Source organism: Gymnoscopelus braueri (genome assembly GCF_963280865.1).
Source record: "Gymnoscopelus braueri genome assembly, chromosome: 22".
Lineage (NCBI taxonomy): Eukaryota > Metazoa > Chordata > Actinopteri > Myctophiformes > Myctophidae > Gymnoscopelus > Gymnoscopelus braueri.
Genome location: NC_137624.1, coordinates 39,373,629 through 39,517,807, shown reverse-complemented (window position 1 = coordinate 39,517,807; position 144,179 = coordinate 39,373,629). Strand labels below are relative to the sequence as shown.

Genomic DNA, 144,179 nt, shown 5'->3' with positions numbered 1-144,179 from the left:
TGCTGTATTTCTACTGTCTGTCTGGGGAGCCATCAATCAGCTCAATGCTAATGTTAATTAGAATAATGTGGATTAATTATCCATTTGACAGCAGCTGGTAACGTTATTCTTGCAAGTGTATATGTGTGTTAATTTTGGGGTTTTAGTTTAGGTTATTACAGCTGATTATTGTTGTGTTATGTAATCTATTGCATTATAGCAGAGCAGCATTTAATTTTTGAAAATGTGTGCAAATCTTTGAATATATATTATGTTTTAAAGCGAGCATTTTTTTTGCTCCGACCTGTGCTTCTGGGGGTCCCTGGAACATGGGGGTCCACGGCCAAATACATATCATTTTGGGGAGGGGTCCTTGACATGGAAAAGTTGGAGCACCACTGATATAGCAACATAAGTTTTTTCAAAAAACTGTTTGTAGAATATATGTATTCAAAGATTTGCACAAATGTCATTTATTTTTGAGGACGGGGGCTTTGCCTGAAGTTACAATCATACTGTTTATTGTTAGAGAGCTCTGTTTATTATTCATTTATGATTATTCATATTCTTGGAACACTGTCCTCTTAACCCGGAACTGTGTAATAACACGTCAACCCTAATCCGGCCTCTTACAACATGTGTTTGCCCTGGCTTTGCTCCTCCCCAGTGGTGGAAAGTAACTAAGTACATTTACTTAAGTACTATTACTTAAGTACAATTTTGAGGTACTTTGACTTTACTGGAGCATTTCCAATTGTTTATACTTTTACTTTTACTCCACTACCATCTAAGAGGCAAATATTGTACTTTTTACTCCACTACAATTATTTGAAAACTTTAGTTACCAGTGACTGTAGATTTTGATTATTATTACAAAACACACTAACCACTAGCCTATATATTTTGACCATTTGAAAATAGCCGATCTACAAGCTCATATGCGACGCATTGTGAGCTTGTAGATGCTGCTATTGTCAAATGATTTGTTTGAACCTGGGATATTCTGCATAATGAGTACTTTGTACTTTTGTTTTTAAGTACATTTTGATACCAGCACTTTGGTACTTTTACTCAAGTAAATTTTGAATTCCGGACTTTCACTTGTAACAGAGTATTTCTACATTGCAGTAAAATGGAGTACTTTTTCCACCACTGTTTTGCTCCTCCTCCCTCTCTCTCCATAGGGCTACACGTCCTTCTGGAATGACTGCATCTCGTCGGGGCTCAGAGGGTGCATGTTGATAGAGCTGGCCCTCAGGGGCCGCCTGCAGCTAGAGGCCACCGGGATGAGGAGGAAGAGTCTGCTGTCTAGGAAGGTAAAAGAAGGAACAGCCAGGGTTGCCTGATTTTTGCGGGAGAAATAAGCAACCAGCTCTATGAAAACAAGCCCAAAAAGTTTAGCCCATTAAAACCGGAAACGCATCTGTGAAACCACTTTATCCATATTTTATAGTTTGGCTATTCAAAAATAGCAGATCTACAAGCTTGTAGCGCGGCACTCGGTGCCGTGCTATGAGCTTGTAGATCTGCTATTTTTGAATAGCCAAAGAAATCTAAAAATGACACACCGATGCGTTCCCGGTCTCAATGGGTTAAACCTACTGTATGTACATCGGCTATTTGAAAATAGCAGATCTACAAGCTCACGTAGATGTACTATTTTCAAAGACATCTTCAAAGCAAAAAAGTGATTTTGAGGAAACATTTTAACAACACAAATCTAGTCCAGGGTTCCCTGGCACAACATGTTTTTAGATGGGGGGGTATGCGGACAATTACGTATTAATTTGGGGGTCCTTGAACATGAAAATGTTTGAGAACCACTGGTTTAAACAACATTTAGGGAGCAAGCCCAAAATAAGCAACTACACTTAGAAACAAGCCCAAAAAAACGCAACCCGCAACTACCAATATTTACAAGCAACTTTACAGAAAAACAAGCCCAAAGTCGCTTATAATAAGCCCACATGGCAACACTGGTAAGGAATCTGTTAGGCCAGCGGCTTCGAATGCTATCAATGCATTGAATCACGTTTTATCAGACCTTTGAATGGGCGAGTAGGCGACGGAGTAGGCGCGATTTAGACCTACCCGCGATTTGTCAGACCATTCATGGGGCGTAATCAGGAGCTACTGACCTACTTGGAGGCGGAGCAGTCCCCACAACAATATTTACGATTCTGTGCCTATCGGTACATAACTCGAACGGCGCTGAGTAGGCACAGGCGAACGTCACACCGTTCAGGACGGCAACTCGGTCGCTTTAGCTCCCTCGGTGGTCCTTCACGGGGTGACAGTTCGCCTGTGACTGCGCGCCTCCGTCATGGTCCGAAACCAAAACCAAAACTGAACTATTTAAGTCATCTCCGTTGGTAGGTCAGTATGTCTTGATAACACCCAATGAATGGTCTGATAAATCGCGGGTAGGTCAGTATGTCGCCTATTTCGCCCATTCAAAGGTCTAATAAGAGGTGATAATGTCCCATTCAATGCATTGATAGCATCCGAATCGGGTGGTTAGGCAGAGTACGGGGAGTGTCTGTCTTGAAAGAAGATGCTCACTTGTGTTTTTTTCCCCCTTCTCTTTCGTGAACATTTTGTGCTTGAGCCTTGAACCCTGTGTTCTGTATGGCTCCTTCAGAGTCTTAAGACTTATTTATTTATTTTTTTAAACGTTTTGTATATTAGTTTTTGTTTTTTTTGCATACTCACAAGTAATACAGTAATTACTGAAGCAAATAAACAGAGTATCTCCAAAGGGTCAAAATAATTAAGTTACAGGATAGACAAATCTCAAGTATGAAAAAAGATAAATTGAATAGGATATAAACAGAGAGTCTTAAGACTTATGATCAGCTTTTATTATGCCTTACAGGGAAATTAATTTGGTCCCTTTTATTGCTCCAGACATAAAACAAAACACCACTGTAAAACAATAACAGAATACACACTGTAGACATTAACTCATAAGCACTGGTAGCTCGGTTAAAGTGCAAATGTGCGAGTGACCAATTAAAACCAAGATTTTTAAACTTGAATGTTATACAGACTGAAAAGTTATTTTAATCTTCTTGTTTTGAACTGTTTTTCTGTGTCAGGTTTCTGCTGCGGCTGAATTTGGAGTGAACCCCAAACACTACTGCTTGTCTGTATTTACTGTGAGTGATATGTAATTAACTCAAATGTGTTTCCTTTTGCGTGTGTGTGTGTGTGTGTGTGTGTGTGTGTGTTTAGGTGATCTTTAAATCGGATGCACCAACAGGAGACATGTTACTGGACGAAGCTCTGCGACACGTAAAAGAAACCCAGCCTCCAGAAACAGTTCAGAGCTGGATAGAGCTGCTGAGCGGTACGATAAACCCTGATTTTGCTCACTACACACATGAAGTTAATATTACCAGTGCTTTACTATGCTTTATAGTGCCCTCACTGATATATTAAGTCGTCAGGTTTTATCAGCCGATATTGATCATCATAGATACGGTATATGCGCTAGGTCTGGGGTGGGCAACTTTGATGATGGAGGAGGCCTCTATATTTCCACACTCACTACAGAGGGCCAAATTTGGCAGACACCTCTTATCTCTGTATTTAAACTTTTTTCGTAAATTAACGCCATTCTATGTCACACAAAAGTAGCAAAAATAGCTGCTATACAAGCTCGAAACGTGTCGCAGTGAGATGCGTTTTGAGCTTGTAGATCTGCTATTTTTGGGGAAACATGCTATTTTCAACTGGGTATAACAAGTGAACGGGAGGTCGCGATAACATTTTCTTTTTTTTCACGGAAGCACAGTGAAACCCTCCGTGATTAGCAACCATCAGGGGATCAATCATACTGGAGACAAATATTCTGTGGTTCTTGAAAGATTAGTCAGAATGCTGAAAAATGCTGCCAGAAGCTACATCCTGTTTTAGAAAACCCCTGGCAGTGAATGTGTTAAGTGAAGGTGGGGGCCGCATGTGGGCCCCCGGGCCGCCAGTTTTCCATGTATGTGCTACTAGGTGTTCCCACCAATTAACAAATTCATGACTGCACTGGTGTTACCGGTATCACCAGATGCGTATGCGCATAGCCTTCACTTCAGTTTGTGTCTGCTTCAAAAAACCTAATTGTCGTTGTCAACCGGTTAGGCTGGACAAGACCTGCTGCTGAAACTGTCTAAAGCTGAAGTACAGGAATTACGGCCCTAAAAAAACCCTAAAGGAAGGTCTGCTGTGCAAATCAGTTTACAGGGAAACCGGGAAAACCATGTATTGATTACACAGAGTACACAGACTCACCTTGACACAACTCTCCCAGTGTTGACTTTAAAAGGTGTGATCTGTTCAGCCAAATAAAAACTAGACTAAAATGTTGGGGAGGGACTAGTGGAGAAGAGAGTCATCATGGGTGCGCACAGACCGAAATGTGACGCGTTGTGAGCTTGTAGATCTGCTATTTTCGGCATGCAGCCAAGTGAAAATCAGCCATTTCGATAGCATCACGGCCCGCCCAAAAATTTAGTCAACTGTAGATTTAGTCGACTAAAATCTTATGATATTTAGTCAACTAAAACTAGTTAGTTTCAAAAGACTTTGACTAAAACAAAATCAAAATTTGCTGTCAAAATCAACACTGCTCACAACAACCTGTCTGGAACTACTTTGTTAACCATATGTACCTTTTCAAAATAAGTGCAAATTGCAGCGTTTACTCAGATTCCACCACAGCAAGCTGAAGGTAACGGGCAACGTTGATGTTTATTAGAAAAACTTAAAGCAATTGGTGTAGTTGGGGGGGTGTGCATCCCTGTGTATGGAATATTATTGTTATAACATATTGTGAACCCAATATTGTGTATCACGATATTTGAACTGAGTGAATCGTCACACGCCCAATATGAAAATATTCGTGTACAGAAACATAATGCAAAAAAGCTGGTTGGGTAATTTAGTAATCACATTGATGTTCTTTAGAATGTCGTACTAATCTATCCTATTTTCTGGTGTTTTAGGAGAGACCTGGAATCCTCTGAAGCTCCACTACCAGCTTAGGAACGTCCGAGAGCGTCTGGCCAAGAACCTGGTGGAGAAAGGTGTTCTCACCACAGAGAAACAGAACTTCCTGCTCTTCGACATGACCACACATCCGCTCACCAACAACAACATTAAAAAGGTGAGATAATACGCTGCCGCAGGGAATTATGAATGTTTTAACAGTGTTGATTTTGACAGCAAATTCTTATTCAGTTTTAGTCATTGTCTTTTGAATCAAATTCCATTTAGTTTTAGTCATATTTTAGTCATCTGAAATGTTTTACTGTTAGTCTAGTTTTAGTCGACTAAATATCATACAATTATAGTCGACTAAATCTACAGTTGATTTAGTCGACTAAAATTTATTTTAGCGGTGCCTTGATGGCGTCGTGATTTTACACTTGGTTGCATGCTGAAAATAGCAGATCTACAAGCTCTGCGAGCTTGTAGATCTGCTATTTTCAGAGTGCAACCACGCATAAAGGATCTCTTCTCCACTAGTCCCTCCCTAACATTTTAGTCTAGTGTTTATTTGTTGACAAAATTGTCAATAATCATAGCTTAGTTTTTATTTAGTCAACGAAAATGTTTCGTCATAGTTTTAGTCGACGAAAATCAACACTGATGTTAAATGCGTACGAATATACGCGCATTAACATATAAGCAGTGGTGGAAAAAGTACTCAAATTCTTTACTTAAGTAAAAGTACCAATACTGCAATATAAAAATACTTTGTTACAAGTAAAAGTCCAGAATAAAAAAATGACTTGAGTAAAAGTACAAAAGTATTGGCATCAAAATGTACTTAAAGTACCAAAAGTAAAAGTACTAAATATTTGAAAATAGCCGATCTACAAGCTCACAACGCGTCGCATCGCGACGCGTTGTGAGCTTGTAGATCTGCTATTTTCAAATAGCCTAGGTTTAAAATAGGGCTAAAGTGGTTAGTGTATGTTTCATTATATCATAATTTATATCTGAAAAGTAACTAGTAACTAAAGTTTTCAAGTAAATGTAGTGGAGTAAAAGTACAATATTTGCCTCTGAGATGTAGTGGAGTAGAAGTAAAAGTATTGGAAATTGGAAATACTCAAGTAAAGTACAAATACCTCAAAATTGTACTTAAGTACAGTACTTAAGTAAATGTACTTAGTTACTTTACACCACTGCATATAAGTAACTGTATAAATCTAATTTTGTCACATGCAGCGACTCGTCAAGAAGGTCCAAGACTCCGTGCTGGACAAATGGGTGAACGACCCGCACCGCATAGACAAACGCATCCTGGCCCTGATCCTGCTGGCCCACTCGTCCGACGTCCTGGAGAACGCCTTCGCGCCGCTCCAGGACGAGCAGTACGACCTGGGCATGAAGCGGGTCCGTACGCTGGTGGAGCTGGAGCCGGAGGTGGAGAGCACCAAGCCCAACGCCAACGAACTCATGTGGGCGGTGGTGGCGGCGTTCACTAAATGAGAAGAACAACAAGCTGATCGTCTGTTTGGATTGGAAGATCTGGCTTTTTGCTGATGATGATGAGATGTTTGTTGGTGGCCGGTTACACCAAAATGACAACTAAGACAGTTTTTACAAGCTGCCCCTCACACACAGAGGAGATATGTTCTGCCACGAGTAGAAAAGTTGTATTCCGGATAAACTCTTGACACTACAAACAGAGATGGGGTTTCTCTTTTACGATGTTAGATGACAACAAAGGGTTAATCGAGTTATGGCCCACTTTTTGGCATCTACTCCCAACTTCTGGCCTCTGCTCCGTTTTCTTATTCAAAGGATAAATAAAGCAAAGTAACATGCAGTTTATACTCATAACGGTTGATTTTTATACTTAGTTGCACGGCAGTGTCTCACACCGAAAACGACCCGATCTACACGGTCACGATGCATCGCAGCGCAACGTGTTGTGAGCTTGGAGATCGGCTGTTTTTCGGCGGGAGACACGATGCATATTAACCAAGTATAAATCGGGCTTTATTACTCCTAGACCTGCTTCTAGTACTTGATTCCCACGTGAATGATGCTTGTTGATCCGTTATATATCTTCTCTACGAATTGTTTCCTCCGACTTTGCCTGTTTTTAGGAGGACGAGAGATTATGATGAGGAACTGGGTACATTTCTTCCAGGGCTGATGGTGGGGAGGGTATAATTAATTTGCTTTAATTGGCCTGAAAAAAAAGAACCAAGTCCTTTAATTCAACAAAACTCTCGTTATCTTCTTTGCCACTTTGATGAGGATGCGTTCTATATTTTATAGAATGTTGACTAGTCTTCCATTTATATTTATGTTGATAATAGCTGCTTTAGTAGCCTTGCCATTTGCCAAATATTTTGCACAGTTGGGTGACCCCGTCATTGGGGGCACGATTTAGGGGGGATTTCTTTGGGTTGAAATATAACCCACTTCTGAAAAGGAGAACGGGAACCGTTATGTTTTAGCAACCGTACTTTCCAAATATAAAACACCACACAATTTAGCGTTCTCCCTGTTTGCCTTATATATATATATATATATATATATATATATATACAGTATATATATACAATAAAGTTCTGTTTCATTGAGAAAGCCAACATGTCCTCGGTGTGAGACAAAGATGCATGTACAGAACAGTCAGTGCAGGCTTAACGGAAGGGCTGACAAAACGGTCCGGGGGGGGGGGGGGCTACGGCCCTTTTCGTAGCACCGGGCACCAAGGGTTAATCCAGCCCTGTACAGTACAAACAGACAGACAATGGCCTACTCTGTATCAGATTAATGCGCAGGAGTATCTCTGTACCTAATATAGCCTGCATCAGAACTGTGACTAAGGCCTGGAGTTGGTTATTGTTAACCCTTTAAGGCCCGGGAACGCATCTGTGTCATTTTAAGATTTCTTTGGCTATTCAAAAAATAGCAGATCTACAAGCTCTTTTTTTTTTTAATCATGCACATTTTTTAATATATATATATATATAGGCTTAAAGCGAAAATTGTTTAACTCCGATATGTGCTTCTGGGGGTCCCTGGAACAACATATTTGAGATGGGGGTCCACAGCCAAATACATATCATTTTGGAGGTCCTTGACATGGAAAAGTTGGAGCACCATATAGCAACATAGGTTTTTTTTTTCAAGAAACTGTTTGTAGAATATGTATTCAAAGATTTGCACATATTTTCACGATTTTTCAAAAATAGCAGATCTATGAGCTTGTATATCTGCTATTTTTGAATAGCCCAAAGACATCTAAAGTGACACAGATGTGTTCCCGGATTGAATGGGTTCAAATGGAAAGGGGAAATGGGCTTGTTTTAGATTTTTATAAGGTTTCCTCAAAGTGTAACCCTTTCAGTTTGTATGCTATCATATTTAGGTACTTCTCATCGAGCCTTAAAGAAGCTTTGATGTATTTATATTCATTGTAGTGTAATTCTACTACGGTGTTGTTATTTTACAATGTTATTTCTGTTTTAGGCACAGATTAAACTCTCAAAAGACTGAAGACGACACAAACATTTTCCACTCTTAAAACCGATTTATGAAGTTTTATCTTTAGGTAAAATCAACTCTCTGAATCGACCTCGGAAAAGCCTTGGTTATAATAATGTAAAAATTCCCATTGTAAGGGATTGTCTTTGGTCTGAATAATAGGATCTATAATATAATATGAAATCATGTCACCTCTTTGTTCAATGCCTATAGGTGTGAATAACTGCTTAACACAGTTAGACCTGGAACGCATCTGTGACATTTTAGATTTGAGCTAAAAAAAAAACATTATTTTATACTTTGGCTATTTTTGAAAAATCTTGAAAATGTGTGCAAATCTTTGAATATATATTCTTTTAAAGAGAACATTTGTTACTCAAATCTTTGCTTCTGGGGGTCCCTGGAACAAAATATTTTGAGATGGGTGGGTCCGTGGACAAATACGTGTCATTTTGGGGGTCCTTGACATGAAAAAAGTTTGAGAACCACTGATGTTATAGCAACATAAGTTTAAAAGACATTTGTGGAATCCCCCAGAAGCAAAGATTTGAGTTAAAAATGTTTATATATTCAAAGATTTGCACACGATTTTTCTATAGCAGATATACGATTTTGTATAGCAGATATACAAGCTCATAGCGCGGCACCGAGTGCCAAGCTATGACCTTGTAGATCTGCTATTTTTGAATAGCCAAAGTGATCTAAAGTGACACAGATGCTTTCATGGATTTAATTGGTTAACACAGTTTACACTAAAGAGACCATGCATGTCATTGGTGGAGGGCTGGGGGGGGAACTTGTGGTTGTAGCTACACAGGAAAGAATAATATAATTAATAGACATTTTACGTGTATGATAAGATGGTAAATAATAAAGTCAGTGAAAGGGATCTTATGTCTATCCTCTATTCTTTATGTATGCTTTTGTATTGCCACATAAAATAAAGGATAGATCCTTTTAAGTGCCTCGATTTAGAACAATTTCTCTCTGTTGTCCTGTTTATTCTGTTACAGATTGTTTTTGTTTCAAAATTAAAAAGGATAGGTGCTTAAACTCTGTTCAGTGTCGTTATTTATTTAGTCCTATTAGGCTAGGTAAGGGTATACGTGTGGATTCAGTGGGGATCTTAACCACTTGACCATCAAAAGCTACTTTTCTACAGTGGTGGGAAAAGTACTAAAATGTTAATGCTCAAGTAAAAGTACTACTGCAAAGTAGAAATACTACAAGTAAAAATCTGGAATTCAAAGTAAAAGTACAAAAGTATTGGTATCAAAATGTACTCAAAGTACCAAAAGTAGAAAGTACTCAGTATGCAGAATGTCCCAAGTTTTCAAATATACAAATATTTTGAAAATAGCTGATCTGCAAGCTCAGGCAATAAATAAAAATACTTTAACACTTGGACTACATCTTACCAGATGGTCGATTGGCTTACAACTTGTACTACTGTCCTCCAGTGAAGGAAATGGTCAGTTCTAAAACATTTCATTGAGACTTGTAGTGTTTCAAATCACTTTTATTTGTACAGCCCCACAGTAAATGGCTTTTACAGGTTTATATTTAACTGGGAGAAAATAATACATTTGGTCAAGGAACAACTCCCATGAAAAAGAAAAGAAAACTTAAGTCAAATAATGTGCTTCAACCAAATATGTCAAGCTTCCAGAGAGGCTCCCAGCACTACCGTCTTCATGGTATTTATTCTAGCACAGATACATGAAACAACACTTCTGCTGCTCCTCAGCAGAAGTTATCATGTTCAAAGTTCTTGCTGCAGTTCATCCCTGGATCTGCTCTGATAGAGCCACGTTTCAGCCACGGTACTCCTGGTCCACTGTACTCCTCCAGCAGGTTGGACTTTGATCGCTTTCGTCCAGGATTTTGTCATTCCACCTGACTGACAACCTGGCATTTCTCTGCCCAGTGAAGAGGGTCCAATTCCACAGCCACTCCTCTTGGTGTCTGAATGACCCATTTACACTGTGTTATCCAGCTTCTCTCGAATCGCAGTTAGGTCTCTGGTCTCACTTGAATTTGATAACGTTCTTATAGTTCTTGGTCAGGATTTCCAGTAATTTGTATCTCCAGTCGAGAAGGTCCCCGACTTTACGCAGCTCGTGTGCACAGAGCTCAACTGTCGCTGTATGATCTGAGGAAAGAGCATGAATGAATAAATTAATGAGTGAATGATGTTTGACATACATTATGACAACACTACAAATTGTGTGTATGTCAACAGATCATACATGAAGCATCACTTGGTGGTTCTCAAACGTTTTCATGTCAAGGACACCCCAAAATGATATGTATTTGGCCGCGGACCCCCATGTCAACATATTTTGTTCCAGGGCCCCCCAGAAGCAAAGATTTGAGTTACAAATGTTTGCTTTAAAAAATATTATTTGCACTAATGTTCACGATAAAAAAAAAAAAGGTCAAAGTATAAAAGGTTAAAGTGGTTAAAACTATTGTGACTCTATATATTTTTTATTATTATATTAACACATTTAGCTGGGGACTCCCTGGAACCCCCCCAAGGACCCCTGGGGGTCCCCAGACCCCACTTTGAGAATTGAGAATCAACGACTTAATCCATTTCCTACCAAAAAAGGAATAGACTGAAGCCCAGGGTTTATTATTGCCTAGCTATCACACATAATCCATAAAATACAAAATAAAAATTAATGATTTAACCCAAAATATCAGCATAAAAAGAAAAAAAGAAAATTCATGAAAAGCAATTTGCTTGAAGTTACAATCCTTAATCATTTTATACTTCATGGTCTTTTTATATTATGGTTAAAGTAGGTGCCTTTAGGCCTAGCTATACATAGACTTGAGGATAGACTCAACATTATACTGTACTGTATATAGGCATGTTATAATCATTAAATCTGCTGCTGTAGGCAGGCTACTCACCATGACCAGTCATTCTGGAGTTCAGCTTGGCTCTCGCAGACACAAAGGCACAGCTCAGACTCATATAGCTGCTGTAGTTCTGTCTTGACAAGTAGAACAGGTTTGTGTACTATTGATAGCAGGGAAGTGTTATATACTGTGCTGGTGATGCAATTTACACAGGCGTGGAACCCCTCTGTCGGTGCCAAGTCCCTCCCTCTCTCTTGTTGCACTGTTTACAATGTTCTTACAGTACACTCACTCACTCAGTCCGTTGTAATAACAACAAATCAAAATCCCTTATCGCTCATTCATGTCCTGTTCTTTTTTTTAATGCTATACTGTTTATGTCATTCATTTTTCACAAATGGTAAACATAAACAATGAAAAGGAGCAGATCCGGGGCCAAACTCCACTCATACAAACGTTTTCATGTCAAGGACCCCCAAAATAATATGTATTTGGCACACAGACCCCCATCTCCAAATATTTTTGCTCCAGTGACCCCCAGAAGCAAAGATTTTAGTTAAAAATGTTTGCTTTAAAATAATATATATTCAAAGATTTGCACACGTTTTCAAGATTTTTCAAAAATAGCAGATCTACAAGCTCATAGCGCGGCACTCGGTGCCGCGCTATGAGCTTGTATATCTGCTATTTTTGAATAGCCCAAAGTATAAAATAATGGTTAAAGAGAAGGGGGAAAAGAGTCAACAACGTATCTACATATTTACACATAGCATTTCCATCCAAAACGTTAAGGTTGGTCTGGTGTTGGTCTGGTGAAATTCAAAATAGTTTTAAATTAAAGTGATGTTTTTTCTTTTTAACTATAAGGTACCTTCATATTCCATATTTGCTTAACTAATGTAATATGACAAAGCATGTTGTTTGACAGATAGCGGCCCTGCATTACATTGGGGAGGACTTGCACACTTATTACAGTACGTCCTCCTGTCATAAAGATGATCTAGTTCTGCACTGTTAGAATGGCACAAATAACATGGCACAACAACAACAACAGTGGTGGAAAAAGTACTCAAATGTTTTACTTAAGTAAAAGTATCAATACTGCAAAGTAGCAGTACGCTGTTTCTAAGTAAAAGTTAAGTAAAAGTCCGGAATTAAAATCTTAATTTAAATTAGTAAGAGTACAAAAGTATTGGTATCAAAATGTACTTAAAGTACCAAAAGTAAAAGTACTAAAATGTTTGAAAATAGCAGATCTACAAGCTCACAACGTGTCGCGAGCTTGTAGATCTGCTATTTTCAAATAGCCTACGTATAAAATAGGGCTAAAGTGGTTATTATATGTTTTATAATGTAATAATTGATAACTGCAAAGTAACTAGTAACTAAAGTTGTCAAATAATTGTAGTGGAGTAAAAGTACAATATTTGCCTCTGAGATGTAGTGGAGTAGAAGTAAAAGTATAGACTATTGGAAATACTTCAGTAAAGTAAAAGTACCTCAAAATTATATAGTACTTGAGTAAATGTGCTTGGTTACTTTACCCCACTGACAACAACAACAGTGGACAGGAACGTCTGTCCCTATTCTGTGTCTGACAGGCTGGATCATGAACTGTTGAAAACTGTTACACAACACTTTCATATCAAATCACTGTACAGTATGAACTTTTTTTAATCCTTTATTTATTCAGGGAAACCCATTGAGAGCGAGCTCTGATAACGCCGTGATAACAGCATATAAAACACATACATAATTAAAAACAATAACAATCATTTGAATCACATTACAATGTCACACTAAGGTGCAAATAAATATAGTGTTACATGAAACAGGTGCAGTCACTATGTGGTGTGTCCTCAAGAAGCACCCTAGGCTAAATATCTATTGAGACCAATCGCACCAGTTTCAGAGAGCCCTGAAGTTTGTTCCATTTGTGTGGACTGAGCATAATAAATGAGATCAGTCTTTCCTTGTGGACTGGTATATCTAATGTGTGTTTGTGAACGTGTTGAATGTCCAGTAACCTTTGGTTCTAAAAGCGAGGACAGGTACAAAGGAAGCTTACCACACAAGGCCTTATAAATAAATACAATACAATGTTGCTCTCTAGGAACTGCGAGAGATATGGCCAGGCCAAGTTGGCCAACCCACTTTATCATATAAAATACAGTGATGGGTGTGATAATCATTGCCAGTAATAAAATGTAGGGCACTGTGGTCGACTGCTTCAAGAGGCTTCAGTGTGGAGAGTAAAGCATGCATATACAGCACATCCCCATAATCAAAAATAGACATTACTACAGATTGAATAATCTTAGCAAAAAAAATTGCAAAAGAAAAACAGGACCTGTTTCTGTAGAGGAAACCAATCTGTCCTCTTAATTTTTGGGTTAGGTTCTCCACATGAACCTTAGAACTGTCCACAGTTGTTCTCAAACTTTTTCGTGTCAAGGACCCCCAAAATGATTTGTATTTGGCCGCGGACCCCCATTTCAAAATATTTTGTTGCAGGGACCCCCAGAAGCAAAGATTTGAGTTACAAATGTTCGCTTTAAAACATATATATTCAAAGGTTTGCACAAATGTTCACGATTAAAAAAAAAATGCAGATCTACAAGCTTGAGTGAGCTTGAAGATCGGCACTCGGTGCCACGCTATGAGCTTGTATATCTGCTATTTTTGAATAGCCAAAGTATAAAAGGTGAAAGTGGTTAAAATTATTGTGATGCTATATTAGCACATTTTGCTGGGGACCCCCTGGAACCCCCCCCCCCCCCCCCCAAGGACCCCACTTTGAGAACCAATGCACTAAGCATCATAATATAGTTATAGTTATAATATATAAGACAGCGGTGAACAATATAGTTGTAGTTAAAGTGCTTGGTGTGGAAGGCTCTTTTGTCTAATCAATATTTGTCTGTCATTATCCCTGGTAGGCCTACATCCTAATGCCCTACTTTGAGGGCTTGTAATTCACACAACTTCACACAAATATTAACTCAAACTCCGATGTTTTGGTTTTGACATCATTAACTCTACAGACATACGTACGTTCCAGGTCAATGGGTTAAAATTATTGATAAGAGGGCCTGTAATCTGCATTTATGTGTCATCTGGAAATGTTTTATGACTGCTAACATGTTGAGGCTTGCCCCGAGCGGCCATGCCTCTGACTATCAAAGCAGGGCTGTACTATTAGAACAAAAACATTACATGAATCTGGAGTCAGGTGACAAGAACTGGCAGTTAAATTGCCCTCTTTAAAGGGATATTTCACTTTCAAATAAAATAAACATTCAAAGAATATATAAAAAATAAATGAAAATATTAATGGAAAAATCACGGCCCCTCATGCATTAGAATGTCCTTCTAATGCGTGAGGGGGCCGTGAGTTTTCCATTACTTTTTTATTTTATTTTTTATAATTATTTTAAAGTTTATTTTTATTTGAAAGTGAAATATCCCTTTCATTCTATTTTATCTTCATTATGTGTAACTGGTGTGTTTTAAATAGCTTTGTGCAATTGTATTTTTCATCATTTTAATGTCTGCTTCGCCGCAGTCTGAACTTCATGAATGTGAGGTTCTTTAACCACATGAACCCAAGCATACCTATTCTAGACATAATAGGAGAACATTCGGCAAAAATAGGCAAACATTCAGAGAAAATGGCAGATCTACACGTTCACAACAACCCACTTTCTGGCGAAGAGGTTTAGGTTTAGGTTTAGGGAACAAAGAAGGGGACCACGCACAGTAGACCACTGGGGGACCCCAGTCAACAAAGTACATATGGGGTTTAAATGGTTATGACTCTAATAATAGGAGCTTGATTTGGATATCCAGTCCAGTTACAATTATGGAAGAATTATTATTGTTGATTTGGCCTAGTTGCTTTGCTAATAGCACCCTTATAAAACAGTTACTATCTTATCTACTTCCTTAATTAGTCATGTGACATATATTGCCACGTCTATGTGGAGACCTGTTTTCAACCTAAGTTAAACTAAATATGACAGTCTTATCACCATTACCAGCATCATGTTATGTAAAGTGACATTTTCTATCAATGAAAGAACAAAAACAGTGTTTTTCCGAGCGGCCCGGACTGGAGGCCATCCACACAGCCTAGTCCCTCCACGTGCCAGAGCCTCTCCTCTCCCCAGCCCCGGCAGAGTAGTTCCGGAGAAGCGGACTGAGGGGCCCTGTCTTTCCCTAAGAGGACTGACCGCGGGTAGCTACTGAGACGCAGTGGTGGAAAAAGTACTCAAATTCTTTACTTAAGTAAAAGTACCAATACTGCAAAATAAAAATACTCTGTTACAAGTAAAAGTCCAGAATTAAAAATGTACTTGAATAAAAGTACAAAAGTATTGGCATCAAAATGTACTTAAAGTACCAAAAGTAAAAGTACTAAAATGTTTAAAAATACTCTCGCGACACGTTGTGAGCTTGTAGATCGGCTATTTTCAAATAGCCTATGTATAAAATAGGGCTAAAGTGGTAAATGTATGTTTCATAATATCATAATTTATATCTGAAAAGTAACTAGTAACTAAAGTTCTCAAATAATTGTAGTGGAGTAAAAGTACAATATTTGCCTCTGAGATGTAGTGGAGCAGAAGTAAAAGTATTGCAAATTGGAAATACTCAAGTAAAGTACAAATACCTCAAACTTGTACTTAAGTACAGTACTTAAGTAAATGTACTTAGTTACTTTCCACCACTGCTGAGACGTAAGTCAGGGCTTGATCAACCCCGGCTGGGTCACCTGGGCGAGGGTGTATGTATGTTGTGAGACTCAAAACGCCCGTCGACCCTAGGCTACAACAGTGATGATACGTTCCACTGGCGTGATGTTTCATTAAGAAAAAAAACATCACGTGGCTGCACCTGGAACGGTCCCAGGTGCAGCTACGTGATGTTTTTTTTTTTTTTACATTAAATAGTAGACTAATGTTACATCCAGGTGTGAGAGCTACTAATTAAGGTTCTGTTCCATTTATTGTGTAGCAGAGTCAGTGAGCCAACAGGCACAATGAGCTGCAGTCTGACTATTTGACCTGAATGGAACACAACCTTGATTAGTTGCATTGGTTAACACTGTGTTTACCCTAGGCCATACATGGGCAACTGGCGGCCCGGGGGCCACATGCGGCCCCCACCTCCACTTAATGCGGCCCGCAGGTTAATATTCAGAATACTGATATATTATTGATTTCAGCTGTTACAATTCCAAACATGCAAACATGAGCCGCTTTAATTACTTCAGTCTATATTAGTAGCTCAATGACTAGTATTAAAATTCTAGTCTTTTTTATGTCCAATATATTTGTATTTAAGTTCATAAAGTTAACATAAGTAGCTGAGTGGTTAGTGAGCCCGCCTAGGGAGCCAGAGGCCCTGGTTGCCCCAGGTTCGATTACAGGCCAGGTCAGCATATGTGTCGATGAAATGAAATTTGTCCCTGAGCAAGACTCTTAACCCCTAATTGCTCACAGGTTCTCATTGGAAACAAGACCGCAAGGACTTAATTGAACGACCTGTTAAAAAAAAAGGAATTATCCTTATCCTAAATGCATTTGAAAAAAAAAGAAAAACTTTTCAGGATTCCAATAAAAAAATAGGGGAAAAAAATAGCAGATCTACAAGCTCAAAACGCATCACGGTGCGACACGTTTTGAGCTTTTAGATCGGCTATTTTTGCTACTTTTGTGTGACATAGAATGGCAAAGTACAGCATTAATTTACGAAAAAAAGTTAAAATACGGAGATAAGAGGTGTCAAAATCGTGGGATAAAAAAACAATAATAAAAAATAAAAAAAAGAGTTAGATCTCTAGAAAGAAAAAAAAGACCAGGAGACCTGGTTCTGCCAGACCCCTAGTGGTTGAAATCTGAATGGCTGGGTAGGAAAAGAGGGACAGACCGACCGACCGACCGACAAAGCCTCCTGTAGGCCGACCCCTTGGTCTGGCAAAAATAAACACTTCAAAGGATTGTAACAGGTGCAGGGGATATCGGTAATCAGCGCAGGTGAAAATAATGTTCCTAATCAGTAGCTGTTCTTTCACATGAAGACTGGTCACACTTCCTGGCAGAGATGTGCGCTCCACTGAGCATGTGAACCTTTCTAGTGGTTTTTAGTCATGGCTGCCAGTTCAAACCTGATGCTGTGAGGGAGTTCTGACTGCTCCACACCGTACTGAATAACCACTAGCTTGCATAATGTCTTCAGTGTTGGACTTAAATCTAAGATGTACAGACCATCAAATAGACGGTGGTCTACTTGTGTTTTCCGATCTCCAAAGTGTATGATACGATCTCCCACCATGCAACATGCACCATAATACATCTGAGAAGGGCCGTTTCCCTTGAGTTCAACCTTATTCCAGGTGAAGGTCACTGGGCTGAATCTCCGCACATCATTTAAGTATTCCTGGTTGAGGCCACGGCCACCATATATGTACAGCTCTCCATCGTAGGCAAAGGCTGCATGACCCCAGCGTCCTTCTGGGTGAGGCTGTGCAGGAGGTGTGTTCAGCCAGTTGTTGGTCTCTGTGTCAAACACTCTGATGTTGTGGTAGACGACCTCCTGGTCCCCATGGCCCCCAAATACAAACATCTTTGTCCCGATGATGGTGGCAGAGTGACTATATGAAACAGGTAGTTTAGTTCCTCTGGTGTTAATTAAAGCCCAGACCATTGTGGTGGTGTCCAACTTGTACATGTCATTAGTCATTCCAGTGTGCTCGTTGATTCCTCCATAGATATACATGACCTTCTCCAAGACACAGGCTGTGTGGTAACACCTCGCCTCTGGGACAGTTCCAGAAATCTCAGGCTTGAACCATCTGTGGGAGTCGACATCAAATCCATAGAGCAGGTTGCAGTAAGGATACCCTCCCCAGATGTAGACGCACTCTGCTATAAGTACAGCTGTGTGGCCCCAGCGCCTGGAGGGAACATCAGGGGGACCTTCTCCTCTTCCATTTGTCCATGCCTGGGGCAACTTCCTCCAGCGTAGAGACACTGTGTTAAAGATGTGGACTTCAATCTGACCACTGTTCTTCTTTTTCTTCCTCTTCTTCTTCTGATAGTTTCCTTCAAATGAGTACCTTCCTTCAAATGAGTACCTTCCTTCAAATGAGTACACCTTGTGTCCGTCTACCACAGCAGCTGGGGAGTTAATATCATGTCCCTGATGAAGGAAGGAATTATCATGTCCTTTCAGATGTATCGTCCAGTGAAACATTTCACACACCAGCACCACTGTGAATCAGTGCAAGTAATTTACAGAAAGGCTGTTAGAAGGCAGGACAACTTATTCCCAGAAGTGGCTGAATGGTGTTGTGTTAAGAAAATACAATAACGACATTTAAAAGGACAATTACATCTGATGTCATAATGATGTTGTGATATCATTGCGTGATGACATCATTATATGGAATATCTAATGACGTTACTCAACCTGAACGTCTATTTCAGCTAAATCTATGATCTGAATTTTCTCAGTACTATGACATCAGTAATCCATATTTGGGCATATTGTGATAAAGACACACTCTCTGTGTGAATTAATGACTCCTCTGACAGGAGGGAGTATTATAATGATTAAAATACACGATCCAGAACACTGTGTATACGCTCTGGTTTTTAGCTGCCTTTGACTCGTTATGGAATTATTCATGTTTCTACTGTACCACTCGTCCTAGGAGATCATATCATAGAAAAGGTAAGAAAACCAAAATTCCCCTTTAACCGGGTACTGCTGATTATCAAGTCCCATTTCCCAGTCACATCTTTGATTCAGGATATTAATCTCTTTATGGGTACAGAACCATAATTAAAAGGTTGAGTGCTATATTAAACATAATGGCAGTGATGACAAAGTATGATGATATGACTTAACTGGTAGGCCTACAATCAGAGTGACTTCATGACTATGTTTTTTTAACCACTTAAACACTATATATACTTAGTCAAATGGAACTGAGTTGGCTCTGCTTTTTCCCCTGTACACCAAATCTCTTTGGTGTAGAGCATACATGGGCAACTGGCGGCCCGGGGGCCACATGCGGCCCCCACCTTCACTTAATGCGGCCCGCAGGTTAATATCAGAATACTGATATATTATTGATTTCAGCTGTTACAATTTCAAAGATGCAAACATGACCCGCTTTAATTACTTCAGTCTATATTAGTAGCTCAATGACTAGTATTAAATTTCTATTGTCTTTTTTATGTCCAATGTATTTGTATTTAAGTTCCTAAAGTTAACATAAGTATAACTAAATGCATTTGAACTAAATGCATTGATACTTTTCAGGATTCCAATTAAAAAATCACACCCAGTGTGAAGTGGGCGGTGTGGTCACAGTGGTCATCACAGTGATGGAAGTTCACTTAAAGAAAAGTTATATTGTGGACCAACCATTGTACACCCCTAACTTTAAAAAAAATCACACCCTGTGTGAAGTGGGCGGTGTCTTGCTAGCTAATCACAATACTGAATGGAGTCAACCAATCATGTACAAAAGATAAATACATTTATTGAAACACTCTTTATGATGGACGAAACCATAACTTGAAAAAAACCAATTTTTGGTTTTTTTCAAGTTATGGTTTGTTATATAGGGCTATGCACATGTGTCATGTGACACTGGCCAATCACAGTCCTGAATAGACTGTGATTGGCCAATCACAGCGCAGGATAATTGTACAAATTTCCTGGGCCCAGATCACAGCGCAGGAAAATGTACATTTTTCCAAATCTCACTTATAGGGGCGGTTTCACCGCCCAAAAACATAAATGTGTTTTTTTAAAGTGCATAGTCCTATTTATAGGGCTATGCACATGTGTCATGTTTCACTAGCCAATCACAGTCCTGAATAGACTGTGATTGGCCAATCACAGCGCAGGGTTGGGGGGGTGCAATGTCCAAACCTCACATATAGGGGCGGTTTCACCGCCCAAAAATAGGAAAGATCTACAAGCTCAAAGATCTACGAGCTCAAAACGCATTTTTGCTACTTTTGTGTGACATAGAATGGCGAAGTACAGCATTAATTTACGAAAACATTTTAAATACGGAGATAAGAGGTGTCTGACCGACAGTATATGCAATGTGGCCCTCTGGAGTTAGTGTGGAAATACAGTGGCCCTCTTCATCATCAAAGTTGCCCACCCCTGCCCATAGGCCTACATACTATTTCATGTCAATATGGCTGCTGGGGGAAAAAAGGTCTATTGTATGGATGAAAACTATTCTTCAGAGGCTGACAGACAATTAGTCCATTAGAAGTGTCCCTCCAGGTATAGTTGTATACATCCATACGTTCTGTCACTCTGACATGCAATAGAATGAAACATACAGTATGTATATATCCATAATGTTCTGTCACTCTGACAAGCAATAGACTGAAACATTCCATACAGTAAGATAAGGTAAGATTCATCTTTATGGATCCCAGGGGTATTTCATGTGATAGTAGCAACAGCAGTAATAGTGAAGGAACATTTGAGTCAAGAGACATTCTAAGAAAGATGAGAATAAATACAAACTGCGGAACAGTTTCTTTTGAACTCCAATCTCCCTAGTAGATAATACGAACTTTGGGAGATATGCATTAAAATAGATGAGATGAACTCTATGGATCAAATTCCTTCAGTTTGCTGTCGCCTCACAGCTAGAAGGTCCTGGGTTCGATTCCCGCAGGGGACGCTGTGTGTGTGGGGACGCTGTGTGTGTGTTCTCTCCTCCACGTCATCAGTGCCCATACCCTAGGTGGGGTTGGCGAAAGGGCCTTTCTGTGTGGAGTTAGCATGTTCTCCCCGTGTCTCCTAGGGTAGGTACCCTCACAAAAACATGCAGTAATCCTGGTCACTATACTGCCTCCCCCTGGCTAGCCGGGGCGCCTGATGGAGGGGAAGGGAACTGGTTGGAATAACGTGTTCCTTCCACGCGCTACGTCCAACCAGGGAAACTCTCCCCTGTCAGGTGACAAGAAGGTCAGTTGGCTCTCATGCATTGACGGAGGCATGAGCTCGGCCCTGGCCTCCCTAGGTTGGCAGAGGGAAGGTAGTGCCCAGGATTACATAGACAATTGGCACTGGGTGTAAAAAATAGGGTTACAAAATCGTGGGATAAAAATAAATAAATTTTAAAAAAACAGTTTTAATATAGTTATATCTGGGTATGCTTATTTTTATAACATGAATTCTTCTAGTTTTTAGGACTTCAGGTCAATAGAGTATTTTTTTGCACCATCTGTTTTTATTATTTTATGAATTCTGCTGTCTTTTACTAGGAGAAACATAATTGTGTTTATTTTTCTAACACTGCTTGCAGATGGAAAATAAAGCAATCTTGAATCTTGAATCTTTACAATAAAATAAAATAAACACTGCTAAATTCACACAGGTAGGTCTACCTTAACCAACAGCCCTGTTTCTGTTTGATGTCAATGTTTAAAAATTCTCAAATTAGCAGTTGCATTGAGAAGCACCTGCATGTAAAGTCCACTCTAATGCAAGTGCAACTCCTTGCAACATGCAACTCCTTGCAACATACAACTACTCGCAACTATTATCCCCAATGGCAGCTGCAAGGAGTTGCATTGGTGTGACATATATGGCCTTAAGTTAAGACTTTTTTGTTGCAAGGAGTTACGACCAGTTGCATTGGTGCGGTTTGGCCTTTTAAAGATCCCTTTCCAACAATACTTTGAATTTATAAAAACCCACATTATCTACTCTGGCTCTTGTGAAGGTATTCTGTTCTTCTCTGACATGAGTAGAAATTAAGTTAGAAATGTATAGGGACATCTGTGCATCTGCAGTCTGCAGCTCTGCACTGCATGGCCTCAGTTAACATTATAGGCTATAGCAGTGGTTCTCAACCTGTGGGTTGGGACACCCACATGATTTTGGGGGGGTGTCCCCAAATGACAGTGAAAAATGGGGGGAAAAATGTGTAGCCTACCAAGAAAAAAGTTATAAAATAAATGAAAAAAGACCAGAATGAGGCAAACATTGTGAAAATAGCAGATCTACAAGCTCACAACGCCCGCGTTGCGAGGCGTTGTGAGATTGTGGATCTGCTAATTTCACAATATTTATCTGTGGAACTGTGTCAGACTAAATGTAATACCTCAACTCGTACAATTCCAAGTGCTTGTCTGGGTGGGGGGTCCCCAGTTCAAATATGATTATGTTGGGGGGGTCCCCAGTTCAAATATGATTATTTTGGGGGGTGCCCAGTTCAAATATGATTATTTTTGGGGGTCGCAGGCTGAAAAGCTTCAGAACCTCTGGGCTATAGAGTCAATACATTTCAACTTGACGATTATTATTTTCCAGACTGTCGGAACTACAGACATATGTAGGATATCAAGACATTATACTCCCTCCAGGTATAGTTGTATATATCCATATACTCTGTCACTCTGACATGCAATAGATTGAAACATACCATACAGTAAGATAAGGTAAGATAAGATTCATCTTAATGATACCCAGGGGTATTTCATGTGACAGTAGCAACAGCAGTAATAGTGAAGGAACATTTGAGTATAAGACATCTGTGAATCTGCAGTCTGCACTGGTCTCAGTTAACGATGATACTATGTTCAGAAAAAGTGACAGCATTTGACAGTTATGTCTTATTTACTCAAGTAAAAGTGTATTTTCTGTTGAGCTGGAGAGACGGGGAGACCTCTGTTACTGAACAAACACTATAGTATAGAGTGTTTGTTATAGAGTCTATAGCAATGATTACTATATCACTATATATCACTTCCACAACCTTTCAGGAAAGTAAAAGGTGGAACTCAGTGAACCCTACCTATCTGCATGCCACTCTCTTTCTCACTGCCAACAAGATGTTTAACACATTTGACACATTTGTTTTCTAAGACATGTAGCCTAGCTATATTGATGGTGAATATTGCCCAAGTTCAGTCATCTTTTCTATTGATTAAAGACCAAAGCACAATGAATAGGCTATATTGAATGGATATTATTGTAGTAACCAACTAAAGTTGAGAGGCTGTATGCTTGATGTTGCTAATCAATTAAAATGTGTTGTGATGTATGCAAATTGTTCTAGATAAGGACATTATGGATCAATGATACAAAATATAAATAAAACATTTAAAATTGGTGATTAGGGAGGGACAGGAACTGGATGTGTCCCTGAGGTAGGATTATTAGCTAAGTTGCTTCCATTCATTGTCATTGTCTTTAAACCTCGCATCACCAGTCTTTCCACCTCGGAGGAAAGCCTGGTCTGCGTTACTAAAGACCCATATGATCCGGTCTAGGCCACGCCTACTAAAAATAATAATAATAATAATCCTCTTTCCGGATTCTGCCCATCCGGTTTTGCGGTGCCGCTTTGTTTTGGTTCCCCAATCCCTATTTAAATGGAATCGAATTTCCCCGTGGGATAATACAGACGCTAAATAGTCTCCGGATAGTGCACGCACATTTACATTTTAAAAAATAAGCTAAACTATGCCGCAACAAGGATTTTATTAGGACGGACCTATTTTGGGGTGAGACGTTTTTCCGGTTCTGCCCATCCGGCCACTTTTTTTTTTCTTACTTCCGCTCCCGACCGGATCATATACCCGAAAAGGAATGCTGCCCAGGCTAGTCTTTTGAGAGCGTGTGCGTGTGCGTGTGCGTGTGTGCGTGCGTGCGTGCGTGCGTATGTGCGTGCGTGCGTGCGTGCGTGTGTGTGTGTGTGTGTGTGCGTGTGTGTGAGAGAGCCAATAGAGAGTATGCATGTGCGTCACCTTTCCACTGGGACACGCCCACCTCAGCTAGCAGACAAATTACCCATGATGCAACGCGCCATGACAAAAACACGAAAAAACAACAAAAAACATGAATAACAATACATTTTCAAGTTCAGGATCAAGGTTTTCTTGTATCTAGAAACCGTTGTTTGCTTTGTGAAACTTATTATTGGGTATTTTGGGTTGCACCGTGCATATCAGGACCAGCACCGTGCATACTGTGACCTATATATATACAGCTGGATCTAACCATGTTTAGGTTGGGAGATGATGATGGTCACACACGATCTCAGTTACCTTGCCAATCCTTTGCCTAATATGCTTCTGTTGACTCGGTATGACTCTGACAACCCTGCTTGTCACTTGTCAGGTGTAAGGAGATCTACTGGGACCCTGATGGAGCATATGGACTGGTTGTGAAAGTGACTGATAAAAGACAATAACCTGATCCCTTACATAATACGTTTTTACATTATTGCAGTGGTGAAAAAAGTACTTAATTTTTTACTTAAGTAAAATTATCAATACTGCAATGTAGAAATACTCTGTCACAAGTAATTCAAAATTGACTTGAGTAAAAAGTACAAAAGTATTGGTATAAAAATGTACTTAAAGTACCAAAAGTAGAAACTATGCATTTAATAGGCAGAATGTCCTATTTCACAAGTTTTAAAATGTATAAAAATCTTTTGAAAATAGCAGATTCACAAGCTATTGTGAGCTTGTAGATCTGCTATTTTCAAATGGCCGAAATGTTTTGTAATAATAATCAAAATCTACAAAGTATAGGACAATGATGTACAGTGAGTGTAACTTGAATATCTGGGTAATATAGTCTATTATTATAGCCTATGTGAATGAATTTGGACAGTCCTACTTTAAAATAATATATTAATTGTAGCATGATGCAACACGTTGTACTTATTACCTTGAAATGCAGTTATTGTCGACAAGCGACACTCCCAATGGATAAACTTTAATTTATACATCTGTTTACGACCCTTCAGCCACCAGGGGGCAGCACACTCAATCAATTGTCACACTGGGACATCTGGGCACCATATTTTGGGGATTACTGGGCACCTGGATGAGTGGGCACCAGGTCAACTGGGCACCAAAAACCATCTGGGCACTAGGGACATGTGGGCACCTGGATGAGTGGGCACTTAGGGGTGGAAATAAGTGGGCACCTGAATTAGTGTGTTTTTTTAACTTTACATAGCATGCTGCTTTGTTGTTGGTATGTGATATTTAACCCACTGTTCTTTAAACTCCCCAAACACAACAAAACAACGAGGTCAAAAGTACAATAGAAGAGTTTATTTGCCAAAATAGTACTGAGGTGAAAAGTACATTATAACAGACTTTCAAAGTACAATATAAGAGTGTATTTGCCAAAATAGAAAAAATAGAACAAGCTGTTAAGAAAAAAAGCTGAATGCTAGGGAAAACATAGCTAAACAGTGCAAATGATAGAATGCTAGACAGTCAGCTGTCTGGCAGATGGAAGGGAGAATAAACTATTTATTTATCCGTGATTAAAAATGCATGGATTAAAAAAAAATATATACTATTATGGTGTGGTTTTTAGGCAAACATCAATAGACAATAGCCTATAGGAGCTGTTTTGTAGCTATAAATACAACACAAAAAAAGGAGTGATTTCTGATTACTTTTGATCTTTAAAAATGTTTTTGAACTAATTATTTGTGGTATTGTCAAGTATTTGGGGTAGAACACGTTAAAATGATCTAGTAAAATGCTAAAAGTTACTTCAACTCCAAGGGTGCACATAAATAGAACAAATTAACTCTGAGAGAGACTGTGTAAAACTGTAACCTTACCTACAAATGGAACCAAATGGATATTTTACCGGTCCATTTGGGTCCATTTGAACACTCTGTCTGAGGGTTTTATAGCAGCCTAATAATCCACAAATACTGAATACGGTCCGTCCAGCAGCAGCACTAGCCCTGATACATGACTGTCATATATTATATGACAGTCATGGATGATCTTCATTCTTCAAAATAGTGTTTGCACGTTCTTCTCCCTTTTTGGCCCGTAGCTTAGCTACATGTACATAAACGTTCAAATTTCAAATATAAAGTGCTCAAACCATGGCCATGGATGTTACAATTATGTACGGGCCACCAGAAGTACCCGTATCTTCCGTATTGTTCAATAAGAAGCATTTTAGTCCGATCGGTGGCCATTTTCTCCATTATGCTTTCAACCACGTACCCTATCGGTTGGGAGGTGTATTGCACTCTGATACATTATAACTCTATGATAAAATGGCCACCAATTGGATTCAAAATGCTTTTTATTGAACAATACGGAAAATACGGGTACGTTTAAGGGCCCATACACAATTTTAACATCCGTGGCCATGAGGTAAGCACTTTATATTTAAAATTTGAACGTTTATGTAGTTGTACGGACCAAAAAGGAAGAAAGTGCAAACACTATTTTGGAGATCATCCAAGACAGGTCATGACAGTGAGATGACCGTCTTGTGATCCCAACTAGGCTACAGCAGCCCCGCCCCCGGCCCACACACACTCCCACTGCTTGGAAATAGCAGACCTACAAGCTCATAGCGCGGCACCGAGTGCCGCGCTATGAGCTTGTAGATCTGCTATTTCCCCAGCGCGCAGATCAACACGCACCGCGCACGGTGCACGCCCAGCTGAGTGTATAAAAGCTCCATACATCACACTGTCTCTTACACATAGGCTATAAGGCTATATTCCCGCAGACAGTGTCTATCTCCGCACAGTCTGAAAGCGTTCGGAATTATCCATCAGTTCATTCAGGATGAGAGACATTCATTTGAAGGATTACTTTTGGGTAAGAGCAGCGCTGATACATTGTATCCGAGGGTTCACTTGCACTTATCAATAAACGGCAATGGTGGAAACTAAAGTAACTAAGTACATTTACTCGTTTACCCTTGTGAAATTGGACGTTCTGCATAGTGAGTAGGCTACTTTCTACTTTTGGTACTTTAAGTAAATTTTTTGATGCCAATAACTCCTGTACTTAAATGTTGAATTCCGGACTTTTACTTGTAACAAGTATTTCTACATTGCAGTATTGACACTAAACTGCCTTTTCCACTGTATCCGTGGGTTCACTGTCTGGTACTTATTAATAAACGGCTGAGAACAGAAACATTGACATTGCATTCAGACGAAAATAACGTTACAGCCAATGGTGACCCGTAGAGACCATGCACGTGGTTCCCAAACAGTGGGTCGGGACCCCTGGGTGGGTCGCTGACACATTTTTATGGGTCGCGAGTAAATATAAATATCCCTTTATTTCATCTGTGTTTCCTATACATCTAGTTTTTTGCTTTTATTTCAAAACATAAAAAAAAAGAAAAACTAAACAAAAAAAAGCTAGTGAAAATAGCAGATACAAGCTCACAACGCATCGCAATGCCACGTTGTGAGCTTGTAGATCTGCTATTTTCACTAGTTTACTTTGGGTCACGTTCACATTACATTTCTCCTTTGGGTCTTGTAAAAAATTGCAAATGGAATGATATTTACACTGTGTGGTCTCACACACTATAAATTAATCCTCCTCATTTCCCACGAAATAAGTTATTCTGGAAGAAAGTTTTATAGGCAGCTTTTTATATAAACAGGCAGAGTATAGCCTAGTAGCTATAGATCTTCTACTTTAAATCACATGAAATACAGATTAGGTTGGTTAGCCTAATTATGGACTGTCACCCTCAGCAAACAAATTACAGGGAAAAATGGCTGCTCCAAACATCAATTTATATCTCCTTCCAGAGAAGTTACCTGTGTTGACTCAGTTCTAATGGGAAGCAGTCATTTCTGTCTGTCTGAGGGCTTGTCTGGGAGAGTTAGATATACACATTTCACACAGACATGTTTACAGAAACTACTATGCACTGGTGGAAGAAGTAATCACATTTGTTACTTAAGTAAAAGTATCAATACTGAAATATAGAACTCGACTGTTACAAGTATAAGGTCTGGTAATCAAAATTGACTTCAGTAAAAGTATAAAAGTATTGGCTTAAAAATATATTTAAAGTAGGCCTACTTAAAAATATACTTGTATACTTATACTGTAGTAGCCTACAGTACTTGAGTACATGTACTTCGTTACTTTACACCACTGCTACTATGAAATGCTAGTCATGCAATTGTGTCACTTAAAATCCTTAACCTACATCCATAGTGCAATGAATGTAAAACCTTCTTAATTTCAAGGAACCCTCTGTACTTGTACTGTATATGCATTAGGCCACGGATACCTATTTGATATGATTTTTCCATTTTGGTTCCTTAATCCTAACTATCAATCATTTTAGCCAGGGACCCCCTGGAACTCCCTCGAGGACCCTTGGGGTCCCTGGACCCCAGTCTTCATCTGTCAGTTGGAACCGAAAGGAATGAAAAATGAACAAAATGTATACTGTTGCATCTCCATGTTATTGACAGAACTGTGAACTGACCAACACAGGAGGGTATGAAACCATCATCCAATATCTCAATGAAGGCAAGAGGACATGCAAGGAGGTGGAGGACTTCATGAAAGCCAGGTAAACCAGTTCAGTTAATACTACTTGGGAATGATGATAGGACATTTATTTTAAGAAAGAACATGGCCTTGCACAAAAAAAGAAAACTAGAAATAATATATAGAAAGAAAACTAGAAATATAGCAAATAGTGAAACACTGTGGTTCAGTGCTGTATAGTGTTCAACAGTGATTCTCATCTATCTTTTTATTTTCAAGTTTGATAATATGCATTAAGCCGGGACCCCTGTTTGATATGATTTTTATCTCTGCGACCCCAATCGCCCATACTGTGAAATCTTCAGTGTTAATATAACTCTGAGAGTCGGTGTACAAATAGAATCAAATGGACCCATAAGGGCCCATTTGGTTCTATTCGTACACGCTCAGTTACAGACCCGTAGGGTTCCATATTTGGTTCCATTTGTAGTACATGCTCGAAGAGCTAACAGAACCTTAAAGGCTCTTGAGGGTCCATTTGTTTCCTAAATCATTTGGGGACCCCCTTGAACACCCCCCCCCCCCTCCCCCCATGACCCTTGGGGGTCCCACATTGGGAACTAGTAGTTTACTGTAGCTTTTTGGTGAATATTCATGCTCATTTATTACTTGGGTTGCGGTGTCTTTGGTTGGTCGGTGTTGCTAGGCAACTGCTATGGTTTATAATAGGACGTACAGTATGTATATCGGGTGATAACTGGGGTCATACGAGGCCATTCCTTGGTTGTAGTAGGCAGCTGTTAGATGTTATTTACACTGATAAACTGAATGACCTCTGCCAACGTGACGATTATTTAAAAACAAATGATAATTTACTTATTTAACCATTTAACCATACCATTACTATTTAAAACTATGAATTGATCAGAAATATTGAATACATTGAATTATAATGATACCAAGTGAAACATCACAAGGGACTGTGTTGGATGGATTACTTATTATTTTATGATAGTAAATATTTCAAGTCCCATCACTTATCATCAATACATAAGGGTGCTGGTGACTCGGCCAGTTAGTGAACCTTGTGAGTCACGAGTTGAAATCCAACTGGCATCATGTCTCGCATCGTGTCCACCCTGGTCTCCTGTCTCATAAGTATTAAAATAAATCTTTATAGCACATCCAAAGTTTACCGTCTTTGATATGTTTAGTTCCTTCTTCCTTGTGTAATAATTAATCCCTGTAAACACACACACACACACACACACACACACACACACACACACACACACACACACACACACACACACACACACACACACACACACACACACACACACACACACACACACACACACACACACACACACACACACACACACACACACACACACACACACACACACACACACACACACACACACACACACACACACACACACACACACACACACACACACACAAGGAGATGCAAGAGTTCTACCCGACAGTGACAAGTTGTAAAAGAGAAGAGAAAACACTGGTGTGTCTCATATTGCAGGTTGTGGCGCTGTTACAGAAGTGCTGTGGTGTGCGCATTAGTTACCCTACCATGTTAGAAACTATAGAATGGCATATTGTGGACTTCTCATTTTGGGATAAATGTCAAGTTATCCCTCGCTGAGGTCTTGTCAGCAGCGTTTTCCTGTTTTCTGTTCTGCTCTTTGGATAAACCGTACAGATCCGCTATACAGTACACCAGTGGTTTGCAAACTTTTTCATGTCAAGGACCCCCAAAATGATGTGTATTGTGCCAGGGATTTTTCAAAAATAGCAGATATACAAGCTCATGGCGCGGCACTCGGTGCCGTGCTATGAGCTTGTAGATCTGCTATTTTTGAATAGCCAAAGTATACAATATGGTTAAAGTGGTTAAAATGATTGTGACGCTAATTCATTTTGCTGGGGACCCCCTGGTACCCCCCCCCCCCACCAAGGGCCCCTGGGGGTCCCCGGACCCCACTTTGAGAACCAATGCAGTACATTCTGCAGCTTGGTCCAGAGTGTAAATCTTCTAATGGTGACATTCATCCAGCCTTTCTATTAGATCATCTCTGATCACAGACTGTATGCCCACTGAGGTCAGGCCGAGTTCCACTATTGGCCGTTTAGACAAAATAATCTTTTGTCTTTGTATCTCAATATGATTTTTTTTTGTTGCTGAACTGTCATCTGCAATGACAATCAAACATATGCCATGCTAGCCTGGGCCGCTGGCGTAGCTGTCCAGGCACCTATAGGCTCAGTGTAGCCTGACAGCGTGTCGCGGGGTTCGAGGCCTTTGCTGCATGGCAACCCCCCATCTCTCTCTCCCCATTTCCTGTCAGCCTACTGTCCTATCAATAAAGGCGTAAAAAAAAATCTTAAAGGACGACTTCACCGCTTTTCAACCTATCTTCATATAATTGGTCCTCACTAATACTCACGATAAAATGGTACAATTTTTTTCTACTCGGCCTGTGTCTCATAGGAGGGCTGTGGACAGTCCAGAAACCGTCTACCAGTGACATCATCGTTAGGCATGATTTTTTTTCCCCAACAAGATTTCACATTTTTTATTTAGATTTTTATTAACACGAGAACAATGGCTTCTTTTATTGGCATTGCAACTTTCCAGGAATAGAAAGCCTGCAGTTTCTATTAGCTTGGATTCCCCATTGATGATGTCACTGGTAGACGGGACTCGGAACTGTCCACAGCCCTCCTCTGAGACACAGACCGAGTAGAAAAAAATGGTACCATTTTATCATGAGTATTAGTGAGGACCAATTATATGAAGATAGGTTGAAAAGCGGTGAAGTCGTCCTTTAAAAAATATAAATATATGCCATGCTACCCAGATGCACACAGTGATACCGTACTGTACTGACAATGATAATGTAATATCCTTATATGCAATGTACGGTTCTGTGGACTGACTGTGAGAGCCTATATACCAGTGATTTTCATCCTTTTTAATTTCAAGGACCCTCAGTATGCATTAGGGCCATAGACGCCCATTTGCTATGATTTTTCTACACTGTAAAATCATCAGTGTTCATTTCAACTCCGAGAGTGTACACATTGAACCAAATGGACCTGTAAGGAAAATACCAATACAAATATTTCAAAGGAAAGAATACAAGTTCCACATTCCAGCTTTAAAATGTATATTTCTGACTCTCTTTCAGGGCTTCCATTGAAGAGAGGTACGCTAAAGACCTCCTGGGTTTGTCTAAGAAGGTGTGTGGACATAATGAAATGAAGTAAGTACGTTCACAGACACATTCTCTATATTGTTCTTAACTTCTTTTTACAATGAACAAAAGACAAGGTACTGAAATTAGATGATTTAGACTAGAGCAGTGGTTCTCAAACAGTTTCATGTCAAAAACCCACAAATCGATACATATTAGACCAAGGTCCAGGGACCCCCATAAGAGAAGATTTTTGGTTGCAGATTAACTTTATCAATACGGTAGGTGGAGACAGATAAACCTGAATAGTCATTCTTATGCATTCTCTCAATGGGCTTCTAGCTGATGAAATGGACCCCCTGGGGTCCTCATTTTGAGAAATCTGTTCATTGGTTTTGTGTACCCAGTCATTTATTTTCATATTGTTTTTCTAGCTCATTAAAGAAATCTCTGGACCTGTTCAAACTACGTAAGAGCATGACATTCTTCAATTTAAATACAAAATACATTTTTGCAGTGTAACGCAGTCAGTTTATACTGTATATTATTTATAAATGCTTTGTTTGCACATCGTAGAAACAGAACATGTGAGTCTATCACATCTCCAGTTGGCTCAGACCATGAGAGAAGAGGCCAAGAAATTAGAGGATTTCAGAGAAAAACAAAAAGATGCAAGAAAAAAGGTGATTTATTGCATTATTGTCACCGTGATGTTGATTATTATGGCGTATACTGGCGACAATCAATACAATATGTCATAAACGATGACACTCACAGTCTTGTATAATTCCTGGCATTGCAGATAGAACAACAGATGGAAGCCATTCACAAACAAAAGGCCTCGCAGTACAAGAAGACTATGGAGGTGGGTGTTTAGCTGTTTTTTTTTAGTTTTAGTCTAGTTTTAGTTGACTAAATATCATAAGATTATAGTCGACTAAATGTACAGTTGATTTAGTCGACTAAAATGTATTTAGGCGGTGCCTTGATGGCGTCGTAATGGCTGATTTTACACTTGGTTGCATGCTGAAAATAGCCGATCTACAAGCTCACAACGCGTCGCAGCGCGACGCGTTGTGAGCTTGTAGATCTGCTATTTTCAGAGCGCGACACCCGAGCGCAACCAAACATAACATGACTTCTCTTCTCCACTAGATCCCTCCCCTAACATTTTAGTCTAGTTTTTATTTGTTGACGAAATTGTCAATATATTTAGTCTCAGTTTTAGTCATCATAGCTTAGTTTTTATTTAGTTTTTGTCAGTGAAAAAAGGTAGTCGACGAACATTTTTTGGCATAGTTTTAGTCGACAAAATCAACAACTGCCTACTAGTTGAAAGTGGTTAAGGCATGTGTTTAATGTGACGCAAATTCAGTCGGAGGCCCTATTCCTGAATGACACGGAGGGAACCAAAAAATGCTTCAAGCGCTGCTGCGAAATTGAATAAAGTGTGTTCACGTGATTCCGTTTTGAAAGCAGTGAAGACACCATTGTTTTTGACCAGTTCCTTCCCCTAGAGAGAAGGAAGTTCCATTGAGAAGCCTAGGATGTGAGAGGCATATAACTGTCACCAAAAGAGGAACCATTTCTTATGGATTATCGAAAAAAGGAGAAATCAATAATGGTATCAGTGCACATTGAGAGCAGATTAGCTGTACTGTTAATAGAGGCGGAAAGGTTGGAAGTAATTAATGCAAATGTTTATTGTCACCGTTATATTTAACACTCTGTGTGCCTGCAGGGAGTCAGCTGGGTTATACAGGCTCAACAGCAAAAACACAACAAATAATTAAAGTTCAGGCAATGAATAAAGCAAAAAAAATATATCTCTGATATTTGCATAATGGGCATTATCAGTGTTTTCTCTCCGTTGGTTATGGCAGTAGTTCTCAAACCTTTTCATGTCAAGGACCCCCAAAATGAAGTATTTTTGAGACCCACTTTGAGAACCAATGGGTTATGGATGTTGTTGCCATTTTCATAGATACATCATATTACTGGGTCAGGCAGGTCTTCAAAGAACAAATGTGAACTTTGTTTTGGCTGTTTGCTATGTTGCCGCCATGGCAACTGCTGGTGAGTCTCTATGAATTGGACCGGAAGCAAACCAGAATTAAGCATCTAATTGGTTTATCCTTCTCCCCAATTAAGTACAGAATACTAAGAAGACATTATTTGAATGTACGTACTTTTTAGACCAATTTAGACCTGAGGTAAAAACACCTTCTAAATCCTAACCTATACGTTTTTCTGAAATACGTCTATTTTTGATTCAAAGTATTATTATTTTTAAATCATGTTGCTATATAAATCGGTGGAAACCTTGTATGTCCAAAACCATTGCTTTTTTAGTATAATTGAAAAAACTATTTAAAACAGTGAAAATAGCAGATCTACAAGCGCACAACGCCTCGCATCGCGAGGCGTTGTGCGCTTGTAGATCTGCTATTTTCACTACTTTTGTGCAACACTCTTGTATGATGAATTAGGGCCTTAATTTACGAGAAAGAAAAAAAACATACAAATGTGAAACTTGGAGATACAAGGTTTCTTCCCGACAGCGACAATATATAGTAACAACTAACATGACACAGATATTTTCCCGGATTGAAAGGTTTAACAACATTAAAGGCTTTCCAGGTCTAAATGGGATAAACTGAACTTTTAAAAAATTGTTCACTTTAGTTTGTACTTCTACATAATTGGGTTTATGCTAAATTGAAAGAAAAAGGCTGATGCATCTGCACCTTTCCACAGTCAAAGAAGACATACGATCAGAAGTGTCGAGATAAAGAAGAAGCGGACCAGAACATGAACCGTAACGCCAGCACCACCAACGGCAGGCAGATAGAGAAGGTACGGTTGGATCTGCAGTAACCAATAGGAACTTAGACATAGCACTATGTTAGCCACAATAACCACTTCAACCCTAATATAATTCATTGTACGTCAAATACCTAAAACAGCCAAGGGAGGAGGGGGGGGGGGGGGGGTCCAGTTGGTTTCCGTGTGAGTCCAGGTCCTTCCTCCTCTGTCCTTGTAGATCTGTGCCTTTCCGTGGCCAGGGCAAAACTGCCTCACTCTCCAAAAGTGGCCTTTAAATAGGGAGAGCCTTCCTAATTAGCTCATGCCCTGCACACCTGTTCCACTCACTTATCCAATGGGAGTGCTCCATGCTGACCTGCTGACACTGCTACCATAGACTGGCTTCAAAACACTGCAACTCAAAAATGAAATAGTAAAGAAAAGCAAACGTGCACACAGAATCATAAAGGAATAGGGACTGAAAAGCCAGCTATAATAATACAAATGAATAAGCAGTCAGCATGACACTCTCACACACTTTTCAGTGCCCGTCCCATCCGGGCACATTGCCTGTCAGCATGACACAGGCACCCTATAGGCTGCAATGTCAGCCTGACGGCGTGCCGCGGGTTCAAGTCCCGATGACCTTTGCTGCGTGTCACTCCCCATCTCTCTCCCCATGTCATCCCCCCAGTCCACTGTCCTATAAATGTAGGCATAAAAGCCCAAAAATAAACCTTTAAAAAAAAAGAGAAGGGAAACTAGGGTTCATGTTGTTAAAGGTTTAATGACATTCACTTTTACACCACATTCAAAGTCTTTGTCATGGTCCTTCAAAAGTGTACAAAAAGTTTTAAGTGAAAATTCCATTCCAGTGATCCATGGCAGGTGTTTTTCTCTCACATTTCTAAAGCCTTTTCAACTGCAATGAAAAAAGAAATCTTTGCCTGCGGGTGTCGCTGGTGAGGGATTTTGCCTGTCAATCATCGCCTCTGCTCCGCCCCCCCCAAAGGAAAGGATAGGGGAGGGGAGGGGCGAGGAGGAGAGTGGGCGGGATTAATCGACTGCGACCTCACTGTCGAAGGGCCAAGCTCAGATTACTTTTCAGCCTAATTATTCAGAAAACCCCAGACCACAGAAAATCCACTGAATGTTCTAAGTTCAGGTTTTTTGGGTGTAATTGAGGTCATAAAACCCCAAATAAAACATTGAAAATAAAAAAAGTGAAAATGAATGTCATGATACCTTTAAGGGACATTCACACTAGATGCAACGCGATTATTTTGATCACCTCCTGTGTGAATGAATGCATCTTTATACTTATCCTATATTAAAATCGCCTTGTGGGTGGACTAACTGTTTATCCCTTCCTGTCCGTTTGCCTTCTTCTACCACACCAGTCATGCATTTGCCTCCACACTATGCACAAACAACAATGCATGCCATGGGAAATCTACTAAACTTCGTTTAATTTCATGCAAATTTCATATATTCCGTACACTTTGTATTTTTACGAAACTACATGATTGCGCAACACTTTTGGCCGGAACGGCTACACGGCGCAAGCGTGTGTGGACGTGGAGAGACACGCAACAACACCACCACAAGTTACACAACACGGCCGGACTGGACATCACTTCTGCAGCAGCAACAGATTTTTTTTTTTTTTGGTTGTCTTATTTTCTTTACTTGCTAAAAGATTGCGCTTACTTACTTTCATCTCAAGTGTGTGTGTGTGTGTGTGTGTGTGTGTGTGTGTGTGTGTGTGTGTGTGTGTGTGTGTGTGTGTGTGTGTGTGTGTGTGTGTGTGTGTGTGTCTGTCTGTCTGTCTCTTGCAAAGTCACTACACTACTCTTCCTCCCCCGATCTCTGTTTTGACAGGCAGTGGGCTACTAACGCACTGCAGGGTGTGTGTGTGTGTGTACGTGTGTACGTGTGTGTACGTGTGTGTACGTGTGTGTACGTGTGTGTGTGTGTGTGGTGTATGTGGTGTACGTGGTGTACGTGTGTACGAGTGTACGCGTGTACGTGTGTGTCTCGCTTCGAACCAGCCCACCAAATAAGCGTTTGCACATGTAGACCTTTGTGATGCCACCCCTGCAGTATATTATGCGTTAAGAAATAGGCCTATACCTATTGAAGAGGCTATTTCAATCGGCCTCTGAGACATATCGGCGGCGCGACGTAGGTGTGAGGGCCGCGTATAGCGGCCCGAAACCTCTAGTTATTCAAAACCACCATGATGACAATGCATTTTCCATGTCGTTTCAGCTCTACTCAAAGGCACAGCAGGCCAAACAGAATGCAGAGGAGGCTGGTAAGCGGTCAAATCAATGAGCGCTCATAATGTGTTGGCTATTAAAAGTACATGTGGTGGGTGTTGTGTTGAATGTGACAGGAACCCTCTCAGATTATGGTTGCAGGTCAGCTGAACCCAACACTCATTACAGTTTTAGGAAGCAGAAGTTGAAATATGCTGGAAACTTGATACTTTAACCCATTAAGACCGGGAAAGCATCTGCCATTTTCATGAAATTGTGTGCAAATCTTTGAATGTATATTTTTCAAAGCGAACATTTTAACTCAAATCTTTACTTCTGGGGGATTCTACAAATGTCTTCAAAATCCTAACAGTTTTTAAAAAAAAACTTATGTTGCTATAATCAGTGGTTCTCAAACGGTTTCATGTGAAAATTACATGTATTTGACCGTGGACCCCCATCTCAAAATATGTTGTTCCAGGAACCCCCAGCAGCAAAGGTTTGAGTAAAAAATGTTCGCTTTAAAAAAGAATATATATATATTCAAAGATTTGCACACATTTTCAAGATTTTTCTAAAATAGCAGATCTACAAGCTCATAGCATAGATCTGCTATTTTTGAATAGCCAAAGTATAAAATAATGGTTAATGTGGTTACACAGATGCATTCCTAGTCTTAATGGGTTAACAAAGTTCATTGTATTGTTGAGCAGCTTTGTTGAGCAGCTTTCTCCAAATGAAAGGCCCTTACTTACTTTTTTTTTTTTACGATTCCGAGGGCAAATATACTTTTTTTAATTAAGCCCATATTTGATGGGCTTAATTAAAACAACGCTTTAAAACTATTTTTAATAAATAATTTACATCAGAGGATTAATAAAGTCTGTCTATCAGTCTAATGTTGACTGTTTTCCTAAATAATGAAGACAGACTCCTCTGAGTTGAGCTTGGTGCTTTATGTGACATACTCTGTAATATGATAAAAGAGAGGTGTTCATTAATACATGCTGTGAAAGGAATGAAGCTGTCCACCTTTTAGGAGCATATATCAATATGTGATGTTGATTGAGGCCATTATTATAACTCACTCAATAACTCATGTGCCTATTGGTGAATTATTAAGTTGTTATAATAAACAGGATGTATCTGTATCACATGCTGACTTAAGCGCAATAAAGCTCAGATCCTGTATATTTTTATCCCATTGTGTCCTGATCCGATCTCCGATCAGATGCTCTTAACTTCCTCAAGCTACTATCGGGAGGAAAGAAAACTTGATTGGGACGAGCCCTAGATGAGGGTATATGGAACAGCTAGGACTAGGCGGGAAAAGAGCTCAATTGGCGGGGCCACTGCCCCGAGCTGCCCAGCTAGCGCTGGCTACGCTTCTGTTCCACATAATAACTGCTGCAGAGTCCTTTCCCACGTCCGTCTATTGGGCTGGCCCAGCTCGTCCAGACAAAAATCCATAGAAATCATGTCACAATCATAGTACATGAAATATGCTGGGCCAGTTTGCACCTGTGTGCAAGCTGCTGTGTTATTGTATTTAACCCATTAAGACCTGAGGCGATTCTTTAAAAAAAATCTAAATCCTAACAGTTTTTTGAAAAAAATAAAAAATATATTTTTTCACAATTTTTCAAAAATAGCAGATCTACAAGCTCGTAGCGCGGCACTCGGTGCCGCGCTATGAGCTTGTATATCTGCTATTTTTGAATAGCCAAAGGCATCTAAAGTGACACAGAAGCGTTCCAGGTATCAATGGGTTAACGTGTTGTTGGGTGTGTGTGTGTGTGTGTGTGTGTCTGTCTGATTGGTAGATAGGATATACCTGCAGAATGTCAACACCCTGGGAAAAACCACAGACGAGTGGCAGACGGAGCATGTCAAGGCGTGTGAGGTAAGGCTATGGAGTCATAATGTATGAAAAGTAACTTACCTCTACGTGTGAATGACTGTGCACTAGTGTTGATTTTGACAGCTAATTTTGATGTAGTTTTAGTCATAGTCTTTTGAATGAAATTCCATTTAGTTTTAGTCATATTTTAGTCATCTGAAATGTTTTACTGTTAGTCTAGTTTTAGTTTACTAAATATCATAAGATTATAGTCGACTAAATCTACAGTTGATTTAGTCGACTAAAATGTATTTTGGCGGTGCCTTGATGGCGTCGTAATGGCTGATTTTACACTTGAAAATAGCAGATCTACAAGGGTTGTAGATCGGCTACAACCAAACATAAAATGACTTGTCTTTTACTGGATCTCTTCTCCACTAGTCCCTCCCTAACATTTTAGTCTAGTTTCTATTTGACCAAAGTGTCAATATATTTAGTCTTAGTTTTAGTCATCATAGCTTAGTTTTGAGTGAAAAAAGGTTGTCGACGAACATTTTTCGTCATAGTTTTAGTCGACAAAATCAACACTGACGCTGTGTTCTCCCAATACAACAGATGTTTGAAAGGCAGGCAACGGAGAGGATCAGTTTCCTGAGGAACACGGTGTGGACTCACCTGAACCAGCTGTCCCAGCAGTGTGTGACCAGTGATGAGGTACAGACCCACATGTTGAGCTGTCCTCTAACTTTATTCACCTTCACACTATTACTGCTTGTACTTAACCCCCCCCCTGTGTGTGTGTGTGTGTGTGTGTGTGTGTGTGTGTGTGTGTGTGTGTGTGTGTGTGTGTGTGTGTGTGTGTGTGTGTGTGTGTGTGTGTGTGTGTGTGTGTGTGCGTGCGTGCGTGCGTGCGTGCGTGCGTGCGTGCGTGCGTGCGTGCGTGCGTGCGTGTGCACAGCTCTATGAGGATGTGAGGAAGTCACTGGAGCAGTGTGACATTCAGGAGGACATCACACATTTTGTCAATCTAAGACAGACCGGTGACAAAGCACCAGGTAAAAGCATTGTCTGTTTGTCACACACACACACACACACACACACACACACACACACACACACACACACACACACACACACACACACACACACACACACACACACACACACACACACACACACACACACACACACACACGGTTATATGTGACGTGTAGGTTTACAATGCTTGTGGTCACTTCACAGCTGCAGTCGTGTACGAGAACTTCTACAGTGGTCAGAGCAGTGGTCAGAAAACGGCTCCTGTTGCCCCGCCCTCTAGGCAGCCTCCTCCAATCACCAGGTCAGAGAGAAGAGACAGCAGATTCACACTGCTATGCATTAATTTCCTTTAAAGGGATAGTTCACCCTCAAAATGTTTTTTTTTCTATGGATTAGTCACCCCATGGAGACTTGAATTCATGGATATTTTTTTGTTTTTGTCTCATTCCTAAGACAATAATTTGAAGACCGGCAGCGGTTCCTTTAGGAGACACAAAGAGTCTCCTTTGTGTCTCCTACCGGAACCGCTGCCTACCGGTCCGCTGGTCATAAAATTATTGTCTTAGGAATGCGACAAAAACAAAAAAATATCCATTAATTCAAGTCTCCATGGGGTGACTAATTGATGAACTATCTATCCCTTTAAGCCTGATTTATACTTAGTTGTGCAGCTGGTGTCGCGTGCTGAAGATAGTTGATCTACAAAACTCTACAGATCTATTATTTTTGCCACACAACACTGGCGTATACAACTAAGTATATATTATTGTACAGCTAAGTCATTGTCTTCATTTATTCATTTAGCCTTGTTTTGTGAATTTTCAGGAGGGGACCACTACCTACTCCAGTGGAACATGAATACCACAGTGGTATGTTTAGCCCTTGTACATCTGATCAAACAACCCAACAAAATGATCAAATTCTGCGACCTTGTATGAGTGCATGAGTGGATATGGTTTATATTTTCATAATAAAGGCTATTTCCCCTCAAACCATGAAAATGAAGCCCAGGGCATTGGTTCTCAATAATCTGGTTAAAGCACATAGGAGAGAGAGAGCGCCTGTAGTCTACAGGCACCCTCTGTGGATAGCTTTAAAGCACAGCTAAAGACTTATTTCTTCACTCTTGCTTTTAGTAGATTTTTTTCTAAATCTCTGTGTTGTTATTCCTGTCTTCGCTGTTTTGCTTAATTCACTGCTTTTGTGTTTTGGCCATTGTGTTAATGCCATTATTGTCTCCGCCAGGCCGAAAGGCATGGCGAGAGAGTATGTTTTGCACCCTGTCCGTCCGTCCGTGTGTCCTGTCTGTCTGCGAGCAGCTAATCTCCGGCACCGTTGGCCCGGTCGCTGCAAAACTGTGCACACACACTCCCTGGATGCCAATTCAGAACCTCTGCTCTAAACGTTTCACATGGGCCTGTTATAGCGCCACCAGGAGGCCGATTTGTGCAAAACCCATTTACTCCAACTGATTTTATCCAAACGTCGTGAAAATCGGTACACGGTATCTCTAGAGTCATGTGATCAACATGGATCTGTCCGATTTTCCATATTCCATCCTCATTGGCTAAGGTTGCTTTCCAAAGTTTGCAGGATTGGTCCGTTTTGAACAAAATGCCTCAAATCATGAACGCAGCTTGCGATTTCCGTGAAATCTCACACGCACATTCCCACTACGCCAAGGAAGAAATGCCACTTTTTTCACATTGACCTGTTATTGTGCCACCAGCAGGTCTAATTTAGCAAAACACATTTTTGGAACAAAATGCCTATTATTGCCTCAAATCATGAATGCAGTGTCCGATTGCCGTGAAAGGCTTAAGAAGAAATGGCACCCTTTTCACATTGGCCTATTATAGCGCCACCAGGAGGCCACAATAGCCTACCTGACCTGGCGGAGGCCTGTGCTCTGAGGAGCACTTTTTCTAGTTTTAAATGGTTTTAATGTTGTTTTTGCTTTTGCTGTTCTTTTTGCGTTATTGTTAAAGTAATACTGCTTTTCTGTAAAGCACTTCTGCTTCATTTATTTTTTCATTATTGTTTTTTTTTGCTCTGTAAAGCACTTTGAGCTGCATTCATGTCATGAAAGGTGCTATATAAATAAAGTTTTATATAGCAGTTTTTTATTAATGATCCAACACTGCATTTTGATCTTTGCTCTGATTGCAGATGATGTGATCTACTCAACAGTGCAAGATCCAGGGTACAGCCTGATCCGCTACTAACACACACACACACACACACACACACACACACGCACGCACGCTCACACACACACACGCACACAGCTACTGTAGGACATACAGTATGAAGCATTGTGATTTCCTGCCTGGTGTATTATTTGTCAGGCCTGCCTGGTTTAGTGTCATGTTGCCAAACGACCAGGGACCGCCGCCTACAGATACTGTACGTCTGGGGGAATGGGGGCCGCTTGCCAGAAAAGCGGCGAGAACTGCCGCTAATAACGCTGCACGCATCACGCACCCACTATGAAGGACCGCCCTAAAGACTTTGGATTGGTTCTGCAATCCAGTTATTTTTTTAAACTCTGCAATTGTCTCCACACCCAGTTTTAGCAATGAAAGCTAGCAGATTGTTCTGTCTCTAGTTGAGCAAAACATTTAGAGACTGACATGTGGGTCTAGAGAAATGCTATGTGTGGTATTATGTAACTGTGTTCTATACAGTGTTTGTCAGAGTTGGGTTATCAAGATACAAAAGAAAAGCTTCAATCCATAAAATATATATTTATATAATATTTATGGTCTTTATAAAAGGAACAGAGACAAACTAATAATGCTACAGGGTACAGGCCTCCATACATTTCAGACTAGGGTATGGTCACTATCTGCAGATGAATTAAGCTGTTCTATTCATGATATTGATTGTATGTATGCATGTATGTATGCAAGTATTTGTTACAAATGCATATAACATAATTTCATGCACAGCAATCTATTTATTTTCTCTGGATCTGTTCATATAAAATGTTAATCCAAGACTTTTATTTTAAACTGTAGCCCATGGATTATGTGACTTCTGCTTTTTCAGTTTCTCACTGGCTATGTTATATGCAGAGCTGATCTTATGATCATGTTTACTCACTCACATATTGCATAACAGTTTGCAAAAATATTATTATTGCAAAACCGAAACACACCCTATGACATGTGAAAGTTAATTTGGGGATTGTCAAATTGATGTACTTTATACACCTTTAAAATCCTCAGTGTTAATTCATCCATTTGAGAGTAAATGTTGACTACATTTGTACACCCTTGAGTTAAATTAACACTTAACCTTGTGGACATCAGTTGAAGAATATATAAAATATGTTTACAAACGTGCCAACAATGACTTTGCACTTAATGTCCACATTGTATTTGTATGTTCCTGTTTTTGGTATTCTAATGACGTGTTTTGAGCTCCAATATAGATGTGACACTACAGTATGTGACAGGCCTCAACGCATCTCATGTGTCATTTTAAGATTTCTTTGGCTATTCAAAAATAGCAGATCTACAAGCTCATAGCACGGCACCGAGTGCCGTGCTATGAGCTTGTAGATCTGCTATTTTTTTTAAATCTTTGAATATACTGTATATATATATGTTTTAAAGCAACATTTTTAACTCCGATCTGTGCTTCTGGGGGGTCCCTGGAACAACATATTTTGAGATGGGGGTCTTCGGCCAAATACATATCATTTTGGGTGGTCCTTCACATGGAAAAGTTGGACCACCACATACTGTTAGGATTTAGAAAATATTTTTAGATATGTTTATGTATTCGGCCGTGGACCCCCATCTCAAAATGTTTTGTTCCAGGGACCCCCAGAAGCAGAGATTTGAGTTACAAATGCTCGCTTAAAAAAAAAAGTATAAATTCAAAGATTTGCACACATTTTCAAGATTTTTCAAAAATATTTTTGAATAGCCAAATAAATCTAATCCAGCTGTGATTTGATCACAGTCACCCGTTTGGCACCAACATGACTGCGACAGAGTACTATGAATAGGAATACATTTATAGAATAGGATATCTCCGTTCATAGCAACACTACGCCCCTGTGTCATACATGGAAGAGGAAGTAATACATCCATAGGGGCCTCCCATGTGTTTCATATGAGGATGTGTTGTGGTTTCCATAGCGATAATTAAGCATCAGGTCAGGTGTCCCGGCAAAGCAGGTGACTGTGAACGAGGAAGTAGGGCACTGATGACCTATCTATTTTACTGAGTTCAAATCTTTACGATAAAAAAGGTATACATTGGCACTCCCCAATGCCTAATCCTCCTAACTCTCTTATCCTCTAGGCCAGGGGTCTTCAACAGGGGGTCCGGGACCCTTAGGGGTCCTCAGAGTTACTCCAGGGGGTCCGCCAAATCTTGTAATAGGATTTTACATTAACCATTTCAACCCTAGCAATCTCTATTCTGAAGAACATTAAAAATGGCATGCCCTGAGGCCACAGTGGCCTTAAAGGGGAAGACCACTCATTTTCAACATTGAACTATGTCTTTAATACACCTTAGAGCTGTCCCCCCCCCCCCTCTATGTTGCCTAGAACTGGATAATTGATTGAGGTCATGTGATCAGTGACATACACAGGGTGTACTTTTGGCTGAGGGGGCGGAGCCAAAAGTACACCCTGCGTATGTCACTGATCACATGACCTCAATCAATTATCCTTTTCTAGGCAACACAGAAGGGGGGGGGGGACTTTTTTCTTATTTCCACAACAGCTCTAAGGTGTATTAAAGACATAGTTCAATGTTGAAAATGAGTGGTCTTCCCCTTTAATGCCCCAGCTGACTGTCTCTTTCTTGTCAATATGTAGACACCAGTTTCTTTCTTGTCATGTAGACACCAGTGTCTTTTGTTGAGATTCTGAATTCTTAACTCCCCATCTTTAAACCAATCCAGTGACTTTGATTGGTGCAGGGTCAGATAACTTAAACCCTTAAATTGATTAATTAATTATTTCACTGGACTAAAATATTGTTTTATTGGATGGCCTTCCTGCCCTGGCATTTTGGCCTTTGTGCCCTCAAAAAATTTACACCACCAAAGGCCAAGTGGCCTTGTTGCCCCTAATATGACAAAATTCCAGGCCTGGTGGCACCCAACCATCAGTATGTGATTTACACTTTCAACCTGGTGTCTAGGTGTCCCTGTGTGTCATTATGTATGTCATTATACTGTAGGTGAAACTTTTCAAAATGATTTGACTGTTTCTAAGTGGTTAACGTTAACGGACCCCAAATCAGTGCCTTGTTGTTTCAGAAATATCTGTTTTGTCATCAGTGACTCACTGATGATCAAACCATGTACAGACATGTACCTCGTTCTAATAAGACTCATTCTAAACTCAGCTACTGTCTCACGATTGTGTGGTTTCCAAATAACTCATTACTTTGACAGTACTAAGATTACACACTGTCTGTATAGTATGCAGAAATGCAGATCAGCCTACAGTGTCAACAACAGAAGTTTAACTTTATAATTGCAGTATTTCTACATCTCAAGTATGCACACATACATACATAACACAAACAACTGTAACCTTTTGGCTTGGCACGAAACAGGCAGCAGCTTCATCCACAGTATTTACAGTGGTGGAAAAAGTACTCAAGATATTTTACTTGAGTAAATGTATCAATACTGCAATATGGACGTACGCATACTTGTATCCGTTACAAGTAAAAGTCCGGAATTCAAAGTTCACTTGAGTAAAAGTACAAAAGTATTGGTATCAAAATGTACTTAAAGTACCAAAAGTAAAAGTACTAAAATGTTTGAAAATAGCAGATCTACAAGCTCACAACGCGTCGTGAGCTTGTAGATCGTCTATTTTCAAATAGCCTAGGTATAAAATAGGGCTTAAGTGGTTAACGTATGTTTTATAATAATATAATAATTGATAATTGCAAAGTAACTAGTAACTAAAGTTTTCAAATAATTGTAGTGGAGTAAAAGTACAATATTTGCCTCTGAGATGTAGTGGAGTAAAAGTACAGAAAATTGAAAATAATCCAGTCAAGTAAAAAATACCTCAAAATTGTACTTAAGTACAGTACTTGTGTACATGTACTTAATTACTTTACACCACTGTATTTACATATACATATCAATTATACTTTTTGTACAAATGGAAACTTGGTGGCTGTACTGTATGTGTGGCACTCCTGTCACCGCCAGTGCCCAGAGAGGGCCGACACTGAGAGAATTGTCATGAATGAATATTACTATAATTAGGAATGAGTTGGGAGTGCAGGACAACTATTGTTATCAGATTACAGTTTGGGTGGCACCAGGGGTGTTGCTGGTATGTCGACATACAGAGAACCCTGGAGGCCGTTTAAGTCTGTTCTGTTATTGTGGCTCAGAGAGAAAAACAGCTCTGTCAGTCTGTCAATTTTCGCTAACTCGTAAACAATGACTTCATCAGACAAACAACAAAACGAGAGACACAACGCTGAATTTAATTCAGCAATTTACTTCAGAATACTTAAGACATTGCTCGACCATTGTTGCGCGGACCATACGTTTGTTTGTTTCTATATCTAATTTGTGTCATACTGTTGGTGTGTGGTCTTTATAATACACGTCCCATCACTAGAAGCAATGGAGATGAAGTTGTTCCTTGATTCTTCAGTTAAATTAATAGATTATATGTCCTTTCATTATTTGCTTTTCTCTTCAAAACTCATGTTGTACAGTTCAGCAGCAATCACTCCAGGTGTCCAGCAAGTCCATCGGAGTCCCCACAGGGCTCTTTTCTAGGCCCCCTCCTGTTTTTGATGTACACTAAGGGCCCTATTTTCGCCGGTGCCTTACCCATTATACCTAAACTTCGTTTGCCATTGTTTACTCTTTTTAAAAACATTTTCAAATAGTTCAACTAGCTGATCTACATCGACACGTTGTGAGCTTGTAGATTGGCTATTTGAACTATTAAAAATAGTAAAACATGGCAAAGAAGTTTAGGGATAATGGGTAAGGCACCGAGGCGTTGTGAGCTTGTAGATCGGCTATGTTCGGTAAAGAGGTTTGGCGTAGAGGGACGAAAGAGGTGCAAAGTGGTTAAATATCTGAAAATACACGTGAACATGAATCCAAAATACACTGATGATCGTGCTGTGAACAAATTTTTTTTTTTATGTGGAATCTATGAAAACGTTGTGGGGGTCCCTGCTTCATCTCTCTCTCAACTAAGGGGTCCTTGGCCCCTGGGTTAAACCATCGTTTCCCCCAACTGGTAGTGATATGATGACACAGCCAATCCAATCCAGTACTGTACTGCCTTAGCCATGCGTCCACACGTTGACTGAAACACCAGAGCTTTGCTGGGAGGTCAAAAGGTGAACAGGATTCACAGTCACTGTTCAGTTCTATGTTATTATGTGACAAACGGTGATGATGATGTTTCTTGGTTCAGTCATCACAACGTGTTCTCCTTTCTGATCAAGTCCAGTATCAACTGAATGGTCTTCTCATCTGTTAGGAGGACAGAACAGGAAATCACATACTGATGGTTAGGAGACAAGACAGAAAATCACATACTGATGGCACACCTAAAGCAAATCTTTAACCCATTAAGACCTGGAACTGTGTCATTTTTTGATTTGAGCTAAAAAGCATTATTTTACACTTTAGGCTATTCAAAAATAGCAGATATACAAGCTCATAGCGCGGCACCGAGTGCCGCGCTACGAGCTTGTAGATCTGCTATTTTTGAAAAATCGTGAAAATGTGTGCAAATCTTTGAATATATATATTTTTAAGGCGAACATTTTTAACTCAAATCTTTGCTTCTGGGGGGTTCCTGGAACAAGATATTTTGATGGGGGTCTGCGGCCAAATACATACAATTTTGGGGGTCCTTGACATGAAAAAGATTGAGAACCACTGATATAGAAACATATGTTTTTCAGAATACTGTTGAGATTTAGGAGACATGTAGAATCGGCTTCAGGTCTCAATGGGTTAAAGGGATAGTTCACCCCCAAAATGTTTTTTTTCCCGGTAGGCAGCGGTTCCGGTAGGAGATACAAAAGGAGACTCTTTGTGTCTTCTACCGGAACCGCTGCCGGTCATCAAATTATTGGCTTAGGAAAAAAACAAAAAAATATCCATGAATTCAAGTCTCCATGGGGTGACTAATCGATAGGGAAAATGTATTTTTTTGGGTAAACTACCGCTTTAAGAACATATTTATCGTAAAGCATAATTTATGGGTCCCTCTCTCCAAGGGGCAAAGAAGAAGTGACATCATTTGATTGGGGTAAGCTAAGGAAAGGTAGCGTCCGTGCGCTTTGTGTAAAGACTTTGTGTTTTACCTTCCAGTTGCATGTGGGGATTCTCAAGTTTCTTTTCCAGGAGTGCATCCATCAGCTTCCTCAGGTGTTTAAAGATCACGCCGATCCTCACCGGAGCCTTTACAGAGCGAACAAACATGGAATTGTGGACAAAATCTTATCAAACGATAACAAAACAGTCTTAAGTCTTGGGTCTGAGAGTCTAAATCTCATCAAACGGTGGTTCCGTGGCTCAAATGCCAAATAAATAATGGGCCTTGATATGAAAAAGGTTGAAAACGTAGGTTGCGAGAGTAGCTTTTTTGCACCAGAGTGAACCAGTTATGGAGCAGCCCCCCCCTCGACCCCGTGACCCACTGACCTGGAAGTAGATCCATCCGTCCAGGGCGATGAGACGCTCTCGGTGGTGAACGTCGATCTCTCCTCCGAACAGCAGCATGGGGAAGGGTGATATCAGAGTAGTGTCTCGTAGGTAGATCTTACTGTACTTAACCTAAGAATAGACGCATGGGGAAGGGTGATATCAGAGTAGTGTCTCGTAGGTAGATCTTACTGTACTTAACCTAAGAATAGACGTTCAGAAGGAACACACAGGTGTGACACATCCAGTGGTGGAAAGTAACTAAGTACATTTACTTAAGTACAATTTTGAGGTATTTGTACTTTACTTGAGTATTTCCAATTTTCAGTACTTTTACTTCTACTCCACTACATCTCAGAGGCAAATATTGTACTTTTTACTACAATTATTTGAAAACTTTAGTTACTAGTTACTTTTCAGATATAAACTATGATATAATGAAACATACATTAACCACTTTAACCCTATTTTATACCTAGGCTATTTGAAAATAGCAGATCTACAAGCTCACAACGCGTCGCATCGCGACGCGTTGTGAGCTTGTTGATCGGCTATTTTCAAATATTTAGTACTTTTACTTTTGTACTCGAAGTACATTTTGATGCCAATACTTTTGTACTTTTACTCAAGTAAATTTTGAATTCTAGACTTTTACTTGTAACAGAGTATTTTTATATTGCAGTATTGGTACTTTTACTTAAGTAAAGAATTTGAGTACTTTTTCCACCACTGGACACATCATAAGTATGAGTGCAAAGACAACAATGTTGCGCCTCAGAGAAACTAGGATACTGTAGCTAGATAGACGTTAGTCCAGGCAAACTAGCGTTTCACATCAAAGTAATTGTAACAGAATTTCTTTCTTCACAGACCATTTCTATGAAGTCACCAGAACAACATACTAAAAGTCCTAAGAAATCGTAGTTGCGGAAATATGTTTACCGTAATTGGCATCAATCCAAAATGACCAATTATTGTCAAAAAAAACATATACCGGTAAAATGATGGCGAGTCCAATTTTCATTCGTCTGAGATTTTAATTTACTTCCAATTACATTTTGAGGAGAGATAAAATATCAAAACAATATTTTAGCCATTTTTGAACCAATATAACAGAACTACAGGGTGATATTAACAGATATTCTAGCAGCATTTCACATCAAAGTAATTGTATTGTGATTTTTTTCACCATACATCATTTTCAATTAGGTGTCCAGAACAACATACTAAACGTCCTAAGAAATCCTAGTTGCGGACGTATGTTTAACTCTTTCACTGCCACACTTATTTCAGACTGTGTCGTCCCAGTGCCAGGAAAAAGGTGCATTTTTCCTCCGTTTGTTTTTTAACATTGAAGTGAATGTAGCAGCAATTTTTTGGATAGCGTTATCTCCTAGTTCCTTTGAGATAACCCAAAAAAAAAAAAAAAAAAAAAAATTCCAAAAATCCCCAAAAAAATAAAAAAATAATAAAAATAATATTTTTTTCAAATTTTTTTTTTTTATATTTCCGTCTTTCCGTCATTGGCCATGATAGCCATAGAGCCATCGGACGGGAATTCCCGTTTTTGGCAGTTAAAGAGTTAATTGGCATCACTCCAAGATGTCCACCAATATTGTCAAAAAGCCATATAAAATGATGGTGAGTCAATTGTCAATTAAACATATTCCCCTGATATAGAAGATATCAAGTTGTGTTACTCTCCTATCATACCTTCTCCTGGTAGAGCAGCCAGCCGTGGGTCTGCAGGTTGCGGTTGACGGAGGACGGGTGGACCTGGGCCTTGCCTTGGGGGGTCTCCACCGTGCAGGCCACCTTGTCCAGGACGTCCACGGAGGGGGTGCAGAGGACGCGGGCCACGCTGTCGTACAGGCCGGCCGTCAGCGCCGCGTTCAGCACGGGCATCTGCTCCTTCCGGAGCGCGCCCGTCTGAGGCTTGGAGCGAGAGGACCAGAAACCGGCCTGCTGCATCATCTTCATCAGCTCCTGTTTCACCTCCTGGTGGGGTTCAAAGAGGGTTTTAGAATGGAGGAAGGTTTTCTTTAACCCATACCCATTAAGACCGGGTACACATCTGTGTCATTTTAAGATTTCTTAGGCTATTCAAAAATAGCAGATATACAAGCTCATAGCAATTTTTTTGAAAAGATATATTAAAGCGAACATTTTTAACAAAAATCTTTGCTTCTGGGGGATTCTACAAATGTCTTCTAAATCCTAACAGTTTTTCTTTTTAAAACTTTATATGTTGCTATAATATCAGTGGTTCTCAAACTTTTTCATGTCAAGGACCCCCAAAATGATATGTTTTTGGCCACGGACCCCCATCTCAAAATCTGTTGTTCCAGGGACCCCCAGAAAGCAAAGATTTGAGTTACAATGTTCGCTTAAAAAATATATATATATATATATTCAAAGATTTTCACAATTTTTAAAAATATTTTTATATTATATATTTTTTCAATATATTTTTGAATAGCCAAAGAAATCTTAAAATGACACAGATGCGTTCCCGGATTGAATGGGTTAATGGGAAGAGAATGAGTGTGAGTGCGTGTGCGTGTGCGTGTGCGTGTGCGTGTGTGTGTGTTTGATCTCTTTTACCTCGATGGTAATGAGAGCTGTGCGGTTCAGGAAGTATTTCCTACAGTAGGCCATCTCTGTTCTGTATCCCTCGATTCGTGAGTTCCGCCATCTGACACATGATAACACACACATAAAGCACTGATGTACCAGCCTCTTTAATGTCAATCTTAGCTACAGCTCAATCGATTAAAAAAAATAATTAGACGTATAATACGTACCCCACATATGCATTGTATATGGTCAGGTGATCAGAGTTGGCCAATGCCAGGGCTGCTTTGGCCAGGTTGGCCTCCTCCTTCCTGTGCATCGGCGTGGAGAACGGAGACTTTTCAGTAATGGCCGCCGCAATGGTCGCCTGAAAACAATCAACACATGGAACAGTTATTACTTATTATGCCTAGTTTATATTCATATTGTACAACGGTGCCGGACAGTTGTATGACTTAGTATAAATCAGGCTCGACACTACAGCCCGACTGATATGGGATTGGATGATATATTTGCCATTTTTTGACGACCTCGGGATCGGCGATTATGCAGCTAATATGTCCTGATTTGTATATAATGTTTCTATATTTTTCTTGTCCTATAAATCTGTATTTTTAACTGCTGTACTGTCTTTGGCGACAAAATTTCCCTTGCGGGATCAATGAAGGTCTTATCTTATATCCATCTATAAATGAGTGTTTCCCCCTGGCGGTCGAGGCACCCTAAAGCTGCAATGCCAGCCTGACAGCGCGTCGCGGGTTCGAATCCCGATCCCGGCGACCTTTGCTGCGTGTCAGTCCCCATTTCCTGCCAGCCTACCGTCCTGTCATTTAAGCAGTGGTGGAAAGTAACTAAGTACATTTACTTAAGTACTGTACTTAAGTAAAATTTTGACGTATTTGTACTTTACTTGAGTATTTCCAATTTCCAATACTTTTACTTCTACTCCACTACATCTCAGAGGCAAATATTGTACTTTTACTCCACTACAATTATTTGAAAACTTTAGTTACTAGTTACTTTTCAGATATAAACTATGATATACTGAAACATACATTAACCACTTCAGCCCTATTTTATACATAGGCTATTTGAAAATAGCAGATCTACAAGCTCACAACGCGTCGCATCGCGACGCGTTGTGAGCTTGTAGATCGGCTATTTTCAAATATTTAGTACTTTTACTTTTGGTACTTTAAGTACATTTTGATGCCAATACTTTTGTACTTTTACTCAAGTAATTTTTTTAATTCTGGACTTTTACTTGTAACAGAGTATTCTTATATTGCAGTATTGGTACTTTTACTTAAGTAAAGAATTTGAGTACTTTTTCCACCACTGCATTTAAGGCATAAAAGCCCGCCAAAAAAAAATCTTAAAAAAATAAAAATAAAATGGGGTCAGAGTGACAGTGGTGACACATACTACGGCATGTTTCTAATAATGCATTGTCCTGGGATCAGTGCTACGGTGGTGACACTGATAATGCATTGTACTGGGATCAGAGTGATCAGGTGGGTGACACATACTATGGGGTCCAGGCAGCCCAGGATGGCTCCGTAGATGAGCATCTTGCCGATCTTCACGTTGACGGGCAGGCTGGCCAGGTGGTGGCCCAGCGGGGTCAGGACGTGGTTGTCGGGGTGACAGGCGCCGATCCTCCGCAGCAGACTGACCGCGTTGCTGACCGACTGCGGCTGGGGCGGGTCCAGGGCCCGACACAGGAAGTCCTCTGGGGAACCGTACTCGCACTTCTACAGACGGGGGCAGACGAAGAGAAGAAGAGGTGAGGGTAGGAAACGTTATATTTGTAAATTCTGTTTATTTGTAATGGTATGTGCATTTATCCAACACGCTTCAGCCTAGTTTTGAGCAGAAGGGAGCTGGAACGCTCATTAACCCATTGAGACCTGAAGCCGATTCTACATGTCTCCTAAATCCCAACAGTTTTCTGAAAAACGTATGTTTCTATATCAGTGGTGCTCAATCTTTTTCATGTCAGGGACCCCCAAAACTATATGCATTTGGCCGCGGACCCTCATCAAAATATTTTGTTTCAGGGACCCCCAGAAGCAAAGATTTGAGTTAAAAATGTTAGCTTTAAAAATATATATATATTCAGAAGATTTGCACACATTTTCACGATTTTTCAAAAATAGCAGATCTACAAGCTCGTAGCGCGGCACTCGGTGCCGCGCTATGAGCTTGTATATCTGCTATTTTTTAACACATCCACTGCCAAGGGCTAATCTCATAATGTACTCACCAGTGCCAAGGTGTTTTTGTTGTTTTTTTGTTTTTTTCATGTCGCCATAGATCTTGTTAAAATCCTTAAGATTGAGCGCTACACGGTCTGTTTACATCCGCGCGATCTCCCTGTATCTCCCAGTGAAAACCACGTGTCAAACGGGGCATCCATGTTTGAGTTAGAGCGGATTACGTTAAACAGTGAAATGCGAGGAGAAAAAACTACAGGAAGAGAATTGAGTTTCAGTTTCGTCTGTAGAATGGGAGCGGGCGTGAGCGTCAAAACCGGATCCCAAATAATTCTATTTCCTGTCATCAAACCGGAAACGGAAGTGGATCAAAAAAAATCCGAAAGTGCACCCGGACCGCGCATGCGCGAAAAGACCGCAGCCCGTAGGGCTACGGTCTCGGCGCTTAACAGTTGGATTTAACGGCCCGTAGGACTACGGTCTTGGCAGTTAATGTGTTAATAGCCAAAGTGTAAAATAATGCTTTTTAGCTCAAATAAAAAAATGACACAGTTCCAGGTCTTAATGGGTTAAGCCGTTTTTAGCAGGGGTTGACTGACTCATGTTTCGACAAGCTGGCGTCATTCAGTCACCCCCTACAGTGCTCAGGTAAAAGGGATTTTAACACATTCCGTGCCATTGACGGAGATCTCCGTCAATTAAAAAAAAAACATCATGTTTTTAGTGATTACGCTAGAGGGCGCACTTCTCCGACCTATGAATGATCCCTGCGAGAGAAGCCTAGAACCGGAAATGACGTCATCCCAAAAAAACGTCCGTACACTCCCATGTTTCGCATATAGCTCGGATCTCTTCTTTTTTTGGTGAGAACGAGCCATATTCAACTGCCGATTACAACAGAACGGACGATCGTGGTTAAAATGTTTTTGTTCCGATGGATAGAAGAGACCCTCCCCCTCCCCCTTAGACAGCTTTTGTTTACATCCGTGTTCACATCGTGGCTTCCGTGGGTCTCCGTGGATCGTCAAAATAAGGTGAAAAACGCTGGCAGAGGCGGATGAATTCATGAATTAATACCTGGGAGTAAATGTGTTAATAATGTGAATTTATTTACCATTATATGAAGACAGAGTTCCTCCAGTGGGACTCTGAGTATCTCTGGGATGGAGTACTCCATGAAGGTCTTGAACCTGAGATCACACACGTGGAGCATGATGAGCAAGAGGAAAGTCACGTGACACCCACTGAAGTTAGCAGAAAAATTGCTGCCCTGTAGATTTCAGGTCATTTCTGTCTGATCCTGAACACGAGTACAAGTACTGAATAAAAAGGCTCTTCTCCTACCTGTATTTGGGGTAGAGTCTGAAGCAGAAGCCGTTTTGGACGCGTCCCGCCCTCCCCTGTCTCTGGAAAGCACTGGCCTTAGAGACGAAGGTCTCCACCAGAGAACTCATCTGGCTGCTCTCATGGTATCTGAACAACAACAACAACAACAACAACAAGGACTGAAGCTCAGTGTCTCTAGAACTGATTCATGGCTTGTTTTATGTTTAACTTCAAGCTGCAATCTGGGACTTTTGTAATGAATAAAATGTCATTTTTGACTAATAACAGTACTTGAATTTGTAATTCTGAGAATGTACAAAATGAACCAAATGTCTCAATGGAAGATTTGGAAGACCACCACCTCCCACAACTACAGATGTACTGGTTAAATTGAATTAACTATATATTGAATTAAAATACTCTTTGCCATGCGTAGGTTGTAACGATATGGTAATGTACGAGAGGCTTGTTGACATGTGACGTGACATGTTTGTCGTCGTTCAAAGATAACCTACTTGTTTTCTTTGGTCTTTCCAGTATCGATGACAAACACCACATCAGGGATCGTCACGCCCGTCTCAGCAATGTTGGTTGACAACACAATCTAAAAGAGAACAGTTTACTTTGATGTTATTCTACACACTTTTTTAGGATATAATATTAGGATAATATTGATGGTTTGCAAGAAGACATACGGTATGCTCCATGTTAGCTAATGTACTGTTGTATGTTGTGTTGCATGTAATTCTAAGCATTGATTCAGAATGTCCACAGTCTCCATTTGATTTGAGATATTTTTTAAACCAGATCAGTTTTAACACACAGCAAGGATATAACCATCTGCTGGTCTCTGAAACCCTGTAACCATGCAGCAAAGTAGACCCATATGCAAACTTATAAGGAATATTAAACTACTAACTTATTTCATGCAGGTATACTGTAATTCTGGTTTAATAACAGACATTCTTGCTCTTGTTTTTCTTGACTATTCTGGTAGATCATCTCATGATAGTCAAAGTTCATGATCACTCACCCCAGTACTAATACATACATTAATGAGATATGTCTCAAATAAAGCCAAAAGAGTGTAACACGAGTCACTATTCTGTAGCATTACCTTCCTGACACCTGCAGGGGGCACTGTGAAGGCAGCAGCTTGGTCCTTGGACGAGAGAGTGGAGTGGAGAGCCACTAGCCGGTATCTATGAAAGGAAGGGAATACATCTGTGTTGAATGGTTCACTTCAACTACAAATATATATTATTACTGTAAGGCTTGATTTTGACCAACCACATGGTACAGAGCAGCAGTGTTAAAGATACAAGCCAAGAGAAAGACATGCTGGCCTCTATGGAACTCAAGTGACTGACTAACAGTGGTGGCAACCTATAAACCATAATGTTATATTTGGCGGTTGTATCTTGTTCCGTTGTAGATCTCTTTTTGTTCCTTTTATTGCTAGACATCTTGAGAAATATTATTATCATCAGGACCACAATGGAAACAATCCCCTAGGCCAGTGGTTCTCAACCTGGGGGTCGCCAAATAATTTGGGGGGGGTCGCCAGATTTTTTGGTGAATGTAAAAAATAAAATAAAAATTAGAATTGTTTAAAATTTTTTAACAAAATATTGTTTTATGTTATTATTAATTCATGTTTTATCAGTTAATTTACTAAATTCAAGATAAAAATATTTCATTATTAACATTAGGAACCCTAACCCTAATAATTATCAAATAACCTATTATAATTAAATAACCTAACCCTAACCCTAAAACCGAAATAAAGTAACCAAAAACCGTGCGACCCCCCGCGTGCACGCGCGCGACCCCCCGCGTGCACGCGCGCGTACCTTTGTAATCTGCAAACTGTTAATAAAGTATTCAATCAATCAATCAGATGATTGTGAGGTCTGCGTCTGACCTGTCTTTCTCCTTGAACCTCTTGTCGGTGGACAGCAGGTCATAGAGCTGCTGGATGTGGGCCAGGCCCGGCAAGAACACCAGAACCGCACCGTTTGCCGAGGTGAACTGAGGAGCCTTGTCTGTCAGGAGAACACACAACAACAACAAGTTACAGTAGATGACCATTCATATTTAAAGGGATAGTTCACCCCAAAAAAATACTTATTTTCTATCAATTACACACCCCATGAGGCCTTAGTTTCATGGAGATTTTTTTGTTTTTGTCACATTCCTAAAGCCAATAATTTGATGACCGGCGGAGAGATGCTGATGTCTCTGGTAGGATAAGTTGACACTTTAGGTCTCCTACCGGAGCCGCCCGCCGGTCATCAAATTATTGTCTTAGGAATGCGACAAAAACTAAAAAATCTCCACAAATTCAAGTCTTCATGGGGTGTGTAATTGATAGAAAAAAAGTCATTTTGGCGGTGAACTATCCCTTTAAAGATGCAATCTAGAACTTTTTGTGTGTGTGAATAAAACATCATTTTGAATCAAACTTTCATTTGGTAGAGTATACTCTAGCTAACAGAGTTGGAGCGTTAATACATGTAATGTTAGTACAATATAACTAACACAATTGCAATGGCTGTAGTTGTTATTTATAGATCCTGTGGTCAGGTAGGACACCTACTGGTCGACAAGTGGTATTGCATGAAACCCAAAAAAAGCAATATACAGTATACTCCAAAAACTTTCTGTAGCCCGTACCAACGTCATTCTATCCAGAGCAGTGTTGATTTTGACAGTACATTTTTATTTAGTTTTATTCACATTTTAGTCATCTGAAATGTTTTAGTTTTTGTCAAATTTTAGTCGACTAAATATAAGATTATAGTCGACTAAATCTACAGTTGATTTAGTCGCCTAAAATGTATGTTGGCGGTGCCGTGATGGCGTCGTAATGTCTGATTTTACACTTGGTTGCATGCTTAAAATAGCAGATCTACAAGCTCACAACTTGTGAGCTTGTAGATCTGCTATTTTCAGAGCGTAACACCCGAGCGCAACCAAACATAAAATGACTTGTCTTCTAGTTCTACTGGATCTCTTCTCCACTAGTCCCTCAGTAACATTTTAGTCTAGTTTTTATTTGTTGACGAAATTGTCAATATATTTAGTCTTAGTTTTAGTCATCATAGCTTAGTTTTTATTTAGTTTTCGTCAGTGACAAAAGGTAGTAGACGAACATTTTTCGTCATAGTTTAAGTCGACGAAATCAACACTGATCCAGAGAGAGCTGTGATCTGACTGACTACTATGTGGACTGAATGTTGTGGGAGAAACAGATCCAGGCAAAAGCTGGTATACCCAGGTAGTGGATGAGGTCCATCATCAGCTCCATGTTGATCTTGTTGGGGTTCATGTACTGCAGAACGTGAAGGGTTCTGCTGCTGAAGTGGTCCAAGTCTGGACCCAGGTCCCACCCGGCACCAGAGTCCTTCACTATCATCTCCTAGATTGGAACACACACACACACACACACACACACGCACATCAACAAGCACATGTTAATGTTACAGACAACAAAACAGTTTAACCCATTCAGACCTGAAGCCGATTCTACATTCTCCTAAATCCCAACAGTATTCTGAAAAACCTATGTTTCTATATAAGTGGTGCTCAAACTTTTTCATGTCAAGGACCCCCAAAATGATATGTATTTGGCCGCGGACCCCCATCTGAAAATATTTTGTCCCAGGGACCCCCAGAAGCAAAGATTTGAGTTAAAAATGTTCGTTTTAAAAATATATGTATTCAAAGATTTGCACACATTTTCACGATTTTTCAAAAATAGCAGATCTACAAGCTCGTAGCGCGGCACTCGGTGCCGTGCTATGAGCTTGTAGATCTGCTATTTTTGAATAGCCAAAAGTGTAAAATATGGCTTTTTAGCTCAAATCAAAAAATGACACAGATACCAGGTCTTAATGGGTTAAAATGAATCTGTCAGGAGGCACTGATTGAAACTCTTTCACTCTATTTCTCATTTGTAATGTTATATTCTTCAAGTGGGGGGTTATCATTCATTCTAACAAAAAATTACCAGGATTACCTGGTACTGTCCGGTCTTGCCACCTTTCTGGGTGATCGAGATATTGACTTCCTCTTCCTCTTCCAGGATCTTCTGACTGTACTCAGAGTCCTTCTCCAGAACGTAGCCGGTCTGCTCCACAATGTCCTCCAGATGAAACACCTGTTTGAGCAGAAACCCCAAGCATCATGATCATGTACCTGAACACAGCCTGTCCTGTACACATTGTCCACTCAGCTGAGAAGAACCAGTGTTGATTTCGTCGACTAAAACTATGACGAAAAAAATGTTCGTCGACTACCTTTTTTTCACTGACGAAAACTAAATAAAAACTAAGCTATGATGACTGAAACTAAGACTAAATATAGTGACAATTTCGTCAACAAATAAAAACTAGACTAAAATGTTTGGGAGGGACTAGTGGAGAAGACATCCAGTAGAACTAAGACAAGTCTTCATGGGTCCGCCCGCGCCCGCGCACCCATGTCACGGACCGAAAATGGCTGATCTACAAGCTCATAACGTGTCGCAGCGCGACGCGTTGTGAGCTTGTAGATCAGCTATTTTCGGCATGCAAATAAGTGAACATTTTGATGGCATCAAGGCCCGCTGTGGGGTGTCGCTAGGCAACCGCCTGCCAGGTAAGCACCTCAACGGGGAGAGTCAGTGGGGCAGAGACGGTGCGCGGCCAGCCAGGCCCCGCCCCCATCTGGGCTGCGTCATCGACGGGCGTTACCTGCCCGTCTATCTGTGGAATTAACCTGAAGTGAGCGCACCTGCGTCGCCCAGCTGGGGAGCGCACAAACAAACCAAAAGCACCGTCTCTACCTCAGTATGGCCTGACTCTCCACGCTGACCAGACAGGTGCACAGGCGGTAAGCGAACCCCCACTTATTCTCCTCCTCATTACCTGGTGTTATGTAACTCGGAGTCTAATGGTTATATGTTTCTGTTATAGGCAACCTAGGACCCGATGTATTAACGGACCGTTCATGGACTGGAAACCCACGCAGAGCGCGTGAGGGGAATTCGCATGGACGATTAATGACACTGAGCCCCGAAGGGGTGAAAGTTTGCTTTATTCTGATTTATGATTTGAAACGTGTAAACGAACGGCACCAGGGGTTTCCCCCCTGTGGGCGTGCCATACTTCCTGAATAAAACGCCCTGTGAGGCCTTCGCACATACTGTCTCAGAGTGTTGGTTTGGTTCAGTCTTCACACCGCCAAAAATACATTTTAGTCGAATAAATCAACTGTAGATTTGGTCGACTAAAATATGACTAAAACTAAACAGAATTTTCTGTCAAAATCAACACTACACACAGTACCTCCACAGGGAACGTCCTGCCAGGGATGGTGACCACGGGACAGTGGTTGAAGTAGCTGGAGAACTTGTGACAGTCCACCGTGGCGCTCATCAGCACCAGACGCAGGTCGGCCCTCCTCATGACCACGTCCTTCAGGATGGTGAGCAGGAAGTCTGACTGGACGCTGCGTTCGTGGACCTGCCGACCAGAGCATTTCAACGTAAGGGAAGATATAAGTACTCTTGTCATGGTCTTTTAATCCATTAAGCCCGGGATCGTAACCATGTCATTTTAGATGTCTTTGGCTATTCAAAAAATAGCAGATATACAAGTTCATATGAGGTTGTAGATGTTTTTGAAAAATTGTGAAAATGTGTGCAAATCTTTGAATGTATATATATTTTTAAAGTGAACATTTTTAACTCCAATATTTGCTTCTGGGGGGTCCCTGGAACAAAATATTTTGGCGGCCAAATACATGTCATCGTGGGGGTCCTTGACATGATTTTTTTTTTTGAGAATCACTGATATTATAGCAACATACGTTTTTTCAGAAAACTTTTAGGATTTAGAAGACATTTGTAGAATCCCCAGAAGCACAGATTTGACTTTAAAAAAATATATATTCAAAGATTTGCAAAGATTTTCACGATTTTGCAAAAATAGCAGATCTACAAGCTCAGTGCCGCGCTATGAGCTTGTATATCTACTATTTCATAATAGCCCAAAGATATCTAAAATGACACAAGATGCGTTCCCAGATTGAATGGGTAAAAATATGAATAATGCAGACATAAGTTATACCTCTAAAACACAAACATCTTAAAATGTAAATAATCTCCGTAAAAGTACCTCGTCCACGAAGATGTGCGTCAGGCTGCTGAGATGTTTGTCCTGTTGGAGCTTCCTGATCAGAACGCCGGTGGTACAGTACAGCAGACGGGTCGAGTCTCCTGAACATTTCTCCATCCGAATCTGGTATCCACACAGCGAATTCTGGAAAATACGTTACAAGACCCAGTTAATTAATAATAATAATAATAATAATAATGAATTGCATTTTTATAGCGCTTTTCTAAGTACTCACTTACTCAAAGCGCTTTACAATGAATGGTTCATTCATTCATACATCATTCACACACACATTCACTAGGGGTGTGCCGATACACTAATTTCATGAAACGATACGATACGATATTGGGCTCACGACATCGATACGATACGATATATGGGACTTTTTTATTATGAAAATATATGGGGGGGGGAAGCAAATGCAAACAAATATTTCTGTTTTGCATTATTCAGACATGCAAACTTGTAGCTTTTCAGCTACAATAGCCGTTTTGAATCCAAATAAGGCAATAGTGTGACACCTGACCCGAAAAAAAAAAAACATGTTGTCCCGAAAACGATACATATCGTCACGAAAACGTATCATTTTCACAATGCTGGTCTCAGGGCAGCTTATAGCCTTCTACAGGTATATAGAATAGATGCAACAATGTCAATTTGCTGCTCTGAGGGCAGTTTCTCAATGCTGCTCTCAGGGCAGCTTAAATGATACACATACAACATCATTAATTTGCTGCTCTGAGGGCAGTTTCTCAATGCTGGTCTCAGGGCAGCTTGTAATCTTCTACAGGTACAGTATATATATATATATGCAGCAACAATGTTAATTTGCTGCTCTCAGGGCAGTTTCTCAATGCTGCTCTCAGGGCAGCTTAAATGATATACAACAACATTAATTTGCTGCTCTCAGGTCAGTTTCTCAATGCCGCTCTCAGGGCAGCTTAAATTATATACATACAACAACATTAATTTGCTGCTCTGAGGGCAGTTTCTCAATGCTGGTCTCAGGGCAGCTTATAGCCTATTACAGGTATATGTAGGCAACAATGTTAATTTGTTGCTCTCAGGGCAGTTTCTCAATGCTGGTCTCAGGGCAGCTTATAGCCTTCTACAGGTATTAATGTCGACAGATTTTAGGTATTCATTTTCACAGATTTTGCTGCTTTTTTATAGGGTTCCCCCATGATATATATTTTTAATTTTTTTGTGAAATTTCATGTTGAAATATCAAAGAGGAGTAGGCCTACCACAATTTGCCATGTATTGTTGTACTTTCATATATTTTGATGGGAAATTGTTTTTGTGGAATTTATTATATCGGGTAAAATATACCCATGGTTAGTGTTAGTGTGACTATTATGGACACACCTTGGAGCCGGGTGCGTCCTCACAGCCCAGCTCCTGGTTGACTCTGGTGGCCAGACTCATGGCCGAGATCCGGCGGGGTTGCGTCACCACGATGTTGCACGGCTGCGCCGCGCCGCTCCCCGCCAGCAGCTGGTCCAACATGAACTGTGGGATCTGCGTGCTCTTGCCGCTGCCCGTCTCGCCGGCTATCACCACCACGCGGTGGCGCTGCAGAGCCTCCAGGACACGCTGCCGGTGCTGGAAGACTGGGAGCTGCTCTCGATCCAGCTGGAGGGTGCATGATGGGACACGTTCTGAATATTGACTTATTGGGTTCAACGTATGAAAGAGTTGAAACGTGAATATGTCTACCTTATGGTGAAACATGAACTGAAAGCGTATTTAACCCATTAAGACCTGAGGCCAAATAAAAATTTTTTTCCTAAATCCTAACGCTAAAAAAAATATATATATTCAAAGATTTGCACACATTTTCACAAATTTTCATAAATAGCAGATCTACAAGCTCATAGCGCGGCACTCGGTGCCGCGCTATGAGCTTGTATATCTGCTATTTTTGAATAGCCAAAGTAATCGTAAAATGACACACAGATGCGTTCCCGGCCTTAATGGGTTAATAGAGTCAGACCCATATCGAACATATGGGATATCGGTCTGGCTGACAGTGGTGTAAAGTATCTAAGTACATTTACTCAAGTACTGTACTGAAGTACAATTTTGAGGTATTTTTACTTTAGTATTTCCAATTTTCAATACTTTCACTTCCACTTCCACTCCACTACATCTCAGAGGCAAATATTATACTTTTACTCCAATACCACTCCACTCAAGTATATTTACCAGCAGCTTGTGGGCCAGTGAGGAGCTCCTCAGCTTCAACAGGAGCGTCCTCGCCGCTTCATCTGCTCCCGCCCCTTCTCGCCTCTCTCCTGCCTCCTTCCTTGGGCTCTTATCGTCTCCTCCTCCGCCTCCTCCTCCTTCTTCTTCCATGTCCAGACCGGCCAGGCTCTCCCAGGACTCCTCAGGCTCCTCATCGTCACCACCGGCGTTGTTCTGAAGGGTTCCGGGGGGGTGAGTCGTCTGGGTCTGGGACCTGGCCTTCTCCTCCTCCTCCTCCTCCTCCTCCTCCAGGTTCTGGTTGTAATTCTGGTTCTTCTGCTGTTTGAGGCGCGTGAGTAGGCGGGAGATGAACTGATCTCGGGGTTTGTTGGCGGCGGTGCGGTTCTCCTCCTGGCGCTGCTGCTCGTTGTCTCGCCACTCTAAGAACACGTCTCTGTAGGTAGAAGGCAGGAGCTGGTGCACCGACTGTGTGAGCGACAAGAGACAAGAGGGATTTAACCCATTATAGACCTGAGGTTTCCGATTCTGCAAAATGTCTTCTAAATCCTAACAGTTTTTTGAAAAAAAATTATGTTGCTAAGTCAGTGGTTCTCAAACTTTTTCATGTCAAGGATCCCCAAGATTATATATATTTGGCCAAGGACCCCCATCTCAAAATATTTTGTTCCAGGGACCCCCCCAGAAGCAAACATTTGAGTTACAAATGTTTGCTTTAAAACAATATATATTCAAAGATTTGCACATATTTTCACGATTAAAAAAAAATAGCAGATCTACAAGCTCGTAGCGCGGCACTCGGTGCCGCGCTATGAGCTTGTAGATCTGCTATTTTTGAATAGCCAAAGTGTAAAATAATGCTTTTTTAGCTCAAATCAAAAAGTGACAGACGCGTTCCAGGTCTCATTGGGTTAAGAAAATATATGGTTATTGGACATAGGAAAAATGCATAACTATAAGCTAAGCGGGCCAATTCGCAGCATATACTGTAACTAGGAAGGTAGCAGTGGTGGAAAAAGTACTCAGATATTTCAAGTAAAAGTATCACTACCTCGATATAAAAATACTCTGTTACAAGTAAAAGGCCTGTTATCAAAATGTTACTTTCAAATAGCCTATGTATAAAATAGGGCTGAAGTGGTTAATGTATGTTTTATAATATAATCATTTATATCTGCAAAGTAACTAGTAACTAAAGTTTTCAAATAATTGTAGTAGAGTAAAAGTATAATATTTGCCTCTGAGATGTAGTGGAGTAGAAGTAAAAGTACTGAAAACTGGAAATACTTCAGTAAAGTAAAACTACCTCAAAATTGTACTTAAGTACAGTACTTGAGTAAATGTACTTAGTTACTTTACACCACTGGAAGGTAGGGATAGCGTACCTGTCCTTTGCACAGGCTGTAGATTGCCAGCGTGGCTCCAAGGTGTTGAGCCTGCATACTGTCCTCAGTCACAATGGTGGGACACACCTCCAAGATGTCGTCTGTTCTCTGAACACGCACCCTAAAAAAGGTGCAAAGATTCATCAGTACACCAACATAAAGTTATAACTCATCAATAACACACTTATTATGGAACATTTCATTTAATGTATTTTATTTCATTTATTTATTATAGTGCTAAATCATAACAAGTTGTCCCAAGACACTCACTAAGGCGAGGTGTGACTGCTCAAATCAGTCATCACCCACAACACAAACACTTTTACTAACAAGAAAGCATGTAGCTTTCTGCAAGGCATCGATATTAAAACATTCCGCTAGCTCACCTATGTTTTTTTACTGTGTATTGTACACACACACACACACACTTACTTGCATCTCCAGTATCTTCCAGCTGCAACCTTGTGAAAGGATGGTGCGGGGCTCTTGGGCAGGTTCTTACGCACCCAGTCTATGAGAAACTGTTTGGGCGACTTTCCCGTCCAGCTGCGAGCCGTGTAGTCAAAATTCCTAACGTCCTTGGGTTCATTCTTTTTCACCACTGAAAAGAAACGTACCGGTATATTAACAGAAACTGTCTGCAACAATCAGGGGTCATCGCCATGCTGGCTTGTGGTGGACATTTTTGTCCACCACATAAAGAGACTATAGCCTTAAAGGACCTTTACAGGTCTGTAACTCTGAGAGTGTACACTTTCAAAGTTATAAGGGTCCTTGAAAATGAAAAGTTAGAGAACCACTGTACTATGCCAGTGTCATAGCAAATCAGTGTCAAACATATTCTGAAGAAAACCTGGAGACTGACATTCAGTAATTGGGTCTTATGATCAAAATAAATACATTATGATGTTATGTAAAAAAAAAATAAAAAACTAAAATTTGACAAGGACAGGTCTTGCCAAGGACACATTGATGACCACTGGTAGCAATGTGTGTTCTGGAGGGAAGGGGGTATGGGATTATTGAAAAACAAAACATCTTCAAGTAGCAAGGCAGAAAAAGCTATATTCTATTGCTTTACTTCCATTCCCTGCAGGAAAACGTTGTGTTAAAGGAGAATTCCGGACAAATTAAGTGTTATCTTTCATGTCTCGTTACTCACCTAGCGACGTAAAAAGTGGCGTTCTTTTTTTCCATATATTCCCCTGTCGTCATTTTTTAAACCCCCTCCGTTGTCATAATAGGAGCGCGTGGGTTAGTGAAGTTCGTCTATTATAACCGATGCAATGTTATTTTTTTCTCTACTACGATTCATTGTAGAGTCTCATGATAGTCAAACATGCGCTGAAAATTCCTGCGAGCCTGCCGTTAATGGCGAAAGATTTAACACTGGATGCTTGTTTCTTTCCAGAACCTGGCAACTCGTGTTGGGAATATATGGAAAAAAAGAACGCCACTTTTTACGTCGCTAGGTGAGTAACGAGACATGAAAGATAACACTTAATTTGTCTGGAATTCTCCTTTAACGACGCAAAAGCTATGCTTATTCTAATCTCATTTCTATACTAATTCCTTACTGATTGACTGACCTTGATGCTCCTTTTTCTATGTCAATTTTCACATCTTCTGTGACACAGTGGACAGCATTTACATTTTAAAAAGGCTGTTTGACAAAGAGTCGTACCTTTTTCCGGGGGAGGGGGTTTGGCGGCCTGTTCAAACAGACTGAAGTTGAGCTCCTCTTTCTCCTCGGTGACAGGAAGTGCCTTGTTTTCCTTTGGAGGAGCGTCCACTACCTTCAGAGCCGGGTTGAACATGGGGTGAGACTCCAGAGGCTTCATCTCTACAAAATAGACAAGTCCAATAGTCAGGTCATTTGCTGAGTCTAAAGGAATAAGAGAGCAAAAATAATACTGATCTAATACACAGTATGTCATCGCTGTCGGGCATAAATCCGTTCATGCGTTTAACACCTTGCTGTATGATGCGTATCCTGTCCTGGGCCATCCTCTGGCTCGCCTTGTCTCGTTTGCTCTTAGCAGCAGCTGCCATCTCCTTTGCATCATACAGCTTAGCCGTCAGTGCCAGGTAACTGTCATTCTACACAAAACATAACAGAATATAATGTAGGACTTACTGTTTCACGACTGCAATACCACACAATATCAAGGTGATACATGAAAATACCTGTAATACAACTAATAATGCATCTCATTAATCACGTTCACCCCCGCATCCCTATTTCGGGCATGTCTTCATAGACGAACATTTTCAAAACATTTCACACACACAAAAAAAAAAGCAGATCTACAATTTGATGTGCTGTGGGCTATTTTTGCAGTTCATCAAATGACAAAGTATATATGGCTGTAAGTGCTTAAACTGTTGATAGAATCTGTGTATTAAATCTCCTTTACATATATTATGAAATATGTCAGGATTATAAATCAAAAGTCTTCATACTGGATCAAACTTCTCGTCCAGTTCTGGGTTGTATGATGGAGCCTTGGTCCCGGCATTCTCCTCCAGGTCATTGTCCTCCTCGTCACTGGACTGTTCAGCATACCTCAGGATCCAGTCCTTCATGGTGGCAGCCTCGTCCTTCACAGGGACCTGAAGGACAGCAATACATGGAATTAACTGCTTTATCCCAATGGCTATGGTTTAATTTGTATTTAGATAGAGCCAAGCCTTATTAAATGTCATGTTGAGTGTATACTTAAATTCTTTGACTTGTTTTTATCCTTGCTTTACATTTTCTTTCAACTTTCATTGCAAATGTGTCTTATTTGTTTGTGTGTGTGTGTTTTTTTTGTTAATGGTACAACAAGACAACAGGGTTGTGGCTCTTTCGGAGCGGGAACTTTGGGTTTTTGTATGCTTTTGTCTTATTGACCTGTATGTGAATTGGAAAATACCAATAAAATAAAAAAAATAAAGTCATATTGTTGAGAGTGTTGATTGGCCAAACTTCTACAAACCTTGGCCGTCTGATCGGGGGGTTTGTGGACGGGTTTGGGGCTGGGTGGGGCTGGCTGTTGTTGGGGAGGAGGCTGGAACCTGGGCCTGTTGCAACCTTGGCTCTCCTCTTGCATCTTCTGGCTGAAACCTTCCGGAAGCTCGTCTGTTGTGGATTCAAATTCAAGTAATGTTCATGTTAGTATACAGTGTTCATTTTGACAGTCTGTGTCTTTTGAATAACACACCATTTAGTTTTAGTGCTATTTCAGTCATCAGAAATAGTTTAGTCTTAGTCTAGTCGACTAAATATCAAAATATTATTCTTTTAGTCTTAGCCAACAAAATTAACACTGGTAGTTACAGTAGTATAGTACCATTACAATAGTATAGTACCGTTACAATAGTATAGTACCTTTACAATAGTATAGTACCGTTACAATAGTATAGTACCTTTATAATAGTATAGTACCTTTACAATAGTATAGCGCAGTTACTGTGCAGAGGGATAAGAACTGAATGTTGTGTGACTTTGGTGTATGTGGATACATCATATCAAACAGCACCAGTGATTCTTAACACATTGATTGCCTGCCCTAGATCGAATTAACTCGTTTTTCAAATCCATCGCTTGCGTGCCGCAATTCTGAAGAACGAATTAACTCGTTCTTTGGAATTTTCATTGTTTAATCTGTGATCGCGCTGTTCTGTTTATTTTTCATCATAGGTTTCGTTTTCCACTTACTTCACACACAACGGGATCCGGTTTCATGACGCAGATTCCGTTTCCGGTTCTCTTTTTTTTTTCTCCGGTCATTTTCGGCCAGAATAGGGAAAAACACGGTTTTTCACACGGTATAAAAAACAGAGAGCTCCACTTCTATTTTCTTTAGTCCGGGTGACGAACAGTCATCGTAGTCGTGTATCACATCGTACTTAAGGCCGATCAGCGATTGTCGAAAACGTCACATCCGGTTTATGACGTATTGACTGTTTGAGCCTGTTTGGGGGGGGCGAGCGAGTCAGCGAGTAATCAAGGTGCCTATTTGCTGCTCTCTACTGGTAGATATGTCGTATGTGTTTAAAACCGCAGTCAGACAATTTATGTGAATGAAAAATTACAAAATTAAAAAATTAAAAAACACGCAAATCGCTGGCACAGGGGTGAGTACATTATGAATAAACTCTGGCAGTCAATGTGTTAAGATGGGGTTCCGGGGCACCCAGCTAAATGACTGATAGTTAGGAAACACATGGACCCTTACGGGTCTGTAACTCTGAGCGTGCACAAATGGAACCAAATAGACCCAGGATTTTACAGTGTACAGTAGGTTGCGGCCCCAGACATCCCAGAGAAAACAATTCTTATCAAATGGGGGGTCTGTGTAGCCTAATGCATATCATAGGGCAGTGGTTCTCAAACTTTTTTCATGTGAAGGACCCCCAAAATGATACATACTTGGCTGCAGACCCCCATCTCATATTGTGTGTCGGTGACCTCCAGAAGCAAAGATTTGTTCGCTTTAAAAAATATATATATATATTCAAAGATTTGCACATATTTTCACGATTTTTTCAAAAATAGCAGATCCACAAGCTCATAGCGAGGCACTCTGTGCCGTGCTATGAGCTTGTAGATCTGCAATTTTTGAATAGCCAAAGTATAACATATGGTTAAAGTGGTTAAAATGATTGTGACGCTATTTTAGTAACCAATTGTAACTAATTTAGCTGGGGACCCCCTGGTACCCCGCCAAGGACCCCTGGGGGTCCCCGGACCCCACTTTGAGAACCAATGCCATAGGGGTCCTTGAACTTAAGTTTGATAATCAGCTAAATAGCACCAGTGGCTCTACGTATTCTGAGAGGTACTGTATGGGTACCGTCTTTGAGGTTGAGACACAGCCAGTCGAGGGCAGAGACGAGGTCTCCTCCGTAGAGGATGCTGCTCTTCATGGCCTCCTCGATGTGTTCCGTCTTGAACTTGAACTTCTCCAGATTTGTGTAAAGCTCCTGTGTGGTCACAAGAAAGCTTTACCGTCTATACGAGAATGAATCACAACAAAAAGCCACGTTTGTTTGTTTGTTTGTTTGTGTAACTGCTTGTTTTCTGGTCCTTACCACCAGCTTCCTGCTGGTGAGCCGACCAGAGATGGGTAACTTTTCACCGTTCTCCTGTCTGAAGTCATTTATGAGCTTGATAATCTTCTTCTCCAAGTCACTTTGAATGATGACCTGTGTGTTAAAACGAGAGAGATTGTCAAAAGTTCACTATAAAACAACTTTAATCCAGTTAAAAAGGGAGTACACTGTACCAAACATAAACTGGACAGAGAAAGATTCACTGGAGGAAATGAACAGTTAAAGCTACAATCCATCTGTTTTATGTCCTTTTCCCGCTGGAGAGAGTGAACTGTAACATCTGGGAATCGAACCGCGTGGCAGATCCAAACATGTACCACTCAGACAAGAGTGAATCTGCCCCATTGGCTAGGGGAGATATTGAGCTTCAGGCAGGGCTACTTGTCAACCAGTAGGTGTCCTACCAAACACCTGGGTCTGAATGTCTCAATAGAACCAGTGCAGATGTGCTAAGTTATATTGTATTGTTTGAACCCTAGCATCCCTATTATATCTATAATATTTACGTGAGCAATTTGTTAACGTACTTTAAGAATGGATTTGTCAGGCGTTCCACCGATGTCAACGTGGGCCGTGTTGTTGAGACTGTAGGTCTTTGGACCTGAGAGGAAGACCAGAGAGACATGACATATTATTACACATTCATCCTTTTCTAACTATTGGACTCGGCTGGAGGTGGTACAGTAGATCTCTGTACAGTAGATCACGTCATCATGACAAAAAAGGTTTCCCACCCCTGGTGTAGTAGGCCATTGGTTCTCAACCTGTGGGTCGGGACCCCCAGGGGGGTCCGCACATGATTTGACCCAGGTGACAGTGAAGTGAAAATTTAAGGACTAAGTATTAATACTGTACATTTTTAATACCTAAAAAATTGTCAAATAACATAATAATTTTCAAAATAGCCGATGTACAAGCTCACAACGCCTCGCAAGCTTGTAGATCTGCTATTTTCACAATATTTATCTGTGGAACTGAGTCAAACTAAATGTAATAACAACAACTACAATTCCAAGTGCTTGTCAGGGTGGGGGGTCCCAAGTTCAAATATGATAATTTTGAGGGGTCCCCAGTTCAAATATGATAATTTTAGGGGGATCCCCAGTTCAAATTATGATAATTTTGGGGGGTCTTGCCCTGAAAGGTAGAGAACCACTGGTATAGTAGACAAGCTATGCGACAGGAGGAGATCATGCAGTCATTATTAATAACATCATGGAACCAAACGAAGCAGCACTAGTGTCCATGATGATGATGATGATGATGAGACCTTTAGATGCTTTGGATGGTTTCTTCTCTCCCACCACGCCGGGGGTCCCTGCTGCTGCTGATGATGCTGCCGGGGGTCCAGGGGGTCCGGGGGGGACCACCACCACAGGACCAGCGTTCTTCTTCTTCTTTCCCATGATGAGGATGAAGAAGAGACAATTAAACCGTAATGTGTGAGACTATAACATCAATCACCCTGCCGATCACTGTCTGACATTAACCTGATACAATGTAGCGAATGACACGCGTGGATATATATATGTGCAGTCTGAGCTGTAAACACACACAGCTACACACTGGCTACACACTGGCTACACACAGGCTACACAATGCTCAGACACACAGCTGAGGTAGAATTTTGGAGACTTCGGCTTCCGTAGCGGAAGAGACTATGTCAGCGTTGCCATGTCTGTTTATTGCAAGCGACTTTCGGCTTGTTTTTCTAAAGTTGCTTTGGTAGTTGAGGAGTTTGTTTCTCAAAATCTCAAGTGTGGTTAGTTGCTTATTTGGGCTTGCTCCTAATCTAATGTTGTTTAAACCAGTGTATATTATTGTATATTGTTGTGTATGTCTTGAAATGAATGAATTGAATACACAGGACCACTGTCTGGAATAAGCCATAAGGGCTTTTGTGTTATCCTTTTAGCAGCACCATTGTATAATCGTACCAGGTACCACTGTAGGCTACCATTTGCAAACTGTTAATAAAGTCAAAAAAATAAAATCAATCAATCAATCAATCAATCAATCAATCAATGCAATTTGGCTGCAGATCCCCGTCTGATAATAATATTTTTCACACAATATATTATGTTGTACTAGCCCTAGAATGTCTGTGATCTTACATACATTTCAAGTATTCCAAAAATATTTGAATACTTGAAATGTATGTAAGATCACAGACATTCTAGGGCTAATGTTGTACCAGCCAGGGACCCCCATACAAGATTTATGTAATGTTTAAAATAATATTTAAAATATTTCACATTTATTTCAAGACCGTTTTGAAAATAACAGCTATTTTCAAATAGTGTATGTATTTGGGCCTCACATTTTATTTTGGGGTTCAAGGTGTTCAAGTGGTGAAACTGGTCACTGGACTTTTGGGCATGTTTTCGTTACGTAGACCTTGTTGCTTGTTTCCCTTGCAAAATCTGGCAACACCGTTGACTGGGATCAATTCACCTTTGCCTAGGCTGCATATCCGGTTTAGAGAGAATCAGGCGGATACGGAAACAGCCTGTGAGTGCCCTTTATGTGTGCTTTATGGAAAGTACCGGATACAGATTTAGAGGAGGCGGGTTCTAATGGTTATAATTCCTAATAGGAACCCCAGTTGGGCTTGTCGCGCGGTGATGACCCATGACCGTCAGCGGAAGAAGTTAGTGTGTTGTTGCATTGTGGGAATCGAACCTCCACCACACATCCCAGCATCATGGCGGACCCGTTTGGAGAAGGACTGTTCAGCGTGTTTGATGATGAACAAACCGCATCTGGAAAGAAGTCTCCTGCTTCTACAACACCCCAGATTTCAGGGTAAATAGTTAATAAACATGTGTTACTGCCTTAATGTCTAATGTGTCTTAAAATATGAAAAAAGAGCAGAAATGAACATGCTTGCTGTCCAGGGTTGCCAGATCTGCTTATTATAATTTCCCCACAAGATTTTATTTGAAAATAGCAGATCTACAAGCTCACAACGCGTCGTGATTGTGAGCTTGTAGATCTGCTATTTTCAAATAGCTGATGTATACGTTAAAGTGCTCATATGGGCCCCATAGTCGCTGCTTTTGGGCTGGTTTTCCTAGACCTGGTTGCTTGTTTCTCTCACAGAATCTGGCAACACTGTCGCTGTGTCTAAAACCATAGATATCTGTGTCTAAAACTGGCTGAAAACAGCAGATCTACAAGCTCACCAGGCCTTGCGATGCGAGGCCCTGTGAGCTTGTAGATCTGTCTGTTTTTCGGCCGGCCGACGTCGTACGACGAAGTAATAAGCCAGTAATAACTATATAGCCAGTTTAGTTATAGTTTGTTTTTAGCATTATAATAATCCATTATATCATTATAGTTTGAATGTTTTGATACTTATGCTGACATTATGCTGTCTTAAACACGACCCTGGCTTTTCAACCTTTTTTAGATACTTACATTATGTAGTCTAATTGTTTATTGTTTACAACAGTGGTTCTCAAAGTGGGGTCCGGGGACCCCCAGGGGTACTTGAGGGGGTTCCAGGGGGTCCCCAGCTAAATGATGGATAGGATCCAAATGGACCTTATAGGTCTGTAACTCTGAGAGTGTACAAATGGAACCAAATGGACCCGTTAGGGTCCATTTGGTTCCATTTGTACACTCTCAGAGTTAAATTAACATTGATTTTACAATATGAATTGGGGTCCCAGATATGCAAATGCCATTAAATGGGGGTCCGTAGCCTCTAATGCATGTCAAACTGGGGGTCTGTGAAATTAAAATGGTTGAGAATCACTGCTAGAGCCGTAAAAAAGTAATCTGCTCTTATTGGGGTCCCTGGCATATCTTTTCAAATGGGGGTCCGTGGGCTAGTAAGTGTCAATTTGGGGGTCCTTGACATGAAAAAGTTTGAGAACCACTGGTTTACAACATTGATTTGACTCTGTCGTTTCTCTTTAATGGCAAATATGTACTGTTTGGTTTCTTTCTACAATGATATTAGTTAGTTAACTTATTGAGTAACTGATATGGAAATTATTTCACCCATATTTCATCCAAATGCAGCCTTTGCTGCTAAAAATGAAACCAAACATTGCATGGAAACTGTTTGTAACACACAAAAAAGGAAATCTGTAGGGAAAAAAAACATGTATTTGTGTTTGTTGTTTTAGATATGGTCTGCGTTACTGACTTGTTGTGTTTTGTACTTCTGGGAACTCTTTCTCTTTCTCTGGAAGATTATGTGTTTTGTCGCCTTGCTTCATCAGGCTTTACACACAGCAGCAGACATTATTATTGTCAACAATATGTTTTTTGTTTGTGTAAGAGACAATAATGGTTCGGTTGCAAATAAAAAACGAGCAGCAATTGTTTAACTATCTAGTTTTGTTGTTTTCTTGGTGATTTATTGCCCGCACTGCTTCGTTTTACCAGAAGCAAAGTTTCAGGTTGTGTAAAATAAATTGCAGACTTTAATTTACAAAACGTTTAAGTTGTTAATGACTTGCTAAACTATCAAGTATCGACAGTCAGTGATCATTATATTCTTTCCCCTTTTGTTACCAGGAAAGTCCTCCTTGGCGCTAAACATGGCAGTGAGAAGGATGGACCTGCCAGGCCCAAGAGGTCAGCTGACCCCGATCCTACTGAGGAAGTGATGTTTGGGAAGAGACCTCGACCCGACACGGCTTCTTATGACATAAAGTAAGATGCTGTTTAATTTGACCCATTCAAAAAAATTAGCTATGTAAATATAGCACATTGGTTCTCAAAGTAAGGTCCAGGGGCCCTTTTGTACAAGGGGTCCCCAGGAAAAGTAGTCAATAGCGTCACAATAATTTTAACCCCTTTATCCATATTATATACTGGCTATTCAAAAATCATGAACATTTTTGCAAATCTTTGAATGTATATTTTTTAAAGCGAACATTTTTAACTCGAATCTTTGCTTCTGGGGGATCTGGAACCAAATATTTTGAGATGGGGGTCGGCGGCCAAATACATGGGCGGCAGTGGCTCAGGGGTAGAGTGGCCGGGTAGAGTGAACTGGAAAACCGCAAGGTTCCCAGTTCGATCCCGGGCTGGGGCGCTCCCCCAGAGTTGGTGTCAAATAGTGTCCTTGAGCAAGACGCTGAACCCCTAATTGCTCCCGATGAGCAGGTTGGTGCCTTGCATGGTTTCCTCTGCCATCGGTGTATGAATGTGTGTGTGAATGGGTTAATGGCACAATCAATGTAAAGGTTTGGATAAAAGCGCTATATAAATGCACCATTTACATATCATTTTGGGGGTCCTTGACATGAAAAAATTTAAGCACCACTGATATAGCAACATAAGTGTTTCTCCATACTGGCCATATATGGGTTGTGCGTCAGGCATGTCCATAATATCTACCATGTATACCATATTATGGTCATATTTGTCCACACAAACTTGAACTTTATAGAATAGATATCAGGCGATCCTTAGTTGATAGTGTTGCTTATGCAGCGTGTTGTGCTTCTGAAGTTAATGTGAATTCCTTTCATCCATTTTCCAGCAGTATCACTGATTTTATGCCCCAGGTGAAGGTGGAGGCAGTAGAGACGGTGGAAGGATGCACGCATGAGGTAAAGACGGAACATTAAAAAGGTTTTATTGCATTATTTCTAAATGTACATCCGAGTTAAACTGCTGCTGCTGTTCCCCCAAACAGGTCGCCCTGCCTTCCAATGAGACCTACGTACCACTGAAACCTCGTGTGGGGAAAGCCGCCAAGGTAGCGTTGATGTTTATCTGCTATTCTAGTTCATTTATTTTTGTACCTCTCATTTGTTTTCTTAGCATTGTAATTACATACAATGCGATAGAGCTTTCAGTGTGGCAGCCCCTGACGACTGGAACTCTCTCCCCATGGAGATTCGCCAGACGCCAACACTGGACTCTTTCAAGTCCACACTGAAGAAACATTTACTCAGGCTTTTGGCAATTAATTTGTTTATTTTGTGTACTGTAAAGCGTCCTTGGGTTCAGCCGCGTAGCGTGGAATCTAATGTTGACCGGGCCAGGAACTGTATCAAAACTAGCCATGGGCCATGGTCTGCATGTTTAATAATTTACACTCCATTGTATACCCTGGTGTCGGTCTGCGAAAGTAGCTGATCTACAAGCTCACAATGCATTGCAATGTGTCGTGAACTGAGGAGTCCGTGCCATTTACTCTGATCTTGCACTTCAAACGACTCTGGATAAAAGCGTCTGCCAAATGCTTGATTAAATGAAAGAGATGTTCAAATTATCCTTAATGTTGAAATGCATCAGTTCAATGATACTTAAAAATGTGCTTGCATTTACTAGCTATATGGTTTAAATGTAAATTATTATGTCTTTTATTGAAACATCCACTTCAAGTGTACAATTGGAGACATAAAACAAATCTAGTGATGATGCTCTTTTTATCTGGAATCTCAACACATTCAGTGTAATAAATACAAGCTGAGAATTGTTATAAATAAATCCTTTGTCTTTGCTTCTTTTTGCAGGAGTACCCTTTCACCCTCGACCCGTTCCAACGTGAGGCCCTCTCATGCATCGAGAACAACCAGTCTGTCCTGGTGTCTGCTCACACCTCCGCTGGCAAGACCGTCTGTGCAGAGTGAGTCTCACTAGCTTTGTGTGAAGCACTGACATCATCACACTATACATTCCTGAAACCTGTGTGTGTGTGTCGGGTATAACTCGGGCACCGTCTGACCGATCGACTTCAAACTTGTGTGTGTCGCTGATGACCCGGGGATGGTTTGTGCTGAGCGGGGTTTACCAGAACCAAACATCCCAGAATATCTGTATCGGTCTGTCCGTCTGTGGGTGTAAAGAACGTTTCAGAGCATACTTGCCAGCATTAGTCATAAATGGATGCCACCGCGAGGTAGACCATGTCAGGATGCCCGTAACCCCATATAAGGAGACAACTGACCTTGGTCTTTTATAGTGGGGGGGGGGGGGGCATCGGCTTCACCAAGGATTGACCAAGCTTTGCAACACGTTTGTGCCGCTGCATTCAATATAAGTAGTAGAATGCACAATAGGACTACATTCTAGCACAGAGCAGATATTTGCTTTCTCTTGAGGCTTTTCCAGTAGAGAACACAATTTCTAAGCCTATCCTGACAGCAGAATAATATGGATTACCAAGGCTGTCCGACGTGCAAAACGACCAAGTTCAGCAACCCATCCCTGAAGCTGATGGTGAACGTCTGCGGCCACACGCTGTGCGAGAACTGCGTGAACTCCAACATGTTCGAGCACGGCACGGGCAAGTGCACGCAGTGCGACACGCCGCTCAGGAAGAACAACTTCCGCGTGCAGCTCTTCGAGGACCCCGCCGTGGACAAGGAGGTGGACATCCGCAAGAAGGTGCTCCGCATATACAACCAGACGGACGCGGACTTCCGCGACGCGGACGAATACAACGACTACCTGGAGCAGGTGGAGGACGTCGTGTACAACCTGACCAACAACATGGACGCGGAGAGCACCAAGCAGGCCATGGAGCAGTACCAGCGGGAGAACCGGACGCTCATCCAGAAGAACAAGGCCAAGCTGACGCGAGAGAAGGAGGAGTTGGAGAAGCTGCTGTTCCTGGAGCAGCGGGGCAAGGAGCGGAGACGGCTGGAGGCCGCGCGGGAAAGGCAGCGCCACGTGCAGACCAAGAGGAAGAGCAAGGAGGCCCTGCTGGACGACCTGGAGTCCTCTCATCTCCCCGCCACCCTTCTGCTGGCTCAGCACAAGGACCACCATGCTGCTGCCCAGCTAGACTCTTGACATATAGAGAAGACAGACAAGCCAAGCCTGCCGCTAGGCCTGTCACTATTATTTTGCATAATCGTCATCATCGTTTCCATGTTCCAAAATTTTCTAGAAATAGCTGATCTGCAAGCTTACAGCACGTCACTTCGTGCCGTGTTGTAAGCTTGTAGATCAGCTATTTCCGTTATGTTAAAACGTTTTTGAAAGTATAAAATTATTGGATATGTCAGTAATTTATTTGTATATTTAAGTTATTTGTCATATCTGCCCTTAGCAATTTGTGATTATGAAGCCTAAAAACCAAACGTAAATTAAGATTGTATTCTTATGTTCCAATGTTCAATGCCCACACACAAACACAATTAAATCGTTAATCGTAATTATTTGTGTGACAATTAATCGTCAACTTAACCCATTAATACCTGGAACGCATCTGTGTCACTTTAGATGTCTTTGGCTATTCAAAAATAGCAGATATACAAGCTCATAGCGCGGCACCGAGTGCCGCGCTATGAACTTGTAGATCTGCTATTTTTGAAAAATCGTGAAAAAATAATGTTTAGATTTTTTTCCAAAAACTGTTAGGATTTAGATTTTTTTAAAGAATCGCCTCAGGTCTTAAAGGGTTACATTTGTAAATGTAAGCCCTGCCGTTGTATTCTCTACTGGCATCCGTATGGGTCAGACAATGTCTCTCCAGCCTGTGGCCATGATAGAGGAGGATCATGCTCTCTCTACCGATACCAGCCCCATCCCATTGAAACTTACAGGTCACCGGGACCACGACTGGATAATATGGACGCAATGCCACGCCCCAAGGATGTGGCTGGAGGATAACACCTCTGGGTTGGCGTGTCACTGAGCCCTCTGGGACACCTTCGGTGTAACTATTCTTTTAGAGAACAGTGGGTCTCTCTCTGACATTTATGCCCATGTTTGTCATCACGACATCAGCTGTTTCTGATGACACCAGGGATCCCAGTATCTCCATATTTATATTTATGTAGTTAGGCCTGTCACAATTATGACATAATCGTCCAATCGCAATTATTTTTATTCAATTATATTTGCATAATTGTCATCGTTTTCATGTTGACGGACTTTCACACATTTTCAATTATTAAATATATAGCAAAAATAGCAGATCTACAAGCTTACAACGTGTGACTTTGTGACGCGTTGTAAGCTTGTAGATAGCTATAAGCTTGTACCTATTTCTGCTATTTTTACATGAATAAAAATTATAAATGTATATTTCAATTCAATACATGTTGTATTTACAGGTATGCCATAGCGCTGGCCTTGAGGGAGAAGCAGAGGGTGATCTTCACCAGTCCCATCAAGGCCTTGTCCAACCAGAAGTACAGAGAGATGTACGAGGAGTTCCAGGACGTAGGACTGATGACCGGCGACGTCACCATCAACCCCACCGCCTCCTGCCTCGTCATGACAACCGAGGTACAGGGCATCACTGTTTGTTTTTCTTAACAAACAGTCCGGTCCATTTCCACCCACCGGGGGTCGAAATGGACTTACTGGTCTGTAACTTCTGTGAGATCATTTGGTTCCATTTGTACACTCAGTTAATTGAGAGTGAACAAATACAATTATGTGAATGAAAACTCAACCTTTACAAAGGTTATTTTAACCCCCAACCCTCACTTTTTAATGTTATTATAGTTATTGTTTTTTTCTTGTGTTCTTCACTTGTGACTTTGCTCTTGAAAGGTGCTCAATCATCTTTTGGTCATGTCATTACTCATAGGGAAAAAACTTTAAAATAACTGTTCTACAAGCTCTCAACGCATGGTGAGCTTTTAGATAGGCTATTTTTGGAAATGTTTGAGTAGGGCTCAAGTGGGTAAGACTATATATTATTGGTTGATGCCATCTACATTAGTAATTTCCTTAAGTCAGAGTGTCATATGGCTATGTTTGATATGATGTCATTCCCATAGTTATGTTTGATATGATGTCATTCCCATAGTTATGTTTGATATGATGTCATTCCCATAGTTATGTTTGATATGATGTCATTCCCAGATTCTGAGAAGCATGTTGTACAGAGGCTCTGAGATCATGCGGGAGGTGGCCTGGGTCATCTTTGACGAGATCCACTACATGAGAGACGCAGGTGCGTGGATATACTACAGGAAAAACACCTCACTGCGCATGATAATAACCCCATACAGTACATACTACAGGAAAAACACCTCACTGTGCATGATAATAACCCCATACAGTACATACTACAGGAAAAACACCTCACTGTGCATGATAATAACCCCATACAGTACATGTCAGGAAGTGAGAACAAATATAATCTCTGTACTCAAATATAATAATCAAATGTAAAATGTGTACATATTTCAGAGCGTGGCGTGGTGTGGGAGGAGACCATTATCCTCCTGCCCGACAACGTGCATTACGTCTTCCTGTCCGCCACCATTCCCAACGCCAGACAGTTTGCAGAGTGGATCTGTCACCTCCACAAGCAGGTGAGCTGGTGTGATATGGCTGCACAACCAGAGTGTTTGTGCAAAATGTGTGATTGTACAAAACACTGACGTTGGCCTACAATGCAACCAAAGGTATATGGCTCCCCCGTATCTTCAAAGCCTGATCCAACCCTACAACCCCTCCCGCTCTCTCAGATCAGCTAACACAGCTGTCAGAACCTTCCCTAAAACATCCGGGACAACGCTCCCACACGTTCCAGACTCTTCTCCCTCCTGGCTCCCAAACTATGGAATGAACTCCCCATTGCAGTTAGAACTGCAGACTCACTCCCAATCTTCTGCCGTAATCTGAAGACTCACCTCTTCAGACTCAGCCCGTAGCACTTGCCCTTCTAGCCTTGACGACCTTGCATGATCCTGCAAAGGCTAAAATGTGACTTAGATAGCATGTTATGTTAGCCTCGCGTGGCCAGACAATATCACACGACACACTGCGTGGATATTAGTCTGGTCCCTATCAACGATAGATTTTTTTCCAAGGGGCGGTTACAAAAAGATCCAAACGGACTCTATTGGTTAGACCTAAACCAATCAGAGCAGTGCTTCCTTGTATACGAACCAATCAGAGCAGTGCTTCCTTGCACGTCATTGCTCCAAATAAGGTGATAAGCCCGCCCACATTTGGATACTGGGCCCTGGTTGGTTCCGCACAACTGCGGAGGGAGAGAAATGGAATCTCTATGGAGGGGGGCCAGACCTAATCTGCCGAGGGCTAAAGTGCGATGCAATTTTGCAAAGGCAGATTCGTCTGGAACCAGGCTAATGTTATGTAGACAGATGCCAGGTCATTGTTGACCTGGCATCCTATAGTGTGTATAGTTTCAAATATAGGCTGATACGTATGTATTAGATTATTGGTTTACTTATGTATTACTTTATTATTAGATTACTATTTCTATTCATTTGATGTATTATTAATGTATTATCTTGTGTCCTTGCTTACTGTAAATCGCTCTGGATTAAGAGCGTCTGCTAAATGCCTAAACTGTATAGTTTTTGAAAGAATAGTTTTCAGTAGTTTTCCTTGGGTTTTTGACTGTGAGCTCTAGTGAACTGTTCCCGTCTCATTTCTCTCCAAAGCCCTGTCATGACTGTGAGCTCTATTGAACTATGTCCTGTCTTAATGTCTCTCCACAGCCCTGTCATGACTGTGAGCTCTAGTGAACTATGTCCTGTCTTAATGTCTCTCCACAGCCCTGTCATGACTGTGAGCTCTAGTGAACTATGTCCTGTCTTAATGTCTGTCCACAGCCCTGTCATGACTGTGAGCTCTAGTGAACTATGTCCTGTCTTAATGTCTGTCCACAGCCCTGTCATGACTGTGAGCTCTAGTGAACTATGTCCTGTCTTAATGTCTCTCCACAGCCCTGTCATGACTGTGAGCTCTAGTGAACTATGTCCTGTCTTAATGTCTCTCCACAGCCCTGTCATGACTGTGAGCTCTAGTGAACTATGTCCTGTCTTAATGTCTGTCCACAGCCCTGTCATGTGGTGTACACAGACTATCGTCCGACTCCTCTGCAGCACTACATCTTCCCAGCAGGGGGCGATGGACTCCACCTGGTGGTGGATGAGAACGTAAGGCCTGGTCTAGTGTCCATGTTTACTCAGCTTTTAGTATGGTTATATCTTGGTTTAGTTCATTTGAATTGCAAATAACCTATCATACCATCATGTTGGTTAAAAAGCATTTGAGGATAAAACACAGTCCAGGGTTTCTTTCCATCGTGGACCTCTCACAAACAAACACAAAGATGACGATCCATTTGTGTCTGTCAGCTGTAATAAATAAAACCAATTTACATGAGTTATACCATATTGCAGTGGTGGAAAGTAACTAAGCACATTTACTCAAGTACTGTACTTAAGTACAGTTTTGAGGTATTTTTACTTTATTGGAGTATTTCCAATTTTCTGTACTTTTACTTCTACTCCACTACATCTCAGAGGCAAATATTGTACTTTTACTCCACTACAATTATTTGAAAACTTTAGTTACTTTGTAGATTTAGATTATTATTACAAAACATACATTAACCACTTCAGCCTTATACATATTTTGGCCATTTGAAAATAGCAGATCTACAAGCTCACAATTGCGACGCGTTGTGAGCTTGAACTTTTAAGTAAATTTTGTGCCAATACTTTTGTACTTTTACTCAAGTACATGTGTTTTTCCTCCAGGGTGACTTCAGAGAGGATAACTTCAACACAGCAATGGGAGTCCTGAGAGACAGCGCTGGGGATTCTGGGATGGGCAACAAAGGTGGTGGCGGTGGCAAGTGGGATCCAAGAGGGAGGAAAGGAGGGACTAAAGGTTTGTTTAGGGCTTTGTTCAGACTGCAGGCAAATCACATTCGTTCAATTAGTATCTCCATATTCTAACTTGTCCCCCCCCCCCCCCGTAAATGAACACCCTACTTGATCATACTACATCATTAGCGTCACACAAAAGCATCATTCGTGCCGTGTTTAAAAAAAAATATATATAAACTGCTCAAAAAAAGTTCTGAAACTTAACTTCGGTCAATTATATCTCCCCTTTAATAATACCAATTGGTATTGTGTTTTAAATCATTTATATCATCGGGCATTCGTGGAATGAGCAACACAGCGAAACGTGTGGGCTGACATCAAAACGAGAGCGATTACCAACAGAAGCATATTGGGTGATTTTGACAATTTATTTTGGAGGCGCTACCCACACGTTTAGCTGTGTTGCTCATTCCACGAATGCCCGTTCCTTACCAGCTGTACCTCGTTGTAAAGGTGACTAATCAACGATATAAATGATATAAAACACAATAGCAATTGGTATTATTAAAGGGGAGATATAATTGACAGAATTTAAGTTTCCGAACTTTTTGAGCAGTTTATATCGAAATCGCTGATCTACAAGTATACAAAGTGACGTGTTGTAAGCTTGTAGATCTGCTATTTTTTTTTTATGTTTGAAAATTTATGAACATCTTTCCACATGGAAACGATTATGGCGATTATGCAAAATAATTGATTATCTCAAATAATTGCCATTAGACAATTATGTAATAATTGTGACAGGCCTAATGGTCATTGAGATAAATGATTACCGGTAATATTAAACATTGTATTACCCCCCCTCCTCCAGGTCCATCCAGTGTGTTCAAGATTGTGAAGATGATCATGGAGAGGAACTTCCAGCCCGTCATTATCTTCAGCTTCAGTAAAAAGGAGTGTGAGGCTTATGCCCTACAGGTGTCCAAGCTGGATTTCAACAGAGGTATGTTGACTGCACTTTCAAGAAAGGTAGTTTTAGCTTCTGTTTTTATTCCAGTGAAAGTACTATTTCCCAGATGTCTTAACAGGTCACCATCTTGCATAGAAAAATATTTTGGGATCATGTTTCAGTGACTTGGCTGTAATGCCTGCAGTGGGAAAAGTGTCCAGTCTTGCTTTGAGGGGACTCAAGAGAATGCAAAATATCTGTGATTTCCTAAGTTGCAGTTGTAGATTATTCATTGAAAGTAAAATATAGTTACAGAATTAGCCTTAGATTAAGAAGTAAACGAGGTGGGGAAAAGACACTAAAAAAACACTTATTTATTGAAAAATATAGACTAATACATTGCACAACTACACCATAGGGCAAGTTAGCATTTGGGGCCAGCGGGTAAGCACCTTATATTTTGCATTTGTACATGTTTGGAGAACTACGGGCATCAGAGGTGACAATCCAGTGGAAACTGGGGGGTGGTAGCCAAGACTCTGTAGATTGAAAATGTCAGAATCGATAAAATGCATCTACGAGAGTCTTAATCTAAGGCTATTTCAGAATATAAGTGGGGGTTAAACATGGTACAGCAGGAAATTGGAGTGTGAGAGAAGAATCCTGTTTAAAGTGATGTCAGCCACAAAACATCGTCATGTGCCAACAAGACAGATTGGAGCGGTCACATTACTGATCGTCTCCACTCAGATTGCAATGAATATGGTTCATTGTGCTGCCAGCCCAGCTGTTCTCAACTGTTCTGTCCATTACAGACATGTGACAGGATTCTTTATGAAGGCGGCTCTGCATTTTGCGCTGGCAGATAATGGAGCTTCAAATTGGACTTGGCAAAGCCAGCCCTCTAGATCTATCTAAATGCGGAAGATTTCATCTATCTGCCTCTGGTTGTTTTCAGTGAAATAAAACATGCACTTATACGAAGACACATTTGGACAGTTATGCTCTTTCTATCTTAATTTTGTGGTAACTGTGCTGTGGCAGACTCATAAATAAGAGGCATTGTGCGTTAACCCAGCTGTGCCAATTTAAGATTATTTTATTTCTGTATAGATTCCACAAGGCGTCTTTATATTCTTCTGATCGTCATGGACCTGTCACACAGATAAGACTAGGGGGGTGTGTTCAATTAATCGATACGGAAATAATCGTATCGTATTCCTTGCCGATAATCTTATCGATACAGAGGCTACCATATCGACACGGTAGGAAATGCTGTCTGACACGGCATAAAAAACATCAGTTATGGGTGTATGTGTGTGTCTGAGACTCAGACATGAGTTGCAGTAAAAAAAAACATGTAAAGAGAATATTTCATTTGCATTTATTAATGATTCAATCTTTTGCATTTATCCATCAAAACATTATTTATTTTAATTTGTATTTATTTCCTGACTTTTTGTTTAAATGTTATCAACTAAGTTTTTCAAACGTATTTGGACACGGTCATTATTTAAAAATAAACACGTATCGCGTTACGTATCGTGGCCTCTGTATCGTGATACATATCTATCATGAGGTTGTAGGCAATACCCAGCCCTAGATGAGACGGGTCCACCCAAAATTCTAAATAACCCATTTGTCCTTGAATAATAATAATTGTGTCCCTTTATTTATTGTCAGGGTATTTGCTACAGTACCTTTCAAATAATTTTGTCATCTGCATTTCCCCATCCTAACTATTGGGAACAGTGGTTGCCAGTACAATGCCCGGGGAGCAGTTTAACTCTTTGACTGCCCTTGACGCGATAACGCGTCAATAGCTACTTTGTCCAGTTGGCCGTCGACGCGTTAGACGCGCTGGACGCGTGTTCATTGTTTAATCTCTGATTAATATATTATATCTAATATTCAATGTTATTTTCGAGTTCCACTTACTTCACCCACATCTGCATCCGGTTTCATGACCTGGGTTCCGTTTCCGGTTTTTGATTTTTTTCCCCGGTCATTTTCGTCCATAATAGGTAAACAAACGGTTTTTCACAGGGTATAACAGACAAACGGACAGGTTCTCTTCTATAATCTATGGTCTGGGTGACGATCAGTCATCGCCGTCGTGTATCACATCGTAATTTTGGCCGATCAGACCTTCTGGGACGACGTCACATCCGTTTTCATGTTTTTCCCTGTCTAATCTCTCAAGAAGGCTGACCGTGACCCAACGACCTGATCAAGCTGTCATGTGCTGCTCTCTAGTGGCGGATTTGTGCTGCGTCTTTAAATTATGTGTCTTCAAATTATTTTCATGAAAAAAATTCAAAATAAAAAAACACGAAAATTGCTGGCACTGGGGGAGTACTTTATGAAAATACTCTGGCAGTCAAAGAGTTAAGGGTTAAGTCTCTTGCTCAGGGACATTTAGACACAGAGACTGGGGCGAACCGGTGACCACACAGCCTCTACCCACTCAGCTAGGCCTGCTGCCCCTATTATCAATAATGCCATTTTTATTTCCAAATGGAAGCGATAATTTATTGAGTGGGATTAACATCTATCTAGACATCAGTGAATCCACACACCCCTTCTACCAACAAACATCAGTGTTCCAGGACCTGAATATTATACACTTGATACCTCAAAATACCTCAAAACTTCTAACCATATCTCCTCTAGTCTTGATTTTTAAAATCTGAACCACCACTTTGTCTATTAACCTGTGTATTAAATACAGTCACTGTTATTCCACATATTTTCCACTCAAACCCATAATGGAAAAATGGAATTTATTTCTGTGTGGAAAACTAGGGAGTTTAATTTCTCCATACATTATAGTACTTGATAGATAGTTGCTTTGATAATCCAGGCTGCCTTTCCTCCTGGGTATATTAATAGACCTGCTGTTGCCGGTCTGGAGTTGTTCAGACACAGTCGGACCCTCCTGTCTGCAGGGTCAGCGAGGAGACGGTCAGCCACGTGGCTCCTTCTCTTTTCCTCTGCACTCAAGTCCTCCTCTCCCCAAACAACTTCTTTCCTCCGCTGAACTTTCCTCCTCGTCCTCCTCCTCTCCATATCTTTTTTTCGATCCCAGTCCCACTTCTCTGCATGCCACCAGCCCCCCCCCCCCCCCTCTATGGTTCCCTCTTTTAGCCCTGCTATGACACATAGTTTCTGGGCTGTGTTAGAGGTGTGTGAGAGAGTGGAATGGGACTAATTAGACTAGGCTGAGACAAACCAAACTGACAAGTCCTTTCTTTTCTTCCAATCATTTTATTTTCATAGTTCATACAGAGTGTTACACGTTTAACCTCTTGAAACCTTGGCGTTCCACACATTCTGCGAAAATAACGCGATCTACAAGCTCACACGCCGAGGTAGATGTGCTGTTTTTCGCGGAGAGATCTGGTGTAGAGGGAAATGCTAGCAGACCTAGTGCAGTTGTCGAAAAAGTTTGGCGTTGTTTGAAGTATGCTGCGCCCCCAAAATGACTTTTTTTCTATGGATTAGTCACCCCGTGGAGACTTGAATTCATGGATATTGTTTTGTTTTTGTCTCATTCCTAAGCCAATAATTTGATCACTGGCAGCGGTTCCGGTAGGAGACACAAAGAGTCTCCTTTGTATCTCCTACCGGGAACCGCTGCCTACCGGTCCGCTGGTCATCAAATTATTGGCTTAGGAATGCAAGAAAAATATCTTATTTTTGGGGGTGAACTATCCCTTTAAGGCTCAGCTGAAGGGACTGCATACTAGACGGGGACAGAGATGGAATGTCATTGCTACAAATAAACAGAAACATGTACGCTGAATCACATTGTGTTATTGTGGCTGTGACAGTGTGATGTAAACAGTTTATACATTTGCTGTGTGTGAGAAATTTCTCCTGTGCAATTTTCTCCTCCTGTGTCGTCCTCCTTGATTTACTTAAGCTGTGACGCACCTACCTGGCTCTCTTGGGGGTGTGTGTGTGTGTGTGTGTGTGTGTTACAAGGACAGATACAAAATAAATGTGTCTATATGGACATTGCAAATGGTTAATTCTGCTGTGTTTATTTGTTTCCTTGTCCCAGAGGAAGAGAAACGTCTCGTAGAGGAAGTGTTCAACAATGCTATTGACTGTCTTTCTGATGAAGATAAGAAACTACCTCAGGTCAGGAGGATGATTCTCATGTATTTACCCTATTTTCACATTAAATAGTTTCAGAACCCATCTCTACCACCACCATGTTTATGTTTGTAATGTTTTTGTTAGAACGGGCATCCTCATGAACATGATCATGTTTATGTTAACCCTTTAAGACCAGGAAAGCATCATTTGTGTAATTTTAAGATTTCTTTGGTTATAAAAAAATTGCAGATATACAAGCTCATAGCGCGGCACTCGCACTAAAATGACAGTTGTGTTCCCGGATTGACTGGATTAAGTAGATTGTCAGGTAATTGTTAGTAGTAGATTAGTTGCATGTAAAATGTATCTACCATGGTGGATAATCTGAGATCTCAGCCGACCTAGGGTCCTTCATATTGGGACGGGGATTGGTTTTGAATCCGCTGTTCTAGAAACTTAACAGCAGAGATGTCTGATTTGTGTGGCTATGTAAGGCTAGTGAAATACTAAACCAACGTGTGTGCATTTCACAGGTGGAGCATGTGCTGCCCCTTCTGAAGAGGGGGATCGGTATCCATCATGGCGGGCTCCTACCCATCCTAAAGGAGACCATTGAGATCCTGTTCGGTGAAGGTCTGCTCAAGGTAGGACTAGAAAAGGACGTGGACCCCTGTCTACAGATAGAACCAATATTGTTAATGATTATATTTACGTCCTTTAAAATATATCAATACATCACTTGCAATTTTTGTATGTCTGCCTGCGTCTCTTGCAGGCCCTGTTTGCTACGGAGACGTTTGCCATGGGCATCAACATGCCAGCTCGCACTGTGCTCTTCACCAGCGCACGCAAGTTTGATGGCAAAAACCACCGCTTTGTAAGAACACGACAACACAAACACACACACACACACACACACACACACACACGCACACAGACAGTCCTGGTTGCTTTGACCACTTAAGACCTGACCTATATACTTCAAATACAAATGGCAAAAACAGCAGATCTACAAGCTGACAACGTGTCGCTGTGAGCTTATACATCTGCTAGTTTAGCCATTTTATTCATCTGTGAAGCTTCCGTTTTGTAAGAACACGAGAACACATACACACACAAAACAGTCCTGGTTGCTTTAATCTCTGAAGCTACTTATACACGATCAGGTGAAAGTTCTCCCCGCATCATCCCTGATCTGGAATGGGTTTCCTCTGACTACGTTGATGCCTTTTCCTTTTTATTTATAAAACCTCAACACTGACCTGAGTGCAGTGTGGGAGCAGGGCAGGCACACACACCGCCTGCTGCTTGTGAGCCCTTTATTAAGGTCTTGGAACCGGATGGTTTATGTCATCATATAAACAGCCACATATTGTTTATAAGGGCTGAGGGCCATGCATCAAGCTGCCTTCACTTAGAAGCCCCGACTCTTCATCATCACTTTGTACACGTGCACTCACGGGGTCTTGCGTACACACACATGCGCACGCCAGGTCCCATAAAACACTCTTGTTCACACACACACAAAGAGAATGCGAGAGCAGAGGAAGCTGCCCTCCAAGAGGTTCATGAGGAACATCTGGTGAGCGTCGGTGCCAAAGCTCCACGCAGGCACACTCCGAGCCCTGTAACATACCTGAATTACACATGAGATTCTTTCTGCAAAGAAATGCAACAGTGAAGTGTATTTCATCAATTCAACCCATTTTAAATAACTGGAACGCACTTTAACCATTATTTTATACTTTGGCTATTCAAAAATACCAGATCTACAAGCTCACAGCGCGCCACAGAGTGCCGCGCTACGAGCTTGTAGATCTGTATATATATATATATATAAATATATCAGTGGTTCTCAAACCTTTTCATATCTAGGACCCCAAAATGATATGTATTTAGCCACGGACCCCCATCTCAAAATGGTTTGTTAACAGCAAAGATTTGTGTTAACGGTGTAAAAATATATACATTCAAAGATTTGCACACATTTTCACAAATGTTATAATATAGCTTCATAATCATTTTAACCACTTCAGCCATATTTTATACTTTGGCTATTCAAAAACGGCACCGAGTGCCACGCTACGAGCTTGTAGATCTGCAATGTTTGAAAAATCGTGAAAACGTGTTGCAAATCTTTGAATATACATATTTTTTTTAAAGCAAACATTTGTAACTCAAACCTTTTGCTTCTGGTCCCTGGAACAAAATATTTTGAGATGTGGGGTCTGCGGCCAAATACATATCATTTTGGGGGTCCTTGACATGAAAAAGTTTGAGAACCAGTGAACAAGACTATAGCAGAATGTTGTCCTTGTCTGCACCACAGGTATACGCCACATTCCTTTTTAAAGAAATGTGTCCAGTATACCCTGCTTCTTTTTTAGCATCATGACTGTGGGTTGCACCTGTTCTAGATCACGTCAGGTGAGTACATCCAGATGTCCGGCCGTGCTGGGAGGAGAGGAATGGACGAGAGAGGCATCGTCATCTTCATGGTGGACGAGAAAATGAGCCCATCCGTTGGCAAACAGCTGCTCAAGGTACCCACCCGTCTCTCTGCCATGAAGCTGTTAGCATTTTGTTTGTGTTGTCGCACAAGAGTGTAATGCCAAAATACTAGTGAAAATAGCTGCGTTGTGAGCTTGTGAGCTGCGTAGATTTGCTATTTTCAAATCATTTTGAAAGTAAAAGATGTTGAAGGGATAGTTCACCTAATCTATCGATTAGTCACCCTATGGAGACATGAATTCATGGAATTGTTTTTTGTTTTGTCCTAAACCAATAATTTGATGACCAACGGACCGGTAGGCAGCGGTTCCGGTAGGAGATGTAAAGGAGACTCTTTGTGTCTCTTACCGGAACCGCTGCCGGTCATCAAATTATTGACTTGCGGCCAAAACAAAAACGGTCTCCATGGGGTGACTAATCGATAGGAAAAAAGTCATTTTGGGGGTGAACTATCCCTTTAAGTGTGTCCGTGAGGTTTATACATTTTTAACCAAAGAAAAGTATTAACGAGCTTGTGACTAAATAGTAACATTGGATCCAATGGAACAACAGGTTCTTTTTTCCATTTCTTGAAAAGTAACGGTTTTAGACAGCGATATGTGATACCGTTCTCCAAACTTTGCATTCCTATTTCTGCTTTACCTCGATGAATCGTAGAATATTTCCAAGGGCCAGTTCTTCTCAATATTACACCAAACCCCCACTCGCTCTTCAGAGATGCTGTAACCGTGCTCGTACTGCCAGGGTGGTCCCAAGAGCATCTCTCAAACACACTTGACCGTTCCTCTGAATAATTAAATTGAGCTTGCCAGATAACAGACCCTATAATTGTTCTCTCTCTCTGGGTCACTGGGACCTGTGTTGCTCCATTAAAATATTCACAACACGCGTGCGTACACTTCAGAGGACGCCCGTGGTCTGGACCGTGGCCAGTTGGGCTCCTAGGGGTGGCACGTTGCCCAAGACTATCTTTTGTATGCCATTTGAGTGAGACTATTTGGCCCGTTCTTTCTTAGTGAATCAAATTTCTCAGTTCTTGACTTAACGACCTTTGGCTTGTGAAAGAGGTTGAGTTGATGATGTGAAAGCGCTTGTTGGCTTAGTGTCTGAGATCTCTCCCAGAGTCTCTTGGAGGAAGTTGTGCTCCATGTGTAATAATGTGTCACTTAGGGTTCCTAGTTTGTGATTAACGCTGCAGCTATCTATTATTATTTTAGCTATCTATCTGTTATTATTCTATCGATTATGTATAATTCGATTGATCGAAAAGGAATTCTTTAAGATGTTCAGGCTGCCTTAACACCTACATTTTCGTGGCCTGAAACCCCGGTTTCAAGCGGTCTTCATATGGGCATGTCACATCTGTGATCGTAGATAAGCCAGATGTCGATTTATTTTCGAATCAACATGAAACAAATAATTTTTATTTATTTATTTGTTCAAGGTTTTTTTATTTCATATTTTCACATACAGGTCTATAACAAAAGGCATACAAAAACAGTGAATGTATGTTACCCCTCCCACCCCCCCAAAGTTCCCGCTCCGAAAGAGCCACAACCCTGGTATCTTATTGTACCATTAACACAAAGGACAATACAGACAAATAAGACACAATTGCAATGAAATAAATAAAAAATGAAGTATACACAGTAGAATATATATATTTTATTAAAGAAAAGATTTAAAATGAATAAAAAAAAATACACAAAAAATATAATACAAAAACAAATTCAAATTCAGTGGGGTCAATTTATGGGTCATTAATGTCAGCAGCATTCAGTCTCTCTATATATGTAAAAAAAAGTTTGCCAGATGGTGTAAAATTTCAGAGCACAACCCCTTGTGGAGTAGCGAATTTTCTCCAAAGTCAAATGATGCATAACATCATTAACCCATGATTTGAAAGTTGGTGGGAGTTTTTCTTCCATTTAAGCAGTATCAGACGCCTAGCCAAAAGGGATAACCTGAAACAAATTCGAATACAATTTTTATATTAAAGGCTTAATGACATTCACTTTTACACCACATTCAAAGTCTTTGTCCTGGTCCTTCAAAAGTGTACAAAAAGTTTTAAGTGAAAATTCCATTCCAGTGATCCATGGCAGGTGTTTTTCTCTCACATTTCTAAAGCCTTTTCAACTGCAATGAAAAAATAAATCTTTGCCTGCGGGTGTCGCTGGTGAGGGATTTTGCCTGTCAATCATCGCCTCTGCTCCGCCCCCCTCAAAGGAAAGGATAGGGGAGGGGAGGGGCGAGGAGGAGAGTGGGCGGGATTAATCGACTGTGACCTCACTGTCGAAGGGCCAAGCTCAGATTACTTTTCAGCCTAATTATTCAGAAAACCCCAGACCACCGAAAATCCACTGAATGTTCTAAGTTCAGTTTTTTTGGGTGTAATTGAGGTCATAAAACCCCAAATAAAACATTGAAAATAAAAAAAGTGAAAATGAATGTCATGATACCTTTAATGAATTAGTCTGATTAACTACTTACAAGCTGATCTACAAGTTCACAGGGATTGTGTGGTCTGCAGACCCTCTGAACAGTTAACTGTAACTCTTGTGTTGTGCTTGTGTGCAAGGCTCTGCAGACCCTCTGAACAGTTAACTGTAACTCTTGTGTTGTGTTTTCTTAACTGTAACTCTTGTGTTGTGTTTTCTGCAGGGCTCTGCAGACCCCCTGAACAGCGCCTTCCACCTCACATACAACATGGTCCTGAACCTGCTGCGTGTGGAGGAGATCAACCCAGAGTACATGCTGGAGAAATCCTTCTACCAGTTCCAGCACTACAGGGCTTTGCCCGGTGTAGTGGAGAGTACGTTTGTCCATGCAAATAGAATAAATACACTCGGGGTCCCAACTTAAATTACTATATATTTTTCACACTTTTAGAGCATTTAAAAAATATATATATTCAACATTTCTATGTAAAAAGTATCTAAGTAAATCGGAATAATTTCCTGCCAAACACAAGCATACTGTGTGATGACAACAGCAAGTCCTTTTGAACACTAATGAATCATGATTTAATGTACTTGTGCGCAGGTGTTTGTCATTATAGAGACACTGTTGGTTCTGCTAGTCTGTCTCTGCTAGTCAAAATGTTCTCATTTAAAACTTTAACGGTACATTAAAATATTAAATATGTATCTGACAACATTTGAGGTGAGAAATAAGCAATGCAGTAACATAAATGTGCTCTCTCTCTCTCATGTTGAAACGAAATATTCACATTTGTACAAACGTTTTTGAACATTTGTGTTAATGTGGTTAAACTGTATCTGTGCAGAGATGAAGAAGTTGGAGGAACAGTATCATGCCATCGAGATCCCAAATGAGGAACACGTCGTCACCTACTTTAAGATCAGACAGCAGCTCGCCAAACTGGGCAAGGAGATCCAGGAGTTCGTCCACAAGCCCAAATACTGCTTACCCTTTTTACAGCCTGGACGACTGGTCAAGGTAAAACACACACACTTAACATGAATGAAACAATAACCAGCATCAGTTATTCTCACATGTTGCGTAATAACTTTTTTTCTTGCGATCCTTCAGGTGAAAAATGAAGATTCAGACTTTGGCTGGGGCGTGGTCGTTAACTTCTCTAAGAAGACCAACGTGAAGGTATATTATGTCACAACACATTGTGTTTCGTTGCTGTCGGGCAGAAACCTCTTATCCCCCATATTCTAACGCTTTGTGTTTGTAAATTAACGCCCTGCTGGATCATACTACGGTGTCACACAAAAGCGTCAAAAGTAGTAGATCTGCAAGCTGTAAACACGGCGCAAAGCAATGTGTTTTGAGCTTGTAGATCTGCTACTTTTGCTGTTTTTGAATTTGGATCCTGAAAAGTAACAGACAGACGGTTTGTCTGTTTTGCTTGAATGCAGAAGAATGTACATCTGTGGATGTGTTATTTTTTTCTTACGTTTTAGTTGTCAACGATAACCCTGTCACACATTCTTCAAAAAATGTAAAAATGAACAATTCAAAACTAACTCAAACTAAAATGAACTAGTGAAATATAACTGCTGTATCATCATCTTTGTTTTAGTTTTTCCCACCATCATATCTGATATCATGCATTCTTTCATCCTACCTTTTTCAATTTCTATAAATCAAGGCGTTCTTCAGAGTACTTGGAAAAACAAACTAAACAAAAACTAGTCAATTCCTGACATTGCTTATGTACTTGTAAAACCGACTAAAACTAAACTGAAATCAAACGCCAAACTTAAAATCCAACTGCTTGAATATTTTTAAAACATTTAACCGTGGAGTGAGACTAATGTTCATTTGGTTGTGTGTACTGTAGGCCGGTTCAGACGCAGAGCCTCTATACGTGGTGGAGGTCCTGGTCCACTGCAGTAAGGAGAGTGTGAAGGACTCTGCCACGGAGGCTGCTAAACCTGCTGCCCCGGGAGAGACCGGAGAGATGCAGGTGGGTCCAACAACACACACACACACATAAAGATACACTCGGCACACACAAACAAAGACTGGAGAGATGCGGGTTGGTGCAACACATGCACAAAGGTAACAAAACATCAACTGATGCACAAACTTGGACACATCATCAGTGTTGTTACCTTGAGTCACTGGGTGTTTCGGGTCTTGCAACAGACACCCTCCTCCAGGCGACCCAACCGAGGCTGATCAGACCCCGGCCTGTGTCCAAGTGGCATGCTACTGCCCCCATTGTCTCCTGGGGGTAGTTGTGGACAGTGCTAATTAGGGGGTTAGGTTTAGCCTGGCACTAGCCAGGCCGACAACGTGGATCCCCTCACCCATGGCACATTGTGAGTTTTTTTGTTGGTAGGTATATATTCACTAGTTTTTTTTAAAAATGTATTTTCCAGGTGGTTCCAGTAATGCTGCATCTCCTGAACTCCATCAGCTCAGTCCGGCTCTACATCCCCAAGGATCTGAGGCCCTTTGACAACAGACAGCTCATGCTGAAGTCTATACAGGTATTTATGGCAAACATATGTTTTTACATATTTATTTATTTACATACATTTATTCATGTCACTTTAACCATGCACGTGGAACTATTATATAATATTTACCAGCTGCTAGTTGAATACGTTTTTCAAGCAAGTCTGACTTCCGTAGTGCCATCCATCTATCTAGCCCAGTGTATATCAACCCTGGCAAACGTCCCAATTTTGGGCCGGGGCTACTGCTGAGGTGTGCCGCGCCGTTTGAAGGAGGTTTGAAAAAAAAAGATTTTGAAAAAAAAAAAAAAAAAAAGATTTTTTTTTTTTTTTAACAATAATAATAATCAGGCATGCAAACAGCCCCGAGGTGAAAAGGGTGACAACATGCTGTTTTTTTTCGGGTCAGGTGTCACACTATTGCCCTATTTGGATTCAAAACGGCTAGTGGAAGCTGAAAAGCTACAAGTTTGCATGTCTGAATAATGCAAAAACAGAAATATTTGTTTGCATTTGCTTTTTTTCTCCCCCATATATTTTCATGATAAAAAAGTGCGTATCGTATCGAAATCGTATCGAAGTTGTGTGCCCAATATCGTATCGTATCGTTTCGTGAAATGTGAAAATCGGCACACCCCTAGTGTGTGTATATAGATATACCGTATATATATATATATAATTATATATACCGTATATCTAGGTGTGCCCTGGGATTTTTTGGCTATGCCAGGTGTGCCTTGGCACAAAAAAGGTTGATAGACACTGATCTAGCCATTGCAAATATTATGTATATTGGACATTGTATTTTAGATTTTGCATATTTGCCTTCCTGTTATTTTACCAGTTCTGTGTCATGTGTTCCTTTCTGCTCTATTCTCTCTCCCCTATTCTAACTCTTCCTGTAACTGTGATGTTGAGTCAAATAATTTCACCCACTCTTTTACACTTGTTAATCGTTTCTCGTCTCTCCCTCTCTCAGGAGGTGCAGAAACGTTTCCCGGACGGCATTCCTTTGCTGGACCCCGTGGACGACATGGGCATCAAGGACCCCGCCCTGAAGAAGGTCATCCAGAAGGTGGAGGCGTTTGAGCACCGCATGTACTCCCACCCGATGCACAGCGACCCCAGCCTGGAAGCCGTCTACTCCCTCTGTGAGAAGAAATCCCTGGTAAGATAATGTGTGTATGGTATAAAATACTAAGGCCTGATTCCTACTTGGTTGTGCATTGTGTCATGCGTTGAAAATAGAAAAATGTGACGTTGTGAACTTGTACAGTAGATCGGCTATTTTCGGTGCACGACACAGAGAAAATCAGTGTTGATTTTGACAGCAAATTTTGATTTAGTTTTAGTCATAGTATTTTGAATAAAATTCCATATCGTTTTTCTCACATTTTAGTCATCTGAAATGTTTTAGTTTTTGTCTAGTTTTGTCGACTAAATCTCATAAGATTATAGTCGACTAAATCTACAGTTGATTTAGTCGACTAAAATGTATTGTGGCGGTGCCTTGATGGCGTCGTAATGGCTGATTTTACACTTGGTTGCATGCTGAAAATAGCAGATCTACAAGCTGACAACGCGACACGTGAGCTTTAGATCTGCTATATTCAGAGCGCAACAAGCATAAAATGACTTGTCTTTTAGTTCTACTGGATCTCTTCTCCACTAGTTCCCTCACTAACATTTTAGTCTAGTTTTTATTTGACAAAATTGTCAATATATTTAGTCTTAGTTTTAGTCATCATAGCTTAGTTTTGGATGGGTGGAAATGGTTAAACAGGGTTCATGTGGTTAATAAACATATTTTTGTACACGGATAACAAATATGGTAGGAAAGATGTTTGAGTCTGGAAAAAGTATGGGATTTTGAAGTAGAAAATGTGTAGGAACCCTGCTGGTGTGCAACTACAATAAGTCATGCTGAAATGTCAAGCCCCATTGAAAGTAAACAATAGCCCAGCGTTGGCTCTTACCAGAGAGAAATACTGCTTGGTTTTATCTTTATTGTTGATTCAAATCAACGGTAAAGATAAAACAAATTAAATAAATATAATAAATTAAATAAACGTGAAATAAATGATGCAGAAATGTCAAGCCCCGCTGAGGGCTGGAAACAATAGGCTATAGCGTTCGCTCTTACCAGTGAAATACGTCTTTGTTTTATCTTTACTGTTAAAGCAAAAATAAATCATATCAGCGCCGCTTGATAGCCACAAATGACCTTATGGCTTACGCTATTGCTCCCTTTAGAAGCAGGATGGGCGGTGGTGGTGTACTCGTACAGACAAACGCAGGAAGAGCTGAAGGACAATATATAGACTTTGCCCTGTGTTCATAGGCCAACTGGCAGAACGCCCAGAGATCCACCTCTTTTGGACTTAATGAAAAGGTTATCAGAGGAGTGCATGGAAATGTTTAAGAATGAAAACAACCGTTTGGAAGTCTTGAATTGCCCCACGACAGAAAATAAATTGAGATTTGGAAATCAAGTAAAAAAATATGAGTGTAATTCAGTTCCTCAACATTGCAGCAACAATAGCAAATGAAAGAATTAAGAATAACAAGTAGTAAGGTAAAGAAATATCTTCATGGCACACGTTGAGGGTCTTCGAAGGTGCTGTGTGCGTGGGTCCTACTGATAAATAGTATATTCATAAATATGTGTGCACTATGCAGTACATGTTTTAGGGATGGGACGGCTGGCTTTGCTGCTTTCAAAGTATCCTACTGACATCAGCTACTCGTAATATGAGCAGCAATGTTAATTTGTATAAGTATGATGTTATACTACCACATTTAACCCATTCAAACCGGGAATGCATCTGTTTAACACATTGATTGCCAGAGTTATTTCTGATTTTTTGCAGTTTATTGCCTGAGATTTTTCATTGGAAAAAAAAAAGTACTCAGGAGCTGAGATACAATTTTTTTAAGTTTTAAGTTAACAAGGAAGTGGATAGGAGTCTAGATCTTCGACTAATCATATCTCCTTGGTCTTTGGGTCAAATTAATTTCTTTTTTTTTTCTTTTTTTTTTAAACATTTTTTTTCTTAAAAACGAGTTAACTCGATCTTGGCAATCAAGTGATGGATTTTAAAAACGAGTAAAAACGAGTTAACTCGTTCTTGGCAATCAATGTGTTAACCTCTTTATCCATATTTTATACTTTGGCTATTCAGAAATAGCAGATATACGGTGCCGCGCTATGAACTTGTAGATCTGCTATTTTTGTGCAAATCTTTGAATACATATATTTTTTTCCGGGGGGGTGGGGTCAACATATTTTGATGGGGTCGACGGCCAAATATCATTTTGGGGGTCCTTGACATGAAAGGTTTGAGCACCACTGATATAGCAACAATAGTCTTTCAGAAAACTGTTAGGATTTAGAAGACATTTGTAGAATTGAAACCTCAGGTTTTAATGGGTTAACCGTGGAACACTCTGTGCACACATTGCCCAAACGCCCATCCCTAATGTGTATATATAAGCATCTATCTACATGTGTATATACTGTACAGTTGTACGCACGTTTATGTGTACTTACGCTTGTGTGTGTGCAATCGTAGGTCAAGTGTCGGTCAAGTGTCGGGTGCCTGTGTGCACTAGGATGTTTGAATAGTATAATAAACGTGTGATTGTGTGTGCATAGCTGGCTGTGTGTGGTAGTAGGCAAAAGGCCAGCCTAGTAATATCAATCATTCATAAATGTTAAGTAGCTTTTTTCGGAGCCTACTGCCCTTGGTCTTATGGATGCGGAACTGCTTGCCATGCGGTTGCATCTGAAAACAGTCCATGGGCTGAAGTCTTTGATAATCCTACGGGCTTCACTGACCCAATGCCCAAAACAGTGGTGTGTGTTTGCTTGATTCATTTCAACGAAGCAATAATTCATGAGAGGGAATGCGATGCCTGAGCTACAGCGCTAAGGCTTAGGCCTTGTTGTGCCTAAGAGCACACCACACAGCAGAGCCAATATCTCAGAGTTATAGTATGACCTTGAGTGTATTATTTGCTTTATTATTAGAAAACCCAAACTGCTTTGATTTTAACAGCTGGCAGGGGTTGTTTTCCGAGGTTACAGATAAGGTAAATGAGGTAGATGCATTTGGTGTGCTTTCATCATGAGGATATCGGCACCTATTAGAATGCCTCTCAGCCAAGCAAGGTCGTAACTAACTGGTATGCTGGAACCTCACATTAGGGAAATGAAATCTGCACCAGAGTCAACATTACCTAACATGTTCCTCCTGAGTCCTGATGGAGGGGAAAGGAACTGGTTGGAATAACGTGTTCCTTCCACGCGCTACGTCCAACCTGGGAACCTCCCCCCTGTCAGGTGATAAGAAGTGGCTTGCTAGCTCCTCATGCATTGAAGGAGGCATGACCTCAGTTCTGGGCTCTCCCTAGGCTGGCAGAGGGAGGGTAGTGCCCAGGATTACATAGGCAATTGGCACTGGGTGGAAAAAATGGGTTACAAAATTGTGGGATAAAAAATAAATACAAATAAAAATAAAAACTAGACTAAAATGTTTGGGAGGGACTAGTGGAGAAGAGATCCAGTAGAACTAAGACAAGTCATCATGGGTGTCACAGACCGAAAATAGCAGATCTACAAGCTCACAACGCATTGTTAGCTTGTAGTTCTGCTATTTTCGGCATGCAGCTAAGTGAAAATCAGCCATCTCGATGGCATCACAGCCGCCAAAAATAAATTTTAGTCGACTAAATCAACTGTAGATTTAGTCGACTCAAATCTTATATTTAGTCGACTAAAACTAGACTAACAGTAAAACATAACTAAAATATGACTAAAACGAAACAGAATTGTATTCAAAAGACTGACTAAAACTATGCTATGCTGTCAAAATCAACACTGTTCTGCCCCAGTGCCGCATGCGACAATAGCTAATCTAAAGCACATACAGTACCATGCGTTAGGATGCATTGTGTGTGATTGTAGATGGGCTAGTTTTGCGGTTGACGACACTGGCATGCAACTAAGTAAATCAGGCTTTGCTCCGTTCCGCTCCTGACCTTGGTTAACCGTCTGTGACTAAGCCTCTTTAAGTTCTCCCTAGTAGCTTCCACTTTGATCCCCACAACACAGCAGTATGCAGACAGTACATTGCCCCGTTCAGGCATACAAACTTGTCTGTGAAATCCTCAGTTTTTCAAATCAGAAATGGATCCACTTACTGTACATGATTTGTGCAGATCTGATGAAAGTGAATGAGTGTGATGTGTGCCTAAGAGGGGTCAGGGGTTATGTCCTCTTTGGACTGAAGGCTGCTGGCCACACTGTCATTATGACCATAGACATATAAAGGTAGACGCCTCCTTCGGCTCTGAGGCATTGGTATCTCGGACGCCATTTTAGCGTAGGAAATCTTCCCTGAAGCTTCCGCGTGTGTCACAAAAGGGGGCGTTCGGTAGGCCAATCAGAGGCAGGTGGGGGCGGGACAACTACATTCTGACAAGTCTTAGAAAAGACGCACTGTGATTGGCCAGTAGTCAACGCGCTGTGAGCGCTGTGATTGGCCAGTAGTCACTTTGAGTGTCCGTTTGCCTACGCGAAAATGGCGGCCGCGATACGAGTTGCTCCAACGAACTGCAGAGGCCAATGAGGTATCTAGGTTTCTATATCTATGATTATGACACCATGCACTTCTGTTTCCTGTCTTTCCCCTGCTCTCACATCCTTCTCAACGTATTCACCCCTAACCAGTTTGCTTTCTCACCTAGCCACTACCTTTATGTGTTGTTTATCAATTAAAGACGGGGCAAATGATCATTTTAAATCCTAAAGTAGCTATGTTATAGTTAGATATTATCATATAAACCAAATATACATTTTGGAAATCACTGTTTGAAGTGTTACATTTTAATCCATTCTAACCAGAAACGCATTTTAGATTTCAACCGATTTAACCATATTTTATGCTTTGGCTATTCAAAAATAGCAGATATACAAGCTCATAGTGCCACGCTATGAGCTTGTTGTACATATGAATATACATATATTTGAATAAGGGACAGTCAAATTGCACTGCTCCCTACGTTGAGTTTTCATACCATGTGGACCAGACACATGTGTGTCCACTTAAAACCTGTTTTCAACAACAAAGCTTTCTACTCCAATGCAGAGTCTTCATTGTTATTTGCTCTCTAATAATAGATACTGCTTGTGTGTGTTGGTCCTCCAGCATGCTGTGGTGATTAGCGGTAATGGTTAAAGTGGATAATGGACTCAGCCAGGGCACAGATAGGTGGATGGATGGATTTGATGCGTGTTTACAGAGTACTACACTGTGAAATCCTCAGTGTTCACTTGGAACTCTTGAGAGTCTACAACAAAATGTAACCAAACTAGAGGTTCGAGTCGCTACATGGCCCTCACATCTAGATCTAGTAGCCAACAATATAGGCTGTATGCTATTATTACAGTTATTGTGGTCATGCACATGGCTACATATTTAATGACACGCAATGCAACAACAGAGGACTGCAAACAGAGGACTGCGCAGTGCAACGTCTTCTGTGGTCGGTGACGAAATCTCTGTGTCTGTCTTACACACACACACTGTCTGACTGGCAGCGCACGTGAATATTTTGTTCCGCGTGGGCATTAAAAAAGTTTGTCGAGAACGCGCGTGCACACTTATTTTGTGAGTTCAAAGCGTGTCCACATGAGAAATGTGTTAAAAACACCGCAAGTGTCGCGTGGTACAGCGCATTTGGTTACCTTGAATTGTGTTTGTCGTTGCGTTGGCAGGTCACAGAATCGGACCATAGACGTCTGATTCTGTGACCGTAGTTAGTGCATCAAATATGGGCCAGAAAACGAATGCAAATGTATGCTGAATAATTAAAAGTATGCAATGACTACAGGCATAGATTTTTTTGGCAAAATATTTAGGAAATTGGACACGTGGTCTACTAGAACGAAGCTCAACAAAGAAGGCGAATAAACAGGAAGTGTCGAACCACAAGCCAATTGCATAAATAGAGATTTATTATTATTATTGTGTGCTCAAGGTCTACGCAGATGTTTTAATTGGACTCGACTACAATACGCTAACCTGATCACTTGAATTTAACTGTTGGATGCAGCAGAACTTTTGGAGAAACTTGTGTGTGTGTGTTGTCAGATCGCAGCAGATGTCAGAACGGCCAAACGAGAGCTGAAGAAGGCGAGGACGGTCCTGCAGATGGACAAACTGAAGTGCAGGAAGAGAGTCCTGAGACGCCTGGGCTTCGCTTCTCCCTCCGACGTCATCGAGATGAAGGGACGCGTTGCCTGTGAGATCAGCAGGTAGACGCACACGCCTAACACACACGTGTACACGTGACGCATGCGGTTATTATTATAATAGTAATAATTCCTCCGCGCTGTAGATGGGCCTTTCTACTAATTAGTTGTAATTTCTAACAAGAAAAAAAACAACCTTCGGGATCCCGGGAACCGAAGTCAATTCCCGGGACGGTAAATACCACCGGGATTCCCGAATCCCGGGAATCCCGGTGTTAAACCCTAATGCGTACACATGACACACATGTACACACACCCCTAACACACACACACGTGTACACATGACACACTCTTGCACATGTTGATGTGACTGTAGAACTAACCGTTGTGTTGTGGTGTTTGTGCAGTGCTGATGAGTTGCTCCTGACAGAGATGATATTCAACGGTCTCTTCAACGATCTGACGGCTGAACAGGCCACTTCCTTACTGTCCTGCTTCGTCTTTCAGGAGAATGTAAGAACACACCCACACACACGCGCGCGTACGTGCATGCACACATGCATGCATACAGATACATTCATAGTGTACAGTGTGGGTGGATATGCATACTGTTAAAACCCTGTCAATGTTCAGGCATCTGGGAACGAGGGAAGCAACAAGCTGCTGGTGTAACTTGAGGCAATCAATGATTGGTGTCTGCTGTTCAACGGTCAAATTAAGTTTGTTGAGAGTAAGCTTTAAAACAGTCGGCACAACAACTAAACACAACTCTCTAAATCAAAGCTTTCAGTTTAAACAACGGAATACCAAAAAACTACCAACCGTACAAGTGAGGAATTAATAAAACAACTTGGATGAATGAATAGAGAACAAAGGAGGAGGCTGCGGGGTTGTGGCACCAAACCAATAAACAAACAAAACACAAGTTGCTTCCTGACCCGGCAGATCCACAATATAACTCACTACAGCTGCAAACGGCTGAAAGGAACAAAACAAAACCCTACCTATCCATACTAACCAGACCTGTCAAACATAACATTCTATCTGGTAACCACCTGTTAAGCTCAAAGAGTGTTTTTAAAGTGAACGAAATCACAGGTTAACACAAAAGCAGACGCACAGAGATGGACTTTATCGTCAGAGTGACGGCTCGGGGCAGGGTTGTGATTGGTGGATGGGACTAGTGACGAGTAGAGGGGAGGAGGAGACAAGGGAAGACTAGGGGCGACAAGACAAGATAAGACAAGAGGGCGCGAAGGAGGCGTTTTCACCGAAGGAGTTCCCTCCGACACAGCCAGTGACGTTTTCACCGGACCTAATAGACCAGTGGTTCTCAAACCTTTACATTTTAAGGGCCCCCATAACTCTGAGAGTGTACACTAAGAGTTACAGATCTGTAAGGGTCCATTTGGCACCCTGATGGTCCCTGGATCCCACTTTGAGAACCACTGTAATAGACATTGAGGGGACACGGTGGTGCAGTCGGTAGCGCTGTCTCCTCACAGCTAGAAGGTCCTGGGTTTGATTCCGGCTGTGGGCGTGTTCTCTCCTCCGCGTCATCAGTGCCCATACCCTAAGGTGGGGTTGGTGAAAGGGCCTTTCTGTGTGGAGTTTGCATGTTCTCCCCGTGTCCCCTATAGGGTAGGTACCCTCACAAAAAACATGCAGTAATCCTGGTCTCTATACTGCCTCCCATCCTGGTTAGCCGAGGCGCCTGATGGAGGGGAAAGGAACTGTTTGGAATAACGTGTTCCTTCCACGCGCTACATCCTACCGGGGAAACTCGCCCAGGATTACAGCTTAGGCCAGGGATGGGCAACTGGCGGTCCGCGGGCCGCACCGTTTTTTTTGTTTTTTGTGTTTCCACACTCAGAGCGAGTGTGGAAATTTAGTGGCCCTCACCATCTACAAAGTTGCCCACCCCTGGCTTAGGCAATTGGCACTGGGTGAAAAATGGGTTACAAAAAAAAATAGACATTGAAATGAACTGCACCATATAACATAAGAGCTGTTAATCACAGTGGGCAGAAATATCCACATATTTCTGTTAATTCCAGGTAAACCGTTATTGGGCCTTTTTAACCAATATAACGGGCGAACAACCGTTTTCTCATTCTAAATGCATTCTTGGCGAGCTCCAAACCACTGAAACTAAAGCACTTAACCCTTTAAGACCTGGAACGCTTCTGTGTCACTTTTTCATTTGAGCTAAAAAAAGCATTATTTTACACTTTGGCTATTAAAAAATAGCAGATATACAAGCTCATAGCGCGGCACCCGGCTACGAGCTTGTAGATATGCTATTTTTGAAAAATTGTGAAAATGTGTGCAAATCTTTGAATATATATATTGTTTAAAGCGAACATTTTTAACTCTGTTCTTTGCTTCTGGGGGTCCCTGGAACTTAACATTTTGAGATAGGGGTCCGCGGCCAAATACATATCATTTTGGGGGCCCTTGACATGAAAAAGTTTGAGAACCACTGATATAGAAACATAAGTTTTTCAGAAAACTGTTGGGATTTAGAAGACATTTTGTAGAATCGTCTTCGGGTCTTAATGGGTTAAGTACAAACTAGTGATGTTATGATGCCTGTTTTGTCCATGAGGCAACCCCTAGCAACAGATGTCTTCACGAAAACCTTTGATCAGCCTCCATATCGGCACACGATCCTCTTCACACACAACAAATGACACAATGATTGTGCGTGTCAATGTGTCTCATAGGGGGCTCTTTTGGCTCCTTGCTGTTGTGTTTATAGTTCTCTTGTTCTCCGTTTTCTCATCTTTGTCCGACTGACTCACTCAGCTGACATGCAGCTGTTCAGCTCTATCTAGTTCCACACAAAGGCTCTTCTGTTTATTATATGCACAGCTGAGCCCATTATTAAGTTTCACCACTTAAGCCTTGTTTTACGTAACCTTCATCGTACAATGGTTTCGATGCCTTGTGTGCTTGTAGATCTGCTATTTGCGCTATTTCAAAAAAAGTTGAAAATGTTTGTCTATCGCTAGTTTGAAAGTGGTTAACCGCATAAACCCCAGTGTCCCTCTTTTGGGGCAAACATTAGGCAAAAATAGCCGATCTACCAGCTCACAATTTACGGGTTTGCAACGCCTTCTTAACACATCGGGTGCCAAACACGGTCTGAACCGTGTTTGCGCAGAGTAGCGGTCCGGTGCCGAACACGGTCCAGACCGTGAAATATGTCTTTTTGTTTTTTTCGTTTTTCTCCACACGGGCGGGGCTAGAGCAGCTCTGGGAGTACCCATTGTGATCTTGAGAAGGATAGGCCAGATAGATCACCGGAAAAACAAAAACATGGCTCCCATCCACTTCCTGTCTATTTCCTTCTTTAAAACACCTATATCTCCGTATCTGTTTCCGGTGGGGAAAACCGGTCATGCGCGATGCGCGATCCCCCCCCATTGTAACTCGCGAGTGAAATGTTATCGTTCCAGGCTGTAGCCAGGGTCATCGCGCAACATGAATGGATGTTTTTTTTTACATGGATTTGCTCCTCGTGGAGTCTAGAGCTTTAAACAGCAAAGCGCAGTCAATGGGGAGAATGCTGGCACCCAACGTAAGTTGTTATGAAAAAATGCTGGCACCTGATGTGTTAATACTGTGTTTTTATTTTCTAATTCAGGCCAGCGAGATGCCAAAACTGACTGAACAGCTTGCTGGGCCACTGAGGCAAATGCAGGTAAACACAGAAAAAAACACAAAGCATTTATGGTTCATTGTACCACCGTGCCGCTTTGCCATGCGACAGGAAAACATCACATTGTCACCCTTTTACCCCTGTTGCAAATAATTGATTTCTTGCCATTCATTTTTAAAAACCCAATATACTTAGTTGACGGCGGTCCCCCAGTGCTCTATACTGCTCTTCTATTCTTTCCCTCTACACAAAATCTCTTCGAAATAATGATTTTACTTTCAGAAGAAAGTTTATTCTAGTAGTAGTATTAACCCATTAAGACCTGAGGCCGCTTCTAAAGATTTTCTAAATCCTAACAGTTTTTCGGGAAAAAAAATTAAAAAAAATTTTTCACGATTTTTCAAAAATAGCAGATCTACAAGCTCGTAGCGCGGCACTCGGTGCCGCGCTATGAGCTTGTATATCTGCTATTTTTGAATAGCCTAAAGAAATCTAAAAGTGACACAGATGCGTTCCAGGTATTAATGGGTTAAAATAGACATTTGCGCTGCTTTTCTGACCCTCAGGAGTGTGCAAAGCGCATCGCCAAGGTGTCAGCAGATGCCAAGCTGGAGGTGGACGAGGAGTCCTATCTGAACCAGTTCAAACCCCACCTCATGGACGTGGTCTACACCTGGGCCAACGGAGCTTCCTTCGCTCAGATCTGCAAGATGACCGATGTCTTTGAAGGTCAGATATTAGACTGCTGCATCACATCCAGGCTTTTTCCCCACCCGGTTTCAATTGTTCCGTTTTGACCATGTACAGTATATTTTATTTTATATACTAATAGTATGAAGGTTGATTTTTAAGCTCTCAAACCCGGACCGAATCCAAACTAATTGTAACATTGTTAAATTGTGTTTCTATGCAACGTATCAGAATACATACACAATTTCTCTCAATGTATCAGTTAATCAATATTGCTTTTGTCAGCCCAATAATTGTAGTGTGGTTAATGATCATAGCAGTTTTGTAACATCGTTAGAATCTCACTGCAAATCAACATGGCAGTTACAGGAATAGTTAGAATATGGAAAGGAGAATAGCGAGGAAAGAAACACAGAACAGGTCAAGTAACAGGAAGGCACAGTCAAATAAAATATGCAAAGTCCAACATACAGTAAATAAGGTCCACTACAGAAGACCGAATGCTATGCTACTGTGTATCTATGCATGCATTATAATGTGTGTGTGTGTGTGTGTGTGTGTGTGTGTGTGTGTGTGTGTGTGTGTGTCGCTGCAGGTAGCATCATCCGCTGCATGCGGCGTCTGGAGGAAGTTCTGAGACAGATGTGTTCGGCTGCCAAGGCCATCGGCAACACTGAACTGGAGAAGAAGTTCTCTGAGGGTAAGAGGAGCCTTGAGCATGATTCACACTTCATTATACGACACTATTATTATACTTAAACCCTGTAGGCTTATGTCAGCCATTAGTCCGCTCCACAAATTGTAGTTTATTAGCTATGAAACACCAAATGAAATGAAACAATATGATCTGTTCTACTGGAGGGAGACGCATGATGTCACACAAACTGATTTTGTAGATTTTATCCCAAAACATGTCGTGTGTAAACAAACACCAGCGTAAACAAGATGTCAGAGTCAAAAATACATCATCCATCAAGTCGGCATGAGACAATTTGTGGTTACCAATGTTTGGTTGTTGGTAAAAAGCATCTTTTGTTCAAATGTGGCGTAAAAACTAGGGCTGGAAATCGCTAGGTACCATTCGATTCCGACTCAGAGGGCTACGATTTGATTATATTCCGATTATTGCGGAATGTGTCAATTTATGTGTCACTGTCAACTCCAAGGTTATATTTGCCAAGATCAACAATTGCAGAAAACCAACAAGAAAATAAACAAGTCCTTTTTTTTAAATATAATACTGACTTATAACAAAAGGCTTCTCAATATTCTGATAACCAACCAAAATCTGGCTTCTGCTCTGTGCAAGTAGCAATGATAAAAAAAATATATAATAATAATAATCGATTTGACATTTGTGAATCGATTCATAATCGTCCATGTCAGCATCGCGATTAATCTATGAAACGATTTTATTTTCCACCCCTGGTAAAAACATAGTATGAAGTTTTTAGCGTTTGATTGATTTGATGACTTCCATATCTGGGATTTTGAAAATATGGGATTCAATGCACTTTTATTTCCAATATTTAGCCTATAATCCTTTCATGTATTTCTGTGTCTGTCTTCAGGAATTACAAAGATCAAGAGAGATATTGTGTTTGCTGCCAGTCTCTACCTATAAACACCTTCCTCATGCACCGCAGCTCACATTTGAGGACCTCTACTTTTTTTTTACTGGTTTAATAAACTGTCAACGGACAAAATGTACAGAATTATGGTTGTTTATGTACGGTGTAATCCAACTTTGCGCCGTGTGGTTATTGAAAAATAATACAAGTTGATTATTCCACTTATATCATGGCCACCTCCCACACAAGAATTAACATGTATAAGAAGTGTTCATTTGTATTTTAGAGCGACATGACCTTTAAATATATGTGGCACAATCTTCATCAACCTTGGAATAAATATTACCGTAATTCTATAGTGAGTTGGAGATGCTCTACTTAAAGGAGTAGTTCACCCAAAAAATTACTTATTTTCTATCAATTACACATTGAATTCATGGATTTTTTTCCTTTTTGTCACATTCCTAAGCCAATGATTTGATGACCAGGTGTATTTCCGGTAGGAGACACAAAGAGTCTACTTTGAGTCTCCTACCGGATACATTAGCATCTTTCCGCTGATAATCAAATTATTGGCTCATGGATTTTTTTTTTTAATCCATGAATTCAAGGCTTCATAGGGTGTGCAATCGATAGAAATAAGTATTTTTTTTGGGTGAAGTACTCCTTTAACGACAAAGGAATGAATGTTGTCTGTCCATGTTCCAATTATCTTAACCATCTGTGCATCATCTGTCCTGTTCAATCTATTCCTGTCGACTGGATTTGTGTTTTATATTCCCAAATTCTTATCGGAGTGGATTAGCAATTTTTTGTATTGAAATCTTTGTATTGGGCAAACTCATCTATTGGGAGTTTTTTGTATAATTAGTCATGCCATGGTGTTCCGCACGAAAATAGCCGATCTACAAGCTCACAGCTCGTCATGGTGCAATGCGCTGTGAGCTTGTAGATCTGCTATTTTCGCTGGTACGCCAGGTCGAAAATGGTTACGCTGGTGTTATTTTAAGCTATGGTCTGATCAAGGATAACGGTGAATACTTTCATTCAGGAGCAAATCCTTTGTACTGAATGCTGAGCTGTTGACGCATTTATGCATTAAATGCATGTTTCATGTCGCTAGCCTTGGATTTCTGGGCCAGAGTTCACAAACCCCTACAGTAGTAGAAGACGACATCATTGTAGTAATTTAAGTGAATATTTCTGTTTACGTGTTTTTGTTTATGCCCATTATAATAAGTAAAGTGGTTCATTGTGATTTTATCTTGACTTGGCAAACAAATACAATTTAAGACTTTATTTGTAATCATGGCTTTATTTTTATTTTCTTAGTTTAATTCAAAAACCAGGACATCAACAAGACATTTGTACATATCTGTAACACGCTTTCAATAAAAAAAAAGTCTATATAATTTCTTCTTACTTACAGATTATACAAAAGTATGGTATCAGTTTGCTTATCTTATGTTTTATATTAATTCTGGGATATACAGGTAGCTGTGCTAGCAGCAGTTAGCAGTACAGCAAAGGCAACATGGGACTCAAAACTGTCTTTATTTCCAGCTTTGACCCAAACACGAGGCAAGTCACATTGATTTGTGTAGAAGGTTTGGATTCTGATTGCAGTGACGTTTTTATTTCAGAGTCAGCGTCTCCTGACGTAACCTCACTCCGTCAAATGGAAGAAGCTTGCGACACACATTTTGTTTCACAGCGTACTTGCATCTGAGACTTCGGGCGCAGAATCGATGACAGACGGAGTTTCATTTTTTCAAGCTACTAGGCAGGTGATTGGATGATCCCGCCCCTAGCAGCCGCTGATTGGTTCGTATGCGCAGCGGTTCGGGCAGCTTTACTCTGTGAGCAATCCCAGACCCTCCTTCCTGAAACCAAATGCAATGCAATGCATGAGATTTCCGGAGGGAGGGGGTGTTTACCAGGCTACTCCTGACGGGCACCACTAGTAAGGCTGCCCTCTCGTCTAGGGTTTTTCTCTACCAAATCCTAGCCTTATGTATTCTTTCCTCATTGTTTGATATGCTACCCTAACCCATGAACCGTTTGAAAATAAGTCGGCTCCCCACTCCTTGCCTATGGCAGTGGTTCTCAACCTGTGGGTTGGGGTCCCCACATGATTTTGAGGGGGTCCCCAGATGACAGTGAAGTGATAATTTAAGGACTGTTAATACCTATAAAAAAGGCCATCACTGCATCAAAAGTAATTGACATACTATAAAAACTGCTCAAACATTGGCCAAATTGTCAAATAATATAAGAGAGGCAAGCATTGTGAAAATAGCCGATCTACAAGCTCTCAACGCCTCGCAAACGAGGCGTTGTGAGCTTGTAAATCTGCTATTTTCACAAAGTTTATCTGGAACTGAGTCAAACAAAATGTAATGCCTAAACTCCTACAGTTCAAATATGATTATGTTGGTGGGTCGGGCCTGAAAGGGTTGAGAACCACTGGCCTATGGCAGCTGAAGCGAGACGATCTTGGCTACTACTGGAACTTCATTTTGGTTTTGTCAAGTTAAGAGGTATTTGGTGTAAATGTATCAATTAAATTGGTTATCACTTTTTGCATGGATACAGCTATAATTGTAACAGCCATTTAACCGAAGTGCATCTTGCGCTGGAATATCCCCCATAATAATGCAGTAGTGGGGGAAACATGGGTGTCGGAGGGGGTGAGCAGATTTTGAAGTTCGATGATTACGAGGCACAAAAATGTTTCAACCATTCTGGCAGGAGCTTTAAGGGGCAGAGCCCCGAGTCTTATAGGCAGAGTTTACTGAGTCAGATGCTGACAACACACTTCAGAAAAGAGGAGAAACACACACACACTGAGATCTATCGTGTTATGAAATCTTCATACTGTGCAGATCATTTTCATACCCTGTGATGAAGGAAAAATATCGCACAATGCAGCTTTTAACACTGGACCCAACAGATATAATATTTGCAGTCAGACAAAATTAGAAAACAAAACTCAAAATACATTAAATCATAGTGGTGCAATTTAACTTAATTAAGATCGACTCTCTAGATCAGCAATCGATGTGGGAGTTGCTGACTCCCAATAACGGAAAAGCACAAAGCAGGGGTTACATTCACAGGTTTTCCCTCGCCAGCAGTGGTTGAACCCTTTTTTAGTGGGCACACACATGCAATAAAAGTCTTCCTCACTGACTCAGCAGGTACATGCTGTATAATGGTTCCTGTCATCCAAAAACCTTCAGCCCCGACATAACTGTCAGCCACTTCAGTTGAGCTTGAAGGCTCGATTTAAGCCCCATTCATACTAACATCACGCGACCAGTGTCGCGCGCGCCGCAAATAGCCGACCTACAAGCTCACAACGCGTCGCGGATGCGACGCGTTGTGAGCTTCTAGGTCTGCTGTTTGCGGAATGTGATTCTATTGTGCGGACAGAGCATAAATTAGGCATTTATAGGCGCTTATGTCATCATCACTTTACTCCTGGTGGAGATGCGGTAAGACTTCGTCTTTGTCTCTACCTTTGCAGCCACTTAAAATCTAGTATTAATTGAATCTGGAGAGCAGCAGCCAAAATGTTAATAATGCAGTCTCCTCCTCCCCCTTTTGTTTAGTTTTTTTGTAAGATAAAAGATGCACGTTCATCCTCTTAGCTTATGTGGATTTAAAAGCAAGGACAATGAAGCACTTCTACAACACACATACTCCCATCAGCAATGCTCTATATGTCCATGCAGAGTATATGAGAGTAAATGGAGAGAGAGAGTGTTTGATCTCGTTGTTTCCGTGGGGCTTTTTTTTAGTTAGTTGGGGCTGTCAAAGTTTGCGTTTGTGGCTGACTCCTGGAGGGTTGTGTGGGGGATGTCGGATTCCTTCTGTGGCTCCACGCGGTTTTTGAAGAAGCCGGATACGCAAAACACCTGTAAGAGAGAGACAGAACAGTGTGTGTCATTGTTTGCAGCTGCATTCCCTTGTGATTAGTTCATGTCTGTTAAAATGAAGGTAACTGATGACACAATTAATTTAAGGTCCTGTAAGATAAAGCAGGCCTACTTACCACCAGAATGGCCATAAGAGCGCCCTGTATCAGTCCGGTCAGCACATCGCTCCAGTGGTGTTTATAATCGGACACCCTGGACAGGCCTGTGTAGACCGACGCAGCGATCAGGAAGAACTGAAGGGTGGGTCTCAGGAGCCTGGCCCATTCAATCTGGAGTCTGGCCTGGAGGTACAGCTGAGAGACAGGTGCAACAGTTAGTAGAACGAATTGATTAAAAAACATTTTTATAAAATAATTGATTTGGGATAAAATACAAATTTCTTTCTAAATACAATAGCAAAAATAGCAAAAGAAAAGCAGATGTACAAGCTCCCAAAGCGTCGCAAGCTTGTAGATTGGCTATTATTGCTACATTTACTTTAATATAAATAAGAAATATAGAAAACACGTTTCTCGATTATTCGAGGAATAAAAAATCTAATCAAATCAAAAAGTAATCGGTAGACTCATCGCTAAGAAATGTATTTCAGGGCTTTGAGCGCAAAGGGCATTTGTGACATTTTGGCAAAGGGTCAATTGTGTTCAGGGCGCTCGGTCAAGCCGGATGCACCATGGCTGTGCCACCCCCGAGCGCCACTTGTTATCTAATCTAACAATTTATGTCTTGCCGTTCCTTAATGACAGGGCGGAGATTATATGAAAGCCTTATCTTACTGGAAAGTTCTGTCAATGTAACGTCATCCTTTCCGATGTGACATAAATCGGTCACTCACAAGGTGTTTACAAAGAGCTGTTGCTGTTCAACATGTGTCTCTTATGTATATAGACCTATGCTTATCTTCCTATTTTACACTCCTAATGCAAACACTCACTTAAGTCACTTAATTGGTTGTGAAAGAAAACAGACACTCCTTTTGTAGGTAATTTATTACAGCTATTTGGAAATTCCTATTTGGTTTTCCTGTACTAATGGGTTTTGTCTCCATATGAATGTTGCTACCTGGGGTTGAAACGGTGGGGTGGGGAGCGTCTAGCTTTGGGAGAGCTCTTGTCTTGTCTGTCTGCATGAATGTACTTGTTTGTGTATTGTATGGCCGGTTGATTTGTGCTACGGACCCCCTCGAAAATGAGATGGTGCATCTCAAGGGGTTTATCCTTCTAATGGCGGGTTTTGTCCATTCCAGGACATTGTCACATTGCTTTGAGGCGATTCTTAAAAATGTTTTCTGAATCCTAACATTTTTTTGGAAAAAAACGAAAGAATATTTTTTCAAGATTTTTCAAAAAATAGCCGATCTACAAGCTCATAGCTATGAGCTTGTATATCTGCTATTTTTGAATAGCCAAAGAAATCTAAAGTGACACAGATGCGTCCCAGGTCTTAATGGGTTAAAGCAGTTTTGAACAAAAACATAACAAAACTTAAGAGCAGCTGTATTCATTCACAAATAAAGCTTTGACTTGAAAGTCCTTTAAGCCTCAAGGTGTGCAGACTCTAATTTTGAATCTGTATTCATTCCCAGTACTACCGATAGGATCATTGATTATATAAACATTATAAAATGATATATAAATAATGTCATTGTTTGCACATATGCAACATACTGTGTGGAGTACTGGACATGCTCTATGTGCACATTCTTAAAGTGGGGTCGAGGGACCCTCAGGGTTCCAAACCAAATGGACCCTTACATGTCCGTAACTCTGAGAGAGTACACATGGGTCCATTAGGTTCCATGTGTGTACACTCTCAGAGTTATGGGGTCCTTGAAATTAAAAGGTTTGAGCACCACAATTCAATTCAAAGTGGGGTGAGCACTGGCATAGCTCTCATATATTTTACATTTGACCTCGCCTAGCAGTTATTAACTTTTTTTCTTTTTACTTCTTGGCTTTAAACAGTATCTGCCATTAAATAATAATTATGAATCAACAGGTATAGGTTTATTCTGATACTTACAGCCAAGAACAGCATGCAGTACATGGAGAATGAGGAGTGTCCAGAGTAGAAGGATAACCTAGAACAAGAACAAAAGGTATTATGTTTGTTCCCTCTACAGAAAATCTGTTAACTGAAAATAGGGATCTACAAGCTCACAACGCGTCTAAACTTTTAGATGATCTCCTATTATGCCATGCCCGGAATGGGGATGCTGGGGTTCATGTGGTTGAAGGACCATACCGTGATCTGACATGCCCATTGGCTCAGACTAACTGCCAACCTAGTTTGTTTTATTTTCCCTAGAAGACAATGGATTCCATTCATTTCAGTACAATCTAATAATCAACTTGTAGGGACTTGAAACCCACTTTCAACACACTCAATATCATTGTGTGGTTATTTTTTACCACGCAATGTAAACATCATAAAAAGCAAGCCATTAATGAGAAAATAGTCAATGTGTATGATATATGGCCAAAGCTGTAAATAGACAATCACATGTATTAATGGCGGTAAGATCCTTTATGAATTTTCAGACCAATATTGATAGGCGACATATAGAAGAAGTGGTGTAAAGTTACTACTTTACTCAAGCACTGTACTTAAGTAAAATTTTTAGGTACTTTTACTTTACTGGAGTATTTCCAACTATCAGTACTTCTATTTCTACTCCACTACATCTCAGAGGCAAATATTGTACTTTTACTCCACTACAATTATTTGAAAACTTCTGTTTTTTGCAGATTTAAATTATTACATTATAAAACACATATCTACCACTTTAGCCCTATTTTATATCTAGGCTATTTGAAAATAGCCGATCTACAAGCTCACAACGCGTCGCATTGTGAGCTTGTAGTTTTTTCTTTTTAAATTTAAATGTTAAAAAAAAGTTTAGTCATTGAAATTAAGTCCCCTCACATCTAATACACAAATTACATCCTGCACATAATTCGACATTCATTCAAAGTCTAATAATGATTATTACATCCTGATGTGAAAGAAAATATTTCTAAAAATAAATACATTTTGTTACGTATAGCCTATGGACAATATCAGTTGGAAATATAGAATTTTGATGTGGTCATAATTCAACTTGATGTTGATATGGCACACTGACTATCAAGAACATGAAAACATGGCACTTCATTTCAAAAAGGTTGACCCCTGGTCTATAGGAACAATCTCAATTGCAACACATGCAGTGTTGTGAGCCGCTTGTGTTGTCCTTGCGTCTGCTAAATGCCTAAATTGTAAAAATGTAAAATTGTAAAGGGAGCTTATAGTAGGGGGTACTAAGTGAAAAATCGTTACGCGGCGGATAAAAGCATGAAATTTGATACAGATGTCCCTTGGGTCATCCTAAAACATCCTAGAAGGGGTGCCCAAAAAAATCTTAAACAGGAAGTGAGTTATGGACAAAATCCAAAATGGCCACCTAAACTGTTGACCGTTGACTCAAAAGACACCAAAATAATCTCCAAAAAGCATAAAATGTGGCACACATGTCCCTTGGGTCATCCTAAGACATCCTAGAAGGGGTGCCCAAAAAAATCTGAAACAGGAAGTGAGTTATTGACCAAATTGAAAATGGCCGCCTAGTGTTGTCGATTGACTCAAAAGACAACTAAAGAATCTCCAAAAAGTATAAAATGTGTCACACATGTCCCTTGGGTCATCCTAAGACATCCTAGAAGGGGTGCCCAAAAAGGTCTTCAACAGGAAGTGAGTTATTGACTAAATTGAAAATGGCCGCCTACAGTGCTGGCGATTGACTCAAAGAGCCTATAGAATCTCCAAAAAGCATACAATTTGGCACATATGTCCCTTGGGTCATCCTAACACATCCTAGAAGGGGTGCCCAAAATAATCTGAAACAGGAAGTGAGTTATTGACTAAATTGAAAATGGCCGCCTACAGTGTTGAAAGATGATGCAAGATACCTAAAGAATCTCATAAAAGCATGAAATGTGGTACAAATGTCCCTTGGGTGATCTGAACGCATCCTACAAGGGGTGCCCAAAAAGGTTTTAAACAGGAAGTGACCGCCTAAAGCAGTTGACACAAAAGAAAACATAAAGGGACGTCATTAAAGTGTATAATTTGGTACGTACATTGAGTGCTTCTTAATATATCCTAGAAGAGGTTATTTATTTGCTTGTTTATTAAACTTTTTAGGAAGGGACCATGTTGAAGAAATTCTAAATGGCTTTTTAAACAGTTGACCATGGCAGTCTGCATATTATGCAGACTCAATACGACAGGTTATGCAGTGCATAACCTGCCGTATTTTGTAGTCTACCTTCTGTTTTCATTTCTTCATCACTTATTCATTTTACTTTCTGCATAATTTTTTTATTGTATTCTTTGAATCTTCTTTATTTATCTAACTCTCTGCATATTCTTATTTATTTTACTCTGCATCTTATCTTACTCTGCATATTCTTATTTTACTCTCTGCATCTTATTTATTTTGCACTCTACATCTTCTTGCTTGTTTTACACTCTATCTTCTCATGTATTTTCTTCTTGATCATTACTGTTTTTTGTGATTAGTGATTAGTAACTAGTACATGTATTCATGTGTGCCATTTCGCAATTACCAGCACATTGGCATAATGCTCTGCAAGGTAACCCAGCATCCCGGCATCTACACTTTCTCGAACAGAAGGGCTCAGCTTTGCAGCCACACTTGAGTTCTCTACAAACTTAAGCAGCCTCTGGCAAGAGTGTCCATAAAGGTGTCCACGAATCAGCGACTTTAATCCATCCATATTTGTCAGGAGATGGTAGAGATTGCATAGCTTTCAGGCTTCTGGACCAAATGCCAGATTGGCTGCTCGATTTGAATATTGTAGCAGTGCAGCCCGTGTGGGAGGAGTGTTTTCCATTGAGAGACTATTAAAACTTTTTTTGGCACCCCTTAGGATACATTCAAATCACCCAAGGGACATTTGTACCAAATTTCATGCTTTTATATGAGATTATTTTTTATGAGTGTCTTTTGCATCGTCTGTCAACACTGTACACGGCCATTTTCAATTTCAGATAATTTCAGGCACCCCTTCTAGGATGTCTTAGGATGACCCAAGGGACATGTATGCCAAATTGTATGCTTTTATGAGATTCATTAGTTGTCTTTTGAGTCAATCGACAACACTGTAGACGGTCATTTTCAATTTTGTCAATGACTCACTTCCTGTTTAAGATTTTTCTGGGCACCCCTTCTGGGATGTCTTGGGATGACCCAAGGGACATGTATGCCAAATTGTATGCTTTTATGAGATTCTTTAGTTGTCTTTTGAGTCAATGGATAACACTGTAGGCGGCCATTTTCAATTTTGTCAATAACTCAGTTCCTGCTTAAGATTTTTTTGGGCACCCCTTCTAGGATGTCTTAGGATGACCAAAAGGACATGTGTGCCAAATTGTATGCTTTTATGAGATTCTTTAGTTGTCTTTTGAGTCAATCGACAACACTATAGGCGGCCATTTTCAATTTAGTCCATACCTCACTTCCTGTTTCAGATTCCTTTGGGCACCCCTTCTAGGATGTCTTAGGATGACCCAAGGGACATATGTGCCAAATTTTATGCTTTTTGGAGATTATTTTGGTGTCTTTTGAGTCAACGGTCAACAGTTTAGGTGGCCATTTTGAATTTTGTCCATAACTCACTTCCTGTTTGAGATTTTTTTGGGCACCCCTTCTAGGATGTTTTAGGATGACCCAAGGGACATCTGTATCAAATGTCATGCTTTTATCCGCCGCGTAACGATTTGGCCATTTTTTGTGCTTAGTACCCCCTACTATTAGACCAAATTAAGGAACTGAAAGGTGACACAGCTATTGTTCCATTGTTCTTCAAAAACACCACAAAGACTTCCTGACATGCCTTTAAAAAAAGAAATGAATAGACGGCGAGCGCCATTGATGTCAAAGAAGATGCGCATCCTGTGTGAAAGGACCATAACCAATTCATGAACGTGCGCGCTCGCGTGTGTGTAGTACCTTAATTAGGGCAATTAAGGAACTGAAAGATACAGCTATTGTTCCATTGTTCCACAAAAACACCACAAAGACTTCCTGACAGGCCTTTAAAAAATGAAACAAATGAACGGCGAGCGCCATTGATTTCAATGAAGATGCAAATCCTGTGTGAAAGGACCATAAACAATTCATGAACGCACGCACAGGCACACACACAGGCACACACAGTCACACACACAAACGCACGCACGCGCACACAAACACCTTAAGCACTCTGACACACCCATATCCAGGCTATGGGGTCCATGGAAGAGTTATTAGTGTGTTTATGTCTCTGAATAATGCAGTGGGCGGGGTGTAGACTGTAGTCTACTTCCTGTTTATATAAGAAGCGGTGCGCAGTGCTTTCTATGTATAGGCTAGTGACAGGGTTACTCCCAGCAACAGGTACACACACACACACACACACACACACACACACACACACACACACACACACACACACACACACACACACACACACACACACACACACACACACACACACACACACACACACACACACACACACACACACTCTGGGGTCGGGGTATAATATTACAGTGCAGTAGGGCACCAGGGCACCATTCCACTGCAGGGGGTTGCCTGGCACAGATTGGTTTGGCATTCATGTTGGGTTTGGGTTTCACATTGCTATCTTCTTCATTCATCAACAGATGTACAGAATCTGGACAGCACTGTGGGCTAGAGGAACCTGCAGCGCCACCATAATATCGTTAGTTCAGCTATCATCTATTAAAAAATAGCAGATATATATCTGCTATTTTTGAAAAAATATAAAAAATGTTTGGAACATTTTTGAATAATTTTGCTTTTTTTTTAACATACATTTTCTCATCTGGGGGTCCCTGGCACAAACAAATTCAGATGCGGGTCCGCGGCCAAATATATATCAATTTGGTGGTCCTTGGCATGAAAAAGTTTGAGAACCACTGCACCAAAGTATAACCAAAGTATAAGCAATCACTTCCACCTTACCTTGGTCATTAGTGTCGTTGTCAAGAGAAACCTCGGCCCAGGTTGAGAAATACTGCTCTATACAAATATTTTAGCCATGACAAAACTGTGTCAGACGGATATCTTACAATATAGTCTCTAGGGCTTTAACGCCAAACTATATAATCTTTCCATTACTGCTTCTCTCCTCCTAGCTTCATGCTTCATTCAGAGTTACTGTAGCTCTACTGGCAAAGGCAATGAACTGGGTATACAGTAGATGCAATATCCAACATGTTTAGTGTTGGTGGAGACACCAGTCAGACCCAACAAACAGCCCACTAGTAACACAACCCGATGTCACAACAATACAGACCTCTAAACCATCCCTGTGGTGACAGATTTGATCTGCAGGCCTAACAAAAAGTATACAAAAGTATGTAGGTACGTACAAGGACTACATAGCAAGCAGCAGACCCAGTAAGTCTCGTCTATACGTAGGCAGCAGACCCAGTAAGTCTCGTCTACACGTAAGCATCAGACCCAGTAAGTCTTGTCTACTCGTAAGCAGCAGACCCAATAAGTCTCGGCTACACGTAAGCAGCAGACCCAGTAAGTCTGGGCTACACGTAGCCTACAGTATGACATGGCACCCTACATAATATACAGACTTGGTGCACCAATATGTGTGTGTGTGTGTGTGGTCAATTAAACAGTCAGGTTGTGTCAGCAAGAGAAACCACAGTAGCACTCATAACAACCAATCGGCTGATGGGGACTTGTATGCAGTTGTGTGGCCGACCGTTCTCATGCATTTTGCTCCTCAGTGGGTTGGTGTAACAATCTGAAAATTGATTGAAGCAGATTTTTTACGTTTCCCAAATTTAATCTGTTTATTAGGGCATTTTTGCCACAGTCTATATGGGATCTGTAGTGGCAGTTGCAGGCTAAACACTCCAGTACTGGCCTATATGGTACATGCTTAATTTTCTTTTGCCATGTTCTCTAGGTGTTTATAAGGTGCAGGCAGCACCTCACAACATGGCGGGCCCCCCCATCCATTGAGTTCATAGGACAGGTGGGTGGCGCCATCTTGTGAGGTCCGCCGCTATTACTTTCAATGGCGTGATCCGTGATGTCACATAATTCTCTTTCTATATTTGTTTTATGGAGTAGGTGGAGTAGTAGATGGCTGAGTAGTAGTCACACATGGCCTGAGTCAAAGTAATTAGACTCAGAGCTGGGTGTGGCTACCTGCCTGCCTACACACCTGCTGTGCATCGATGCACACAGGATAGATCAGTCATCCCCACACACACACACACACACACATACATGGGTGAAAGAGACAAAGCCTCTGTCATGACAAGTTTGTAAAGCTAAAGTGCATCAGATATTAGACTGCATACATACTATGTACGTCAGTGGTTCTCAACCTTTTCAGGCCGCGACCCCCCCAAAATAATCATATTTGAACTGGGGAACCCCCACTCTGATAACAAGCACTCGCTTCCACAGACAAATATTGTGAAAATAGAAGATCTACAAGCTCACAACGCCTCGCAACGAGCTTGCTAGTTTTTTTTCCCGTATTTTTTTACAGATTTTGTAACCCATTTTTTCACCCAGTGCCAAAGCCTAAGCTTGTAATCCTGGGCGCTACTCTCCCTCTGCCAGCCTGGGGAGAGCCCAGAACTGAGCTCATGCTTCCTTCAATGCATGAGGAGTGAGCAGGCCTCTTCTTATCACCTGACAGGGGGGAGTTTCCCCCGGAAGGACGTAGCGCGTGGAAGGAACACGTTATTCCAACCAGTTCCTTTCCCCTCCACCAGGCGCCCCGGCTGACCATGGGGAGGCAGTATAGAAACTCCACACAGAAACGCCCTTTCGCCAACCCCACCTAGAGTTGATTACTTTTGATTCAGTAATGGTCTTTTTTTATTGAATAGGTCTTAAAAGTCCTTAAACTGTCACTTCACTGTCATCTGGGACCCCCCCCCCCCAAAAAAAATCATGTGGGGGTCCCGACCCACTGATGTACATGACATTGTCTCATGACCTCTGTACCTTTCTATCCTGAGTGCTCAATGAAGTGCTCACATTACAGTAAGATGATCTGGACTGGAGCAGGTTATCTTACTCTCTCCTCTCTATGGCAGCGTTTATTTGTTGTGTTTATGATTAGCAGACACAGTTAGACCAGACTACTGTACATACATATAGCCATCCTTCAACATAACATGAACTAAGAGTCCTCATTAGACCTCTAGATGTTCCTCTCAGTATGTTAGTAATAGCAGTGGTGGAAAAAGTACTCAGATATTATACTTAAAAGTAAAAGTAGCAATACCACAATATAAAACATACTCTGTTGCAAGTAAAAGGCCTAAAAGGTGTTCAAAATGTACGTAAAAGTACAAAAGTATTGGCATCAAAATATACTTAAAGTACCAAAAGTAAAAGTACTAAAATGTTTGAAAATAGCAGATCTACAAGCTCACAACGTGCCGCGATGCGACGCGTTGCCTTGTAGATCGGCTATTTTCAAACATATATCTTATGATATTTTTGCAAATATAAGATTATAGTCGACTAAATCTACAGTTGATTTAGTCGACTAAAATGTATTTTGGCGGTGCCTTGATGCCGTCGTAATGGCAGATTTTACACTTGGTTGCTCACAACGCGTCGAACTGCGACACGTTGTGAGCTTGTAGATCTGCTATTTTCAGAGCGCAACACCCAAGCGCAACCAAGCATAACATGACTTGTCTTTTAGTTCTACTGGATCTCTTCTCCACTAGTTCCTCACTAACGTCTAGTTTTTATTTGTTGACGAAATTGTCAATATATTTAGTCTTAGTTTTAGTCATCAGAGCTTAGTTTTTATTTAGTTTTCGTCAGTGAAAAAAGGTTTGTGAGAGTCATAGTTTTAGTCGACGAAATCAACACTGGCCTGCGGCAAAACTTATTTTGTGGTATGCGGTCAGGTTTTAGGCCTGGCTCAGGGAAGAGGACGGCCCTGCCATGCATAGTCCACCATGAGGCACCGCTTGGAGGTGCGACAGGCCCGTAGGCCTAGCAGGAAGACCATCCCTCCCTCTGTATGAAATAATGTGCAGACAGATTGATTGGCCAACCCACTGAGGAGAAAAATGGATGCCGACAGACAGAAATAGGATCCTGTACAGACTAGTACACTGACACACTGACCCACCATGGATTTATAACACTTTACTACTGGCCTCGTCATGTGGAGTTTGGTCTCTGACGACGACCTTTACTGATACTGTGTGTTGTTGACACTGAAGAAAGCCTAATAATTATTATCTGACGGTGAAGTCCGTGCTAAGCTCAGAGTGACCTAGAGGCCTTGAGGAAGTCCAGATAAGACCTGCGGAAAGCCATCAGGGTTGCCAAGAAGAGACTACAGGGACATGATGGAGTCTAAACCACCACAGCTGTGGCCAGAGGTGGAAAAAGTACTCCCATTTTGTACTTCATACTTGTATTTCTATACCGCAATATAGAAATACAAGTAAAAGTCCGGAATTCAAAATTTACTTGAGTAAAAGTACAAAAGCATTGGCATCAAAATGTACTTAAAGTACCAAAAGTAAAAGTACTCATTATGCAAAATGTCCCATTTCAAGTTTTCAAATGTATAGCAATCTTTTGAAAATAGCAGATCTACACTTGTAGATCGGCTATTTCATTTATGGCTATTTTATTTACAAAATAAAATGAACCTTGAGCCTTGATTTGCTAAATAAAACACATTGACTTTGAACTTGCACTATTGTTTCTACTTTCTACTAATGATCATTGGCGTTGATGTTGCTGGTATATAATCCAACAATGACGTGAATATCACCTCCTCTCACAACATTTATATGACCCGATGAGCCAGTTAAGTATTGCTTTTACACCACAGCTAACGAGATGAGACAAGAGTATTGAGAAAGAGCTCTGCAGGAGATGCCACGAGACAAAAGACATGCAATGTCCAACGCAAAATGGAGAGATAATATTTTGTTTTGTAATGACGAATGGAAAATGTTTTTTGTCTAATCATAAACTGCACAGCGGTGGTCGAAGAACGGGAACCTTGAAAGACACTTTCTGACAAACCACAAGTCATTTGGCAAGACTTACTTGTGGTTTGCCAAAAGTGAACTGAGAAAAAGAAAAAAGGAATTGAAATGTCGTTCTCATTGTTGCATGCACACTATCTGAAACTGCATCATGTCCTGTCATCAAGTCACATAAATATATACAGAATTCTTTTCATTTACGTTTGATGTGCATGACACTTTCTTTCAGAATGTATCTTGCCTTTTTAGTCATATTAAACTATTGACTAGCATACAACTATTATCTGCTTAACCTTATATTCTTTGCTGACCGGTGTCCCCATACTTTCCCCCTCTATACCAAACTTTTTTGTTGAAATGTGACGCGTTGTGAGCTTGTAGATCAGCTATTTGCCGAATGTTCGCCTCCCCCAGAATATGGACACAACTAGGGTTCATGTGGTTAGATAACTCAGTGAAAAGAAAGTGCATAGCTGTATAATACAAACGTACATCACAGAGAAGCACAAACATACCTGCCCTCATTGACCATCCTGGTGTTTCCGGTACAAGTGAAGCTTTCGATATAGCCCGCTGAACAGTTGATGAGGTTCCAGTCCGGTTTGCAAACGTCCAGGAAGTGCGGCCTGAGCCGCCCGATAGAATACTTGGCTATGTCGGTGAGCGACTGGCTCATTGCGGCGCCAAACAGGAACGTACCGACAGCTTTGTAAACACAGGCCACGTAGCTGTTGGTGAAAGTCGACTTGGATTTGATGCGCTTAAAGTGAACTGAAAGACACTCCCCAAAGATCATCTGTAGGTTAGGAGAGATACGGATACAGAGGTATGGGTTAGTTTACAAATTATGGGACAGCATGAAGTGCAAAAGAATCAAATTAATTATTGGACAAGTACACTTCGTTGCTGTGTGGGGAAACCTTGTGTTTAAAAGAAACGTTTCTTTTCAGGAAATAGGAAAAAAGAACCTGTGTTCCAGTGGATCCAATGTAGTTATTATTTAGTCACAAGCTCTTGTTAATGATTGTCATTGGTAAAAGACAGACTTAACCCCTTTCTTTCAAGCTTGTGAGCTTGTAGATCTATGTTTGCATTCATTTATGTAAAAAACATAAAAAGATGTACAAGGTTCCTGGTCCACAGCGACGACTTGCAACTACTGTACATAGTTTTACTTGTTTGATTGCTCTCAGACAGTACAACTACAGAGTTTTACTTGTTTGATCGCTCTCAGACAGTACAACTACAGAGTTTTACTTGTTTGATCGCTCTCAGACAGTACAACTACAGAGTTTTACTTGTTTGATTGCTCTCAGACAGTACAACTACAGAGTCTTACTTGTTTGATTGCTCTCAGACAGTACAACTACAGAGTTTTACTTGTTTGATTGCTCTCAGACAGTACAACTACAGAGTTTTACTTGTTTGATCGCTCTCAGACAGTACAACTACAGAGTCTTACTTGTTTGATTGCTCTCAGACAGTACAACTACAGAGTCTTACTTGTTTGATCGCTCTCAGACAGTACAACTACAGAGTATTACTTGTTTGATTGCTCTCAGTACAAAAAAGCAAAGTAAGAAATATTGAAATATAAATAAAACATGGATATATCAAAATTAAACATATTTGACAGTAAGTAAAGTTCACAGATATGGAGGCATAGCCGGCAGCATAATAATTTATGTAAAAGTTATTATTTTAAAAGAAAAGAAAATTAAAAAAAAAAGGTAGAACTGGAAGGAGCAACCTATGTGATCGTGACATCTTAGAGGAGTGCCCACCACAAAACAATATTGATCTTCACCTGTAATCTTTTATTACACCTGACCCTGCTAGGGTAAATACTCCCGAATTGAAAACAATAGATGGTCATAGGATGATGTCCACTTAAATGACAAATTAAAATGAGACTTTCTTAAAAACAACAAAAAACAAAACAAAAACAGAGGTATTTTACAAAGCAGATCCAGTTCAAGCTGAAACATCACCTACTTTAACATGACAACACAAGAGGGTTTGAGTGTGTGCGCTCGTGCGTGCCCACGTGTATGAAACTCATTAGAAAACGTCACTGTTTCCAAGTCCTTGAGGACATTGATTACTAAACGTGTTTGTTTCGCAACATTTCTAATGCAATCAGTCTGGAGGGCTCCCTCCATCCACAAGGAGTTGATGACACACTCCTGTTATTGCTTTCATCAAATCCACAGCTTGTCTAAACTTTGGATTGATCATTTTACAAATAAACTGTTCATCTATAAATTGCTCAACCACAGGGAGCGGGAGGGGGGGATATGGGACGAGTTGTATGACGCAAATGTATTCAGAGGCTGCCTCTGAAATAGGTACATTTGCGTCAGAGAAGTTGTTGAAGCAGATGGAGGCCCTCTTTTCAAGCATTTGTCACCAACAGCCTTGAGTCTTGAGAGACTACATTGCTCCTAATAGTTAGGCTGGGTAAATGCAGAATGACAAATTCCATGTACAGTGACTACTAACGCCGACAACAAAAGGGGAACTAAATTATTATAATTATAATAATTACACATGCTCTGTTGTCTATTTATAAAGTTAAAACGTGCATTGAAGAAGCCTCTTTCTTGTATCGTTGATAATGAACACTGTGCGTCGGCACGTCAGCCTGCAATTTTATGAGTAACGTGTGGCCTGTGTGTGCCTACGTGCATATTCAGACGGACCGTCTTTTGTGTCAGTTCTCTTTGATATTATCTAGAGTACTAGACATTGGAATCCAGGCTTAACATCAAGAGAAAAACCTCTTTCTGAATAAGTACAGACGTAGGGAAGGTCTATTGTGTACTACTGTGTTTGCATAGAAACAAATAGAGTTGGTTCAGACCCAAAGAGGACTGTGACCACTTTCTAAGCCAGAGGCACGGACGCTATTTACATTCTTTTTCACAAGACGGAGAGAGAGCTAAAGATCCATGAATGGCTTCTTAGCAACACAGATTGTCACTATAGGTTAACACGTTGATAAAGGAGGGGAATGACATGAATGTAAAATAAAACAGTGGTTTCCATGGCGATGTAGGGGTCCGAGACTGAACAAATGGGGTCCATTTGTTTCCATATGTACAGTCCCTGAGTCACAATAACACTGAGGATTGCATGGGGTCCCAGAGATAAGAAAATATCAAATGGGGATCCGTATCCTAATGGATATCAAACTGGGGTTCCTTGAGATTAAAAGGGTTGGCCTGAACCGCTGGCGTAGCGGTCGCCTGACAGCGTATCGCAGGTTTGAGTCCCGATCCCGACGGGCTTTGCTGCATGTCACCCCCCCCCCCCCCATATCTCTCTCCCCATTTCCCGTCAGCCTACTGTCCTATCCGCGACATACTAAAGCCTATACAACTTGTGCTATAACCACGCCCCCCTTCTGTGGCCAACGCAGAAGTGCCTTTGCGTACAACAACTGCGGAACTTGAGCCACGCGAGGCACCACCGACCGAGCGAGCTAAAGCGAGTGAGTCGCCGTGCCGAACGTTGCGAAGTTTGCTTGGGCCGACTCAGCGCCGTTGGAGTTATGTACCGATAGGGACAGAATAGTAAATCATGTTTAGGTGAGAGCGTTTGACCCAACTGCCACTCTCAAAGTTGCTACTGGCCAATCACAGGTTTTTCGTGGTGCCGGAAGGAACAACTCAATGCATTTTTCCATTGACATTTCCAAAAATATTTTTATCTATTAATTTAAGCCTCGAATCAAGCCATCATGACATGACATGAATCATGACCATAAAACGTTTGATTCTGTGATTTTTTTTTGTTGAAAACGGCAAAACAAAGGGTATTTATTAAATATAGTATATCATATAATTAAATATAAAATAAAAACAATCACAGAAAAAAACGTTTTATTGTCATGATTCATGTCATGTCATGATGGCTTGATTCGAGGCTTAAATTAATAGATATAAATATTTTTGGAAATGTCAATGGGAAAAATGCATTGAGTTGTTCCTTCCGGCACCACGAAAAACCAGGAAGTGGGCGGGAACTGCGATGCTCTATTGGTGTAGGTTTTGGGATGACGCGTCCTATCCTATCTCAATAAAGGCATAAAAAGCCAAAATAATAAAAAAGAGATTAAAAGGGTTGAGAATCACTAGAATAAAAGGTAAAGCAAGTGGCCAAAGACAAATAAAATAGGAGCCAATAAAAGGAAGGAAAAAAGAGGACAGAGGTTGTTATTATATTATTATCACACAAAACACACAAAACAGATGCAACTTACAGTGAGCACTGTGACCGGGATCATAACGCCCCCTAACAACTGATAGGAAATGGTGTCGTCTTTAAGCGGGTACTTGATCGAATCATCGCTACAGAAAAAGCCCCGGTAGAAAGGTTTGTGCTGCACTGTGAGTATCGCAAACGGGAGTCCGGCTAAAGGCAGGGGGAAAGCAACGAGAGAAGCACAAAAAAGAAAAATTGTTATTATTGTTAAGTTATAATAAGAGCATGAAGGCACTGAAGGCACTGCTTATTGAACATGATGATGACGCAACACTGCTGTTTTGTGATGAAGACATGCTGGAGGGAAGAAGAACCTGAGACGCACAAAGACAAAAGACCAACGTCAGAGATTTTATTAAAGCTGCCATCCGTGACTTTTTTTTCCATTGTCTAAAATTGTATTTTGACCAATACAATGTGTACTGTATGGTAGAGTCAGAGTGTGTTAAAGGGATAGTTCACCCCCAAAATACTTTTATTCTATTGATTATTCACCCCATGGAGACTTGAATTCATGGATATTGTTTTGTTTTTGTCGCATATCTAAGCCAATAATTTGATGACCAGCCGACCGGTAGGCAGCGGTTCCGGTAGGAGACACAAAGGAGACTCTTTGTGTCTCCTACCGGAACCGCTGCCGGTCATCAAATCATTGGCTTAGCAATGAAGACATGCAGTTGCGGATTGCAGCTTTAAAACACGGGGGTCAAGCTAGAGAAATAATACCCAGGAAACAGGAAAGTTGCAGCCAGGCGGGCGGGTCCTTCCTGGCTGTCAGGAACAGGAGGAATGAGAGGTTAACATGGGCACGGTTAGTGATAGCATGACAACACACATTTAGACACAAGTGGGTGTTATACCCACCCATATGTAGAAAAAGCCCCAAATCCCAAACTTGCAAAAACTCACACACAGACAGACACAAAAGATATCGTTTTTTTTATACATATGCCAAAATATACCTTATAGGGCTCTTGAGTTCTCATGCTTTGTTTTTACACTCTGGCATCCGTACTATTTTGGGCATATTAATCATTATAGACAAAAATGTCAAAATGAAATACATTTGATTTGATTTTCAAGCAGATCTGCGATTTATTTTCAGATATTTTCATTTTTTTTAAATATGTGGTTAATATATGCAGTGGTTGAACTTCCACGTGTGATGATATCCTCCCTATTCTTTGAGACACACATCCGGGTTTTTGACCAACAATAACCACCTTTGTTTGGCCCGATTTTGGGACAGCTGACGTTTTTTTTGGGGCTAAACAAAGGCATCATATGACGTTGATCCCCTTCCCCTATTCGCTCATTCTAGGACATGACGTATGTGTAGGCAGAAGAATCTCTTAAACCCTATACTCTGAGTCCCTGAGGACTTTATACTAGGCCCCCTCCTGTCTTCACACTAAACATCTTTGCCAAAAATAACTGATCTACAAGCTCACAATGCGTCGTGTTGTGAGCCTGTGTGTCGACTATTTATATGGAATACGGACAGTAGGGTTCATGTGGTTCAATGAGCGTATCATTCACACACAGTATGTCGTCCTGTATCAGGGAGTTTATCTAGGCTAGTGTCTGATGGTGTTTTACTAACAGACCCACGCCTGTGTTCCAGCTATCAGGCTGTCCTTACCTGTACTTGGGACACCTAAACGATCCTATCAGACACCCAAGTAAGTTGTGTGTCTGGCTCTCATGTTACACACTCAGTTTCTCTGCTCTGACTGACCATTACTTTCTCTTTCTTCATATCTCTCTCCCACAGAGTTTACTGTGTATGACCTTTGCTCTTCTCTTTTGGCAAACTGACTTTATTCCTTAACCCGGATTAAGACCTGAGGGTAGGGCTGTCACCATTACAAATTTAACTTGACGATTAGCTGTCACACAAATAATTGCGATTAAGGATTTAATTGTGTGTTTGGCCATTGAACATTGGAACAAATGAATAAAAAACTACATTTCTGTTTGCCTTTTAGGCTTCATAATCAAAAATTGCACAGGGCAGATAATATGACAAATGACTGAAATATACAAAGAAATTACTGATAATATTTAATAATTTTCAAAATAGTAGAAATAGCTGATCTACAAGCTTATGTAAGCTTGTAGATCAGCTATTTCTACTATTTTTGGAAAATGGATACGATTATGACGATTATGCAAAAATAAATGAGGGGCGATTCTACAAAACAGCAGATCGTGTCGCGCTGCGAGCTTGTACATCTGCTGTTTTTGAATAGCCAACGCAAAAAAAGAAATCTAAAATGACACAGATGCTTTCCTGGTTTTAATGGGTTAACAACTTTCAACCTGCCATCCCTATTTTGGGCATGTCTTTATAGGTGAAGATATTTTGAAAATGTTATTATAGGCCGTAAGACAAGTGGTTAAAGATTCTAAATGTTTAAGTGTTGTGTGTGTCTGAGCCAATGTAACACACATAAAGTCCTCCGCTCCAAAAACAATTGCACTTCCTGTTTTCTCACCAAAACCATCAACGGTTGTGGTTTGCTTATCATACATCGTGTAACTATGGCAACCAGGCACGCAGACTATAGGACAATTCTCCCGCAGGTGACAAGCAAAGTGAAGTCCTCTATCTTAAAGGGATAGTTCACCCAAAGAAATGCTTTTTTTCTATCGATTACTCACCCCATGGAGACTTGAATTCATGGATTTTTTCCCATTCGTAAGACAATAATTTGATGACCAGCGGACCGGTAGGCAGCGGTTCCGGTAGGAGATACAAAGGAGACTCTTTGTGTCTCCTACCGGAACCGCTGCCGGTCATCAAATTATTGGCTTAGGAATTTGACAAAAACAAAAAAATATCCATGAATTCAAGTCTCCATGGGGTGACTAATCGATAGAAAAAAAGTCATTTTGGGGGTGAACTGTCCCTTTAACTTATATTCAACAATCCATAACTGTAGAGCTACCAGATGATGCGAGAATCATACCTCACTTTTAGTCAAATAAAGGAGCCCTCAAAATACCTTTTTGCCAAGAATATCCTGGAATGAATGAATAGCATTTACAGGTTGACAATGGGAAATGGTAAACAGCTGGAAAATCCACCCAAAAAAACCTGGATAAGGCCTTAACCCTACAGCAACCCTGACACAAGGGATTAAACTACGCACACAGTGGCTGAACTCTGACTTGTACTCAACTCAGCATTAGGCAGGAGACAATAGCCAGAAACAGACACGCACTGCACACACAATAATACAATGTGTGTGTGTCAGCAGCACTTTCTGTCCCAGTTATGAACCAAACTGATGCTGAATTCCAGCTATTTTGGACACAAAGCAGGAGGGAGGCGGCAGAACGTGCTGCTGTCATAAGTAACAGTCTGAAGTTTCAGTTCAACATAAAACAACAGTGTTTCAGTTCAATATTCAACAGTGTCGGACAGTGTCGGTCAACCTTATGTGGATTATACGGTCGACACACGCTGACATTTTGCACCTTAATCCCATGTGCAACGCGCTGACTTTTGTCTTTTTTGGGTGTTTTTCTCGCCCCTTAACTAACGTCCATAAGTATATCACAGGGGTCCTCAACAGGCGGACCGCGGTCCATGACCGGACCGCGGGACACCTCTCTGTGGACCCTGGGAAAATTATAATTAAAAAATAAATAAAAAATTTACCCTAAAAAAATCGCGCGGGGGGGGGGGCACAGCGCGCGTGCATGTGCGGACCCTAGCCTTATTCAAAAACGTATTTGTGGACCTTCAAGATTTGTTGTTGAGGACCCCTGGTATATCATGTATTGTACAGTATACATCTGCTGCTATGCTCACGCACCTTTATATCTTATCTCAGGTTCCATGTGTAAATATGTACCGTTTGTTTTCTCTGGTTGATCTCTCTTCCTCTTTGCCCTTCCCCCCTTCTTTTCTTCCCTCAACAAAACGATAGAACTCACAAAAAAAAACGAATTTCACCCACTTTTTTACTTCTGTAAATTTGTGATGTGACAATAAAGCTGATTCTGATTCGGACAAGTAATTGACAAATAAAAAATGTTGTTAATTTCATTCCCAATGTATTTTCAATCAGTCGGAAGGACAAAATTAAATAATGATCATATCAGCTTTATCTCCACTGATAAGGCTGATACGTTGCTTTGAGTCTGTATGAGAGAACGATGGGCCAAACAAGCATCTTGACCACAGTGGTCTTTATGATATTACATGAGCAAAACATCCACACTCTCGAAAAAGTTTATTAAAGGAGTAGTTCACCCAAAAAATTACTTATTTTATATCAATTGCACACCCCATGAAGCCTTGAATTCATGGATTTGTTTTTGTTTTTTGTTGCATTCCTAAGCTAATAATTTGATTCCCGTCTCCTACCGACTAATGTATCTGGTAGGAGACACAAAGTAGATTCTTTGTGTCTCCTACCGGAAATACACACGGTCATCAAATTGTTGGCTTAGGAATGCGACAAAAACAAAAATAAATCCATGAATTGAAGGCTTCATGAGGCGTGCAATTGATATAAAATAAGTCATTTTTTGGGTGAACTCCTCCTTTAAACTTTTTTTTTTTGAGTGCGGATGTTCCTTTGATGTTTATGATGTTAAGAATCTCGCCCATAGCCTTTGAAATATTTGTGATATTACACCCATTTATAATGGCCTTAGATTTATGATTATGGCCAGTAAACTTTGGTACTTCCTCATTCGGTTGGTGAAAGTGTAATTTCCCTTTCCGAATAAATCATTATCAATCCAACCAGAGGTGTTTTCCACTGTTGGCCTGCTAGATTTGAAGATTAGATGAATAACATTCTGTTCGGGGCAGCAACGGGGGGGGGGGGGGGTCCGGGACCCCTAGGGGGTTCTCAGAGATACTGCAGGGAGGGCCGCCAAATTCACATTAACCACTTCAACGCTCACATCCCTATTCTGAGGGGGAACATTAGCCGAAAATAGCAGATCTACAAGCGACGCTTTGTGAGCTCTTAGATCGGCTATTTTCGGCCAAGAGGTTTGTTGTCAATGGGAAAAAAAGAGCAGACCAAGTACAGAGCCAAAGGTCAAGTTTACAAAGTATTGACGGTTTAAATGGTTAAATGTCAAAAAACACACATTTAACCATGAATCCAATACGTAGTGGGGGGTCCCTGCTTCATCTCTCTCTCAGCTAAGGGGTCCTTGGCCTGAAAAAAGACCCCTGGTCTCCCCCAGTCCGCCCAGTCTACTCTACAGCATTGGTTCTCAAAGTGGGGTCCGCGGACCCCCAGGGGTCCTTGAGGTGGTTCCAGGGGGTCCCCAGCCAAATGACTGCTAGTTAGGAATAGGAACAAAATGGACCCTTATGTGTCTGTAACTCTGAGAGTGTACAAATGGAACCACAGGTCCATTTGGTTCCATTTGTACACTCTCTGAGTTAAATTAACACTGATGAAATGGTATCAACTAGGTAGGGGTCCTTAAAATTTTAAATGTTTGAAAATCACAAATCACTGCTGTACTTCCATACAAATCTTTGGGGGTCCCTGGCATATCTTTTCAAATGGGGGTCCGCGGGCTAATAAGTGTCAATTTTAGGGGTCCTTGACATGAAAAAAGTTTGGGAACCACTGCTCCACACAGCATGTGTGGAAGTGTCCCTGAGCTAGGCATTTAACCAACTAACTGTTTCCTGGGCTGTTAAAGGGATTTGTAAATAATGCAGAGGACAAATTCTAATCTACCAATGAATGTGCAAATCTACTGTAGCCAATAATACCACCACAACAACAACAACAACTAAAGAGGGTACAATTAATAGTGTATGTATTATTCATTCCACCTGCTGTTCTGCATTTTGTTTCATTACAAAATGGACATCGCTGTACTGTTCGTCCCTGCAGGGCTGAACAGTTAAAGGTAGGGTAAGTGATATTTTTTGGTTAAAACAAAAAGTTTTTTGTTAAAAGGTTAAAGCTCTATATTGTGATAGTAGTCATTGCTATAGAGTGTTTGTTCAGTCACAGGAGTCTCCCCGTCTCTCCAGATCTTTAATAAACAGAAAATACATTTTCAGGTAGGTGACAACATTTCAGCCAATCAGGAGAGAGTACCCATTTATCAGCTTCATTTTTGTAATGTACCAGTTCCAATTGTGTCTTAGCGTCATCACTTCCAATTGCACTTGTTTAATCTGTATCCTGTCTGAGTTCTCTATCTCGATTGGATAAAATTGGTTTCCTGACCAGAGAATGAAGAGACATGGAGACTCCTGATACTGAACCAAACACTCTACAGGAGTGCTTACTATCAGAATATAGAGCTATTCAACACTTATTTTAACCAAAGAAAATCACTTAGCCTACCTTTAATGGAGGCAAAATGGAAGACCACTCTCTGTTATTGATCTACGATCCAACGTTTATGGAGCCAGCAAAAAATCTGATGATGATGACGAGTAAAAGCAAAAAAGAAAATGGACGAGATGATGAGAATGAATCATTTGTTTTTAAGTGGACATCCTTCCTTTGCACATCTATCTATGCATATTTTGTACAACACATAACCCAAAAACATCTTGGTGGAACTCCTCCTCAGCAAATCATGTCATCGGTGTCATTTACACAAAACGTCACACTGTCTATGACAGAGCAGGACAGCTGGTCTGAGTCGTTCGTTATTAGACATATCTCTGGCTAGAAGTGACCCATTGTAAACGACCATCATATGCAGCTGTTGGGTTGATGGAAGATAGCGGCCAGCTGTCTCCTGTCTGGTCAGAAGAACGTTTAATCCAATAAGACCGGGAACGCATCAGTGTGTAACCACTTTAAGCGTTAGTTTTATACTTTGGGCTATTCAAAAATAGCAGATCTACAAGCTCATAGCGCGGCACCGAGTGCCGCACTATGAGCTTGTAGATCTGCAAATTTCTTTTTAAATCGTGAAAATTTGTGCAAATCTTTGAATATATATATTTCTTTTTTAAAGGGAACATTTTTAACTCAAATCTTTGCTTCTGGGGGGGGTCCCTGGAACAGCAGGTTCGGCGGCCAAATACATATCATTTGGGTGGTCCTTGACATGAAAAAGTTTTGAGAAACACTGATACAGCAACGTACAATAAAAAATAAAAATAAAACATTTGTAGAATCCCCCAGAAGCAAAGATTTGAGTTAAAAATGTTTGCTTTAAAATATTTATATATTTGCACAAATTTTCACAATAAAAAAAAAATAGCAGATCTACAAGCTGGTAGCGTGGCACTCGGTGCCGCGCTACCAGCTTGTATATCTGCTATTTTTGAATAGCCCAAAGAAATCTAAAAAACGACACACAGATTCTTTCCCAGTCTAAATGGCTTAATATGATGATTTGAGGAACGTTGCCGTTTCTGCCAGCAGCTCTGTGACCTTTTTTTCCAATACGTCTACTAACTAACAGCCACTTTATACGGCAAACATAATGTGAACTTTCCCTCGACTTCCTACCTACCTACACTCTATGTCTACTTACACAGCTAATGGGCAGCGTGAAGCCCACGCCGTAAAGCACGTTGGAGTGGACTGTGCTGGGGTGGAAAGGGTACTTGATGCTGTCATCGTTACAGAAAAACCCCCTCTGGTAGGGGCGGATCTTACCCAGGTTAAACGCTGCCAGAGGCAGACCCCCTGTGGAAGGTGAGAGGAGGTCATGAGGGGTTAAAGGCTGGAGGGTCAAAGGTGAAGGGGGGGGGGGGGGTCAGAGGTCAAAACAACAAAGCAACAGAATAACAGCTTTTCCCAAAGGACTGGAGTATAACAGTAATATACTTCAATTATGTCTCGTTTTGTAGAATATTGGCACATCACAAAAATGGAAATACTTGTGTTGCATTTTCATATGACATGTTTATGGCATTCTTGTTATACAGTAGGGTTTTGTTACAGACAAAAATGATTTTTTTTATCGATTTTATCGATTGCATTTTTTTATCGATTGCCTTAAAACAGTGGTTTTCAACCTTTTTCATGCCAAGGACCCCTAAATTGATATACATTTGGCCGCGGACCCCCATTTGAAAATCTTTTGTGCCAGGGACCCCCAGAAGCAAAGACATCAGTTTATTTTTGCTTTAAAAAAATAAATATTTAAAGATATGCACACTTTTTCATGGTTTTTCAAAAATAGCAGATCTACAAGCTCATAGCGGTGCCGCGCTATGAGCTTGTATATCTGCTATTTTTGAATAGCCAAAGCTAAGTGGTTAAAAATGATTGTGACGCTATGTTAACACATTTTGCTGGGGACCCCCTGGTACTCCCTCAAGGACCACTGGTGGTCCCCGGACCACTGGTTGAAAACCACTGCCTTAAAGGGATAGTTCACCCCAAAATGACTTTTTTTCTCTATCGATTGAGTTGATGAATTGAATACCTAGGACCTAGGACCCCAATGAAAACAAAAGGACTTTTTTGGTGTTATCCTTTTAGACAAAGTGACTGTACTCGTGCTGTTTTCTCATTTCTGTCTAATAAAATATTAATTTCAAGATCAGTCACCCCATTGAGACTTGAATTCATGGATATTTTTTTAGTTTTTGTCGTATTCCTAAGCCAATAATGTGATGACCAGCGGACCGGTATAGGCAGCGGTTCCGGTAGGAGACACAAAGGAGACTCTTTGTGCTGCCGGTCATCAAATTATTAGGAATGAGACAAAAACAAAAAAATATCCATGAATTCAAGTCTCCATGGGGTGACTAATCGATTGAAAAATAAGTTATTTTGGGGGTGAACTATCCCTTTAGCATCAGAACATCACTGAGGTCATCGCTGTTATCGCTTTCATGCTTTGCACTATCATCTATGTGTGACATCATTATCTACTCGTGACACAGCAGAATCTAAGGGTAAGGACTCGGAGTACACACAGTAAAAAACCTCGGTGTTCTTTTGATCCAGAGAGTGTGCAAATGTAACCAAATGAACCCTGCTGCCGGGTCCATCTGACACTGAGAATGCATCAGGGGTAGGCAACCTTAGGCACGGGTGCCAACGTTGGCACAGGGGAGCGGGTGATCACTGGCACCCTGGCATAAGTGTGTGAGAGAGGTTTTTTTTCCTTTTAAAATGTAATATATAAAAAAAGAGGTTTAGTCAGTAAAATTAAGTCCCCTCACATCTATGTACAAATTACATCCTGCACATCAGTGTCGATTTTGTCAGCAAAATTTTGATTTAGTTTTAGTCATAGTCTTTTGAATGAAATTCCATTTAGTTTTAGTCATATTTTAGTCATCTGAAAAGTTTTCATTTTTGTCTAGTTTTAGTCGACTAAATATTCTAAGATTCTAGTCGACTAAATCTACAGTTGATTTAGTCGACTAAAATGTATTTTGGCGGTGCCTTGATGGCTGATTTTACACTTGGTTGCATGCTGAAAATAGCCGATCTACAAGCCCACAACGCGTCGCAGAGCTTGTAGATCGGCTATTTTCAAAGCGCAACACCCGAGCGCAACTACACATAAAATAACTTGTCTTTTAGTTCTACTGGATCTCTTCTCCACTAGTCCCTCACTAACATTTTAGTCTAGTTTTTATTTGTTGACGAAATTGTCAATATATTTAGTCATAGTTTTTATTTAGTTTTTATTTAGTTTTCGTCATAGTTTTAGTCGACGAAATCAACACTGCTGCACATAATTCTACATTCATTCAAACTCCTAACTCCGACTGGGGAGGGAGTCTGGGAGATATATGTGGGTTATTGCTCTGAGTCTAATGATCATTACATCCTGATAAAGAAAAAAAAAGGTTGTTACGTACAGTATATGGACGATCAAAATCATTTGGAAATATTACATTTTGATGTGTGGTGTCATAATTCAACTTAATGTTGACATGGCACACTGACTATCAAGAAAATGAAAACATGGCACCCATGTCAAAAAAGGTTGCCGACCCCTGGAACACATTGAAAGGTCCTCTTCACTGCAGGGTGGAAGAGAGTGCAGAGTGCTGTGGTCTCTTAGTTACTGTAGCTACCCGCCTATGGAAAAACATCGTAAAGATAGCAAATCACGCTAAGTGGTTTTGACAGTCCAAAGTCTGAGCGTAATGCTTCTGTCTTATGCCTGGTTGGCTCGCCTCATTTACCCCTTTGTTATCGCTATAGTACATGCAAGGCATGACGGGAACAGGAACGCATGCAGTTCATTCATGTTCTGGACGGTGTGAAACTCCCTAGCAGGAACGTCAACAATGAACTGAAGACCACTTCCACTCAGGAAACTGTGCTGTCAACAGCCCTCAGCATGTTCATGTTCATCAGAAAAAAACAGGATATGAACAAAACCAAAGACAATGAATGACATCTCATAAAAGCATGCATGCATGGGACAGTGTGTGTGTGTGTGTGTGTGTGTGTGTGTGTGTGTGTGTGTGTGTGTGTGTGTGTGTGTGTGTGTGTGTGTGTGTGTGTGTGTGTGTGCGTGTGTGTGTGTGTGTGTGTGCGTGTGCGTGTGTGTGTGCGTGTGTGTGCGTGTGCGTGCGCTCGTTCACGCGCATGCACCGCATGAATAGGGATGCAGTAGCTAAGGTTGTCTAGGGAAGTGGTTCTCAACCATTTCAGGCCCCCCAAATAATCATATTTGAACTGAGGACCCCCAAAAATAATCAGATTTTAACTGGGGACACCCCACCCAAACAAGCACTTGGAATGTAGGACATTACATTTTGTTTGACTCAGTTCAACAGATAAACATTGTGAAAATAGCAGATTTACAAGCTCACAACGCCTAGCAGTGTGGGCGTGGTGAGCTTGTAAATCTGCTATTTTCACAATGTTTGCCTCTTTCTTATATTATTTGACAATTTGGCCAATGTTTGAGCAGTTTTCATAGTATGTTGATTACGTTTGATGCAGTGATGGTCTTTTGTAGGTATTAAAAAGGTCTTAAAAGTCCTTAAATTGTCACTTCACTGTCATCTGGTGACCCCCCCCCAAAAAAATCCCCCTGGGGGTCCCGACCCACAGGTTGAGAACCACTGGTCTAGAGCAGAACAGAAGTATGGCTCTGTCAGAGGAGACTGACTATAATGAATGACGTTCTCTGAACAGAAGTAGGTCTACTTCATCATCATCATCATCAGTCATCTGAACAGCATGAGATGGCAAAATAGTTATTATTAACTTATTATTATTATTAACGGACTGTAACGAATGGAACCACATGGACCCTTACGTGTCCATGTGGTTCTCATGTGGTACAGCAGTCTCAGGGTCAAATTAACCCCTAGGATTGTAAAGGGTAGTTTAGTGTGGTTGAAGACAGCTGTTAGCTGTATGAGTCACCAGTCTCCATCATAGATAATAAGATTAAAACCATCTCAGACTAAAACCCTGTGTGTCGACTACACAACTGAAAATATACAGAGCCCGGGATGGTTACAAAAAGCAAAAGGGATGCATTTAAAATACAATAATTCATATGTTGAAAATCATAATGCAACGCCTCTCTGGAACTCTGTGGGGCTGGCTGTCAAAGATGTGACATGTTAGACCTACCAGCTGTGCAATTACACTGAACTTCTAGCTCTATGGTTAAGTATTTAATTTCGCACCAAGCCTTAACTATAAATACCTTGATAATAACTTAACGATAAGTGGTTATTATGATGACTACATGACACCAAACAGAGATTGTTTTTAGACTAATTAAGGGCATGTAGTTACATGAATGGTGTAGTTACATGAGTCATATGATGTGGGCTGGGTGAATGACAGCGCAGGTTTTATGGTTTTCAAAACATTGCCTGCAGTGTGTAATGAATTCACTTGTCCCTGAGTGAGTATGGTGACAGTTGGAAACAGTTGTTCAAGTTCAGGCTGCACTAAAGTGCTCTGAACTTGTGCCTAATATTTTGCACATTTTAAGCCCAAATGAAACATGAAAAAATGCACAACAATTTTCAAATGTGACATAAGAAACTAGAAAACTAAAATAAACGCTACAGAACAATTAAGTAAAACAATTTAAGGTAAATAAATACTTGAGAATACCAGCCAGAAATGAGAGTTGTAATAATTTGACTTTCCGTTGCTATGTCCAATGTGAGGGACTGGACATCAACTAGTTAAAATGACTATTTTATAGCTCAGCAGATACAGTGATATGTATAGTCTAGGACCTGGCTAAGATATGTATGCACTTAATTTAGGAGAGATTATCTCAACTGTTCTTGGCTAATATGACCCCAGGGAACAACTTAGGAACTATGAGAAATTCTCTATCCGGGGCGAAATACTCGGAAATGACCACGCCCCTTTTAAATTGACCGCTACTTCAAACATGGCTCTATCTTCTAAACTGTAGGAGCTACAGATTTTCTGGGGTGCTCAAAATGTTCAGAATACTCATGTTTGTGGAACCCATGCCCGAGCCAGCAACCCTCCAGGTCATCATAGTGGCCAAATCCAATATGGCCGCCATCTGAAAAAGGTTTTGTCTATAACTTTTGAACCAGATGAGCTATGAATGCAAACTTGGTGTCTAAATCTTTTTTGACAATTAGAAACATGTTGGAATGCTTATCTTTATGACTGGGTGTGTTGGAATGCTTATCTTTATGACTGGGTGTGGCTGGACCTCTATTTTGCATATTTTAAAGATTTCTTTTTTAAACAATTTGTTTTACTTACCTTAATCTTTGTCATTTATGGCAAACTTGGTGTCTATTTTATGCTTTTTGAGCATTAGAAACACATTGGAATGCTCATATTTATGATTGAATCCATCTAGAGCCCTCTTATTTGCTTATTACAAATATGGCATATATAAAAAATGTTATGTAACATAAAGTTTCATCCAGAGTTTTTGGAATGAGTTAAGATCAAACTGAAGAAAAGAAACAACCTGTGTATAGATGTTGAAGCAATAGAATAATATGAGTAGAACCCAAATTATACAGCAACAGCCAGTACAGTATGCAGAGCAATGCTCAGCATGAATTGAATACTATCATACTAGTCAAGGGTGTATAGATAGACATACACACTATATACACAATATTGTAGCCACCACTTTTTGTTTTTTATGATTGTTGTTTTGTGCTAATAGTGTGTGTGTGTGTGTGTGTGTGTGTGTGTGTGTGTGTGTGTGTGTGTGTGTGTGTGTGTGTGTGTGTGTGTGTGTGTGTGTGTGTGTGTGTGTGTGTGTGTGTGTGTGTGTGTGTGTAGTACTTTATGTATCAGTGCTGTTGTTACACCAAGACAATTATGTACAATGTACAATAATACATATTGTTCAAATTCTATACACCTAGTATGATAGGATTACATTTTATGCTGAGCATTGTTGCACATGTACTGGCTGTAGCTGTATACTTAGGAATGGGTTCTACTCTTAAATCAGCATGCCCTGGGTTACATCTGGGACAAATGTGGTGCTTTTAGATTGATTCACGCAAAAATATTCTTATGGCCCTGGACTGTAAATAAGTTGACCGTTTTTAGCCGTTTGTTTAAGCTGTTCTGTAATAAAATATAAAATTTGACATTTACACTTTTCTATTTTTCCCTAAACATGAATATTGTGTACATTTTGAGCACCTCAGAAAATCTGTAGCTCCAACGGTTTAGAAGATAGAGCCATGTTTGAAGTAGCGGTCATTTTAAAAGGGGCGTGGTCATTTCCGAGTATTTCGCCCCGGATAGAGAATTTCTCATAGTTCCTAAGTTGTTCCTTGGGGTCATATTAGCCAAGAACAGTTGAGATAATCTCTCCTAAATTAAGTGCATACATATCTTAGCCAGGTCCTAGACTAGTATCAATATCAGATGGTATAGTCTTCTGGTTGATCATGACATCAGTTATTTTCTATATTAACCAGAAGCTGCACCCCTCTAACTTTAACTTCATTGATAAAAGGGCGGTTTCACAGTAGTGTTTTGGTTATACTAGCAGTATAACTAGTTATGGGTATACACTGTATTACTAGTATAACTAGTTCTACTGTTAGCAGGTAGACTAGCAGCCTAGCAGAGTTATACTAGTATCCCAGCACAAAAGTCTACTTTATTTGCCATTTCAGTTGTTGTTGTTCATTTGTACACTTATATCCCTATACTGTATGTATCATTCATGTATGTATGTATGTATGTATGTATGTATGTATGTATGTATGTATGTATGTATGTATGTATGTATGTATGTATGTATGTATGTGTGTATGTATGTATGTATGTATATTTAACATTTATATTTACTTTAACATAAATGACAATTAGAGCACTTATTACCAGGCTATTATCTGGGTTGGACAATATATATATATATATATATATATATATTTTTTTTAATTGAAGTTATATGTAAACATTTGACATTTGGACATTGTAGTGCATCTTTCATGTAAAAATGTTGCAAAACACAAGGTCAATTAGGAGCAGCAGCACGCCTCAGATTAGATAATGCAGGAGGACAGTCTAATAAAGTTTCTATTGACTTAGACTCTAAGTCAATAGAAACCAATATACCTATATAAAGCGTAGCTTGTTGGGCAATAGACATATATATCGTGTAGTTGACCATACAAATACAGTAAGTATCATATCAGGGCATAACAGAAACTCTCAGTTGCAGTTATGAATAAGGCATACATACACATGGGCTGTTTTTTAGTGACATAACATCATGCAGTCACACGTTAAAATAATGTGCAAAGTGAACACAAAGCAGCCCAGCACGTTTTTGCATTCAATATTTACATCTTATTGGTATAATCCATGGCCTGGCTGTAGGCTATAGAGTCCAGTCCACCACTCCCTTCACACGTGACCCGCACTATAATGACAGCTGAATAAGAAGGCTCTCTCTCTCTCTACAAGAAAGTAGATCTCCATAAATAATACATACCTAGAATCAGACATGCCAGGTCCAGGAGAATGTACGGGATCCCTTTTGCATCGAACATGTTTGCTGTGTGTGTGTTGTCTCTCTCTCTCTCAGTCTCTTATTAGTCCTCTCCCTCCCTCCCTCTCTCTCTCTCTCTCTCTCTCTCTCGCTCTCGCTCTCCCTCCTATAATAATAAATAACAGAATAATCCAACGAAGGAGCTCCTCCAGTCCTTTTACGACGTCACGGGTCGTATTAATGCGTCAAAGAGCGACGATATGGGGCAAACAATAGTGAATAACAGGCTATTGTCCTGAAACAAGACAACAGTGTCGTCTGCATAAAGATCCTTTATAGAGACAATACGGTTATAAGCGCGTCGAGAATAGAAGTAGAAGAACACCCGGAGATCTAAATTAGATCATCTATAATCATGATCGTCGCAGAGAAACAACAGGACAGGCCCCTTCTTCTTCTGGCGGAGGAGGAGGAGGAGGACCCGCGGACCCCCGGAGTGCTGCTGCTGGTCTGGTGGTCCCAGGAGAAGAAGAAGCAGTGTCCCTAGTAGTCCTAGTCGCCAGGCTTCGACCAGCAGCTTTCATGGTCGATCAATGCCCTTATTTAGCTCCTCCTCCCCAAGCAGCCTACTTTACTTTCCCTGACGACGGGCAGTGGTGGAAAGTAACTAAGTACATTTACTCAAGTACTGTACTTAAGTACAATTTTGAGGTATTTGTACTTTACTTGAGTATTTCCAATTTCCAATACTTTTAATTCTACTCTCTACATCTCAGAGGCAAATATTGTACTTTTACTCCACTACAATTATTTGAAAACTTTAGTTACTAGTTACTTTTCAGATATAAACTATGATATAATGAAACATACATTAACCACTTTAGCCCTATTTTATACCCAGGCTATTTGAAAATAGCCGATCTACAAGCTCACAACGCGTCGCACCGCGACGCGTTGTGAGCTTGTAGATCTGCTATTTTCAAATATTTAGTACTTTTACTTTTGGTACTTTAAGTACATTTTGATGCCAATACTTTTGTACTTTTACTCAAGTAATTTTTTTATTCTGGACTTTTACTTGTAACGGAGTATTTTTATATTGCAGTATTGATACTTTTACTTAAGTAAAGAATTTGAGTACTTTTTCCACCACTGGTTAACAGGGTGATTTAGACGTACGATCGGTTGGTTGCGCGCGAAAATAGACGATCTACAAGCTCACCGCGCGTCGCTCCCGCAGCCCAGCGAAGCACTGTGACTGTTGCTGAGCTCAGCTGAGCTTGTTGTAGATCGGTTTGCCTCCCCTTCTGTTCAGTCCTCAGTCAGATCCGGTCAAGAGGAGCCCACCTACTGTATCCGGTCATTTCCACACATTCAGCTCACCCATTCGCACAGCACATTCCGTTTCCGTATCCGGTTGCTGACCCAGACCGGATCAGCAACTTGCAGAGTGAATTGATACCAGTTCAAGTAGGTCAAACCCTAGCCCTGAAACATGACTGTCATCATGCCGCCGATTGGATTAAAATGCTTTTTATTGAACAATACGGAGGATACGGGTACTTAGACCCAAGCGCTTTAACTTGTTACATCAGTGGCATTGGGGTCAGCACTTTATATTTGAAATCTAAACGTTTATGTAGATGTACTGGTTGTAAATGTAAAACATTCTCAAACCAGGAACAAGTGGTTCGATGACGCTTGTGACAGACGAGCGTCATGTGAATGAATACTGGCCAGGATTTTACAGTACCGGTGCTTGGAACGGACAAAAAGGACGCATTTCATGGAGGTCGATACTCGATACTGTGACTTTACTGCTTACAGTTTTGAGAATTAAAAGGAAATTCATATCAGTAAGAATAACATATTTCTCCATGGGGCGGACTGGAAACAAAAATCAGCCTGGGAAGTAGTGAAATCTACCAGCTGATAAGTCGTCAGCCTACCATAAAAACCAAAGGGCCCTCCAGCATGAGTGTCACCATGGTTCTCAGCCTTTTCAGGCTGTGACCCCCCCAAAATAATAATATTTGAACTGGGGACCCCTCCACCCTGACAAATACTTAGAATTGTAGAAGTTCCTGCCTCTTTCTTATATTATTTGACAATTTGGCTAATGTTTGCAGTTTTTATTGTAGTTTGTTGATAGGTTAGGTAGGTATTAAAAAGGTCTTAAATTGACACTTCACTGTCATCTGGGGACCCTCCAAAATCATGTGGGGACCTGGGTCCAAACCCACAGGTTGAGAACCACTGGTCTATATGGTCTATAGTCAAGCCATGTAGGCTTATGAAACGATCTCATATTTTGACACTGCTTGCA

At 40.7% G+C, this 144,179-nt stretch overlaps 6 protein-coding genes across 8 annotated transcripts in view; 4 read left to right on the top strand and 2 right to left on the bottom strand.

Annotated features, from left to right (window-relative positions):
• The window catches only part of LOC308077746 (Golgi phosphoprotein 3-like), a 10,468-nt gene extending 946 nt beyond the window's left edge, over positions 1–9,522 (top strand). The window contains exons 2-5 of the mRNA XM_080418639.1: positions 1,164–1,295; positions 3,214–3,328; positions 4,977–5,137; positions 6,208–9,522. Coding sequence (XP_080274765.1) covers positions 1,164–1,295; positions 3,214–3,328; positions 4,977–5,137; positions 6,208–6,471 — 672 coding nt within the window. The 3' untranslated portion in view covers positions 6,472–9,522. The remainder of the gene's footprint in view (positions 1–1,163; positions 1,296–3,213; positions 3,329–4,976; positions 5,138–6,207) is intronic.
• A 17,361-nt stretch (positions 9,523–26,883) lies between these two features.
• On the top strand, positions 26,884–43,123 carry pstpip2 (proline-serine-threonine phosphatase interacting protein 2). Its single transcript, XM_080419682.1, has 13 exons — positions 26,884–27,014; positions 28,649–28,749; positions 31,880–31,954; positions 32,320–32,354; positions 32,462–32,568; positions 32,688–32,750; positions 34,643–34,741; positions 36,962–37,007; positions 38,775–38,854; positions 39,407–39,505; positions 39,750–39,846; positions 40,034–40,130; positions 40,655–43,123. Exons 1-13 carry the CDS (start codon positions 26,982–26,984, stop codon positions 40,773–40,775), a joined length of 1,053 nt encoding a protein of 350 aa, XP_080275808.1. The 5' UTR covers positions 26,884–26,981; the 3' UTR covers positions 40,776–43,123.
• Positions 43,124–46,033: 2,910 nt separating this feature from the next.
• On the bottom strand, positions 46,034–71,049 carry dhx29 (DEAH (Asp-Glu-Ala-His) box polypeptide 29). The gene is made up of 28 exons (XM_080420513.1): positions 70,750–71,049; positions 70,007–70,080; positions 69,459–69,572; positions 69,221–69,350; positions 67,361–67,503; positions 66,843–66,992; positions 66,353–66,479; positions 66,064–66,222; positions 64,812–64,980; positions 64,380–64,500; positions 62,998–63,462; positions 62,158–62,424; positions 60,790–60,933; positions 59,959–60,135; positions 58,650–58,790; positions 57,905–58,049; positions 56,553–56,673; positions 55,746–55,830; positions 55,144–55,232; positions 54,647–54,775; positions 54,417–54,492; positions 52,616–52,840; positions 51,317–51,453; positions 51,117–51,207; positions 50,226–50,510; positions 48,513–48,644; positions 48,173–48,269; positions 46,034–47,330 (listed from the first exon to the last, which is right to left on the bottom strand). The coding sequence occupies exons 1-28, from the start codon at positions 70,883–70,885 to the stop codon at positions 47,275–47,277; spliced, it is 4,185 nt and encodes a 1,394-aa protein (XP_080276639.1). The 5' UTR covers positions 70,886–71,049; the 3' UTR covers positions 46,034–47,274.
• plpp1a (phospholipid phosphatase 1a) lies at positions 51,101–142,464 on the bottom strand. Of its 3 annotated transcripts, XM_080420516.1 has the most exons (7): positions 141,857–142,464; positions 134,474–134,628; positions 123,226–123,506; positions 113,651–113,708; positions 111,748–111,924; positions 111,468–111,610; positions 51,101–51,112 (listed from the first exon to the last, which is right to left on the bottom strand). In XM_080420516.1, exons 1-6 carry the CDS (start codon positions 141,912–141,914, stop codon positions 111,494–111,496), a joined length of 846 nt encoding a protein of 281 aa, XP_080276642.1. In that variant the 5' UTR covers positions 141,915–142,464; the 3' UTR covers positions 51,101–51,112; positions 111,468–111,493. The 3 variants fall into 3 exon arrangements, with proteins under 3 accessions (XP_080276642.1, XP_080276641.1, XP_080276643.1); XM_080420515.1 differs by lacking the exon at positions 51,101–51,112 and having other exon boundaries at positions 110,698–111,610; XM_080420517.1 differs by lacking the exons at positions 51,101–51,112; positions 134,474–134,628 and adding an exon at positions 126,975–127,126 and having other exon boundaries at positions 110,698–111,610.
• On the top strand, positions 72,171–110,556 carry mtrex (Mtr4 exosome RNA helicase). Its single transcript, XM_080420514.1, has 27 exons — positions 72,171–72,284; positions 74,010–74,147; positions 74,983–75,052; positions 75,139–75,201; positions 75,965–76,077; positions 78,515–78,689; positions 79,275–79,365; positions 79,605–79,729; positions 81,230–81,328; positions 81,935–82,067; positions 82,878–83,009; positions 87,022–87,101; positions 87,593–87,703; positions 87,835–87,936; positions 89,477–89,602; positions 92,235–92,385; positions 92,860–93,032; positions 93,126–93,194; positions 93,889–94,014; positions 94,433–94,543; positions 95,490–95,678; positions 101,665–101,828; positions 102,173–102,278; positions 105,415–105,471; positions 105,996–106,158; positions 106,715–106,819; positions 107,691–110,556. The coding sequence occupies exons 1-27, from the start codon at positions 72,184–72,186 to the stop codon at positions 107,741–107,743; spliced, it is 3,126 nt and encodes a 1,041-aa protein (XP_080276640.1). The 5' UTR covers positions 72,171–72,183; the 3' UTR covers positions 107,744–110,556.
• Positions 76,605–77,246, top strand: LOC308078245 (CDK-activating kinase assembly factor MAT1-like; the record flags this gene model as incomplete). The annotated part of the gene is made up of 1 exon (XM_080419365.1): positions 76,605–77,246. The coding sequence occupies one exon, from the start codon at positions 76,605–76,607 to the stop codon at positions 77,244–77,246; it is 642 nt and encodes a 213-aa protein (XP_080275491.1).
• Positions 142,465–144,179: the final 1,715 nt, after the last annotated feature.

Excerpts from the sequence above, each read along its gene's own strand:
- pstpip2 (XM_080419682.1), top strand. The coding sequence starts at position 26,982 with ATGAGAGACATTCATTTGAAGGATTACTTTTGG. Across the intron at positions 32,569-32,687 it reads AAAAAGATGCAAGAAAAAAG|ATAGAACAACAGATGGAAGC; the intron begins GTGATTTATTGC and ends CTGGCATTGCAG. Across the intron at positions 32,751-34,642 it reads AGTACAAGAAGACTATGGAG|TCAAAGAAGACATACGATCA; the intron begins GTGGGTGTTTAG and ends ACCTTTCCACAG.
- dhx29 (XM_080420513.1), bottom strand. The coding sequence starts at position 70,885 with ATGGGAAAGAAGAAGAAGAACGCTGGTCCTGTGGTGGTGGTCCCCCCC. Across the intron at positions 58,050-58,649 it reads GCAAGACCGGACAGTACCAG|GAGATGATAGTGAAGGACTC; the intron begins GTAATCCTGGTA and ends GTTCCAATCTAG. Across the intron at positions 50,511-51,116 it reads CAGCTCTCATTACCATCGAG|GAGGTGAAACAGGAGCTGAT; the intron begins GTAAAAGAGATC and ends GAACCCCACCAG.
- mtrex (XM_080420514.1), top strand. The coding sequence starts at position 72,184 with ATGGCGGACCCGTTTGGAGAAGGACTGTTCAGCGTGTTTGATGATGAA. Across the intron at positions 76,078-78,514 it reads GGCAAGACCGTCTGTGCAGA|GTATGCCATAGCGCTGGCCT; the intron begins GTGAGTCTCACT and ends TTGTATTTACAG. Across the intron at positions 81,329-81,934 it reads ACCTGGTGGTGGATGAGAAC|GGTGACTTCAGAGAGGATAA; the intron begins GTAAGGCCTGGT and ends TTTTTCCTCCAG.
- plpp1a (XM_080420516.1), bottom strand. The coding sequence starts at position 141,914 with ATGTTCGATGCAAAAGGGATCCCGTACATTCTCCTGGACCTGGCATGT. Across the intron at positions 134,629-141,856 it reads CCTGGCATGTCTGATTCTAG|GGGGTCTGCCTCTGGCAGCG; the intron begins GTATGTATTATT and ends CACCTTCCACAG. Across the intron at positions 111,611-111,747 it reads CTCTTATGGCCATTCTGGTG|GTGTTTTGCGTATCCGGCTT; the intron begins GTAAGTAGGCCT and ends TCTCTCTTACAG.